This window comes from Molossus molossus, unplaced genomic scaffold, assembly GCF_014108415.1.
Source record: "Molossus molossus isolate mMolMol1 unplaced genomic scaffold, mMolMol1.p scaffold_m16_p_12, whole genome shotgun sequence".
Taxonomy (NCBI): Eukaryota; Metazoa; Chordata; class Mammalia; order Chiroptera; family Molossidae; genus Molossus; species Molossus molossus.
The window spans coordinates 8776236-8896968 of NW_023425347.1; the positions used below are offsets into that span (position 1 = coordinate 8776236).

The 120733-nt window shown below is 39.3% G+C and overlaps 3 protein-coding genes and 1 non-coding gene across 10 annotated transcripts; 2 read left to right on the forward strand and 2 right to left on the reverse strand.

The window, feature by feature from the left end:
- Positions 1-10269: 10269 nt before the first annotated feature.
- PRPF4B (pre-mRNA processing factor 4B) lies at positions 10270-64996 on the forward strand. 7 transcript variants are annotated; one of them, XR_004958861.1, is made up of 19 exons: positions 10308-10439; positions 21261-22460; positions 27503-27679; positions 34215-34370; positions 36445-36526; positions 38333-38543; positions 43024-43097; positions 44863-44953; positions 51452-51599; positions 53014-53151; positions 53795-53948; positions 56599-56713; positions 57293-57444; positions 58701-58787; positions 60374-60469; positions 60980-61114; positions 62182-62267; positions 63041-63086; positions 64810-64993. XR_004958861.1 is itself a non-coding variant. In XM_036255364.1 (17 exons), exons 1-16 carry the CDS (start codon positions 10399-10401, stop codon positions 61079-61081), a joined length of 3024 nt encoding a protein of 1007 aa, XP_036111257.1. In that variant the 5' UTR covers positions 10308-10398; the 3' UTR covers positions 61082-61114; positions 61625-61670. The 7 variants fall into 7 exon arrangements, 4 of the variants coding, with proteins under 4 accessions (XP_036111255.1, XP_036111257.1, XP_036111256.1 ...); XR_004958859.1 differs by having other exon boundaries at positions 10270-10439; positions 60374-61670; positions 64810-64996; XR_004958860.1 differs by lacking the exons at positions 62182-62267; positions 63041-63086; positions 64810-64993 and adding an exon at positions 61625-61670 and having other exon boundaries at positions 10274-10439; positions 60374-60651.
- On the reverse strand, positions 26390-26496 carry LOC118627304. The gene has a single exon (XR_004959068.1). It is a non-coding gene; the product is annotated as a U6 spliceosomal RNA (small nuclear RNA).
- A 4392-nt stretch (positions 64997-69388) lies between the features above and the next one.
- Positions 69389-77764, reverse strand: FAM217A (family with sequence similarity 217 member A). Its single transcript, XM_036255576.1, has 7 exons — positions 77713-77764; positions 76428-76515; positions 74661-74745; positions 74493-74506; positions 73766-73840; positions 73609-73676; positions 69389-70607 (listed from the first exon to the last, which is right to left on the reverse strand). Exons 2-7 carry the CDS (start codon positions 76488-76490, stop codon positions 69389-69391), a joined length of 1524 nt encoding a protein of 507 aa, XP_036111469.1. The 5' UTR covers positions 76491-76515; positions 77713-77764.
- A 12739-nt stretch (positions 77765-90503) lies between these two features.
- Positions 90504-116715, forward strand: CUNH6orf201 (chromosome unknown C6orf201 homolog). Its single transcript, XM_036255577.1, has 4 exons — positions 90504-90696; positions 98952-99147; positions 114241-114463; positions 116683-116715. The coding sequence occupies exons 1-4, from the start codon at positions 90504-90506 to the stop codon at positions 116713-116715; spliced, it is 645 nt and encodes a 214-aa protein (XP_036111470.1).
- The last annotated feature ends 4018 nt before the right edge of the window (positions 116716-120733 follow it).

Here is a 120733-nt window from a genome sequence, read left to right on the forward strand (position 1 = left end):
GGACACAGACAATAGTGTATGGAAGGTGGAGCGGGTCCATGGGGAAGAATGGGGGGACATCTGTAATACATTCAATAATAAAGATAAATTTAAAAAGAAAAAATAATGCACACATGAAACAAAGTAATTGTGCAAAACAATATATATAATGTACCATTGAGCCTATAAAAAATGTATACATATAGAATTATTTGCTAATAAAAATACAATGGAAGTGGGTAGGATCAAAGTTGTACTGGGCTGAAAACATTACTCCAGATGGTAACTTGAATCTATAATAACAAGAAATGAAGACAACCAGAAATGATAAATAAGCCCTGGCCGGTTTGGCTCAGTGGTGAGAGCGTTGGCCTGCGGTCCAGAGAGACCCGGGTTCGATTCCCGCTAGGGGCATGTACTCTGGTTGCAGTTTGTCCCCGGCCCTGGTTGGGTCATGCGGGTGGCAGCCACTTGATGTGTCCCTTTCACATTGCTGTTTCTCTCTCTCTTGCTCTCTCTCCCTCCCACTCTATCTGAATAAAGAAGTGGAAGGATGTCCTCGGGTGAGGATTAAAAAAAACAAAAAAAAGAAAACATTACTCCAGATGGTAACTTGAATCTATAATAACAAGAAATGAAGACAATCAGAAATGATAAATAAGCCCTGGCCAGTTTGGCTCAGCAGTTGGAGTTTCAGCCTGCAGACCAGAGAGTCCTGGGTTCGGTTCCTGCTAGGGGCACGTACCAAAAAAACAAAACAAAACACACACAAAAAAACAGAAATGATAAATAAGGTCAATATAACAAAAGCTATAAATATGTACTTGCTCTCCTTTCTTCCTCCAGTTCCTTAAAAGATATAATCATTGTAACAATATATTGTTGATTTTATAACATTTATAGATACAATATGTTTAACAATTATATCACAAACCACAGGGAAATAGAATAAAACTATATTGGGCAAGATTTTTAATCTCATTGGAATTAAGTGGTTATAAATTTGACGCCAATTCTAGTAAGTTAAGATGTATATGGCAAGACCTAGAGCAACCATTAAGGAATTAACTTTTAAAAAAAATATATTTTTTATTGATTTTTTAGAGAAAGCGGAAGGGAGAGGGAGAGAGAAATAGAAACATCGATGAGACCCCTTGTGGGTTTGGCTCAGCAGTTGGAGTGTCGGACTGCGGACCAGAGAGTCCCAGGTTCGGTTCCCGCCAGAGGCAAGTACAGTGATACCTCGGTTCTCGAACATAATTCGTTCCAGGAGAACGGTCGAGAACCGAATTGTTCGAGAACCGAAGCAATAGGAAAGCGGACTCCACAAAGCGTGACACTCTCTCTGCACTCACACTGATGACGCAAGCAAGGCGCGCTGGGCCAAATGAACGCCATTCGGCTCAACTCGGAAGTTCGAGTTCCAAATATTTGTTCGGATTCCGAGACAAAAGTTTCTCGAATCCTGATTTGGTCGAAAACCGAGGCGTTCGAGAACCGAGGTATCACTGTACCAAAAAAAAAAAAGAAAGAAACATCAATTTGCTGCCTCCTGTACACCCCTGACTGGTGATTAAGTCTGCAATCCTGGCATGTGCCCTGACCAGGAATCAAACTGGTCACCTATTGGCCACCAATCTATGTTTCTGGTGCATGGGTCCACACTCAACCACTGAGCCACAGCAGCAGGGAAGCAATGAACTTTTTATAAAGTGAAAAAAAATCATTAAAAAGATTAAACTGCTACAGGAGATAATATTCACTTAATGCAAAAGAAAGCCATAAAGAAGGGGTAGAGAAACCAAAAAAGATATGAGACATATAGAAAACAAAAAGTAAGCCCTGGTCCATTTGGCTCAGTGGTTAGAGCGTCGGCCGTGGACCAAAGAGTCTCTGTTAAATCTGGGTCGATGACATGTACCTCGCTTGCAGTTTGGTCTCCGGTCCTGGTTAGGGTAGTGTGGGAAGCAGCAAATCCATGTGTCTCTCACATAGATGTTTATCTCTCTCTCCCTCCCACTCTATCTGAAGATAAATGGAAACATCCTTGGGTGAGGGAAAAAAAAAAGTAAATGGGAGACATAAATCCAACTATATTAATAACACTGAACATAACTGAAGTAAATAGCCATGACCAGTGGGGCTCAGTTGGTTGAGCATCATCCCATGTACCGAAAGGTTGCTGGTTCAATTCCCCATCAGGGCACAAGCACAGGTTTTGGGGTCAATCCCTTCTGGGGGTGCATTGGCAGGCAACCGATGTATGTTTCTCTCTGACATCAATGTTTCTCTCTCTCTCCCTAAAAATCAATAAAAACATTTAAAAAATAAATACATAAATAAATGGAGTAAACAATCAAATTAAATGGCAGATCGCTAGATTAGACTTAAAAAACAAGGTGCAGCCCTGGCCAGTTTGGCTCAGCGGTTAGAGTGTCGGCCTGCAGTCCCGAGAGACCCAGATTCGGTTCCGCTAAGGGCACGTACCTCGGTTGCAGTTTGTCCCGGCCCTGCTTGGGTCGTGTGGGTGGCAGCCACTCGATGTGTCCCTTTCACATCGATGTTCCTCTCTCTCTCTCCCTTCCTCTCACTCCCTCCCACTCAATCTGAACAAAAAAATGGAAAAATGTCCTCAGGTGAGGATAAAAAACAAACAAACAAACAAAACAAAAAACAAGGTGCAACAGTCTGCTGTCTACAGGAGATACACTTTATTTATTTTTGTACATAGTTGTTCTGTTTGTAGACTCTGTAGGAACAGGTTGCCTACAGGCGGCCAGTGCCACCACGTGAACAGGGATGGGCTATTTACAGTCCCACCGTGAGGACTGCACCACAGTGACTCCCGCCAGTGCTCAACCAGTTCTCAGAAATAATTTAGAGCTGGCTGGGTGGGCGGGGTGGGCAGGGCGTAGCTGGCAGGGGCTGTACACACAATTTCTGGGCTGGGCCTCAATACTGTCAAGGGTGTGGGCTGTAAACATGGCCGGGGGGGCCCTGCCCACCCCTAGTGGTCTGTAACTGGCGCAGAGCAGCCAGGCAGGGCTAGGCTCAGGCGTCTGACAGGCAGCCCTGGATGTGGTCCACCCACTGCTGGGCTGACTGCATGTCCTGGGCACAGAAGCTGTAAACACCAGGAATCCTTTTCACGTCAAAGAAGGCCTCATCCACGGTCTTGCAGGAGCCCATGGTGGGCGTGCCAGGTGCCACTGCTTCTACCCTTGCACTCCGTATCCACGCGGTGGTCATAGTAGTGCCGCTGGTGCTTGGTCTTGTCCAGCACGAACTGGGTTCATGAAGGGTTTCATGAAGGTCCCCTTCTTATAGAGGGTACCCTCATAGAACCTGTTCTCACTCTCCGCTGTCTGGAACTGCCTGTACAGGGTGCTGGTGCTGTGGAAGGCGGCCTGATGGGAGCTGGATGTGTTCGACCCACGGCTCTGATCATTGTCCAGGCTGAGGCTCAGGGTGGAGCCTGCGGGCCCCCTCCTGCAGGTACACACCCAAGAGCGGCGGTGGTGGGGCACATTGGACACCAGTAGGGAACCGGGGGTGCCAAGTCCATCTGGCCAACCTTTGAGGTGCTGCGCAACCTTCACCCGATCCCACGTGTCCTTCCAGCGCTCAGGAGGTCAGCCCAGCTATCTCTAGCCGCTGCAATTCCTCCAGCAGACATGAGATGGCATCAGGCTGGGCCTGGGGACGGCTGTCATAGCAGGGCCACAACACCGGGCTCCTGCTCTAGGGAGCACCCCTGTCAGGCTGCTCTTCCTTTGGGGGCTCCGGAGGCCCCTGGGCCAGTTTCCAGTCATTGGGAATGGGGGGCGGGGCTAGGCCAGGGAAGAGACACACTTTAAATGTAATGGTACAAATCGCGCAAGCAGTACCCATAAAAAAGCTGTAATGTTAGGCAAAATTAGCTTTAAAAATGTTTAAATGTTACTAGAGAAGGACAGTTTGTAATAAGTGTCAATCCAACAGGAAGCTATACCATTCATAAACATGTGTCTACCTAATAACAGAGAACCAAAAAATGTAACAAAACCCCACAAAAATGAAGGTAGAAATAGACAACTCAACAATAACTTAAGTCTTTAAGACCCCCACATTCAATAGACAACTAATAGACTAGCTAAATTGTAAAGGAACACTTTATTACACTGGCGGGCTGGGGGTACTCTCCCCAAATCCTCAGCAACCTGCCTTCTTTGTTGCGGGCTTCTAAAGGCACAGACTACAGGAAAAAAACGAAAACAAAACTACATTCTCTTGGCGCATCTTTTGGTACCATTAAGTGGGGGTTAATACAGAGAAGGGGGAAAGAGGAGCTTGTTAGAGGTCAGGGCAACCATTAATCTCTTTTTTCTCATGGTTCCTCTAAGTTTCCCAAGGCCATCATTAACCCCTTATCTTTATAATTTTCTTTGGGTTTCTCAAGGCCCTTATGTTTACAAAAAAGAGTCTGCCAGGGTGTGTATGTGCAGTAACTAAAGGTCAGAATGGAGTTATTACACATAACTCTTCATTCCTACCCCCTACTTAAAATCTGCTCCTCCTTCAGTTTCTCTGTAAGTTGCAATTTAACATTCATTTTAAGTTTCTGATTAATACCCCAAACCCAATCAATCTGTAAATTCTACAGCTTGTCTTTTCTTCTTTCTTTCTCCTTCCTTCCTGCCTTCCTGCCTTCCTGCCTTTCTTTCTTTTTTGGTACATGCCCCTAGTGGGAACCAAACCGGGGATTCTCTGGTCTGCAGGCTGATGCTCCAACCGCTGAGCCTAACCGGCCAGGGCAGTCCTTTCAAAACAGATCCAGAACCCAACCACTTTTTCAGTACTTCTGTGAGTGATGGTAATGTTAAACCAAGTGGAAGTAGAAAAACCACTTGGTTTAACATTACCATCACTCACAGAATTACTGAATTACACTCCTAACACTTTTCTACTCCTGACCCCTGCACTATCTTCACACAGCAGGAAAGTGAACCTTCTAAACCAAATTAAATGTCAAATTTTAAATGAAACCTAAATCCTATAAAATCCCTTTCCATCTTTATTTTCTGCTTCTTTAATCACTGCACTATTTACACTGACTTCTTTCCTGTCCTCAGCAAGTTATTAACTTGAATTTATAACACAATCATATTTTTTATTTTATTTTATTTTTTTGTTAATCCTCACCCGAGGATATTTTTTTCATTGATTTTTAGAGAGAGTGGAAAGGAGAAAAGGAGAGAGAGAGAGAGAGAGAGAGAGAGACACTTTGGTGTGAGAGAGACACATCAATTGGTTGCCTGCCTCCCGCATGACCCCAACTGGGGACAAGATAGAACCTGCAACATGGGTACACGCTCTTGACCAGGAATTGAACCATCAACCCTTCATTCCATGAGCGGATGCTGAGCCAAACCAGTCAGGGCATGCAATCCTATTTTTAAAATATTATTAATATGTGCATAAATGTATAAAAAAATCAAGAAAGGATAAGCCCTATAATAAAATGTGAATAAAACTTAGCTATAGGTAGTAGGATTATAGGCAATTTTCATTCTCTTATTGCAAAAAAGATTTCTAATTTATGCATTATTTATGCTTTTATGTAGTACTGTGTAATAAATAAAATGTATAAAAAGCCATGTATACAACCCCTTACCTCCAGTGATGATAGTATTTAAACCTTGTGTGTCACAAAAAAATCAGAATAAAAGAAACAACACACACACACACACACACACACACCCCTTTTGTATAGGCAAAGCTAGTATTTGCCAATATATGCTCCAGGCACTTTCATTCATTATTTCGTTTAATTCTTGTAACAAATCTATGTGATGGGAATTATAATATTTATGTTTCTCTCATGTAAAATGAAGCCTAAATAGGTTAATAAATTGTTTACAGCTGCAGAGCAAGTGGTGAAGCCCAGGTCTCTCTGACTTGAATGGTCATGTTCTAAATACAATTCTAGATACTGCCTCATCATACTCAAATACAATAGTGCAAAACTAATAGGAGTTAGACAACTAGTAACAAAGAAAAGGTACATCGTGTTATCAAAGTTTTCACTGAAACTAGAATGATGTAAAAATTGTTGAGCATGTTACATGAAAAAGCAAATTATCGCATTTTATACATGAGTACAAGAAAATTTACTATTTCATATGGAAGTAGACCAAAATAAGCCAATATGTTAAAGTTAGTTCAGTTTGGGGAATGGAACTCTGGGTGGTTTTTATTTTGTTTCCTTTGGCTGTGTCGTATTTTCTATATTTTCATGAACTCATCAGAATTGCTTTAAAACAAACAACAGCCCTGGCCAGTTTATGTACTTAATTTTTTTTTTTAGTGTTTTTTTCAGAGTTTACTCTTTTTTTTAATCCTCACCCGAGGACATTTTCCCATTTTTTGTACAGATAGAGTGGGAGGGAGAGAGAGGAAGAGAGAGGGAAACATCGATGTGAAAGGGACACATCGAGTGGCCGCCACCCGCACGACCAACCGGGGGCCGGGGACAAACTGCAATCGAAGTACGCGCCCTTAGCGGGAACCGAACCGGGCCTCTCCGGACCGCAGGCGGACGCTCCAACCATTGAGCCAAACCGGCCAGGGCTGTACTTATTTTCTTTATTGAGAAACTTAAAACTTGGAAAAGTAATAATACTTTTTAAAAAGCAAAGATGGCAAGGAAAAGTCCAAATATTCAAAAATGCAAGTTTGCCTCCAAAACCTCGTCTCCGGACCAGCACTTTTCCGGTATTGTTTGAGGTGCAGGGCGGAGGGACGCCGGGGGCGCCAAGCGCTTGCCTTCATTATCTCCTCAGCAAAACAGAGTCAACCTCCACTTTACTGAATGCAGCCTCTGCGGGCTTCAATAAAGTGTGTCACGGAGGCTCTCTACCCGCTTGGTAGGCAGGCTGGCCGGCCGGTAGAGGCGGCTCGGGAACACCGCCCCGACTGTAATGGCGGCAGCAGCAGAGACTGACACGGTCTGAGGAAAGCTGGCTCCGCCCCACCGAGCAAACGCCTCGGAGGGGCGGTGCGAGCGCGAAGGCTCTGACCCGAAGCAGGAAGCTCAGCCTATCTCCGTAGCTTCAGGGCGCGAGCCGCCGGGGACTGTGGACCGCTGCACTCCTCAGACCCGCCCACCCCTTCCTCGCATGCGCACACGCGACTTCCTGGGTGGTGCGGGGGTGTGGGGGGGTGTCGTCCAGTGCTCACCCACCGGGAAGCGCGCGCTCGCCGAGGCCCCGCCCCCCAGGGGTTTACGGGGGAGAGTTCAGCCCTTAAGCTACTTCTCTGCCCGGTTTCCTGAGAAATGGCGCCAGCCAGGGCAGCTTTCCTGAACTGGCGGAGGAAGAGCAGCAAGGATGAAAGGTTGGGGTTACAATTTGAAAATGGAAAGTTGGGCTTAAGTTTGTCTTTAATAAATGCTTGATGAGTGAATAAAGTAGTAGATATTTGTTGTAATTTTAACTCTACAAAAAACCCCCCACAACAACCCAGTCCGGATGGTGTGGCTCAGTGGTTGAGCGTGGACCCATGCGCCGAGAGGTCGCCACTTCAATTCCAGGTCAAGGACACATACCCAGGTTGTGGGCCAGATCCCTAGTGTAGGACATGCAGGAAGCAGCCAATGGAGGTTCTCATAGATATTTCTTTCTCTCCCTCCCTCTCTTTAAAATCAATAAAGGAAAAAGACAAACAAACCCATTCTTCCAAAACTACAGCAGCAACATAGGGGGGTGTGTGTGTGTGTGTGTGTGTGTGTGTGTGTGTGCGCGCGCGCATGCGCCTGCATGCCTGTTATCTTCAGTCTACATGGCTCCCACCAGAGTGTTAGTGAAGTCCACAAAAACCCTGTCCTCCATGGCCCCACTCAGGTCCTATAGACTCATTCATGCCTAGGGCTTCAGTGTGAGGTCAATCCATCTCATATTTGGTCTTCCTTTTTTACTGCTGCCTTCTATTTTTCCAGCATTATTGTCTTTTCCAAAGGACCCTGCCTTTTCACGATGTGCCTGAAGTACAATAGCTTTAGTTTTTGTCTTTTTTTTTTTTTTGCCTCCAGTGATATTTCAGGCTTAATTTACCCTAGGACCCCCCCTGTTTTGTTTGTCTTTCTGACCATCCAGGGTGTCATCAGTTTTGGGTGAATCCTTGACAAATCCCCTTCCCAGTGTACACTCTGTAACTTGCAAGCTTATTTGGTGAGATTTTAAAGGAAGTATTTTGCCAGCATCATTTTCTGAAACTATTTTTACTATCCTCTTTTTAAAAAAACTTGAATGGTTTATCCAAATCTAAACTTTAGCCAGTCATAATCTGGCTTGAAACCTGAACATCCTTAGCCCCTACTTTCCCCATAGTCCATGTGCTTAGTGTAATCTTTACATTAAGCATGCTGCAAAGACTCATGGAGCTGAAGGGGACTAGGTAAGACCAGGTTAAGGAAATTGAGATAGGCCTATGAGCTCCCCACTAATCAGCAAAAAGAAAGAGAATACAGCCTCTGGATCTTGAGAAAGTATTTCTAGATGTCAATCCAGTGATCTTTACATTCCTTTCACTCAACATTTGAATGTGAAAGAGCTGTGTGGGTGGATGCTTAAGAAGACGATAAACAAATGATATTTCTGTGGGAAGCTTCATGCTAAGAAGGAAAGAGCAAAGACTTGAAAGTCAGATTTCAGTTCAAACTGAGTCATCATGAGCAAATTACCTTACCTCTTCACACCAGTTTGCTAGGCTTCTTTTGCCTTAAAGTATATTATTTTGCTTTACAGTATATGCAAGATGAGATCACTTACAGGTTTGCACTTATTTTCAAGAAGAGATCTGTAATATGTTTGTACTACATACACTATGATCATTTAATTTTAAAATTATTTCTAAATATTTTACTATTTTTTGTTATTTTAATAACATATTTGAGCTCTTACTGACAAAATGACACATGGCCTTGCCTTCATGAGTGTGGGGAGCAGAAAATACAATGAACTGTACATACAAGGCTGAATTTGTAATACTTTGAATAGATATCTAGGGATGAAAATCTAGAGGGAGGAACAGTTAGAACTCTGAACTCCCAATATACACACTATTAGTACATAAATAAATATGTGGTTAAAATATAAACCATTTTTAACATATCTCTGAAAACTTTTTCCTTTGAAAGAAGTCTTTCAAGTTATTATACCTGAACCTAATTGTTAAGGTGAAAGAGAGAAATCCTTCATGAAGAAAACAATATAATTAAGGACTATATAAAGAAATGCTACAATGGGGGTGGGGAATCCACAAAAATCAAGAATTACCCAAAGATCAACTTAATATTCTATATGCCTTAGAGTCCATGTGGAGAAAATGCTTAATATTTTAAGATGTTTGAGAATCAGCCAACCAGGTACTTATTTTGTAAGAATATTTGTAACTCTTCCCCTCTGAAAATCAAGATATAAAAGAACCACACTTATTCCGAGCTCATATTTCCAGGACAAACCCAAACTCAATTAAGAGAATGAAAGTTATGGTCACTCTGCTTTCAGGTGCTAAGAGTATGGAGAATGATCTTTTTTTCGAGAGAGAGCGATATAAAATCGAACATGGTGCTGAAAGCTGTCCAAGAGTCAATAAATGTTTTCTTATACAATATTTCACTAGTCCCATTATTGTGGTGCATTACTATAGAAAAACATAAATCAGATAATTTGAACCAAAAATATTACTTAAACATCCAGCTTACAAACCAGTGAACCTAATTACTCCTGATGTTACCCCTCGATTTAGCAAAAATTGAAACAAAGTTCAAGTTTCAAATAAATGTATCAGTAACGGTTACATATTAAAATACATGTACGTTCTATGTCTACCTTGAACTTTCCAGTATTCTCAATATTTTCCCTTAATGCAATTTCTGATTGAATTATCTAGCCAGTAAAAAGGCATTCATTATGTCTCCAACACAGCCCAGAAGCAAAATCATCGCCTTGTTTTGCCTTAGTTCGAGAATTTATAACTCAGCTTCTGGGCTCCAGAGAGAAACCAGAACCTCACACATGATGCCGATAACTCACTCCCTTTGCTTCCTTACCAAGAAAGTTGCGAGGGCTAAATGTTCGGTTCTCACTTTGTCTAGAGCGCAGGCCTAAATCGCTGGGCCTTAAATCCTTAGCAGGCGCCGCCTACAGCTCCTTACGCCCCCTCGTCCCGGGAAGTTGCGTCATAACGTTCGTTCGCCCTGTCCCCGGATGCACTTTTATATCTGGATTCTTAAGAGCGATCTCAGAGCTCCACGGTTCCCTACGCGCTTAGCACATGCGCGACAGCTCTGCCCCCTCTTCCTCCACTTCCACTAGCCGCCACCGTCCGGGCAGCCGCCGCCACCGCCGCCACCGCCGCCGAGGAGTCAGGAAGTTCAAGATGGCCGCCGCGGAGGCTCAGTCTCTGCGGGAACAGCCAGAGTAAGTAGTCTGTCCGAGTGGTGCGAAAGACTGGGGCCCTGGAACTGCCGAGTGGCAAACGGTGGAGACTTGCACGGGCGGGCGGGAAAGTTCAGGCCTAACGGCGAGAGCCAAACTTTGCCTTTCCCCGTTCGATACGTTGTGGGGCGGCAAGCGTGGGGCGCGGGCGGGCGGCCTGCGAGCTTCACTTTCCCGGAGGCCGCGTCTGTTGGGTCGAAGGTGGCCGCGGCCTGCCGCGCGTCGTTGCCCTGGGAGGCATAGGCGCGAGCGGCCTCTACAGGTTCCGTGTGCTAGGCGGCTGCCGCGACACTGCGGTCGCGCCTTCCTAGTCCTCCCACCGGGACCGAGCGGAGCTCCCTGGCCGCAACACTCAGCAACATCGGTGTTGGGTATCCGAGGGGCAGTGCGGCACCCGGGTAAGCCCTGAGACTTTCCGTCCTTCCGCATGCAGTACCGTGGTCGTCCTGCTACTGGTGTCAGCTTTAGAGCCACAAAGCCGAGAGGAAAAGGAGTGCTGGGGTCACCCTTTGACCATCCCAGAGCTATAGTTTGTGCAGTTCATCTTCCCACCCCTGAGCTCTTTACCCCAGCATACACCCGATATTTTACCCCCTGCCTATTGGCAGCTTGTTTGCCAACTTGTGAACGTGAGACAAAGTAAGACCAAGTGCTTGGGTTTGAGGCCTGGCTTTTTTGGCCTGAGTTTATAAAGCTTCTTTGGGAGCATCACTGGAAACAGTACTGGAAATTGTTAGCTCCTTCCAAACCGAAGCACTTTGTCTGTGATTAAGCTAATATAAGAATAGATGCGGCCAAGTGAAAGCTTACCTGTATGTGTTGCAGAGGCTAACCATTGCTTAACTGAAATCAGCATTTTGTTTTTCGTGTTTATGCTAGGAAAACTCAAACAAGAACATAACAGAGAATGGATTTTAAAACAATATTGCTATATCGACCTTTTTTTTTTTTTTGCATCAGCATTATCTGATTTGTTTCCAGCCATTTTAGGAAAGAGGTAGACATGTCCCAGCAATTTGGCGTTGAGAGATAGGAGAAATCTTTGCACCAGAAGGCCCAGCACTTCATTGCTGTGCAACCAGTGGGATTCCTCAGTCATTTGCTTTACTAAGCTAGACAGTGAAGTTTTTCATTAAGGACTTTTAAAAACTGCTTTATTACTTCACAATATGACTAGAAGACAGCAAATGGATTCTAAAGTTTTAACTAGACTTTGCCTCTTTGTTTTCTCATTGAGTTCACAGTGTGGCACAGTTACAGTGTTTATGCCAGTACGGTACAAATCTTATGCTGTACAGTTGATTATTCTAGTAATCTGCTTAAAGCCCTATAGTATTATGTTCACTCATTTGATTTCAGGGACAGTTCAGATTCATTTTGAGGAGTCATTCAGCCATATTTTATTTACATATTCAAATACTAGATTTAATACTAATAAATAACTTTATTTAGGCCTCTGCAATATGAGTGACACTGAGATAGTCTTTAATTCCACCTTCCCTCCCCCACAGAACATTGGGTATAAATGGAATATTTGGTCTGTATGTATTCCACTTTGAATTATTTGAAAATGTTTAACAAAGAAAATAGTTTGATATGAAAGCAAATACTATGTATGCTGCTCATAGTGAATGCTGGGTATACTTTAGTGTCTAAACAGTTCTTTAGAGGACACTGGCTAGTTTATATGGAATCTATTCAAAGTAGAACATTTAGAAAAAATACACATTAAAAAACAGTTTTAAACTTCCTGAAGGCTTTTTAGTGGTTTTTACACTTGCCAGTCTCATTATCTAGCTCAGCCTTTTGGGTGGTTTTAAACATTTACATTTTTGTATGCATTGACTTATTTGTACTTACCAAATACCAGGTACTTTTCAAAACAATGAACAAATATTAACTCATTTAATCCTTATAACAACCCTAAGATAGTAGGTATTGTTATTTCCCATGTTTTACAGATGTTAATACTGAAGCACAGAAAAATTAAGTTAACTTGCCCAAGGTCATACTAAGTGACAGACCCAAGAATTACATATAGGCAGTTTGGTTTTAGAACCCAGCTCCTACCTATTGTATGGTCTGGTCTGCCACTATACATTGTGATTCCTTTTAAAAATAGTCTTTAAGGTTTGAAATAATTTTTGTTTATTATGCAGTGTCCCATAAAGATCTAGTTTTTGATGTGGCAGTTCTAATTCTTTGAAACATAATCCTAAACTTGATTTGGAAAAGGTGTGGGTCAAGGAGTTCATTTTAAGACTAATTGGCCTTTTGAATTAATTCTTATTTTTACATTTCCATTAGTTCTGTATTAAAGTAGTTTAACTTGTTAGAGAAACAGGCTTAATTACAACTTGTAAAGAAGCAATGGCATTCACTTTTCTCACCATGCTGTCTCCAAAGCATAAATTGTATGCCCCCCAAATAAGATATCAAAAAGAATATTCTATGAAAAAAACAAAAACCAAAAAACGTGAAAGAGGAAGTTAGAATAACACTTGTGGTTGGTAACTGGTCACTTAATTTTATTTTATTTTATTTTATTTTATCCTCACCCAAGGACATTTTTCGATATTTTGTTCAGATAGAGTGGGAGGGGGAGAGAGAGAGAGAAACATCGACGTGAAAGGGACACATCGAGTGGTCACCACCCACACGACCCAACCAGGGCCGGGGACAAACTGCAACCGAGGTATGTGCCCTTAGCGGGAACCGAACCCGGGTCTCTCCAGACCGCAGGCCAACGCTCTAACTGCTGAGCCAAACCGGCCAGGGCTGGTCACTTACTTTTAAAATTGTTCGTGGCTATTGTGCCAGATGCCCCAACATCTGGATTGTTTGAAAGGTGAAACTGGTACATTTCATTTGACAAAACAAATGAATAAATACTGTTAAACACTCCCATGTTGTCTGCACTTTTAACTCAGCTTTGTTTACAAACAATGTGCTTTGAAGGATGTTAATCATTTCTCGATCAATATTGTTTTATGACAAACCTGTTGTAGACTAGGTTGGTATAGACAAACGTCTACTAAATGTCTAGTGTTAAATTTCAAAATGTAAATTTATATATATGGAATTTATATACAGTAGTTCTCCTTTTTCACAGGGGATACATTCCAAGACCCCCAGTGAATACCTGAAACCATGGATAGTACCAAATTCTATATACACAGGCATGTTTTGCTTTATTGCACTTTACAGATACTGTATTTTACAAGTTGAAGGTTTGTAGAACCCTGCCTCAGCAAGTCTGCTGGTGCCATTTTTTTGGACAGTATTTGCTCATTTCGTGTCTCTGTATCACATTTTGGTAATTTTCACACTGTTTTGAACTTTAGTGTTATTATAGTATGGTGATCTGTGATCTTTGATGTTACTATTTAACAGCTCAGGTGATGGTTAACATTTTAAAAAATTAAGTATTTTTTAAATTGAGGAATGTATTTTTTTTTTTTTTTTTTTTATCCTCACCCGAGGACATTTTTCCATTTTTTGTTCAGGTAGAGTGGGAGGGAGAGAGAGGAACAAGAGAGAGAGAAACATCGACGCGAAAGGAACACATCGAGCGGCTGCCACCTGCACAACCAACCAGGGCCGGGGACAAACTGCAACCGAGGTACATTCCCTTAGCGGGAACCGAACCCGGGTCTCTCAGGACCGCAGGCCGACGCTCTAACCGCTGAACCAAACTGGCCGGGGCGAGGAATGTACTTTTTTTAGACAGTGCTGTTGCGGTTAATAGACTAAAGTATAGTGTAAAAATAACTTTTTTTGTTGTTGTTGTTAATCCTCACCCGAGGATATTTGTTCCATTCACTTTTAGATAGAGTGGAAGGGAGGGCGGGAGAGAGAGAGAGAGAGAGAGAGAGAGAGAGAGAGAGAGAGAAACGTGGATGTGAGAGAGACACATTGATTGGTTGCCTTCTGTAGGACCCTGAGCAGGGCCAGGGATCAAACCTGCAACCCAGGAAGGTCACCTTGACCAGGAATTGAACCGAAGACCCTTTGGTCCTTGGGCTGACACTCTAACCACTGAGCCAAGGCAGCCAGGGCTAAAAACTTTTATATGCACTGGGAAACAAAAAGATTTTTTGACTTGCTTTATTGTGACATTCGCTTTATTTCAGTGGTGTGGAACCATACCTGCAGTATCTCAAAGGTATATTTGTTCTATGTTTGTTTGTTTTTTAATCCTCACCTGTGGACTTTTTTTTTTTTTTTTTTTTTATCCTCACCCGAGGATATTTTTCCATTTTTTGTACAGATAGAGTGGGAGGGAGAGAGAGAGAGAGAAACATCGATGTGAAGGGACACATCGGGTGGCTGCCACCCACATGACCAACCAGGGCCGGGGACAAACTGCAACCGAAGTACGTGCCCTTAGCGGGAACCGAACCCGGGTCTCTCCGGACCGCAGGCCTACGCTCTAACCGCTGAGCCAAACCGGCCAGAGCAGGACATTTTTTTTATTTGTTTGTTTTTTGTTCAGATAGAGTGGGGGGGGGGAGAGAGAGACAAACAGAAACATTGACTTGAAAGGGACTCAACCAGGGCTGGGGACAAACTCCAACCGAGGTATATGCCCTTAGCGGGAACCGAACCCGAGTCTCTCTGGACCATAGGCCGATGCTCTAACTGCTGAGCCAAAGTGGCCAAGGCTGTTCTCTCTTTTTTCCTATACATAGATATCTATGATAAAGTTGAGATAAAGAATAATAACTAATAAAATAGAACAGTTATAATGCACTAATAAAAGTTAACGTGAGTGTGGTCTCTAGGTCTCAGACTATTTGTACTCACCCTTCTTGTGAGACTATCATGTTTCTTAACAAGAAACCTTTCCCTAAAGCTTTAGAAGAAAGTTGTTAATAATGAACCTAATTAGCTGTCTTAGCACAAGCTCATTATATGTAATATGTTATGCTGTTGACTCGTGGAGTTCAAGTTTTCCCAATTTACCTAGTCAGACTTCAGTTGTTATTTTCTATGAAATTTGCCTTAGAGATCAACTGAGGAAGGTGAAGGTCTGCTCTATGCCTAACTCCAGTGTGGAAGAACTCTAGAATTATTAAGGTTAACCTACCTGGCTCTAAGATGCTCATAGCATTTTTTATCAGTAACCTAGTCATTTCTTGAGATAACACTCATTAACTTTCAATAGAAACTGAGGTCACTCATGGGAATGACTCAAGTAACACTGGGCATCATGATGTAGATCATGATTCTCAGAAACTTTAGGAGCTAGATAATCTTTTGGTAAACTCTAAGAATTTTCAGTGAAACTTCTTGAAAGACTTGTAAATTATAGAAAGCTTTAGAAAAGAGTTCAAAGAGCAGATTTTTCTTGGGGAAGGAGGTGATTAAATCATTTGAGGTATTCAAGAAATAGATGTATACACTGTGAAATCACTGCAGATAACACCTGAGCAAAAAGAAAATGTTTACTGTCAAGGGCTAAGAGTACAGTATAGCCAGTATAAGCCAACTGTAGTGTAATGAATACAGTTTCTATATGTTATTTTATATAAATCATTTAATTGATAGAACAAATACTTATTGAGTACCTTCTATAGGTTAGATAATCTAGGTCTTAGGGATAGTGCAATGAATTAAACATTAAAATTCTGCTCTCACAGGGTTTATGCTCAAGATAGGAAGAGACAAACAAGAATTATATTAGGTGGTGGCAATTACTTTGGAGAAAAATTAAGCAAAGAAAGGGAATATGTGTGTGGTAGGGTGGGGATTGCGATGAAAATGAGTTGATCAGGAAGACTTGCCTGAGAAAATATAATTTGCACAAAGAATTGAGGTTGGCAAAGGAACCGGCAATATATACAACTGGGGAAAGCATTCCGGGCAGAGGAAGCAGCAGTAAGTATAAGTACCAAGGCCTAGAGGTGTACTTCTTGTTCAAGGAGAGCAGTGTAGCTGAAGTGGGATGAGTGTGAGAGGAGAGTAGTAGGTTCAAAGTTTTGAGGTTGGGCCCTAGACGGTTTTGCTCAGTGGTTAGAGTGTCAGCCTGTGGACTGAAGGTTCATGGATTCAATTCCCAGTCAAGGGTACATACCTGAGTTGCAGGTTTGATCCCCAGCCATGATTGCTACGCGTGTGGGAGGCAACCAATGGATATGTCTCTCTCATATCAATCCCTGCTCCCCCTTCACTCTCTCTGAAGATCAATGGAAAAGATATTGTCAGGTGAGGATTTAAAAAAAAAAGTATTGAGGTTGGGCAGATTGTATGAGGCTTTGTAAAGGATTTTAGTTTGACTCTGAATGAGGTAAGAAGCAGTAAGCAAGTGTCATGAAGAGTAGTGATATGCTTTGTCATTTAAAACAAAATGTTTTTATTGATTTTAGAGAAAGAGGAAGGGAGAGGGAGAGAGAAGCATCGATGTGAAAGAGAAACATTAACGGGACGCCTCCTACATATCCCCTACTGGGGATCAAGCCTGCAACCCAAGCAAGTGCTCTGACTGGAAATCCAATTGGCAACTTCTTTTTTAAAAAAATATATATATATTCATTTTTAGAGAGAGGAAAGGAGAGAGAGAGAGACGGAAACATCGATGAGAAAGAACATAGAGCCCTGGCTGGTTTGGCTCAGCGGTTAGAGCATCGGCCTGCGGTCCAGAGAGACCTGGGTTTGGTTACTGCTAGGGCCGTGTACCTTGGTTGCAGTTTGTCCCCGGCCCTGGTTTGTCGTGCAGGTGGCAGCCACTCGATGAGTCCCTTTCACGTCGATGTTTCTCTCTCTCTCTCTCTCTGTTCCTCTCTCTCCTTCCCAGTCTACCTGAACAAAAAATGGAAAAATGTCCTCGGGTGAGGATAAAATAAATAATAATAATATAGATTGGCTGCGTGCCCCTCACTGGGGATTGGGCCCACAACCTGGACATGTGCCCTAACTGGGAATCGAACTGGCGACCTCTTGGTGCATGGGTCAACGCTCAACCACTGAGCCACACCAGCCGAGCCCAGCAACTTCTTGGTATATGTTTCTATGCTCAACCATTGAGTCACACTGGCTGGACACTGCTCTGTCATGTTAAAAGCATCTTCCTTCAAATGAAAGAGCTCTTTACTAATTTGGAATGTAATATCAGCCTTCTCTCTAGCTTGATGTATGTGTGTCCTTAGGCATGAACCGTATCGACTCATCTGTAATGGAGACATGGAGAGACAATATTTCTGGAGGACTTTGTTTGAACTCATTGCCAAGACAAACCTCTGATTTGTCAATACTTTTATTTCCCTACTTTTTGCAGTTGAGAACACTGAGGCATAGAGAAATTACTTGCTTAAGGTTATACTAGGTGTGCCATGTTGGAGGCAATACACACACACACATCCCTACCTCACTGAGGATATTTTTCATTGATTTTTAGATGGGGGGGTTGGTTAGGGAGTGGGGATGATAGAGGAATGTGAGAGAAACACATCAGTTGGTTGCCTCCTGCATGACCCTGACTGGGGCCGGGGATTAAACCTACAACCCAGGTACATGCCCTTGACTGGGAATGGAACCCCCTACCCTTTGATCCATGGGCCAGTGCTCTAGCTGCTGAGCCAAACAGGCCAGGTCTGGAGGCAACATTTTAATAAGGTAATTTGACTCTAGAATCCAGGAATTTTAAAAAATTATTATTTTTTTATCCTTACCCAAGGACATTTTTACATTTATCTTTGGATAGAGCATAAGGGAGAGAGGGAGGAAGAAAGAGAGAAAGAAACATTGATGTGAGAGAGACACATCGACTGGTTGCCACCCGCACGACCCCGACCTGGCCCGCAGACAGACTGCAACTGAGGTACTGCCCTTAGCGGGAACCGAACCTGGGACTCTCCAGTCTGAGGGCCGACGCTCTAATTGCTGAGCCAAACTAGCCAGGGCTAGAGTCCAGGATTTTTGAAGTAATTCCTTAAAATACCATTCTTAGTATCAGCCCTGCCAGCTCCAGTGTCATGATGAGTAAATCTAAATCTATTTATTTATCCAGTATCTGAACTATAATAACAGCTTACTTTTTTGGCACTTGGTTAATGCTAGACATTGTTTTAAGCCTTAATAGCATCTATTGCCTGTGTCCATGGGAAACATCTGTAATACTGTCAATACTAAAATACTTAAAAAATTCCAGTGACCAATAAACATCTATTTTCACCATGTTAAAACACACACACAAACTCAAACACATCTGTTGCTTTGTACAATTCTCACAACATACTTTGAGGTAGATGCTATTACTTTTTTCCACTTTATGAGGTGGCTACAGATCAGAGAGATCTTAAACTTGCCTAAGGCCAAACAACTAGTAAGTTGAACCTAGGATGGGAACCAGGTAGTCTGGCTGTGGACACTGCCTAACCACCTAACCTTTTTCTTGAGGATACTTAAAGGGTCTGCAGTTAGCTTGACCTGAATCTTATACTTTGAGCACTTAGATTTTTACCTGAAAATCATTCTCAACCTTTAAAAAGGTTCTTCATACCTGTCTCCATATTTTGAATTAACCTAATCCATTCTTTCTCATAGTTTTCCCCCTGTGAGTCAAGGTTTATATGCTTCACCTGGATTGTGGGATGGGCGATTTCTGGACAAGGGTTGCCTATGTGAGGGTGTAGCCTATACAAAGTTGTAACCTATTTTCTACTTCTGTGATTTTCCCTGTTTTTGTTTGTTTGTTTGTTTTTAATACAAAGATACTATACTTTCTTTTTCCAGGTCTTTTGAGAACAGTTGATGATAGAGAACACTGTTATATTTATCCTGATTTCTCATACCTCACTAGGAAGAAATAAGCTCAAACTAAAACCTAACTCTTACCAGAAGACACAGCTTGCTCTGCAGCTCTCTTTTAATACTTTTTTCTTTCCCATAGTCTGTAGTATCAGAAATGGATATTGGCAATCTGACACCTAAAAATTGCAAGTTCTTGCCATGATAGTTATGTTCTCCATATTCTGCATACTCCCTCATTGTCAACTAAAAACTTCAAGAAAACCTCCAGTATGTTCTTTATGGAACACAGACCTGGCTGGAGGGCCAGACTCTTCTCCAACACATGCCACAATGGCAATGTCCTTATCGATACCCCTTCCAACAATCATACCTTGCAGTTCCTGGGCCTCTGACTCCAGTGAGCCTATATAGCATCTATTGCCTGAATCAGCCACTTACTCCCAGAATCTCGTACTGTATCTTGTTAGCTGGATTTGGTCCATTGAGATCTTAACCTTCATTAGACTACTTTCTTCCACAAGTTGGATGCCCTGACAAAACTAATCTGTTTACAGTTTACTATATATAACTATGCCTTTTGTCACATTTTTCACCCTAAAGTACCTCTCCCCTTCTGGTTAATTTTTTTACTCATTCTCTAGGACAGTGTTACAGTGTTATTTTCACCTAATGTACCTTCCGGATAAACATTTCTTATTCAGCCCAAACTTCCTGCTTAACAAATAGCTTGGGTTTTTCTGTAATCTCACATAAGATACTTCCCTTGACCTTTTTTTTTTTTTAAATATGTTTTTATTGATTTTTTTTTTTTTTGAGAGAGAGAGAGAAGGGAGAAAGAGATAGAAGCATCAGTGTGAGAGAGAAACATTGATCAGCCACCTCCCACATGCCCCCTACTGGGGATCAAGTCTGAAATCCGGGCCTGTGCCCTGACTGGGAATCAAACTAGGACCTCTCAGTCCATGGGAGGTCACTCAGTCTACTGAGCCACACTGGCTGGGCTCCTTGATCATTTTCAAAATGATTTCATGTGATCTTCTGTGTTGCCATAATGTCCTTATTCATGTCATTATCATTATACTTTCTTTTCCACTGACTATAATTTTCTTGAGGGAGGCAGGTATTGGTCTGTACATCTTTGTTTTTTTGTTACCGGGCTTAATGTCTACATTTAAGTATAGATGATTTTAAAAAATGTTAAAAGAGATTGAATGAATAGATTTATTCTTAACTTGCAAGGAGCTATTTGTAATATATGGCATTAAAATAAACTTACTAAAAGTACAGGACTGTATATTTTGAAGGACTTTGACAAAATAATCCACATACTTTTTCAAAAATAGTATGATGTCCTGAATTCAGATAATTAAAATCTGGTTTTGGTCTCATTATAGGATGTAATGATTTAATATGGATTGACTTTAAAGGGTAAATTTAAATATTGCTGAGGTAGCCTGTGTTTAACCTGGGAATACTGAACTGCAAGGATTTAGCAAAATAATTTAGAATCATAAACTCTGTAACTCAGCATAGCCCAAAAAGTTAAGCACAAAAGCCACCTAGTAATATGAACATATTTTGGGAAACTAATCTCTTCGTTTGAAACTTAGCTGAGCAAATATTGGGTTGGACCATGTGAAATTGCTGATTTTGGACTATTATTGACTTGCAAAAGAGCTTTTGATGTGGTTCAACCACATGATTGCTCAGTGGCTGCTATAGGCCAAGAGTCTTAACTCCTGGTCAGTTTACTTTGAAGTTTTAACCCTTGGAGGTATATTTATACTATCACCATCAGCCACTAGTGCACACATGGAGTGCTTATTTGGAGTATGGTTCAGTATTGGCCCTAGAGATTTTTTTAAAGGTAGGCTTCTGAATTTCAAATGAAGAAAGAGATTAGTTTCCCAATATGTCTGCATTTTATGAAAAAAAGAAAATGGGAGATTCTTTTGTGTATTACATTGAAATGTATTTTATCGTCATTATTTGTTATAACCCTGAATGCTTGACAAATGATATGATTTTAAAATGTGTTTGATACATTTATAGGATGGAAGATGCAGATAATTCTGAAAAGAGTGTAAATGAAGAAAATGGAGAAGTATCAGAAGACCAATCTCAAAATAAGCACAGTCGTCACAAAAAAAAGAAGCATAAACACAGAAGTAAACATAAGAAACATAAACATTCCTCAGAAGAAGACAAGGATAAAAAACATAAACATAAGCATAAACATAAGAAACACAAAAGAAAAGAAGCTATTGATGCTTCTGACAAAGAAGGTTTGTCTCCGGCAAAAAGAACTAAACTTGATGATTTAGCTTTGCTGGAAGACTTGGAAAAACAGAGAGCCTTGATTAAAGCTGAACTTGATAATGAGTTAATGGAAGGAAAGGTCCAGTCGGGGATGGGGCTTATATTACAAGGTTATGAATCTGGCTCTGAAGAAGAGGGGGAAATTCATGAAAAGGCAAGAAATGGAAATAGGTCTAGTATTAGGTCTTCAACTACAAAGGGGAAACTTGAACTTATGGACAATAAAAATAGTACAAAAAAGCGAAGTAAAAGTAGATCCAAAGAACGGACTAGACATAGGTCTGATAAAAAGAAAAGTAAGGGAGGTGTTGAAATAGTTAAAGAGAAGCCAGCTAGGAGTAAATCAAAGGAGAGGAAAAAGTCAAAAAGTCCATCTAAAAGAAGTAAGTCTCAAGATCAAGCAAGAAAATCAAAATCTCCTACTCTTAGAAGGCGGTCTCAAGAGAAAATTGGGAAGGCCAGATCTCCTACTGATGACAAGGTTAAAATTGAAGATAAAAGTAAGTCAAAAGATAGAAAAAAATCCCCAATTATAAATGAAAGCAGAAGTCGTGATCGAGGCAAAAAATCCAGATCTCCAGTTGACTTAAGAGGTAAATCCAAAGACAGAAGGTCATGGTCCAAAGAGAGAAAATCAAAACGGTCTGAAATTGATAAAGAAAAGAAGCCAATTAAATCTCCCTCTAAAGATGCTTCTTCTGGGAAAGAAAACAGGTCACCCAGTAGAAGACCTGGTCGTAGTCCTAAAAGAAGAAGTTTGTCTCCAAAACAACGTGATAAATCAAGAAGAAGTAGATCTCCACTTTTAAATGATAGAAGGTCTAAGCAGAGCAAATCACCTTCTCGAACTCTGTCTCCTGGTAGAAGAGCCAAGAGCCGATCCTTGGAAAGGAAACGAAGAGAACCAGAAAGGAGACGACTTTCTTCCCCAAGGTACCTCATTTTCAGAATGTTAGTGCTTTTTAAAAATGCACCAGATTTTAAAGGAGAAACTAGAATTTGTGGATGATGAAAGATGAAATAGTAATGAGGTGTTTTTGGTTGTTGTTAATTTTCACTGGAGGATATTTCTCCATAGAGAGTAGAAGGGTGGGGGAGGGAGAAACATTGATGTGAGAGAGACACATTGATTGGTTGCCTCCCACATGCACACCGACCAGGGCCTGGAATTGCACCTGAAACCCAGGTACGTGCCCTTGACTGGAAGTAAACTTGTGACTCTCTGGTGTACAGGCCAACACATTAACTGCACTGAACCGTGTCAATCAGGGCTACAGTTTTAAGTATAATCTATTCAGTTTTCTATATTAATATTTGCCCTTTTGTCATTGTGTATCTTAAATATGGACAGTTTACTAGTATTGAACTTGGTGACAGAAACACTTTTGTTTTCAGGTTCTTAATTTAATATCTAATTTTCAGACTTATTTCTTTAAAGCCAAGTAAGTTGGCAGATAAAGCTCTGTATATCTATTAATGGGGAGGGAGTATAGTTCCTAGAGGCGATTGTTACTTCATTGAACAGTATAGGCTGAAATTTTTTACTTTAAAAAAGGAGATATCAGTTTTAAGGTTTGTGATCTGTCTATTTACTCTCTTGACTTGGCATGATTTTGAATTTTATTTTATTTTATTTTTTTTTTATCCTCACCCGAGGATATTTTTCCATTTTTTGTACAGATAGAGTGGGAGGGAGAGAGAGGAAGGGAGAGAGAGAGAGAAACATCGATGTGAAGGGACACATCGAGTGGCTGCCATCCGCACAACCAACCAGGGCCGGGGACAAACTGCAACCGAAGTACGTGCCCTTAGCGGGAACCGAACCCGGGTCTCTCCGGACCGCAGGCCGACACTCTAACTGCTGAGCCAAACTGGCCAGGGCATGATTTTGAATTTTAACAATATAAATTGGAACTGTAATTTCTTTTGACCCCAAAATTCAATTAAATTGAAAGTGGAAATTAAAAAAAAAATTTTTTTTTTTCTTAATTCATTTTAGAGGGAGAGAGAGATAGAAACATCGATGAGGCAGAACATCGGTTGACTGCTACCTGCATGCCCCTCACAGTGGGGATTTGGCCCACAACCTGGGCATGTGCCCTGACTAGAAATCGAACTGGTGACCTCTTAGTGCATGCATGGGTTGATGCTCAACCACTGAGCCACACCTGCTGGGTGAAAGTGGAAATTTTTTGTTACTAATTCATATACTTATAATCTAATTGTTGCAAAAAATAACTCTTTCGTTTAGGAAGAATGGTATAAGAAATGATTTTAGCCCTGGCCGGTTTGACTCAGCGGTTAGAGTTGGCCTGTGGTCCAGAGAGACCTGGGTTCGGTTCCCGCTAAGGGCGCGTACCTCGGTTGCAGTTTGTCCCCGGCTCTGGTTGGGTCGTGCGGGTGGCAACCACTCGATGTGTCCCTTTCACGTCGATGTTTCTCTTTCTCTTCCTCCTACTCTTTCTGAACAAAATATGGAAAAATGTCTTCAGGTGAGGATTAAAAAAAAAAAAAGATTTTATTTTTTACCATTAATAATGAAAATAATTCATATTTGTGTAATACATTTGGTTTATCAGTTCTTAAATTCTCATCATGAGATTTGTCATAGTTTTCAGGAAATTTCAAGTATGCTCTTTTCAAAGAGCACTATATTAAGAGATATCCTTGATTCTTTACTTCTAAATTACATTGTCATTCCTCAGCGGTTCTCAACCTGTGAATCGCGACCCCTTTGGGGGTGGAAAGACCCTTTCACAGGGGTCGCCTAAGACATAACAGTAGCAAAATTACAGTTATGAAGTAGCAATAAAAATAATTTTATGGTTGGGTGTCACCACAACATGAGGAACTGAATTAAAGGGTCACGGCATTAGGAAGATTGGGAACCACTGCTTTAGGTTTCCCGCATTGAGGCAGTTGTTAGTGTTACTGATTATGTTATCTGAAGTGTTTTCTTTTTAAAACTTCTTTCTATTTTTTTTTTTTTTTTTTTTGGTACGTGCTCCTAGTGGGATCTGAACCCCGGACTCTCAGGTTCGCAGGCCGACGCTCCAACCGCTGAGCCAAACCGGCCAGGGCTGAAGTGTTTTCTTAATGATCCAGGTCTCTCTATTTGCTTTCAGTTTGTGAAGGATATTTTGAGGACTTTATTAAGGATGAGAGTTGAATTTTTAAAACAAAAATATGTTTCTAAATTATACAACAAATACTAATTAAAGAGAAATTTAAATAATACAGAAGCAGCCCTGGCCGGTTTGGTTCAGCGGTTAGAGCATCAGCCTGCGGTCCTGAGAGACCCGGGTTCGGTTCCCACTAGGGGCACGTACCTCGGTTGCAGTTTGTCCCCGGCCCTGGTCGGTTGTACGGGTGGCAGCCACTTGATGTGTTCCTTTCACATCGATGTTTCTCTCTCTTTCTCTGTTCCTCTCTCTCCCTCCCACTCTACCTGAACAAAAAATGGAAAAATGTCCTCAGGTGAGGATAAAAAAAAAAAAAAAAAAAAAATACAGAAGCATTTAAATTCTCTTCTTCTTCCACTGCCACTCCTAAGAGGATTCTTTCTAGCCCTTTTTCTGAATGTTTTTTCTAACACAAATGGAGTCATGTTATTCATGTTAACAGTGATTTGCTTTTTTCATCAAACACTTCTCTGATAATACATAAAGATCTTTAAAATTCAAAAAAAATTTATTATTTAAAAATTTTTTTTTTAGAAAGAGAGGAAGGGAGAGATAGAAACATTGATGTGAGAGAGATCAGCTGCCTGCTCCCCCATGCACCCCCACTGGGAATTGAGCCCGAAACCTGGGCTTGTGCCCTGACTGGGAATCAAACCAGGACCTCTCAGTCCATGGGACAATACTCAGTCCAGTTTGGCTGAGTTTATTTTTTTGGGGGCGGGGGGGGGGGATTTGTTGTTCCACTTATTTATTGGCTGATTCTTGTGTGTGCCCTGACCGAGGATTGAACCCACAACCTTGTCAATGTTGTAACCAACTGAGCTACCTGGCCAGGGCTTTTTTAAAATTCTTTATATAACAGCACTATATTTCACAATGTAGGTGTACCATAATATCTTTCATCATTCTCTTGTTGAAACTGATGAAAATGTAGGTTGATTACTTTTTTTTTTTTTTTTGCTTAATCCTCACCCAAGGATATTTTCCATTGATTTATAGATAGAGTGAAAGGGAAGGAGGGAGGAAGGGGGGATGGGGAGAGAGAGTAAGAGAAGGAGAGAGGAGTGAGGAGTAGAGGAGAGAAGAGAGAGAAACATTGATGTGAGAGAGACATATTGATTGATTGCCTCCCTGACGACCCTGACCAGGTCTGGGGATCAAACCTGTAACCCAGGTATCTGCCTTTGACTAGGAATTGAACCCATTACACTTTGGTCTGCAGGCCAATGCTCTAACCTCTGAGCCAAACTGGTCAGGGCTGATTACAGTTTTTCAGGATAGTATGCAAAGATATCCATAGGTTATGTGTGAGGTTTCTTTGTATAGTAGATTCACAGATGTGAAATCGCAAAGTCTGTGGTTATATACATTTACATTATAGAAAGTTACTGCCAAATTTCCTTCTAGGAAATTTATACTGATGTGTATTTCAATGACTAGATGGACTGTCCTTTTTCCTAAACCCTTCCTTATATTTCCTTGTTCTAAGGTTAACATTGATTGTAAGATGCTATTATATGTAACTAATATATTAAAAATAAGACTCTTAATTGCAAAAATGTCAAAATTTAGCATTGTGATCATTTGAATTGAAGTTTTGCTACATACAAATCATGTTCAATTTATGTTTACTGCCTTTAGTTTAGCATGCCCTTTTTAACATTTTGAACACTTTATTTAAAAAGTATGGAACGCTTCATGAATTTGTGTGTCATCCTTTCGCAGGGGCCATGCTAATCTTCTCTGTATCATTCTAATTTTAGTATGTATGCTGCTGAAGTAAGCACTGTGAACATTTATTTTTATTTATTTAAAAACATTTTTCCCCCTTTATTTGAGAGAGAGAGAGGGAAAGAGAGGGAGAGAGAGATAGAAACATCTATGAGAGAGAACATCGATTGTCTACCTCCTGCATGCCCCCTTACTGGGGATTTGGCCCACAACCTGGGAATGTGCCCTGACCAGGAATGAACCAGTGACTTCTTGGTGCATGGGTTGACGCTCAACCACTGACTATGCTAGCCAGGCTGAACATTTATTTTTAAAGTGGTCTTCCTTCTGACAAACATTTTGGAAAGACAAATTTTTTCCCAGTAAGATTTTTGCATGATTGTAGAAGTGATAAACATTAATGATAGAAGTTAGAATAATAGCTAAAAGCACAAAAATGGGTTTTTAAAAATCACTCTAATAAAATGACTTTGCATATATATATATATATATATATATTTTTTTTTTTTTTTTAAATAATATTTCTTGCCCTGACCTGTTTGGTTCAGCGGTTAGAGTGTTGGCCTGTGGTTCAATTTCCACTAAGGGCATGTACCTCGGTTATGGTTCGTCCCCGGCCCCGGTTGGGGTTGTACGGGTGGCAGCCAATTGATGTGTCTCTCTCACTTCGACGTTTCTCTCTCTTTCTCTTCCTCCCACTCTATCTGAAGATAAATGCAAAACAAAAATATCCTCGGCTGAGGATAAAAAAACAATTTTTTATTATTGGTTTCAGAGAGAAAGAAAGGGAGAGGGGAGAGAGTCAGAGACATTGAAGAGAGAGAACATTGATTGGCCACCTCCTGCATGCCCCCCCACTGGGGATCTGGCCCATAGCCTGGGCATATGCCCTGACTGGGAATTGAACTGGTGACCTCTTGTTGCACAGGTCAGTGCTCAACCATTGAACCATCACCAGCTGGGCTAGCATGCCCTTTCTTAAGATGTTCATTACATGTAGAAGAAATTCATTTATTTTGATTTAATTTATTTTCTTCTTAACTTGTATTTGGTCCCCTTAAGAACACGACCTCGAGACGATATCCTCAGTAGACACGAGAGATCAAAAGATGCCAGCCCGATCAGTAGGTGGTCTCCTACCCGAAGAAGAGCAAGTAGATCTCCCATTAGAAGGAGGTCTCGTTCACCACTCAGGCGTAGCAGGTCTCCCAGAAGAAGAAGCAGGTCCCCTCGGAGAAGGTAAAGATATGTTACCCTTTGTTTCATTAAAATCTGAATGTTTAATATAATTTTCCTTCAAATTTAAATAAATCATTGTTCTTTTATTATTTGTTTATTTATTTATTTATTTACTTATTTATTTAAAATCAGTGTTCTTTTAAAAGTAGAACATTTTTTCTGATTTATTTGAGAGATAAATACCAAATGAGTGACACCTAGGATGTTTTTTTTTTAAACTAGCAGGATAGATCATAGGGTAATAAATAAGTAGCCCAGTTTCCTGTCTGTCTTACAGTTCCATGCTTATTTTTCTGTTAACTTGTATTTGGACCCCTTAAGAGCATGGCCTCAAGATGATGTCCTCGCTAGGTGTGAAAGACTCTTTGGACAAAGACCTATTTGATTCATGGTAGTAGAAACCATTTTATATGAAACACATGTAGTTAGTAGTTAGTTGGTTAATCTAAAAGGTTGACTTTTAAAGCAGGGAATCAATTTAAAATAACACATATACATTACGTATTTTAACCTAAAGCATAAATGGATGTTCATTTGCCAATGTTTTAACATTTTTATTTGAAATCATACAGGAATAAAATTTAAAGAAACAGTACACCAAAGGCTAGTATTGCAACTACTGGATAGATTTTTACATATCTCTTGAGTATTTTGTATCCTAGGTTCCTAAAGTAGAAATGCTTTGTCTAAGCATGTGTGTTTAAATTTTCTAAAGTTACTGTCATATTTTCTATTGATTTCCTACTTTGGACAATTAGTTTTTTTAAACCCTCATCCAAGGGAGGGAGAGAGAAACATCCACGTGAGAGGGACACATCGACTGGTTGCCTCCCACACAACCCCCCGGCCAGGGCTGGGGATGAACCGCAACCGAGGTACGTGCCCTTGGCTGGAACTGAACCCATGACTCATTGGTCTGCGGGCCGACACTTTACCGCTGAGCCAAACTGGCCAGGGCTGGACAATTAGTTTTTAATATTACCCTTCACATTTCTTTTTTGCCTGATTTCTTCACCTTTCTTTATGCTTCAAGATATAGTTGTTATTATGATCGTAAGCATATTGTTCCTTGCTGAGCAATTGTTGGAGGAAGAGAGGACCTTCATTCTAATGCTTCTAGCCTTCTGGCTCCAAACTGACGGATAGGCCTACTTATACAGTTATCATTATGGAATTTGGTTTCCTATCCTCTTGGTATTCCCTTGTTTTCCTTTCTGTTCTAATTCTGTTTCCTTTATCCATTGTCTCTCAGGTTTTACCTTCTTGCTTTGGTAATGAATCTCCACTAGCTTCCTGAGGAAAGTACATGGAAAGGACTTATATTTTGGGATCTATGTCTCTTAAAAAAAATGCCTTTTATTCTCCTTGCTGATGTGTCAAAGAATAGAATTCTTGGTTGACATCATTTTTTCTTAGAATTTTGAAATTGTCATATATTACTCTAAAAAAAATAATTTTGAAATTGTTGTTCTGTTGTTTTTTAGTTTCCAATATTGCTATTGAGAAGTCTAATTCTGATATCAACTTGCTTTTTTCTCCTCTCACCCTCTTTTTATTTTTTTAATTTATTTTAAATAAATATGTTTTTATTGATTTTTTTTTTTTTTTTTTTTTAGACAGAGGAAGGGAGAGAGAGAGAAACATTGTGAGAGAAAAACATCCATCAGCTGCCTCCTGCAAGCCCCCTACTGGGGATCGAGCCCAAAACCTGGGCATGTGTCCTGACCAGGAATGAAACTAGGACCTCTCAGTCCGTGGGACGATGCTCAATCCACTGAGCCACAGTGGTTTGGCCTCTCCCTCTCTTTTTATAATTAATGTTCTGGAATTTCACTATAATGTGCCTTGGTGTGTGGCTTTTTCTTTCCATTAATTTTGCTGGGCACTAGATAGGCCCTTTAAGGCAGGATGATTATGGTTGCCTATTCTGGGAAATTTTCTCTTTTTTTGTTTTTGTTTGCTTTCTTTCCCATTATATTCTGTTTTCCTTCCATTGGACCTTCTATATTATTCTACTGATTTTTTTAAAATTTTCACTCATCTTTAATGTTTGTTCTTTTGTTCTACTTTCAGTCTAGATTTTTCTCATTGTATCTTCTTACCCTTGTACTGATTTTTCCCCCCCCCCGAGGCTCTCTCACATGTGCGTACACACACACACACACACAGGAGTGGGCAAAAGTAGGTTTACAGTTGTGAGTATGTGAAACTGTTTATTCTTCTTTTTTTTTTGAAATCCTCATCCAAAGATACTTTTTCCCCATTTATCTTCAGATAGAGTGGGAGGGGGAGAGAGAGAGACAGACAGACAGACAGACACATCGACATGAGAGAGACACATAGATTGGCTGCCTCCCACACAACCCCAACCTGGGCTGGGGACCGCCATCAGGTACGTGCCCTTGACTGGAATTTAACCTGTGACTCTTTGGTCTGCGGTTGGATGCTCTAACCACTGAGCAAAACTGACCAGGACCACAGTTTATTCTTATATTATTGTTGGTATTTATTTGCATTACAACTGTAGATATACTTTTGCCAACCCCTATGTGTGTGTGTGTGTGTGTGTGTATTTATTTCCAAGACCTTGTTGACTCTTTACTTTATATTATAACATTTTACTTTTGTTTTATGGAAATAGCAACTCTTTTTTTGTTTGTTTTCTTTATTGATTTTAGAGAGAAAGGAAGGGAGAGAGAGAGAGAGAAACATCAATGAGAGAGAACATCGATTTGCCACCTCCTGCATGCCCCCCACTGGGGATTTGGCCCACAACCTGGACATGTGCCCGGAACCGAACCAGCGACCTCTTGGTGCATGGGTCCATACTCAACCACTGAGCCACACCAGCTGGGTGAAATAGCACCTCTTATGTCAAAGATAATAGTGAGTTTGTTTTGTGGAGTTTTTTTGTTTTTTATAGTTTTTTCTTACCTGTACAATTGACCCTTGAGCAACATGGGATAAGGGGCATTAAAAATTCACCTATGGATTTCCATTTTCCAAAAACTTAATTTCTAATATTCTACTGTTGACTGGATTGATTAAAACATGTTTTGTTTATGTTATATGTATTATATACTATATTCTTACAATAAAGTGAGCTAGAGAAAATAAAATTATAAGGAAGAGAAAATACTGTATTCATTGAAAAAAATCCACGTATAAGTGACCCATGCAGTTCAAGCCCATGTTGTTCAGGGGTCAGCTGTACTTGTTTCTTTCTAGATGTTTTTTGCTGCTTATTTACTTTTTCATCTGAAGACTTTCCTCAAAGAGCTGAATTTTTTCTTGCTGTCTGTTGTGACTTAAAAGTTAGGTACTGCTGCCCAGCCAGTGTGGCTTAGTGGTTGAGCGTCGACCATGCACCAAGAGGTCACTGGTTTGAATCCTGGTCAGGGCACATGCCCAGGTTGTGGGCCAGTCCCCAGTGGGGGGCATGCAGTAGGCAGCCAATGGATGTTTCTACCTCTGTCTCTCTCCCCCTCTCCCTTCCGTTCTCTCTCAAAATCAGTAAAGAAAAAAAAAAAAAGGTAGATACTGCTGAATATAAGCTTTCTTCCATTTTGACAGTGTGAAACTTTATGGGTATCACTTCAGGGTGATTAAGTAGAGACTTTAGCATTATCAGCAACTATGTCTTTTTTTGGGCTTGTGAGTTTTCCAGAATGCTCTCATCTCTTGCTGGAGAGTACAGACATGGCCGGCAATAGCGTTTTGGTCCTTCATGATGTAAATAAACTTCCCTTTAATCCTATTTTTGGTAGAGTGCCTCTCCTGTACCTTGGGCCAGTTTTTGCTGCAAGTACCTCTCTATAAAATAAGTCTTAGCACCTCTCCATAATAAAAAAAATCTTAATTATTCTGCCAGAATGTAAAGGGGGATGATTGGTATTTTCTGCTGAGCCAGGAATAGGAATATATAGAGTCATGCTGTTCCTAAAGGCTTTCAGGCAATTCTTTGTAGCTTTTGCCTCATGCTTTATCCTTCAGAGGACATAGTATCTCCAGTTCTTGAGTTTGTTGGGGGGTTTGTGGCATGCGCTGACTGGTTTCTTTACCTTATCTGTTTCTAGGACTAACGCTTAGATTTGATCTGTAACTACTCTTTGATTTGCATATTTCAAGATTTTGTTGGCATCTCAGCTGTCATGTCTCCTCACATATTCTTTGCCTAAAGATTTTCTTTAAAAATTATTTATTTTTAAAATTAATTTTTGTTACAGGTGTTTCTCCTTTCTCCCCCATTGACACCCTCTTCCCTGCTCCCATACCCACCCCCCCTTCACAGCATTGTTGTCTGTGTCCTTTGGTTATGCATATATGCATATAAATTCTTTGGTTTATTTTTTCTCACCCTCCCCCCCTTCCACTGAGGTTTGTCAGTCTGATCCCTACTTCTATGTCTTTGGGTCTATTTTGTTCATCAGCTTATTTTGTTCATTATATTTCACAAATAAGTGAGGTCATGTGATTTTTTTTTTCTCTGATTGGCTTATTTTGCTCAGCATAATATTCTCCGGGTCTCTCCATGTTGTCTCAAAGGGTAAGAGATTTTTCTTTCTTACAGCTCCATAGTACTCCATTGTGTAAATGTACCACAGCTTTTTTATCCACTTGTCTATTGATGGATACTTGGGCTGTTTCCAGATCTTAGCTGTTGTAAATAGTGCTGTTATGAACATAGGGGTGCATATATTCTTTCTGATTGGTGTTTCAGGCTTCTTAAGGTATAGTCCTATAAGTGGGATCACTGGGTCAAATGGCAGTTCAATTTTTAATTTTTTGAGGAAACACCATATTGTTTTCTATAGCGGCTGCACCAGTTAAGATTTTCTTTCTTTCTTTTTGCTTTAAAGAAGATGTGGACCCTTCATTTTATTTTATTTTTTAAATCCTCACCCGAGGATATTTTTTCGTTTATTTTCAGACAAAGTGGGAGGGGAAGGGATGGAAGGAGGGAGAGAGAGAGAGAGACATCTATGTGAGAGAGAGAGAGAGAGAGAGAGAGAGAGAGAGACAGACAGACAGACAGAGACATCGATTGATTGGCTCCTGCATGACCCCAACTAGGGCTGGGACCAAACCATAACCGAGGTATGTGCCCTTGATTTGAATTGTACCCAAGACTCGCTGGTCTGAGGGGCAATGCTCTAACCACTGAGAAAAACCAACCAGAGCATGTTTTTCTTTTTAATTGTTCTTTTTAGTGTCCTTTTGGTAAGTTTCAGAAGAGATTGGAAATATACATAGTGGTCAGATGTAATTAACAGGGAGTTGACCATTCCTTTGTAGATTCACAACCTTGTATGTTTGGAGTGCCAGTTCTTTCTAACATAAACTTCACCCTTGATGCTTGAACTATAATAATAGTTTCTGTTTGTTTAACATGAGGATTTAACCTTGAGGGATTCAAAAAAATGTCTGAGGGTCATATTTATTAAACTTAGGATTTTTGTCATATTTTTCCTTCCCATGCCTTAGTAGCAGCGATTTTTTAATATTACTTTTTCTACTTTTTTTTTTTTTTAATAAATCCAGACATTAGTTAAAGGAGTGAAAACCGATTTTATTCAGTAACTATTGACAGTAGGGGAAAGAGCTGAGATCCATTCTGCTTTGTGCAGAGGTTACTGGAATTTTTTTTTTTAATCCTCAGCTGAGGACATTTTTTTGTTCAAATAGAGTGGGAGGGGGAGAGAGGAAGAGAGAGAAGCATCGATGTGAAAGGGACACATCAAGTGGCAGCCACCCGCATGACCCAACCAGGGCCAGGGACAAACTGCAACCAAGGTACGTGCCCATAGCGGGAACCGAACCTGGGTCTCTCTGCACCACAGGCCGACGCTCCAACTGCTGAGCCAAACCGGCCAGGGTGCAGCAGCGGTTTTTTAAAAAATCAGGTTTATTGAAACATTATTTACATAAAGTAAAATTCACCATTTTTGGTGTAAAGTTATATGAGTTTTGACAGAACTGTAGTACCACCATAATCAAGATATAGAATATTTCCATCACCCTCTTAGTTCTCTGTGCTCCTGTGTAGTCATTAAGTGGAGTAGCTATGTTTCAGTAATTTTCAGTTAAGCCAAATTGGCCAGGGCTACTTTAAATTTTTTTTTCTTTATTTATTTTTAGAGAGAGAGGAAAGGAGAGGGAAAGAGAGAGAGAGAAACATTAATGTGAGAGAACATTAGTTGGCCGCCTCCTGCATATCCCCCACTGGGGGGTTTGGCCCACAACTTGGGCATGTGCCCTGACTAGGAATTGAGCCTGCGACCTCTTGTTGCGTGGGTCGATGCTCAACTACTGAGCCACACTGGCTGGGCTACTTTAAATTTTTAATTGACTTTTTAAATACTTTTTTTAGAGTAGTTTTAGCAAAATTGAACTTTTGAAAAGTAGAGTTCCTGTATACGCCTGCTGCAAACACAACACAGCCTCCCCAACTTTAACCTCAAAACAACAAATACAAATATAAATATAGATATATTTATATAAATATATATATAAATAACCTTTTCTCCTCCAATAGGGACAGAGGTCGGAGGAGCAGATCACGCATGAGAAGGCGGTCTCGATCACGGGGTGGTCGTAGACGTAGGAGCAGAAGCAAAGTAAAGGAAGATAAATTTAAAGGAAGTCTTTCTGAAGGAATGAAAGTTGAGCAAGAATCTTCATCTGAAGATAAGTAAGAGTGGAATTTTCCCATAATTTTCTTTTTGCAATTTAGAGAAACACTTTAATCTTTATTTTCCACCTGATTATTGTAAGTGAGCCCATTTGTTTACTTCTAAATTTTAAAGTTAATGTTTGTGCATATTTTATAGGTTATATGGCAGAAGTCATGGTTTTATGAATTTAGATGTTTCAGTTTTGGCTAGAGTGAATATTGGACCATTACTTTATTATGAGCTTTTTGTTAGGACCAACAACGTATAGTCTTGCCAATCTTTTTGTTTTGTTAATCCTCACCTGAGGCTATTTTCCCATTGATTTTTATTTATTGATTTAAAATACGTTTTTATTGATTTTTTGTTTTTTTAAGAGGGATAGAGATTGAAACATTGATGTGAGAAATATTGATTACCTGCCTCCTGCACGCCCCCTACTTGGGATTGAGCCTGCAACCCAGGCATGTGCCCTGACTGGGAATAGAACCAGGACATCTCAGTTCATGGCATGATGCTCAATTCACTGAGCCACACTTGATGGCCTTTCCATTGATTTTTAGATAACAGTGGGAGGGAAGAAGGGAGAGAAAGAGAGAGAAACATGGATGTGAGAGAGACACACCAATTGATTGCCTTCCACATGACCTCTACCAGGGATTGAGCCTGTAACCCAGGCATGTGTCCTTGACCAGGATTCGAACATGCAACCCTTCAGTCCATGGGCTGATGCTTTAACTGCTGAGCCAAACTGGCCAGGGCAGTCTTGCCAGTCTTAATTACCAGTTCTGTGGGTGAATTTTTGTTTTTAAATCCTCACCTGAGGACATTATTCCATTTTTTGTTCAGATAGAGTGGGAGGGAAAGAGAGGAAGAGAGAGAGAGAGAAACATCGACGTGAAAGGGACACATCGAGTGGCTGCCACCCGCACAACCCAACCAGGGCTGGGGACAAACTGCAACCGAACTACATGCCCTTAGCGGGAACCCAACCCGGGTCTCTGTGGACTGCCGCCGACGCTCTAACCGCTGAGCCAAACCGGCCAGGGCTTGTGGCGGAAAGTTTTGTAGTGAGTTTAGACTTTTTTGTTTGTATAATGATAACACACTTTGCAGCTAAGGCTATCTGGTGGCAGGTATACATGTTAAAATGTGGAAAATACAGAAACATTTTCTTGTCTAATCAGTATAGCAGGGAAATTTTTTTTTAATACAAACTTGGTTGTCTAAACATCTAAAAAAATAAGACTAATTTAGAGCAGTGGTTCTCTACCGAGGGTGATTTGCTTCCCCATTTGGCAATGTCTGGAGACATTTTAGGCCACCCAGTGGCTAGAGGCCAGGGATACTATTAAACATTCTGCAGTGCACAAGACAGCCCCCATAATGAACTGTCAAAATGTCAGTAGTGCTAAGGTCAAGAAACCCTGTTTAGAGCTAGGTAATGAAAAAATTGAATTGGGGGAAGGTGTTATACATAGATCCTACCACCTTTAGAGTCCAGTTTGCTTACTCTTCTGCAGTGGATATTCCACAGACCATTGAAAAAGCTGCACTGGGAAGGATCATAAAGATTGTGGAAGAGTTCCATAGTGGACAGTTGGGACCAGTTTGGGTCAGTGTTTAGAGGTCGAGCCACATTCACCTTCAGATTTTTTGCAAATATATATATGTGTGTTATTGATGGGTTCTGTGACCCCAAAGTACTAATTTATTTATCTGTCCTAGCCCTCTTGTTTTATAGGTGTGAAAACTGAGGATGGAGGGGTGAAATGACTTTATTAATAGTAGGGTCATGGCAGAGCCAGCGATGACATTTTTAAAATTTAAGGATCTTTCTTTTGTTTCCAGTTTTGGTGCCATGTGAAACAAATGAGAAAAATGAGACACAGAAGGTTAAATTACTTGCCAGGATTTCAAACTAGACACTGAGACAATTTAGAAACTAAGATAGCTTAAGACTTTTGCTCAAATTTACAGATGACCTACATTTTCCAGCTTTTACTTTTAAAACATATAAAATTACTGTTTTGGAATCTCTAAGAATGTTTAAAATTAATTATATTTATATGTGTCTTTTTTTTTTTTTTTAAGCCTTGAAGACTTTGATGTAGAAGAAGAAGATGAAGAGGCCCTAATAGAGCAGAGAAGAATACAAAGGCAAGCAATTGTTCAGGTATGTGATTTTAGTACAATTTTCATCAATCTTCCTTAAATGATCAATATTTTAGTTAAATAAAGATTTTTATACTTGAACAAAGAAGTGACAGTAGTAGCATTTCAATAAGTCTTGAAAAAAATGATAGTTTCTTAATGAAATTGAAGTATAAGGAGGATTCTGCTATAAACCTCTTTTATACGACAAAAAATTTGGTTTGCTTTTTTAAAAAGTTAATGAGTTTGAAACTCCTTATAAATAAGTATAGAAAAAACTGGCGGATTTTCATATAGCAAAAAATTATGCCTGTTAATATTTGAAAGAAAACAAACTTTATTTTCCACCCGAGAATATTTCTTTGATTTTTAGACAGCGTGGAAGGGGGTGGGTCGAAGAGAGCAAGAGAGAACCATCGAAGTGAGCGAGGCACATTGATTAGTTACCTCCCGCATGCGCCTCGACCAGGGCCAGGGTAGAACCTGCAACCCAGGTTACATGCCTTGACCAGGAATTGAGCCCACGACCCTTTGGTGTGTGGGCTGATGCTCTAACCACTGTACCATACTGGCCAGGGCTGAAAAGTAATTTTAAGACTAGTTTAGAGCTATGCATTTTTAAAAGAGTGGAAAGTATTATACATAGTCCTTGATATAGTTATTTAATGAAAGGGTGAGCTGCCTTGGAAGACTGTCAGTTCTTCCTTGGCCATCCTGTGATAAAGCCATGGCCACTAGATCCTTTGTGGATGGCAGTTCCTGTAAAGTTCTTTCTGTCATCATTGTTAGGAGGATTTTCTTCTAATGATGGGAAGGTAAGTGATGAAGTTGAAAGGAAGAATTCTGAAAGACATGAAAAATGTTTAGATACTATTAGGACAGCAGACAAAAGGAAAGAACAGTCATGGCAGCTCATTTAAACACACATAGCAAACCATAAATCAGGTAATAGTATGTCAGAGTGATGGAAAGAACTTATATCACCAGAGACTGTAGGGTAGAACTGGAATTCCAGAGTAAACGTACCTTTTGTGGAGCGCTAATGAAATTATTACTGAACTGATATTCCTAAAGACTAGGTTGAAATGTTTTTGTTCTTGCCCAGATCCACAATCCTTTATCTCCAATCCTTGGCTCTAGATGTGTATCAGAACTCAAAAAATATTTGAATTTTAGAAAGGTAATATGGTGCATCTATGTATATGAGCCCTATCAGTAGGGTCTAGAATAGCACCCCATTATCAAATACATTAATGGTTGTGCAATGAGTCATATCATGTTTATGCTGGGTGAGATAAATAAAACTATAAATATTGTCATATTTGTTTTGGTCAGCTTTGCCATTTAATGAATGTGCACCATACATAGAAAAACTGTTTTAGAGTTTTGTGGATTTTGGAGTTATGTAAGGGATTGTGGATCTGATTCAATTAGGGAATCAATACCTTTAAAAAGTTTTAATGTTATTTGACTTTTTAATTAATTAATTTATTTTTTTTATCCTCACCCGAGGATATTTTTCCATCTTTTGTACAGATAGAGTGAGAGGGAGAGAGAGGAAGGGAGAGAGAGACAGAAACATCGACATGAAGGGACACATCGAGTGGCTGCCACCCGCACGACCAACCAGGGCCGGGGACAAACTGCAACCGAAGTACATGCCCTTAGCGGGAACCGAACCCGGGTCTCTCCGGACCGCAGGCTGACGCTCTAACCGCTGAGCCAAACCGGCCAAGGCTATTTGACTTTTTTAATACAGCACCTCTTAGCAGGTATATTTAGTTAGCATCAGATTTTATGAAAATAATTTACTGTATTGTTTTTACAGAAATATAAATACCTTGCTGAAGATAGCAATATGTCTGTGCCATCTGAACCCAGCAGCCCCCAAAGCAGTACTCGTACACGGTCACCTTCTCCAGATGACATTCTGGAAAGGGTAGCTGCTGATGTTAAAGAGTATGAACGGGAAAATGTTGATACATTTGAGGCCTCAGTAAAAGCCAAGCATAATCTAATGACAGTTGAACAAAATAATGGTAAGTTATATTTTTGTCTTGATCATACTTTTCCCTGAATTTTTAGCTCTGTAACTTTATGAGAGAGAGAGGGACTGGGGATGGGGAAAGTGAAATGATTTAGTAATGTTACTCCTGCTAAACTTACAGTGATACAGTATTAATGTATCCCCGTGAATGTTCTCTATACATGTTTTTTATTAGTTCACATTACCGGAACAGTATATTGAATTCCCACATATTTTGTTTTGCTTGCTAGAGTATTTTAAAGCTAATTCTAGCCATGATTTCATTTGTAAATGTTTGTTTGTATCTTTGTTAGATAAAGACTTAATGGTTGGGCCTGGCCAGTGTGGCTCAGTTGGTTGAGTGTCATCCCATGCACTAGGAGGTCACTGATTCAATTCCCGGTCAGGGCACATGCCTGGGTTGCAGGCTCATTCTGTGGTGGTGGTCAGGGTACATGCCTGGTTTGCAGGCACAATCCGTGGAGGAGGAGGAGGTGGTGGTGGTGGTGGTGGTCAGGGTACATGCCTGGGTTGCAGGCTCAATCCGTGGAGGAGGAGGAGGAGGAGGTGGTTGGTGGTGGTGGTGGTGGGGGGGTTGTGTGTGTGCATGCAGGAGGCAGCTGATTGATGTTTCTCTGTCATCCATGTTTCTCTTTCTCTCCCCTTTCCCCTCCCTTCCTCTTTCTGAAATCAGTAAAAATATTTTTAAAAAAGCCTTAATGGTTGGTTTGGATCAAAATCTAAATAAGATGCATATATTAAATTTGGGATATATAAATTGGTTTCTAATGTCTTAAATCTTAGTCTTAATAGTTTTTATTCCCCCTTACCCTTCTTCCCCCCTTTACATATGAGGATAGTAAGGCCATATAAACTTTTCCATCCTGATTTTGTCTGTTCACATTCTTGTGTCCTTTATCTCATTTCCTCTGTCCTCAGTATTTCTTGAAAACTAGTGGTTAGTGTTAGAGATTTAAAATGGATTTAGGTTTAATTTTTTTCGCAAAAATACTTTATTAAATGATGGTGTGTAATTATATTATCACATCAGGTGGCAAGTGGTGTGTAGATGTCCTAAGTTTTCCATTTGTTGGTTGCCCCGAAATGCAGTTTGTACAGGAAAGGCAGGATAAATGCTTGGTTATTTTCATTTTTTGACCAATTTTTGGCATAGAATAGAATTAGTGCCCTGGTGCCTCAACAGATGACCAGTGAGATTTTTATTGGGATTCAGTTGGAATCATTTTGTACTTGTGTTACAATCCATTACTGTCATTTTTTTTTGACACTCAGATTGTTCTCTTTTCAGCTGAGGTAGGGAAGGAGCCCTTTTAAGTCAGTTTCTAATGTTGTTTGACCCAGATTTTTTTTATTGAAAAAAATATTTATTTTTCTTTATTGATTTTTGAGAGCGAGGGAGGAAAAGGGAGAGAGGGATAGAAACATCAGTGAGAGAGAACGTCAATTGGCCGCCTCCTGCGTGCCCCTACTGGTGTTGGACCCACAACCTGGGCATGTGCCCTGACTGGGAATTGAACCGGCGACCTTTTGGTACATGGCTTGATGCTCAACCACTGAGCCACATTGGCAAGGCCAAATCCGGCAGTATTTAATATAGCTTTTTTACTTTCTAGGTCAGGGTTAGCAAACTTTCTGTAAAAGGTCAAAAAGTAAATCTTTTGGGCTTTTGTAATTATTTTAGACTTTTTTCTCTCTGTTCTACTACTGAACTCTGCTGTTATAGTGTAGAAGCAGCCACGGCCAGCATGGATGAATGAACATGACTATGTTCCCCCAACAAAACTGTATGGACACCAAAGTTTCAATTTTATAAAGTTTTCATGTGTCACAAAATATTCTTCATGCTTTCCCCCAAACCTTTAAAAATATACAAATGGGTCATATAAAAATTAGCCAGGGGCCAAATTTGGCTTAGTCTTGTGTTTTCTGATTCCTATTCTACCACAGTAAGATATCCCAGGCTCACCTTGTGCGTATCTTGCCCCAGAACAGGATTGGCTGTTGCTCCAAGGAATCCTGGTTTCTTTAGTAGGGAAATAATCATTTTGAGATTATAGGGCATTTTGAGGTGCTCATTACTCCTGGAGCCTTTTTTGTAGACAGAGCTAGGAAATATATACATTTTTGGAAAGGAGGACTTCATACTGATATTGCCAATTAAAATTTGAGATTATAGGGATTTTATCAACAAATTTGATTTTTTTATTTCTGTCTCTTTTATTGTGAAAAACTTGGTTTCAATAACATAACCCAGGTTCTCATTTTGAAACTTTCATATGTACACAGAGTTGTCAGTATGATTTTCAATATTAAATGTACAGAATGCATTCCAAATTATATAGTCACAACTCTGTTTTATTTATTTTTCCTTCATTGATTTTTATAGAGAAAGGAAGGGAGAGGGAGAGAGAGACAAAAACATTGATGAGAGAGAACATCGATCGGCTGATTCCTACATGCCCCCCAATGGGGATTTGGCCCACAACCCAGGCATGTGCCCTGACCCGGAATTGAACCAGTGACCTCTTGGTGCACGGGCTGATGCTCAACCACTGAGCCACACCAGCTGGGATAGTCACAACTCTGTTTTAAAGTTATACTGCCATTTTGATAGGTTTAGGTTTGTTTTCATTTGCTTTTGATTTTAAATAATTTTCTGGGTTTTAAAAAATTAATAAAACATCTTCCATGTATATGTATTTAAGTTCTACCTATACAGGCACAAAAAAAGCATACTATACACACTTATCTGTATGAAAATATCTTTACTTCTTTTTATAGCTGCATTCTATTGCGATGTAATGAATGTGCCATAGTTCATTTAATCTGTCTTCTTTTTGTTTTTAATCCTTACGCGAGAGTATTTTTTCCATTGATTTTTTTTTAAGATAGAGGGGTGGTGGGGGAGAAGACATTGATGTGAGACAGACACATCAATTGGTTGCCTTCCACATGACCCTGACCAAGGCCAGGGATCGAACCCTGCAACCCAGGTACATACCTCTGACCAGGAATCAAACCTGCGACTCTTTGATCTGTGGACCAACCCTCTAACCACTGAGCAAAACTGGCCAGGGCTATTTAATCTGCCTTCTAATGGTGGATATTTGAGATGTGTCCGGCTGTTGCCTGTTCATTGGAGCATTAGTTAGAATAGTATTGTTTATTAAGTAATTTTTTTTTCTACTTTTTTTTTTTTTTTTTTTGGCTATGTGCCCCTAGCGGAAACTGAACCCGGCTCTGTGATCTGCAGGCCGACACTCCAACCACTGAGCCAAACCGGCCAGGGCTATTAAGTAATTTTTTATGTTTGCCACTGTATTTTTGAGATGGTTTTCTAGAAGTGGGATAGCTGGTCCAGAAGAGTGAATGAATATATGATTTTACTGTATATTTCCAAATTCTCCTCCATAATGGTTGCACAGTTATTGCCATCCACAAGCAATGTCTAAATGCTTGTTTATCTAGAGCCTTATTGACAAAGTGTTGTCATACTTAGGATTTCTAGCCAGTATCATAAGGGAGAAATGGTATTTCATTTTAATTTTAATTTGTATTCTTTTCTAGGAACTCTTCAGTTTTTTGCCATGTTTTTTATGCAGTAATTGGATTTGCAGGAGACATATATAGAGAGGCCTATATCTATCTATACTGAAGATACTAACCTTTTGGGATTTAAGTTGCAATTTAGAAATACAATTTTATTTTTATTATTACTGTTTAAGTTTTTTTAAATTGATTTTTTAGAGAGAGAGAAAGAAGAGAAACATTTATGTGAGAAATTAATCGGCTGCCTCCTGCATGCCCCCTACTGGTCGAGCCCACAACCTGGTCATGTGCCCTGGCTGGGAATTGAACCATCAACCTTTCCGTGCATGGGACAGCACCCAACCAACTGAGCCACACAGGCCAGGGTAGAAATACAATTTTTATTTATTTTTAAGTCTCTCTTACTTTATTTTTCTTCTTTCTTTATTGATTTTAGAGAGAGGAAGGGAGAAGGAGAGAGAGAGAAACATCGATGAGAGAGAACATTGATTGGCCACCTCCTGCATGCCCCACCCCCCACTGGGGATTTGGCCCACAGCCTGGGCATGTGTACTGACTGGGAATTGAACCAGTGACCTTTCGGTGCATGGGTCGATGCTCAACCACTGAGCCACACCGGCTAGGATAGAAATACAATATTTAAAGAGGAGCTTTCATTTTAATACAAAATGATTCTTTAGCTATTAGCATATTAATGTAACATTGGTGAAAGTAATTAGTATTAGATCTTTCAGCTCTGTGAAATGTACCCTTTTAGTAAAAAGTGGATGGCTTTATATATCTTAAGTGATTTTAAGTAAGTTATTAATGCAACACTTATGTGCAAGAGGAAACAGTTTGAATAACAATTAGCGGTTTCCCATTACTTGTACTTTAATATGTATCTCTTCATTTTTCAAATATTAATGCTAATTTCCATTAAGGGTCATCTCAGAAAAAGCTTTTGGCACCTGATATGTTTACAGAATCTGATGATATGTTTGCTGCATATTTTGATGTAAGTAATTTTAAGTCATAAAAACACCACTATTAAACCAAATATTTAGATAACAAATGTATTGGTGTGTGTGTGTTTGTGTATGTTTTTGTATGAGAGAAAGAGACAGAGAGATGGATAAAGCACATTAATAAATGTTAGCATTTGGATAACTAGGTGGAAGGTATCTGGAAACTTTGTACTAGTTTTGCAGCTTTTCCATAATTCTGAAATTAAGTCAGAATTTTAAAGCAAGTGCAGCAGAACAGTTTGAGAGTATGATAAAAGTTAAATACCAAATGACTTAAAGGTGAAGTTACTTTTTTGGAACAACTTTTGTCTCACATTTACAAACTGTGGGTGTGGATGCAGTAGTTATGTCAGACAAGATGGTGTCAATAATTTCCAGGCCATTATTAAAACATAGTTCACTTTAGGCTTTTATATTTTAGGTGATGGAGAACTTAGGGATTTGGAGCCTAATAAAATTCATTGAAGAGTTGAAAATGTTCTAAGGAGTGGATTAAGAAAATTTGGTCTTTTAGCTATTTTTATCTGTGCCTTTTCTTTAAAAAAAATTTTTTTTTTCCTTTATTGATTTTGAGAGAGAGAGGATGGGAGAGGGAGAGAGAGATAGAAACATCGATGAGAGAGAACACTGACTGGCCGCCACCAGCATGCCCCTCACTGGGAATCAGGCCCACAACATGGGCATGTGTCCTGATTGGGAATTGAACCGGCGACCTCTTGGTACATGGGTCGATGCTCAACCACTGAGTCACACCGTCTGGGCTCTGTGCCTTTTCTTGAAAAAGTTTTAAAACTAATATTCTAAAGTAAGAGAACATGAGAAATAGGAAGCTTAGGTAAGAGGAGGTGGGAAAGATAAATGTATAATGGAAAAAAAAATGGAATAGGATAAGCAGCCAGTGTCCAGATTGCAGCAGACTTTGGTAATTGGCTTAACTAGTGTGTCACATACATACAGTTGGCCCTCGTTTGTCGCGGTTAATCAGTTCCAGACTTTCCCGTGATAAATGAATTTCCATGATGTAGGATTCTTTATTTATATACAGTTCTCCCTTGTCACTTCATGCTTCGACTTTCGCGGCTTCACTCTATCGTGATTTTATTCAAATATTTTACAACTGGAGCAGCACTCCTCTCCCCCACCCTGCGCCAGAAAAAGATGGTTAACAGAGGATGAAATGATCATTGAGCTATCATTGTGTGAATGATGCTAAGGGATCTTCTGGATATCATGGAGAGTGATGTGTGACAAAGACACTTCAGAAGTATCAGATACTATTAATTTCCCTTGCAGGCACAATTAATACAGCCAGTGACATTCCATACATATGTGGGAAGAGAAGCAAGGGGTGTTATATGGATAAGGCAGTAAAAGGAATGTGAAAATTGGTAGAAGAGAGAGTTGTATACAGATTGTTAACTGAATGTCCATATGTAATTTTTGTTCTCTATCAAATGCTATGGAAAATCAGATCTGGTTTGAGTTTTTATTTTTATTTATAATGTTTTAGTCACATCCCCAAAAGTTTTAAAAGATAACTGTTAGTTTTTTTCCTAAATGTTATTATGATACAGGACACTCTGGTAATCACATTTTATCCTTGTCACATTTACGTATGTGTTTAGAGTTTATTTAATTTGGCATAAAATGTTTTATTAAATATAGTTGGTTTTACCCATTTTTGCTTTAAAGGAAGTGCTTTAAATGTCTGCCTGATTAGTGGGTAAATAATTCATATTACCTCCTTAATTTCAGAGTGCACGTCTTCGGGCTGCTGGAATTGGAAAAGATTTTAAAGAGAATCCTAACCTCAGGGATAACTGGACTGATGCAGAAGGCTATTATCGTAAGTTCACAATTCTTATTAATTTTATTTATTTATTTATTTATTCATTTATTGTTGACATTATTACAGATGTCTCCCATTTTCTCCCTTTTTGTCCATCTCCACCCAATCCCCACTCCACCCCAGGCTTTCTCCATACTATTGTCTATGGGTTATGCGTATATGCATATTTGTTCTTTGGTTAATCTCTTCTGTTCCTTCCCACTCCTGCCCTGCACTGAGATCTGTTTTTCTGTTCCATGCATCCATGCCTGTGGACCTATTTTGTTTGTCAGTTTATTTAGTTCATTAGATTCCACATATCATTGGGATCATATGACATTTGTCATTCTTTAAATTGCTTACTTCGCTTAGCATAATAGTCTCCAGGTTAATCCATACTATCTCAAAGGGTAAGAGCTCCTTTTTTACAGCCACATATATTTCATTGTGTACATGTACCACAGCTTTTTATCCACTCATCTGCAGACAGACACTTGGGCTGTTTCTAGATTTTAGCTATTGCAAATAACACTGCTATGAACATGGGTGCATATATTCTTTCTGATTGGTGTGTTGGGATTCTTAGGATATATTCCCAGAAGTGGGATTGCTGGGTCAAATGGCAGTTCCATTTTTAATTTTTTGAGGAACCTTCATGCTGTTTTCCAGTCACTGCACCAGTCTGCATTCCCACCAGCAGTGTACTAGGGTTCACTTTTCTCCACATCCTTGCCAGCACCTGTTTGTTGATTTATTGGTGGTAGCCGTTCTGGCAGGTGTGAGGTGATACCTTATTGTAGTTTTAATGTGCTTCTTTCTGAAGATTATTGACCTTGAGTATTTTTTCATATGTCTTTGGCCTCTTTTTTTTTTCCTTTAATCCTCACCCGCGGATATTTTTCCATCTATTTTCAGACAGAGTTGGGAGAGGGAGGTGGGGAGAGAGAGAGAGAAACAAACATCAATGCTAGAGAAACACATCAGTTGGTTGCCTCCTGCATGACCTCGACCAGGGCCAGGGACTGAACCACAACCAAGGTATATGTTCTTGACCAGAATCGAACCCACGACTCTCTGGTCCATGGGCTGATGCTCTAACCACTGAGCAAACCAGCAGGGCGTCTGTTGACATCTTTGGGAGTGTGTATTCAGGTCCTTTGCCCATTTTTTTTTTTTAAATCTTCACCCAAGGATATTTTTTCATTTATCTTCAGATAAAGTGTGAGGATGAGAGAGAGAAAAACATCAATGTGACAGACAATTGGTTGCCTCCCACATGACCCCGATCAGGGCCGGGGACTGAACCGCAACCAAGGTACATGCCCTTGACCAGAATCCATCCTGAGACTCTGGTCCATGAGCTGACACTTTAACCACTGAGCCAAACAGGCCAAGAATATTGTTTCTTTAGTCTCTAGTTTCTGCTCTGATCTTTGTGAATTTTTTTCCTTCTACTTAGACTGGGCTTTTCTTTTTTTTTTTTTCTCTCTCTCTCCTTTTTTAAGCTGTAGGGTACATCGTTTATTTAAGATTTTTCTTGTTTCTTGAGGTAGGTGTGTAATGCTATGAACTGCTTTCACTGTGTCCCAGAGATTTTGGGTTGTTGTGTGTTCAATTTCCTGTTTCCAGGAAGTTTTTTTTTAAACCTCACCAGAGGACATTTCTGCATTTATCTTCAGATAAGAGTGGGAGGGAAGGAAGGAGGAAGAGAGAGAGAGAAACATGGACATGAGAGAGACACATCGAGTGGTTGCTACCCACACGTCCCTAACCGGGGCCGGCGACAAACTGAAACTGAGGTACGTGCTCTTAGTGGGAACCGAACCTGGGACTCTTCGGTCCACGGGCTGATGCTCTAACTGCTGAGCCATACTGGCCAGGGCAGTGTTTTCTGGAAGTTTTTGATTTCTGCCTTGATCTCATTGGTAATCCATTTATCTTTCAATAACAAGCTATTTACTCTCATGTGGTTCAGGGTTTTTGAATTTTTTATTGTAGTTGATTTTTAGTTTCGTGCCATTGTGGTCCGAGAAGATGCTTGATGTCATTTCAGTCTTCTTTGAATTTGTTAAGAATTTTTTTGTATCCTAACATATGTGGTCTCTCTTTGAGAATGATCCATGTGCACTTGAGAAGAAAGTGTATTCTGCAGCTTTAGGATGAAGTGTTCTGTAAATATCAATGAAATCCATTTGATATGGTGTATCATATAAGGCTACTGTTTCCTTGTTGATTTTTTTGGCCAGAAGATCTATCCAGGGATATAAGTGGGTTGTTAAAGCCCCCTACTATGACTGTATAGCTATCAGTCTCTCTCTTAAAGTCTTCCAAGAGTTTTTCAATATATTTAGGTACTCCTATGTTGGGTACATGTATGTTTTACAAGGGTTATATTTTTTTGTTGGATCAATCCTTTTATTTATTTATATTTAGTGCTCACCTGAGGATATTTTTTCTGTTTATGTTCAGATAGAGTAGGAAGGAGAAAGGTAGGGAAACATTGATGTGAGAGGGACCCATTGACTGGTTGCCTCCTACATGACCCTGACCAGAGTCCAACCTGCGACTTCTTGGTCCATGGGCCGGTGCTCTAACTGCTGGGCCAAATTAGCCAGGGCTGAATCAATCCTTTTAGTGTTAAGTAGTATCCTTTGTATCTCGTAATGGTCTTTGTTGTTAAGTCTATTTTGTTAGATATGAATATTGCGACCTCAGGTTTTTTTTTTCATTTTCATTTGCATGGAATATTTTCTTTTTCATCCCTTCACTTTCAGTTTATGTGAATCTGCCCTGGCCGGTTTGGCTCAGCGGTTGGAGCGTCGGCCTGCGGTCCAGAGAGACCCGGGTTCGGTTCCTGCTAAGGGCATGTGCCTTGGTTGCAGTTTGTCCCCGGGCCTGGTTGGTCGTGCAGGTGGCAGCCACTCGATGTGTCCCTTTCACATTGCTGTTTCTCTCTCTCTCTCTCCCTCCCACTTTATCTGAACAAAAAATGGAAAAATGTCCTCGGGTGAGGATAAAAAAAAAAAAGACTATACTCAGTTTATGTGAATCTTTTGTTCTTAGGTGGGTCTCTTGTAGACAGCATATTTAAGGGTCATATATTCTTATTCACTCAGCTACACTATATTTTTTTGTTGGAGCATTTGCAACTGAGGTGCTGCCTGATGCCCTAACTGCTGAGCCAGACCAGGCAGGGCTGTCATTATTTATTTAAAGAGGTTCTCTATTCCTTGCTCACTTTCTTTTCCTTCTGGTACCCCTGTGATACCGATATTGTTACGTTTCATTCTGTCCCAAAGTTCCCTTAAACTGTCCTCCTACTTTTTTAATTAGTTTTTCATTTTGCTGTTCTAAATGGGTATTTTTTTTCTACCTTGTCTTCCAAATCACTGATTTGATTACCTGCTTCATTCAATCTACTTTTGATTCTTTCAGGTGTTTTCTTGATATCAGGCATATTATTCTTCATTTCTGTCTGGTTCTTGTTCATGGTTTCTATTTTTTGTTTCATGCTATTGTAGTTCACACTAAGTTCCTCGAGGAACCTCATAACCATTGCTTTGAACTCTATATCTGGTAAATTGCTTGCCTCCCTTTCATTTAGCTCTTCTCCTGGAGCCTCCTTTTTTTTTCTTTAATTTGGGGGTTGCTACTTTGTCTCCATATTTTTTCTGTTCATCTGTATTTGTTTCTATGTATTAGATGAAATTGCTATGCCTCCTAGTCTTCATGGGGTGGCCTTATGTAGGAAGTATTCTATAGGACCTGTGGTGCAGTGTCTTTGATCTCCTGAGCTCGATACTCTAGGAACATCCCTTGTGTATATTATTTGGGCTCTTCTGTCATTAGGGGTCTTGAGTGTTGTTGTCCCTTTAGTGGGTGGGGTCCCCTCTCATGGTGGCTGACTGTGGGCTCACCTCTGACCATGTCATGCTAGCTGTTGTGCAGATGCTAACAGAACAAAACACAACACAACAAAACAAGAAATGAAACAAAAACATACAGAATATTACTACAGAAGCAGCCACAAAAGAAAAGAGTATTAGGAAAGAGAAAAGAGAACAAGAATAAAATACGAGAAGAAAAAAAGGAAGAAGAAGGAATATGAAAGAATAGAAGGGAAAGAAAGAAAATAAGAATAGAGACTAGGGGAATGAAAATGGTATAAAAGAAAAGAGGAAGGAAAAAAGAAGAATAAACAGTATGTCAAAGGAAAGAGAAAAGTAAGACATGAAAGAAAAATAGAGACAAAAAGAATAAAGCAATAAAGAAGGTTAATGCAACAACAACAAAAGTTTATTTCCTTCTGGGTGCTCCCTTTTTAACCTGCTCTTGTGTTGACTTAGGCAGTGACTGTTTTGTCTGCCGTTTCTGGGTCTCACTGGAGGTACTGTAGGGCTAGCCACTGTCAGAAGCTGTCCATGTTTGGCTCTCACCAACCTCTTAGAAGCTTCTAGACATCCAGTTTGTGTCTGTCTCCACAGGCTGTGTGTGGGAGGGGCCAAGCTGCACTCTGTGGGTGGTCTATTAGCAACATAGGGCCCAGGAATGGGTCAGCAAACCCCCAGGTTTGCCAGGCTCTGCCTTTTCTTGCTTGCCAACTGTCAGTCTTTTTTTTTTAATCCTCACCCAAGGACATTTTTGCATTTATCTTCAGATAGAGCGGGAGGGAGAGAGGGAGGAAGAGAGAGAGACACATCAGTGGTTGCTACCCATATGACCCCACTCAGGGCTGGGCACAAACTGCAATCGAGGTACGTGCCCTTAAGGGAACCAAACCCGGGACTCTGGTCTGCAGGCTGATGCTCTAACAGCTAAGCCAAACCAGCCAGGGCTAGCTGCCAGTCTTGATCACTGAAAAGGCTGTTTCTGAAAGGGCTTTTGGTGGAATTGGAAGTATGACACTTCTGGGTCTCCTGTGAGGGGGAGGTGGTGGGTGTGTTTCCCTGTCTCAGAGCTACTCCTCTGAAAGACACTCTTCAGAAGTGTCCCAGGGTATTTTCATCTTGGCTGGGTGGAGATCCTCATATGCAAGTGCAGTGGAATCAGCTGGAAGCCTAGAGAGTCTGTTAGCCCTCTTGTGAGGGGGAAGCACCAGTCAAGTTCTCAGCACAGAGGGACAGGTGCCTCAAGCCAGTCACTGAGGCTCCCTGAGAGTGTTCCAACCTGTGTGATTGGCCTGTGCTGCTGTCTCCTCTGTAGGGGTTGAGATGTGGAGTATGATAAGAGGGATTCCTGAGGGTGGGGCAAGCTGTATCCCCTAGGGTGGGGTATTTGCCTTTTTATTTGCTGTGGCTGCTGGGAGGGGCCTGCATCTCTCAGGAAAAATGACCGTTTTGGTACTGGTAGAGGGCAGGATGACTGATTTCAGGTCTCCCAGCCTCCCGTCTTCCACCAGTGCTTCCCACCTCAGCCACTCCTTAGGCATTTCCAGCCTGCACCACCCCACCCTCCTCCAAAGCCTTGGGTGAGGAGTAGCTGCCAATGAAAATCCTGTACCCTGTTTTTTATTGGTTCAACTTCATGTGAAGATGTCTTTCCATTAATTTTGTGCTTTGGGTTTTTAAAAAGATTAAGGGAAAAAAATTGTGGCTTTATCTCTGATCAGATCTGGTAGCCAGAAGCCCTTTTCATGGCTGGATATTACATGGGCCAGTGTTCTGGACTCTGGTGCTCCAGACTGGTGAGCCCAGCCTGAGAGGTCTGGCCTTGATCAGGGACAGCAACCCTCCCCTTTCCCCCCAGCCAAGAGATCTCTCCTCACTCTCAGCCTGTTGCCTCTGGAAGCTGGGTTAGCTCCTCTCATGAACTTGCCTTTCCTATGAGTCTCCAGGTGATTTCTGCCCTTCATAGTTCTTACTAATTTTGGAGTTCATTGTAACATTTTGTAAACGTTTGTGGCTTGGCATAGTCACACACTGAAGAACTCTAAAAGTTGCATCATAGTGCCATCACCTAAAAAGTGTGGCTCACTTAGCAGTTGCTGAATCCATGTTGTATTTCAGTAGGCAGCCAAAAGCACCGCAAATTGAAGTGAGGTAAAGATTTAATGTGCAACATAATTTTATTCAGTTATTTTCAGCCATGAGATAATCCTCCAGAAGGAAGGGTTAGTATATTACTTGTTCATCCTGATCTGAAACCAAGAAAAACAACATACAAAGAACTTTGGGTACCAGTCATGCAGTATTTGTCATGCAGGACTACAGTTGGAAACACTTCAGCCAGCACATTTATTTCCTATTCAATGTTAAAATCATTGGCATTTGACAGGACAGCAGAAACTCTCCTTGTAGTGATTGGAAATGGATATGCAGTCTTAACCACATTATGAAAGAGTGATCAAGGAGGCATGGCCTTGATTCTCTATGGTGTCTAGGAAACCATGCACACAGTAGAATTTGACACACATTTTAAGTAACTGTGCTGTTTCCTACTTTTTAATTCTGTACATCTCATAATTTTGCTTAGTAATCAATTTGGTCAGAATTCTAATTTTTAAATTTACTGTTTTAGGTGTGAACATAGGTGAAGTACTAGATAAGCGCTACAATGTGTATGGCTACACTGGTCAGGGAGTATTCAGTAATGTTGTGCGAGCCAGAGATAATGCAAGAGCCAACCAAGAAGTGGCTGTAAAGATCATCAGAAACAATGAACTCATGTAAGTTCAGAAAAATATGTGATGAAACCTTTAACAACACAGGTATTTACAAATGAAAATATTTTCAAATGCAACTTTTAAAAAAGTAACAATCTGTGTAAAACAAGTATTGCAATTATAAAATGACAAAGGGAACTTTGACTGGATTTTTAATTCATAGCCATGTGTTATATGTGAAGTACTAGAACTATAGGCTGATTTGTATTTAGTTTATTTCTGTGCATTTTAGTACCTACTGTGTGCACTAATATTAACTTAGACTCCTTTCTTCTACTGCTTGTCTTGTGGTCATCTTTTGTTGTGAATATCTTAAACTTAAATCTAGAGGTGAGAAATAAAAGGATTATATTGATTTGCTGTCACTGATTAACAGCGTATGCGGGCCTGCAAGAAGGGAAAGCTGGTTTATCAGATAGTTCTGGTAATAGTATCTTCTATTTGTTGCCTTTTTTTCTTTAATAGAATGGAGTTACATAATTGCTACACACACACACACACACACACACACACACACACACACACGTTTTAATGCATACTCTATACCACACACTGAGTTGGTGTCAAAGTCAACTTACTACTGATTTTGAAACTTTAAATATTGTAGATTTATACTCAAGTCTTAAGCTGCCCTAGGCTTAGAAAGTTTTTTGTTTTGTTTTGATGGTTGTCCCCAACCTCTGTATTATAGACACTAACTTTTATAAGTGTAGCTTATTAACAAATTACAACCAGAATTTTAGAGGATAATCAGATATTAATATTTGATGAGACATTTCATAATTAGACTCTTACTATTTTTCATTCTCACCCAAGGACATTTTTCGATATTTTGTTCAGATAGAGTGGGAGGGACAGAGAGAGAAACATCGACATGAAAGGGACACATCGAGTGGTTGCCACCCACACGACCCAACCAGGGCCCGGGGACAAACTACAACCAAGGTACGTGCCCTTAGCTGGAGCAGAACCCGGGTCTCTCCAGACTCCAGGCCAACGCTCTAACCACTGAGCAAAATCGGCCAGAGCCATAATTAGACTCTTAAGGAACCAAGACTGTATACAGTGTGGTTCCACTTTTGTTAAACATCATATTTACCTCAATACTTGAGAATAGAATGTGCAAGATTGATTTCCCTTTAGGCAAGATGGATTTATTCCTCAATGTTTCTGTTTTGTTGATTGGTTATTTTGGAAATTAACTTCATGAAAACAGTATTTGATTAAGTATAAAGTATTGTGTAAATGATACAGAAACTTGTGGTTCCTCAACAGATTTACTATTACTACTTAAAAAAAAAAACCTAATTAATATCACCTGTGGTACGTCACACTGGAGCTAGCAAATATATATTATTTTACTTTTCCTAAATTCTGGGTGTATTTGGTTTTGACTTAATTTTATTTTTTATTTCAGGCAAAAAACTGGTTTAAAAGAACTAGAATTCTTAAAAAAACTTAATGATGCTGATCCTGATGACAAATTTCATTGTTTGCGGCTCTTCAGACACTTTTATCACAAACAGCATCTCTGTCTCGTTTTTGAGCCTCTCAGGTACAGTGTCAAAACCCGCACACTAAACTGAAAATTTAGCCTCTTCATCTCTGCCAACTTCACTTTAAATAAATGCCATGACAAATATTCTGGGTATTTGATTTTTTAAAAAATTTGGCTTTTTTTTTTAACTTTAGATTAAGAGCTGGCTTCCTGGCAATCATTAATGTATAAACATTAATTGACTGCATAATACTAATTACTTTTAGTATTCAGCTCCACAAGAGAAATTCTGTAAAAATTAAATAGTAGATGGAAGGATTAAGCCAGAATGAAAATAATTGGGAATAGTGGAATTAGACATACAATTTTGATCTTCAAAAGTATGACTTTGTGCCCTGGTTGGTTTGGTTTAGCAGATAGAGTGTCAGCCTGAGGACCAAAGGGTTGTGGGTTTGATTTATATCCAAGGTCATATACCTGGGTTGCAGATTCAATCCCTGGCTATATACACACCATTTTATATGTTCTCATTTCAGTGTAGAATAATTTATCAAATATTTTGGGGCAGGGTTCTTGAACAGAATATTTTTGTTGTAATTTGTATTTTGGGCTTTATTTTACTTTATGTGTAAATGTTTTTCCTTTTCTTAAATGTCCATTTTGCATTTTAACTCCTAACTTTATTTTTCTCTCCTAAAAGTATGAATTTACGAGAGGTGTTAAAAAAATATGGTAAAGATGTTGGTCTTCATATTAAAGCTGTAAGATCCTATAGTCAGCAGTTGTTCTTGGCATTGAAACTCCTTAAAAGATGCAATATTCTACATGCAGATATCAAGCCAGACAATATCCTGGTAAGTAAAACAGTCAAAGATGCCTTATATGTCCATGTATCGTCTCATCAGTAATGTGAGATCACCACTGTATTATTTTAAAAATAACATCTTAAAAGGATAATTTACTATATTTATTACCGATTACAAATACTTTACCAGTTTTTACCATTTTGGAAATTGATCCATGAAATGTTAAAGTATAAAGAAAGAGGAGATAGGCCACTATCCCAATTTTTTCCTTTTGGTTGTGGATTTATAGTAAACACAAATCCCAAGAGTGCTCTAATATAGTAATGATGGGCTTCCTCTGGTAGCGAAAAAAAAAAAGCTGCACATGTTGCTGTTTTGAAATAAAGTGTGTTTGTACTTCTTTGTTTTTTAATTTTATATACTTATGGAGTTTGGGACATTTAAGAGAATTGCCTTCTCTTAAGCAGATAATGGAGTTGAGTTTAAAGGTGCCCAGGAGTAATTCTGCTTTCTTTTAGTCTTAATTGCTTAAGAAGCAGTGCCTTCTGGGAGCCCAAATATTGTAAAGCTCACTTGCCTAAAAGATGCCTATTGAAAGCCATCTTTCACTGTCTTGAACTCTTTTAACTAACAACTTCTGATGTGTTAGCATGTAGATTCACAGTGTTTATGTTTTTGAAATTTAGAAATATCATCATAGTGGAGTGATTAATGCACACACACATACTTTCCCTTCATGGACCCATTTCTTCACCAGGTTCTAAGGTTTTCATAGTTGGGGCATGTGCACAATGTATGTAATTCCAAGTTCATCTTCCAATTACGTGTCCCACACTTTAGAAAGATTATGATCTGATTAGAGTATTTTCTTTCACACTACCACATTAATAATGAGGCATTCCATTTTGATATGTTTGATCAGAGTTCATAATGTATTGCATATCTAATATAACTTGGTTAGAGGAGCTGAGTAATTATAGTGAAATGGTAAGTATATTATGAATGACTTGTAGACCTGCCCGGTCAACTTCATAGTAGATTTTTACCTCAATTTGTTTCTTTCTCTTTTTTAAATTGTGAAATATACCATCCATATCAAAGAATATATAACATATGTAACAGTTTAAAAATAATTATACTGTGAACACATCTGTGTAACCACCATGGAGATTAAAGAATAATATTTTCCAGTATGTTAGAAGCTCTTGCTTTTAAAATTTCTTTTTCTTTTTTTTAGTTAGTGCTAAACCTAGTATAGGTTTTCACATGGATTCTGACACTGAATATTTTCCCTTCTTCCTGAAGAAGGAAAAAAATAGACATCAGAGACCACATGGGGCTGTTGAATGAAAATCCAAAGCTAAGCTGACGACTTCAGTCATTAATGTCGTAGAAGTACCACATTCCTCATGAGGGGGTAGAAGCTGTGTAGCTAAACTAACGTGCACATAAGTGTGGATACCCTGCTATTATTTAAGGCATTTTAGCCAGCTCAAGAATTCCACTGGTAGATTCTAATTTTAAAATGATCTTGGGTTTTTTTTCTGGTTATTGCAACTGCATTCTTAAGTAGCTGAATGCCGTTTATACTTTAAAAAGCCTTGAAAGTACCTTTCCTGTAGAAGATAACTGTTTTCCTGATCCCCCAGATGAAAGAATGCTTATTGATATGGCAGTTAAAAGTAATCATTTCTATCATTAGCTTAATTTCATGGGTATCATCTGTAATGGACCAGTCTGTAACACTGACCAAGCTTTACAACATCCCAGTAGAGAGTACTTAGTTTATTTATTTGAAGTGTTATGTTTCTTTTGGGTGGGAATAGTAGGCCAAGTTCAAGTCCCAACTCGGAATTTGTGTGTGTCTCTTTTGAAGGGGGGAAGGGACTCTGGAATATGAATTATCTGCACTTGTTAATCCTGAACATGCTTCTGACTCATGAGTGGCAGCAGTCTTGGGAGCAACTCCAGCCTTTCTCAGCAGATGTCACTGTTACTGTGTATGTTGAAGTATTTACAAAGGAAAAAAGAAACAAATGACTAATGTAGAATTCTTGTTTATCAGTTTTGCCAAGTATATTTAACGTTTTCTGGACTAATACTTTCTTTATATTTAAGGGATTTAATAATTTTTAGACTTGAAGTGATTGCTAAATTTGGGATGGTCTAGCAGCTTCCGATGAACGTTTTTATTCCATTTTTGTCCAAATTTAATCTGAATCATTTTGCTTTTGTTGCTGTCATAATTTTCTGGCAACTGATAGTTAAGTTAGGTGAAAGTTAATCTAAGTCTAATCCCTTATTAATGAATGTCTTCATGTTCCTTTAAATAGTAACTTGACTTTATGCAGGTGTTCTGGGGATTTTTAGAAGATGCTTTGCGTCAATGAGATTTTTCTTTTCTCTTACCCTATCCTTTTCTAAATATTGCTGGTTAAATTTTAATTTACTTGGTATTTTTCTCATATTTCTTCATTGAGAAAAGTTATTTTACTAATTATAATCAAATATTTGGTAGCTCTAAATTTTTTATAATTAGGAAATTGAGTTGTAAAATAATTTAAAAATGAATTTTAAAATGAGTGACTTTGTTCTCAGTATTGGAAATATAACTTCTCAAAGCCAATTATTTTTATCTGATTATTTGTCTTAATTATTCCTGGCATGAATTAAACTTCCATGATAAAATGTTTTTCAGGTTAATGAATCAAAAACTATTTTAAAGCTCTGTGATTTTGGGTCGGCTTCACATGTTGCGGATAATGACATAACTCCTTATCTTGTCAGTAGATTTTATCGTGCTCCAGAAATCAGTAAGTTTTTTCAAATGTTTTTGACCTGGGCCATCATATGTGGTGCAAACAGCATATTTAATATCTAAGTACTGTTTTCATCACACTTCAGCAGCTGCACGAGGTCATTCATGAGGAAGGGAACCATAGCAAGTTCATCCTCCTCAGGTGGAATGATGGTAGTTGGGACAGGAGTCTTGGTCATGTCTGGCAAGAGTAGCAAAAACAGTTGTGGAAAATCCTCGACTTTAGAAGACTGCTCTTGATTACTCAAGGTCTGATTATCAAATTTATGAATTATGTGGGACCTGTTTTTTCACCTTGGTTGAGGCTGATTAGCCCCTCCACCAAAGGCGAAATAAAAATAGAAGAAATATGCATTTTCCTCTGCCCCTTCAATTCCTTCCCCACTCCTTCATTTTTTAAGGTTTTAAGTTTGTGTTTCTGTTAAGACTTAATGGGAAAGAACATGAAACTAATGCCAAAGTGAAGTATTAAGATTGTGGTTGTACAGTTCAAGCTAATTAATACCCCATTAATGGAAATAAATAGTAGTTGATTGTGTATCATCATATATTTAAACTTCCATTTTGTTTCCAGTTATAGGTAAAAGCTATGACTATGGTATAGATATGTGGTCTGTAGGCTGTACCTTATATGAACTCTATACTGGAAAAATTTTGTTTCCTGGCAAAACCAATAACCATATGTTGAAGCTCGCCATGGATCTCAAAGGAAAGATGCCAAATAAGGTAGGACATTAATGTGAGCTTATATTTGTTCAAGGTCTCAGTAGTAGTTTCCCATAGACTGATGGATTGCTGACCCTTAACTCATCACTAATGGCTATAAAACAATTTCAGAGAGGCAGGTATGTGGCTTCTATGATTTCTTTAGCTCCTTCTCATTTCTGGTGTTTAAATTAGTGGTTCTAATCAGCCAAGAGCAATCAAAAGAGAATAGAACTCTGTTTTCCTTTTCCACTCTAAAGTCTGTCTTTGAGCTTTTCTTTACCCTCTAGAATCAAGCAACAGTAGGGACCTATGGTTTAGGGTAGAACTGGAATTGAGGAAGAGAGAATTGATGAATATAAATGCGTTAACATATATATATATGTATGTATGTGTATACATACACATACATATATATGATTGACTGTTTTCATGTGCCTGTTCTTCCAGAAGCAGCAATGTTCTTGGGAGCACACCCTTATTGGTAACAGCATAAACATGCTTGAAAGCTGAAATGAAAAGAGATGCAGGTCAGGTTAATTAGATGTAAGGAAGGGCCCAGTCATCAGAGAAGGAATGGGTAAACATTGAAAGAGGAACTTGATGGCAATCCCTTTATTAAAGATTGGAAGTTAGTTGGGAAAGAAGGTAACAAGAAAATTCACTTGAAATGACATTTTTCTAACATAAAATCCATCCTTAGTGCTTCAGCTATAATATCAATTTCTGTTTGATTAACACAAAGCAAGAACTTTAGAGATTTATAAAATGTCTGAGAGCCATATCTTAGACTTCTATTATTTCAGCTTATGTTACATTGGTTTTGTTTAGAATAAACTACACAGAAATTAGCTGTTTGTATGTATTTTAATGAGTTCTAACTTATATAATTTTAGGGCTATTTGAGCATTATTTGTAAAGTGTCATTAGGTTTCTTAACTGCCAAGAGAAAAGGCCCCAATTGTGTAATAGTTGTCCTATCTAAGAACAAAAGATTTTAAGTCTTTGTTTAATCCTCAATTTGAAATAGTGAAAGCACAACTTGATATCATAATTGGTTGGTTTAAGTCACTGCCTGGGGAAATATAATAATTTCATGTTACTAAGTTGTTTTAGGTATGGCATTGTATTCGCTTCTTAAAATATATTAAACTCTTGAGAGCAAGAATTCTGAAATCATTTTCATGTGAGAAAACAAACCCAGAGACAGTAAATATTTGTGACTTGTTGTGTATTAAATTGTTAGTAAGCCAGACTATTTCATATTTTATTTCCAGATGATTCGGAAAGGTGTATTCAAAGACCAACATTTTGATCAAAACCTCAACTTCATGTACATAGAAGTCGATAAAGTAACAGAGAGGGTAAGTCTCTTTTAATTGTGCAAGATTAAATGATTACTTATTTTAACAAATAAGGTGGGTCAAACAAGGAGCTATGGATATTTTAAAACATTAAAAATATTTTTTTTGGGATGTCGGCAGATTTCTGAATAAAATACATTAGTGTATTAAAAAGATGAAGAGATTTAAAAATGTTGGTCATTTATGCATTTATTTTTATTATAGGTCATATTTAGGCCCTTCTCATCTCTTCCTTTGGACCACTTTCTTGGCCTGGCCTCCCATCTACCTTCTATACTGAGGTCATAGTGATCTTTTTGAAAACAAATTTGATCATGTTATTCTCTGCATAAATATCCTTCATTGGCTTTCTGTTACCTAGAAGATAATATATTTAAATTTCTCAGAATGACAAACTAAGCCTTCTTTGATATGAAGTATATGAACTCTGCCATTTTCAACAGTTTGCCCTCTCTTCACTGTACTCTGTAAACCCTACCATTCCACTCTTGGTAGTTAGCTAATGGGCATAGTGTTCCAGACCTCTATATGCCTTTATTCACAGACCATCCTGACCTTTTTCTGTACTTCCTCGTCCCTTAAAAAAATATGCATTCAACTTCAAGCCTCAGGTGAAATAGACATTCTGTATGAACCTTTCCAAAACCTCAAGGTTGACATAAGGACTTCTTTATTTTGCCCCCATTATATTGTGTGTCCCTAACTTTGGCAGAGCACTTACCACTTCATGATCATCAACTCGTTTATATGTATGTCCTCACTTCATGGTAGGAAAAGCACAGTTCTAACAGCAAGTATTTACTGTGTTATTTTTAAGAACTTAATATTGTTGAATCCTCAAATTTTAATTACTTAACTAAGTTTTAGAGTTTCTGTTACATTATTTTTACAAAATTATATTACAGAATGATTTTTAATAAAAAACACTCATAGCTACCTTATGGTTAACCCATTTTTCTTTTCTTTTAAAAGAATAGTTTATTGACTTTTCCAGAGAGAGGAAAGGAGAGGGAGAGAGAAACATTGGTGTGAGAGCACAACATTGATTGGTGACTCCTGCACGCTCCACTCTGGGAATAGAGCCCACAGCCCAGACATGTGCCCTTGACTGGGAATCGAACCAGCAACCTCCTGGTGTATGGGATGATGCCTAACCCATTGAGCCACACTGGCCAGGGCTCTGGTTTAACTTTTTTAAAAATATGTTTTCTGTATTGATTTGAGAGAGAGAGAGAGAGAGAACACATCGATTGGCTACCTCCTACATGCCCCCCAACTGGGGATTGGGCCCACAACCTGGGCATGTGCCCTGACCGGGAATTGAACCAGTGACCTCTTGGTGCATGGGTCGACGCTCAACCAGTGAGCCACACCGGCCAGGCTAGTCACAATTCTGTTTAACCTTTTTCACTTAAATTTTCTTATTGCTTCTTGAAAAGACATGAAGGATAGAGGAAGCCATGTAGAAGTTCCAAATGAGTAGATGATTATTCTTATAAATTAATATTTTTTGGTAGACTGAACATTCTGATATATGTTTTTAGTAACTTTACTTAGAGATATGCATTTTTAAAATTATTTTCTAGGAGAAGGTTACTGTCATGAGCACCATTAATCCAACCAAGGACCTGTTGGCCGACTTGATTGGGTGCCAGCGACTTCCTGAAGACCAACGTAAAAAAGTACACCAACTAAAGGACTTGTTGGACCAGATCCTAATGTTGGACCCAGCTAAACGAATTAGCATCAATCAGGCCCTACAGCATGCCTTTATCCAGGAAAAAATTTAAATGCGATGAAGAAGCTCCAATGGTTTGAGTAATTAAATACAAAGACTGAAGAAATTTCACAGCAGTTTATTAATGTATATAAACTTATAAATATTTCTCCAGCAAATTTGAGGAAGCATGATATATTTGAATTAACACCAAGGGTGATATTTCTTTTAGAAATGTTAGTTAATCTGTTTTGTGTCTTATGTGAAATTTCACTGTAGAACTGTTTTAATTGCCAAGACTGCACAAAATTACAGTGCTAATGTATATGGTTGCAGTTCACATAAAAGACAAAAGCATCTGTTAAAAATAAGTAGTAATACTGGGTGGTTGATTTATTTTTAGCAGACTTGGCTTCATTTTGGTCTTCAGGTAAAATGGCCAGCATAAATGCTGTTTATATTCACATTTTCCTAGGTGTGTGTGTGCAGGCCACAGCAGCATGCCCTTGGTGTAGTCATTGCCGAAAGGGGTCTGTTCCTTCTTGAGCCTGCCTGCAGGGATGGTCTCCTCTTTTAAAGCAGGTTGTGTACAACATTCAGTACACTGAAGGTAAGCTAAACCATCAACATCACTGGTGTTTTAAGATGTTATTTTATTGGAACAATTGACAAATGAGGGATATTAGCTTTGTGGCAGAATTCCCTGCATGTGTGATAACTGATCTTGTTTTATTTTTTGGCATCGCAACTGTGGCATAGTTCAATTTCTGTTCTGTTCATCACATTTAAAATTTGAAGAGTATGCGCTTGATGGATAGAGCGCCTTCAGTGTACTGTTTATTAACTTTTAAGTTTTTTTAATCAACTTGCTATAGACTTTATATACATCTTGTTAAATACAGTTCCTAGTGACATAGAAACAATGCATAGTTTTCACTTACTAAATTACAAATGTTGAGGCATAATTCTGAAAGTCCTCATATTTAAAAGTTAGATAGACAACATTATAAAATTTTTAACTATTTGTATGTCATTTTAAAAGTGTACTGCTTTATGGTAAAAGTGTTTTTCATTTGTTCATTGTTTTCATTATTTGTGATCATGTTGTCTTTCAATACAGGCATAAACCTTCCACTCTTGAACAAAGCAGCTGCTTTTTAAAAGCGGTAATTGCTTCTTTACCTTTTATTTCTTTTGTAAATGAAGCTTTTCTTTAAGAATGTGACTTTAAAGTGTTGTCTATTGCATAAAACAGTTGACACTCACTTATTGTAAAGTGAAGATTGTTCTACTGCATGTGAAGTGAACCATGCAGATTTCTGTATGTTCTCAGTATGCATCACTAGATAATAAAGTCTTTTGTGAACAAGGCATTTGTAGCCATTTTTAAAAATTTTTGTCTTCAGTGCTGGTAAGTCAGGTAAACCGTAAATAGTTAAAAGCAACCTTTTGTTTCTTCCTTAAAGTCTTTAACAGAATTATTTACTAAAGATGTAAACCTAGCCAAAAGTTTATTGTTTTATTACTAATTAGGATCCTAATTAGTTCATCAAAAAATTCTACAAATATTGTCAGCTTTCAGTGTAGTGAGATAATTCCTGTAGGTTAGGGGTGTAAATCAGGATTTAACTAATGTTTCTGCTATTTTCTCACTTTTCCTTTTGATGGTGCGGAAAGAAAAAAGGAAAACGGGGCACAGGCCATTCAACGCCTTCTCCAAGGGGTCTGATTTGCTGAGACACCAGCTTCACCTTCTTAACAAGGTTATTTCTGACAGCATGTGTAGATAAACATTTAGCAACAGTTTAAAACAAAAATCATGTAAATCAGCTTGGTTTTGCAACACAAAGGAATTTGTATTTTTAACATGGTGGAAGAGAATTTTCAGAAATTTATGTAATCTTTTTTGTTTGGGTGGTAAGATTAATTCTTGTCTCCCTGAGGAATATGGAATGTAATCATACTTTAGGGGCTTAAATACTATTTTTAAATTGTAAATGGGATTTTTTTTATCGCCCAGGCACTAATTACAACAAGCATGCACATATTGGTGCATTCAAGAATGGAAAATCAGAATAGCAGCATTCTTCTGTTGGGTTTTGCTCCATTTAAGGACAAGAACTACAGCCAGGAAAGTGATAGATGATATAATAAGCCAGCTTTGAATCTATACCCCATCTCTTCATGGTTTAGACTTACTAAAATAAATACAAGGTGGTGTTCATCTTCAGGTAGAGTGAAGCCTTGTAAATGAGGCATCACAGGTGCAGCTTTCTACCTTAATGGAATGGATAGAGATTTTCCCACCATTATTTATTTTATTTTGGTGATAATATGCTGCATATTAAAGTCTTTTGTAATTATTTTCACTAAAAATAGTTAGCAGTTTGACTCTTCTGGTGATTTTCATGGCTTCATTTTATATAATTATTTAAGTAAGTTAACTTCCACTAGAAACAGTTCATCTAATGCCTTCAAAACTGTTACATATTATTTAAAAAACAAAGTTGCTTGTTACTTGTTCTTTGTGTTTTAGGTGCAGCTCAGTGGACGATGATGACAACCAGAAGACATGAGCTAAGGTTTCTGTTCTATAAAAGATTAAAAAAAAAAGAACCCTCCATTTAATTTTTGTCTAATTTTTTAGTTTTCAGCATTATGATTTGGGTTTCATTAATGTTTGGTACTTAGAATAGTAGTGCTATTGTGTTCATTTGTAAAGTGCTCGTTTGATCATGTTCCTGCCTCTCCCCCATCTTCTCTTCCCTAAAATAAAAATAGTGGTCAAATTTAGTGATATGTAAGACTTTTGAATGGTGAGATTCCTTATACAACACATGGTTTTCAAATTTGGTTCCCAAGGATTATTAAGAAAATAGCAAACATCAAAAATAGCTTACATCAAAACATAATCTTTAGCTTTGATCTTATCTCCTTGGCAGATGCAAAAGAATAGAAACTGCAATTTTAGAAACACTATTCAACACCTTTAATACTCTATTCTCTAACTTGCCCTTTAGTGATTTTTTTTAAACAGGTGCTCAAGCAGGCATAATATTTAGAGCCATTGTCAATTTTTCTTCTTAAGGGAAAAGAGAGGTGATATAATGTAGATCTTTTATATTCCCAAATGAAGCATTTCTAGATTAATCTATTTGAAAGGAGCCCTGTAAAGAGTCTATAGAATCTGTAATTTTGCTGAGGCAGAAGTTTGGAACTTTGCCAGACCTCTGTTAGATTGAGGTTATTTAGTGAATAATCCTTGAAAAATCTGCATTCATGTTTCAGAGTAGCTGTATAGTTTTCAAAAACAATTATCTCATGAATTTTTTGCTTTATTACATTTTATGGCAACAGTGACATCAAGTGTATCAAGTGATTGTCAGACTTCAGGGCTCATAAGTCTTAGGACATAGTTCTCAAAGATGTCATAGTTCTTTCTGTAGTTGAGGGAATGGTTGAGATTTTTGAAAGCATATACATTTTGGACACTGTTTTCTGGGTAGACTTTATTCTTGAAGGTTTTCAGAGAGAAGGTTGGAATTTTGAGGCTTTGAAGGGATGGGAGCACCTTGTCATAAATCTTAAGACTGTCCGGTATTTGTATTCACCCCTAAATCTTTACTAATAGCATCCTGTTCCTTTATTCCTTAGTGCCTATCTCATTCCAGTCTTTTTCTCAAAATAATTTTGTTTTAAAATAAGTTTTACTTTTTACCATTATATCACCACTTTTGTCCCTAACTAAAACAAATACTTAGGACATTTTTACAGTACAAAAAAATATATGTTTTATGGTATGTGGTAGAGGCAGTGAAATGTCATGTTCTCAGATTTGTTCTATGTCTGAGAACAAATACTATACTTGGACTTGGGCTATTATCATTTTGTAGCAGAACTCTACCTGGCTAGGTAGAAAATAAAATCTCTGAAATGAAACAGAGGAATCATATCTGAAAATTTACGTCTAATAGTTAAGGAATGCTCATAAATGTTGGTAATAAGAAAGAAGCCAGATGTTCAAATATGTAACTTCCTTCCCGTAGTTATTATGACATCATTAGAAAGTGGGCTTCATAAAGTGTTTCTTTCTTCATAGTATCCTACTTCAAGCATATATTTAAGATGAGTTTTATCATTCTTCTCCTAGATGGAAAGTTCTCCTTATAGAAATGTTCAATACAAATTCATCTGTGTTTTTCACATGTCAGTAATGTACACTAAATTCAGTTTTAAAATGTTTTCCAGTTATTTTGATAGATACCATCATGGCATCTTTAATTGTTCTTTTCCTTCTATATGTAGGGTAAGGGACTATTCTTCTGAAGAATCTTTCCATTTAGTGATCAAGATATGGAAGCTGAAATCTGAAAATACTCAATATGTATCCTAATTGTTTGTGGTATCATTTGAATTGTAACTTGCATTTTAGCAGCAATGTTTCCAAGCAACATATTGGGAAAATATAATAAAATATGCCACTTGTTACTATATTGTCTCCTGCTTTCTTCTTTGTTTGGTTTTCTTGAGTTTTAAATTAAAGACACCATTTCTTACCTGATTTTTCTTAGGTGCAGTGTCACTGATGTTCACACATGTGCTTTGAAAAGTATTCTGCGCTAAATATGTTTGGAAATTGCCAGGTTAAATTAAAATTACATAATTTATGTTTAAAGTTCTCAGAAGACGTCTGATGTATTCTGAATCTCGGTGAAGAGGAAAGGTGTGGAGGGAAGCTTACCAAACTACTTGGCAGAATCTGCCCTTTCACAGAATCTGCAGCTTGTAAATACCCATTTTAGTATGATTAGCCTTCAAACAAACATTAAAGTATTTTTTAAGCAACTGAGTGCAGAACATACACCAAAGGGTATTGTATTCATTTTCTGTTTACATGTGTTTTTATTTGATTTTCCTAGTAATAGGAGCATAATAAGCAATGAGATAACTCCCTTTCTGTAATGATTTAAATAAATTGCTTTATTGCAGGTGGGGAAGCCTGACACTTATCCTCAGTCTACCCACTCTTCATTTTCTTCTAAGAAAGTGTCTTAAGCTTTTAAAAATATTTATTTATTTATTTATTTTAGAGAGAGAGAAACATCGATTGGCTGCCTCCCTCACGTCCCCCACTGAGGATTAAGCCCACAATCTGGGCATGCACCCTGGCCAGGAATCAAACTGGGACCTCTCAGTCCATGGGACGACATCCAGTCCACTGACCCACACCAGCCTGGCTGTCTTCAGCTTTTTAAAACAGTGAATAAAACATTTAGGAGGTTCTGTGAGTATTTAGCACATGCAGAGTAATATTAGAGGATGAAGGGCCAGGGTGTCTGGCTTTGTAGAATATGCTCTACCCATCTGGAGCTACCCATTACTCAGAGGCCAGTAGACTCTAGTTTGGTCAAGTCCTGAATTTTATAAGAAATGGGCAGAATGGCACTGGCTCTGGATAGCCTTGTAAAGGACCCAAATATAGTTTTCTACTTGGGCTGGCAGAGGATTAAGAGCTATATAATTATCTAAAGTGGTTGACAAGGGCCCTGAGATACTGTTTTTATTGGGAAAAATAATTTGCAGAGTGTGTTGGTTGGGGAGGATGTTGCTGCAAACTTAAAGGAGAAAAATTTTTTACACGTGCTTTCTGTTACTGACGAGAAAGTCAGATTTTACCTCAGTTGAGATCCAAAGAATTAAGAAAAGTCAATAGTGGAGATCTAAACATGGGAATTTATGAACAAGCCAAGCTTAAGTAAAATTTCCTGATCAGAATTTCTGTTACAAAGTTTGCCATATGTTTCTTCAAAAATAATGGTGGAAGTTTGTTTTCAACAGGTCTGACAGACAAATCTTTTGAATTTGTTTATACTTATATTCCCCACCACCCCTATTGCCCGTGGTGAGTTATTCTTCACCAAAGTCATACATGTTGCCTATTTGAACCAAGTCTGTTGCCTCCTCATTCTACAAAATGGACTTGAGATGGCTACATGCCCTATCTACACACCACTTGGCCTCATTTTAGGGCTCAGTTTAAACAGAAAAAAGATTCCCTGCAACTATATTTTTACAAGGTGATCATGACATTAAAATTAATCCCTTTGCTTCATAATTGAAATCAGCAATGCTGATAATGTATTTCTTATATTTAGAGCACTTTTGGACTCGAAATGATCAGGTAGGTGGTGTAGTAGTTTCTTTTTGTTTAGGTTCTAATGGCATCCTAGATAAAGTAGCCTGGTTGTTTCCAAAAATAAATTTTGCCTTTACCTATACCCTCCCTACCCACCCACCCATGCACTTCAAAGAACCAAAGCAGTCCTTTAGTTGCAGGATCATCTCCATGGAACTCCTGAGAGAGGTCCCCTATTACCGCGCTACCTCTAAAATGCTCCTCCCTACCTCCTGTTTCCCATCTCCCCAAATTACTCCCACTCTTGGTCTTACTGAAACCCAGGGTTTATGCCTTCATTACTGCATACCATGCCTGGTGCCTAGCATGTGCCTTGCAAGAAGTAAGACATTAATCTATTATGAGTTACTCCAGTGACAGTTGAGTGCTGAGGCAGCTCATGCCATTCAGTCTGTCCTGTCTCCTATTTTCCCTGGTCTATTTTCTTAAATGTGCCAGACACTTTACTCAATCCTCACATGACTATATGAGATAAAAGATATTCTACCCACCTTACAAATGAGGAAAGGGAAGAACGAGAGAGGTTAAGGACCCTGCTTGAGGTGTTAGAGCTGTTAAGTGGTAGAGCCTGGGTTTGAATTCAGCAGTCTGGCTTCTGAGCTGGTGCTTATAACTGCTATGCCATGCATTGTAATCTTAAGTGATGGATCAAGCCCATTCCTTAATCATTTACTTGGAAGGATATCTACTACATGCCAGGCAATGATTGATTGGGATACAGTGGTGAACAAAAACAGTCATATCTCTTCCTGAAGGTTTTACAAATAAAAAGTACATCATTATAGTCCTAAAGTGAGGGAATAAAATCCAAACAGGTGAAGAAGGTAGAAATGAGAATGGGTTCAAAGGACTAGTAAATAAGGTTCAGGACTCAAGAACTGTGAGAACGAGTGTAAAGATAGGGGAAAGAAGAAAGATCAGTACCAAATGGAACTGAGTGGAAAGATAAACTCGTATTTGTATTATAATCCTGTGAAAGTGATGTTATACCACTCTGGATGATGACACTAATTATATAGGATTTAGGTAAAATTCTATTATATAACAAGGGATCCTGAACAGTTAAGTTTACTTTCTATTGCTGTGTTGATATGGTTCTGGAAAATTCTTTGAAGTTAACCTAAAAACTAAGCACACTTTCTTTGACCCCTGCCTCTAATCTTTTACTAAAGATAGGATAGAGGACACTTAAACTACAGTTGCTCTCTTCAATTATTTGAATTATCCTTTAATCTCATTCATCCCTAACACAAATATTCCATCTTATTTGGGGGATGATAAAAAAAATCTTTGACGGCCTTTGTGCGGGGGGCTGGGGGTAGGGAGAGGTCTTTTACTTCTCATTTTTGCCTTTGGGTAATGTTTGAAGTTTTAATCATGTGTGGCTTTATTTTAATGTTTTAAAAAACTAAGTTCACCAACCATTAACTAAAACCAAAGCAGCCCCCTAAATATTCAAACTGATCTAAGCATGTTACATCCAGTTTGTCCTTTACAGCATGTTTCAAAGTGTGATCTGAGAACCACCTGCATTAAAATTACCTGGGATGTTTGATTATATTGTAAGCCTGCAAAAGAACCCAGGACTCAACATTTTTGTTTCTCTGATTCTTAGGTGCAGTGTCAATCAGTAGTTTCCCTTTTCACCAGTTAATAAGTTAAGCTTTAGCATGGCTGGTGTGGCTCAGTGGTTGAGTGTCGACCCATGAACCAAGAGGTCACCGGTTTGATTCCTGGTCAGGGCACAAGCCCAGGTTATGGGTCCAATCCCCAGTGAGGGGCATGCAGGAGGCAGCCAGTCGATGTTCTCTCTCGTCGATGTTTCTCTCCCTCTCCCTTCCTCGCTCTAAAAATAAATAAAGAAAAAAACTTTAAAAAAATAGGTTAAACTTTAGCTTAGTTTGAGTTTGAACTAACCAAGGTTAAGACTTTTTGCAATAAAGAGCCTTAGGAAAAAAAATTCTGTTAACATGAGAGTTTGGCTTCTTTGTAGATTGTGACTGTTTCCTTGGACATTTAAAAACTATTAGATCTAAGTGAAAGAGGGTTGTTTCATGTCTAAACCTACAGTTAGGCCCCAAAGAGAATCAATCTTATTTTCAAATGACAAAGGACCTGGAAAATGAAAAGTTTCTAAGAATTCATAGGAGAACCTCGAGGATCTTGTGTATTACCAAAACAGCAACTACTTAGTTTTTAATGGCCAAATACCCAAAGGATAGGTCGAAATAATAGACAAAAGACATTGTGGAGATAGGAAGGGAAAGAAAAGTAACAGTGGGAAGAATTAAAGAAAAAAATCACTGATAGAGATAACTGTAACTCTTATGTGTGAAATGGAACACAAGAAAAAACTATAGCAGCAATAAGTCAATTATACCATTTAATGATGATGGAATTATACTGGGAAACAATCACAACAAAAGAACAATCTTTTGAGTAGAATAGTTTACTAAGTGAGACATTTTGAATCAACATGCAAAAGATTGTCAAATATGTCACCTTGAATGGATATATAGACTGATCTCAGCAGTGATGTCCACAAGTTTCACTCCATACCACATTAAGAAATTTGTATGTGTGAGTGTATGTGTGTGTGTTTAATATCTGTATCTTGAAATGATGAGCTGTATTTTAGCTGGCTTCTTGGAATAGATTTGCTCACATTGAGATATATAGGGGAAAATGTTAGTGTTGCTCAATGGGTGAGCATATACCCTTAGCTCTAAATGAAGGTGATAGACAGTTTAGCTTCTGAAGATAGAATGGTCTGTTCAATGCTATGTGTTTTCGGTAAAGTTTCTTTTTGGGTTTTGGTGCCTTAATGTCTTCCCTCTGGTTTTCAGAAAAAGACAGAGGTATCGGTGAAACTGGTATTAGAGACCTTGGTGGCAGACCAGGTCTTGTTGAAATTACTTTAACCAGTGATTGAGCTGACTGGGCAGTAGTAGGAGTGGATGAGAGTTCTTGGCATGGATTTAAAATGGAGCTTTTGGGACTCTTAAAGTCATCATAAGTTGCCATCAATTGTTTTGTTGTGGATGAACTTTTTAGAGATGGTGGTCTAGAATTCCACTGATACTTGCCAGCACTGCTCCAATTCCATTTTGAAGCATTTTGTTCAAGCTTGCAAGAACCAAAATTATTTTTTCTTTTTTCTCTAGTTTTATCTACACAAGTGGTCTGAAGACTTACAGAGTCAGAAAGTTTTGGCTGTCTCATTTTGGGTATTGTTTTGGAGGAAGAGGGTCGTTCGGTAACTGCTGGAGTACAGGTGGTAGTTTGTAATCTTGGCCTCTCTTTTTGTATAGTTGTATGTTGTAATCGTTCCATTTCCAATAAACGAGTTATCAAATGTTCAACACAGCTTTCCAGAGATTCCACTGTTGCTTTCCAATTCTCAGATTTTGAGAGGGCTAATTTGTGCAAGTCCACAGTATTGAAAGGAGGAGGGAGAAAATCAGGATATGAAAATACTTCACTTGGTTCCTCTGTGAAAGATTCTTCAACACTTTCTATTGTTTCTGGCTTTAAGTTCAGGTCCATCTTTTTAAAATAGCCGAGTAAAGTATCATTTGCCTTTTCATTTTCTGATAAATCACTTTCATCTGTTAAATTTTCTTCTAAACTGCTATTTCCATATTTCAAATTCCAATTTGGAGCAGATAAAGTTTCACCATTGTTGTTTTTTATAGTTGAACATAAATTAATAAGAGCCTCATTTCTTTCCTTAAAAAAGTCTCCATCAGCATAGGGCCAGCAGAGACCTAATGGCATCGGCAGTTCAGAGTAAGAACCAACTTGCTTATCAGCTGGAGCACTTGTTAATGAGTGGTTCAGAGTGAAGAGCCTTATGGGATTGTTGGTTGTATTAAAGCCAATTTCCATGGAAGGTTTTTTGAAATCCCTTAAAAATGATTTAATTAATGAATGGCTTGTTGACTAGAATTAAAATGCTATTAAATGATAATATGTAACCTTTATGAAAGACTAGTTAATGTTTAGTTCCTAGTGCCATAATATGTATCTATCTTAATAGAAACATGCTAATTTCCAAATATGCTCTAATTATATACAACTATATACATTTTAAGAAAAAAATTTCAGATAGAGTGGGAAGGAGGGGGAGAGAGATAGAAGAAGAAACATTGATATGAGAGAAACACATCAATTGGTTGCCTCTCACACAACCCCGACCAGGCCCTGGGACCAAGCTGCAGTATAGGCCTTTGACTGTAATCAATCCCGAGACTCTTTGGTTTGTGGGCTGACGCTCTAACTGCTGAGCCAAACCGGTCAGGGAACAACTATATACATTTTTAAAGTATCAATTAAAATATCAACTAGGCATCCCCTTGTGCATGCACAGGTAATGAGATCATTATAACTACAAATGGTTAACTGTGGCTATGAATGGCCACTAGGATAAAAGTGGCTAATTATATGTATGTGCCTATGAATATATTGTATATGCAGTTATGCTGTCTGAAAAGGAGGCTATCCAAGTCAAACTGAAATTATAGTGAAATGTTTATTGACCCAGAATTAGATAAAAAGAACCTCTTAAAGAAATAAGTTAGGTTATTTAATAGAGGATGCTATATTAGCCATTGTGTGTGTGTGTTTTTTAACAGCCCAGCAGGTGTGGCTCAGTGGCTGAGCATTGACCCATGCACCAGGAGGTCACCAGTTTGATCTGGGTCAGGGCACATGCCCAGATTATGGGCCAAATCCCCAGTGGGGGGCATGCAGGAGGCGGCCAATCAATGTTCTCTCTCATCGGTGCGTCTATCTCTCTCAAATCAATAAAGAAAAAAACATTATTCTAACAAAAAAAGGAAGCAAAACAATGTCTCTCAAACAAAAATCACCCCAGATATAGTCCACAGTAATTTTCATCTACTGGTGCTCTTGCTTTAGGAGTAAATACTTCTTGGGTATTATGTTAAAATGAAAACTGCATAAAAGTCAGGCCACAGAATGCTGAGTTTAGTTTGTAGTTGGTTTTTTTTTAAAGTTTACTAGAAATACTGACATTGAAAGATTTGATCCATTAATTCACACACACACACACACACACACACACACTCTTCTTGCTTTTTTAAAAGGCAGTTTACATTAAATATAGCAAGGTTTTCTTGAAAGATTTTGAAAAATATTTTCAATTCCACAGAAAATGGTAAAAATTAATTCATTTAGTTAAATATTAAATATAATGACTTGCCTTTGAAAAATCACAGACTTTAAATCTGCAATTCGTAATAGACACAATCCTGTAGTACAGTAAAAAGAACATGAAATCTGGAGACAGAAGACCTAGGTTTGAACTCCTTTGCCACCAGTGAGTATAATGAAAATGAGAATGCCTACTTGGAGGTAGTTTAAGAAACAAGATGATTATATGAACATATTTTGCAAAAGTGTTAAATACTAAATGAAAGTTACCATCACTTTTATTATCTTTACTTGTTCATGGTATGTTGAGGAGAAAATTCTCTGTAATAAAATATTTAATTGATAACGGGTTTCCAACTCTACGATATTATTAGGCCTTCCCGGTATTAATACCAAATGCCTATCAAACACATCATTATGTTTAGTCCTGACAACAACCCCATGAAATAGGCACTTTTATTTTCTACCTTTTATGGGTAAGGAAACTGAAGCAAGACTGGTTAAGGTCACACATCTAGAATTTAAACTCAGATGGTAGCGTCCCATGTCTGTGCTCCTAGCCTGTACTCTGCTGTTTGCTATTCTGTTAGTATGATACAATTCTTTAACCTCTTACCTTGAAATCCTTGTTCCCAGCGAGTTCTTTCTAGTAAAATAGCCTTTCCTATCCCCATGAGCACCAACATTCCCTTAGGACAGTAATCCGTACAATCACTTTAGTACTTCTTGTTTCACCTTTCAGCAGTAGGTAAGTTTATACTGAGCCTCACAGAAGTAAAACCCTCTGAGTAGGAGATAGCAATGACCCTATTGTCAAAACTGGATACAAAAGAGAGAACTAGAACTCAAGTGCTCCATTAAATAATACACTGCACATAAAAGTGACACATCATGGTGGTCAGTAAATGTTAGTTTCCAAATAACAGTAAACTGCATTTTTAAGAAAAGTTATAGCTGATTCTAATGCACACTAAAGTTTAAGAACCAAAAAATAAGAATTCAAATCCAGCCCAGCCTGTGTGGCTCAGTGGTTGAGCGTTGGTTTGATTCCCGGTCAGGGCACGAGCCCAGGTTGTGGGCCCAATCCCCAGTGGGGGGGCATGCAGGAGGCAGTCAGTCAATGTTCTCTCTCATTGATGTTTCTATCTCTCCCTCTCCCTTCCTCCCTCTCTCAAATCAATCAAGAAAAAAAAAAAAAATCAAATCCAAGTAAAGTCTAAGAAGCAATATACTATATTAGTTATGAGCATGAATGAAGCTACTTTTACATTCTGCTTCTACCATTCATTAATTGTATGACTTTGGGTAAGTAACTTAACTTGTCATCTCGTCTCAATGTCCTCATCTGTAAAATAGGGATGTACCTATCTTATAGGATTGTTGTGAGGATTAAATGAGTTAATACGTAAAATAAATTAAAATTGTTCTTAGCACGTGGAATATTACTTTCCTATTACAATTCCTTTTCCCCCTCAATAAGAAGCCCAGACTCTATCCATCTAAACCCTCATTGTAATGGCACAGTAAACTCTCAATTATCTGTATACTAATTATCTCTGTGGTATCTACCAGTCACTTTTTACTTTAGGGTGATTTTCTATAATTTCCCATTATTTGCATGCAATACTTTTTTCTTCTGTTTTTTTTTGTCCTAGTATTTCAGTTAAATAGTTAACTCGTCTGTGTCTAAATTTATTGCAATAATTTAGGGGTTTATAAAAATATCCTCTTACCTGTTGTCCATGGTACTTCCTTCTTTAAGAGGGTAACTCCATAACTGAAATATTCCTTGTTTACTATTCTGATAACAGAAAAGCCATGGACAACATTTTAGTAACATGCATTAAAAAATAATACTTTAGGAAAGGAGTATAAAGAATAAAATCCCACCTGTGTTCTTTTGTGAGCATGCTCTGACAAATTAAGTTCTAGCATCAATTGTTCTACTGGAATTTCCAAATGGTTCTATAAAGTAGCAGAAGACTTTTAAACACAATATATTTCTGTCCCCTACTCTTGTTCTAAGACTGATAGTTGTTGTAACCAAGTAATATATAGTTCCAACCAAGAGATATATGGTAAAATCCTATTATATTCCCTTAAATACATACAGATATCATTTGTTTTTACTGATTTCAGCAGGAATTAGTATAATTTTATAATACCAACTAAACAGTGTTAACTAATGAGACTTGAATACTATTAAGATGATCTGTTATTAACTAACAGTTAAGTGTTTTATATTTTGATAAATATGGTAAATGAAAGATTAATTTTCTCACTACTTCAAAACAAAATATTAACCATTTCAACTGCTTTAAGATATTTTAAGGGATGAGACCATTTTCCTTTTGGCAATAACTAGAAAACACTATATTCACTGCAAAGTTAATTTCCATTTATAGTATTGTATACTGAAAAAATATAACATACTAAAATATTAATTTAATGACCAATTTGCAGCCCTGTGAAAAACCAATGGCTTTGACTTGATTAAAGAACTCTACAAAAATGAATTATAAAGTTTAACTTTGAGTAAAGAATTTTTTAAAAGAACATACATATAATTTTAGAATAATGTTTTGTGAATTATTTAAAGCCAAACATTTATCCTTACCTTGTTAATTTTGCCTGAAAGAATGTGTATAAAAAAATAACAATTAATAGTTACATAAAACTGGTTGTACTAAAAACAAACCCCCTTTAATATGAGTGGTTATTCATATTATACATATGAATAACTTTATAAATACAAGTATACATATACATATCTAGGATTTCTTACCACCTGCTGCACTATCCCTTCCAGGTAGGAGGTTTTTGTTTTCAGGAACAGGTACTTCTGAATCCAAATTCCAGTGAGATAAATTCTAAAACAATATTTGTTTTAGGATAAACTTAATGTTAAGAAAAATTTAAAAACTCAAGTACATAATTTGACATGTCCTTTGGGTAGAGTGTGACAAAAGGCACAATGCTTCATGACCCCTTTGCCTCCTATAAGGGTACTATCAGTGTATTTGAGGAGTATGCAATGTTCTTTTATCAAGTTATTCTCAGTTTGATAGTTAGGAAATGGAAAGGCTTTTACAATAACATGGTTTTACTCTCACTTTGTGTCTTTTTTTTTGGTACGTGCCCCTAGCTGCTAGGGCCTAGCGGGAACTGAACCCGGGACTCTCTAGACTGCAGGATGATGCTCCAACTGCTGAGCCAAACCTGCCAGGGCCTTCACTTTCACTTTGTTAAAAATTATGGCTCATAGATTTTCAAAATTGAATTGTGTCTCTGGTACACAATGGCAAATTCACCACATCTTCTGTATCTGAGTACCACATCTGAAAGCCTATTAAATCTTTCCATCAATCAAAGAAAATTCTCTAATCCTCAACGCTGGCCAGCCTACTACTCATTCTGGACTCCAAATGTTGAAAACACTCAGGAAATACTTAAAAGAAAGCCAAACAGTGAATAAGAAAATGTACTGATATCAACTGAGTATTCATGTTCCAGACGTTGTGTTGAGTGCTATGGGAAAAATTGTGGGATGTATAGGAGAGGATTGTAATCATTTATCCTGAAAAAGGGGACATGAAGAGGTGATTAGTTTACTTTTTTAAAGTAATTTTTTAAGAAATGAACTCAGTTATTATTATTATTATTTTTCTATCTCAAATGAGGAAATCATATGTAAGTTAAACTCTAAGCAATAAACAAGATGTTTGGTAGTAATTGGTTTCATCCCCACACTGAGGAGCTTAAATACAGTATGAGGATTTAACTGATCCACAAGGATCATCTTCTGATAGGAAGGAGAGCTGAATCTTGGGAGGCAGGCTGTAGATTCTCTTTGGTGGTGTTTGAAAAATAAAATTAGTAAGTTATTCTCTGTTCTCTGAAATAATATCTTTTATGTCTCATCTCTATGTGAGAATTACCTGGGGAGTTTTTTAAAATAACAGTTGAAACAAATACTACAAATTCTGATTTATTAGGATGACAATATGGTTATTTGTATTTTTAAAATGTCTCAAGCGTCTCTCAGCTACGTCTGTGACTGCTACACACATGTACAAAATAACATGGAAGAGATATATCCTTGAATTAACTTGGTAAAGGGAAGCTGATGAACTGCACTGTTGAGATCATACAATAAAATAAACCAAGTTTGTCAACTGGTAAAGAAGGCTGTCAACCACACATGAAGACAAATAGGTTGTGAACTACTTACAGATTTGAAATTGGTTATTCTTTGTGATATCTCACCTGCTTTACAAATATTTTCCCCAAAATATGTGTGAGAAAATAAAACAAAATCCAATTGTAATTGGAAATGTCTCAAGATTTGGAGAGAAGCTGGATTACTTTTCCTTTGTTACAAGAAATAAAAAATTTCCATTTGATATTCCAAATATTCCCAGAGGAAAGCTCAGGACAAACTGCTCACTAAGAGACAGCTGCAAGTGATCTCAGCAGCAAGATTCAATGGGATTTAGGTCTTAGCAATGGGAGCTGCTGCCCAAAGGCTCAAGGTTAATAGCATCTGACGTACCTCATGAGAGATGTTTGACACACGCAGGCTGGTGCCACAATTCTCACCATTTTTTCTCTCCATTTTGCTCCTCTGTTTCCTTAAAATCCTATACAGGTTGTGGAACAGGCACATTTATGGGTAAGGTACAACACTGATTTAAAGAAAGCATGAACTTTGGCTCCCCGTCTAAAGGAGGTTAATAAAATATTTAGAAAGCAGAAGAAAGGGACTAAGAGAGTATATAAATATATAACCAACCAAAAACAAGGGGCAAGCCAGACCAAAAAAGGGCCAGGGAGGGAAAGGTGCATAGACAAAAGCAAATTGGAAAATCTGACAGATTAGGAAATTAAGGTCTGAGGTGCGAAGGAGATGATCAGATAGGAAAATAATATACAAATGACAAAAAAATATAGTGAATTATCTGGAACTTAAAAAGCAGGGCATGAACTCTCTTTTAATCACCCAAAACAGGTGCTCCATGTAAAACCAGAATTAACCTCACAAACAGGTAGAGGAAGCCGTCCCATACATGTTTCAGAAACACTAAAAGGTCCACAGGACCAAACACTATTTTGCACACTAAACTATCATGGCTCACTACTGTTTAAGGGGAAAGTATTAGAGAACTATAAAATAGCAAGTACAGCAGTCATCGGATTAAGGCATGGCTATCTGGGCATGGGGGCAGGGGAAGGGATAACAAATTAAAGCCACTGCAGTAATCAGTATATTTGGTAATCATTTATATTTAATGTTTCCTAGAGGAGAAGGTGTATACTGAAGAAATGGAATACACAGTTCAGGTAAGTTTATTTTGTTGTTGTTGTTAATCCTCATCCAAGGGAGGGAGCGGGAGATACAGAGAGAGAAAAATCGCACCCGACCCAGATACGTGCCCTTGACCGGGAATCGAACCCGAGACTCTCAGGTGCCGCGGGTCGACACTTTAACCACCGAGACACGGCCGCCAGGGCATTTCAGGCACCTTCTGAGTCAATGGGTATTGATCCACCTGTTCTATGCCAGACACGGAGATGGAGAAATGACAGAGGAAGGAGGTTGCTGTCTGGGGCCAACCAGGTGTGCGCCCTGGAGGAGGGGCCCGGAGACCAGGAGGTCTTTGTGACCGGGGGGCCGGGGAAGGAGCTTTAGGGCCGCAGAGCGGGGAAGTGGGTGTCTGGAGAAGTGCAGGTGGGGGTTGCAAAACCCGGCTGTGAAGCCCTTCCCTCCCGGCAGTGGACGGCTCGGTGGGTAGCTCAGGGCCAGGCCAGGCCAGCAGGTGGGGGCCCCGGCCTCTTACCCCACGGCGGCGTCGCAGGCCCACGTGTCGTCCCCGGCGTCGTCTTCCAACGCGCTGCCGCCCCGCGGCCCCGGCCCCTCTGCGCGGGGCGGGAACGGCTGCACGGGCGTCCCCGCTGGCTCGGTCTTCCTGTAGCGGGGGCACAGGGCGGGCAGTGGGCAGCGGGTGGCGGCCGGCGGTGGACTGCCTGCCGGGCGAGACCAGCGGGAACCGGGGCTGCGGCTCCACCGGCTCCCCCCGCGGCCCGGTAGCCCAGCCACTGCCATCCAGCGTGGGCACCCACACGGCCCGGCTTCCGTCCGGCTCGCTGGTATCCCTGAATCATGGGGTTGTCGGCGGTCGCCCATCTTGGGGATCTCCCGGCCGCCAGGCCCGCGGGATGGGCGATGTGGGCCAGGCCCGCGGGATGGGCGATGTGGGCCGGGCAGAGGGAGGGCGCCAGGTCTCAGCTCCCGCCCACGTGCCCCTCTAGGCCTGGGGTGGGGGTGGGGGGAGGTGTCCCGGCCTCCTGAGCCATCGTGGGTGGTTGGCCTGGCCTTTTCGCTCTGACTCGGACCTCCCCCACCTCCCTCCAGCTTCCACCTCATGGCCAGTTCACGTGAAGGCGGGAGCTCTGTCCTGTATTAAGCTAAACAAGGATTTTTTTTTTTAAATATGTTTTTATTGATTTTTTTAGCGAAAGAGAGGAAGGGAGAGAGAGAGAAACATTGATGTGAGACAGAAACATTGATGGGCTGCCACAACCAAGGCATGTGCCCTGACCAGAATCGAACCTAGAGCTCTCAGTTCATGGGAAGATCTCAATCCACTGAGCCATACCAGCCAAGCTAGACAAGGCTTTTAAAATTGTCTGTCACCTCCCAGTAGAATATAACACTCTAGGAAGGCTGGGGTCTTGCCTGCCTAGTTAATTGCTGAATCCCCTCACTTTAAACTGTGCTGAGCACATAGTAGGAGCACAATAAATATAGGAGACTAATGATAAGATTAACCTATGCCTCTTTGGCTCCCTCCCTCCTAAGCACTCTCCTCCTTCAGACTGTTTTCTATACTGCTGATCTAAAACAAATGTCCTCTTAATGCTCAAGATAAAGTACAAATTCTGTAGCCAGGCGCCTGCTCATCACCTTTCTAGTCAAACACATCATACAGGCCCTGGGTAGCTTAGTTGGTTTGAGTATCTCCAGCCAAGATTGCAGGTTTGATTCCCCATCAGGGCACATACAAGAAGCAACAAATGAATGCATAAATAAGTGGAACAACAAATCGATGTTTCTCTCCACCCCCCCCGCCCCCGTCATCAATAATAAAAAAAGAACATAGACATTTTGCAGTTTTTCTAAACACTCTCCTCCAGGACATACATTATGTTTACTTTTTCTATAATTGCTCCTCTTTTTTTACGTCCTTTCTTCGTTTATCTGCTTAAGTCCAATTTATATAGCTCTAGCTCACAAATCATCTTCCCTGATACTTCAGGAAGAATAAATTGCTACTTCTTTCAAGAACCCTATTTTGGATTATATTATAATGATTTGTTTACAATTCCTTACTCACTATTACATTATAATTATTCATTTACAATATCTCACTCATTTCAGTGCCTTGAAGTCAAGACCTTACCTTATTCTATCTAGCAGTGTGCTGGCATATACTGCTCAACAAATATTTGAATTAATTTACTCCAAAAAATAACATTTGCTAGAGTGTATAGTGTGGTTACTATGCGCCAGGTATGATGCTGAACATTTTATACACATTAACTGATTTAATACTCTTTTTTTTTTTTTTATCCTCACCCGTGGACATTTTTCCATTTTTTGTTCAGATAGAGTGGGAGGGAGAAAGAGAGAGAAACATTGACGTGAAGGGACACATCGAGTGGCTGACACCCACACGACCAACCAGGGCCGGGGACAAACTGCAACCGAGGTACGTGCCCTTAGCGGGAACCGAACCTGGGTCTCTCTGTACCGCAGGCCAACGCTCCAACCGCTGAGCCAAACCGGCCAGGGCTGATTTAATACTCTTAACAACACAATGAAGTTGGTACTACTAGTTGTTTCTATTTTATAAATGAGTAAACTGAGACTTAAAAATGTAAGTAACTTTTTCCAACTTACAATTACTTGAAAATCAGTGAATTGGGTAAATATTAGAGTCCATGAATTTCCAGCTAATACTTTTTACAAATATATCTAGCTGGGATTTTTTTTTTGTTCTCTGGATAGGAGACAAGAATTGTGTGTGTCTGCATGCATTTCACACATCTAGCTCACACATCTCCCATCTTTCTTGCTTCGTGTTTCTGCTTCCACATTTTTCTTTTGTTTCAGATCTTGAGCTGATTCTTTTTTTTCTTTCTTCACCCGAGGACACTTTTCCATTTTTTTGTACAGATAGAGTGGGAGGGAGAGAGAGGAAAGGAGAGAGAGAGAGAAACATCGACGTGAAGGGACACATCGAGTGGCTGCCACCCGCACGACCAACCAGGGCCGGGGACAAACTGCAACCGAAGTACGTGCCCTTAGCGGGAACCGAACCCGGGTCTCTCAGGACCGCAGGCCGACGCTTTAACCGCTGAGCCAAACTGGCCAGGGCTTGAGCTGATTCTTGATCCCTTAAGGTCCCTCTGAGATTTGTCATCCATGATACATCCTCTAAGATTCTCCCTCCTCTCCTGACGTATTCCTAAAACTTTCCTTTTCTGTTATCTCCACTTGACTTGTTTTCCTTTCTCTGGAGACCTTTTGAACACTTTGACATCAGCATCAAAATCATGCACCCCCACTTGTTGAACTGATAAAGTTTTTAGTATTACATGTTTAAAACTATAGTGACAGGATAGTCCCTGCACTGTATTTACAGGGGAACACCCATTCTAAGTAACACCCATTCTAAGTAGTGAGGAGACAAGACTAAGAGAGAAGAACTAAATGTGAAATGCGGTACTGTGAAATATAAGGGCAACAACTAAGAGAACAATGCCCTCTCCAAACCCTCAAGTGTGGTTTGGCTCAAGTCCAGCCTTGAGAGCGACGGGATTATTTGGACAGCAGGCTATTTTCCATAGTGGGTATAGTGGGTCTGGTCCAGCTTTAACATCAGTCTTTGGCCCCAAAGCACACACCGAGGCAATCTGAATTCAGTTTTTAGTGGTATCAGGCTTGAGGCTTGGCTTACTTAATTGGTAACCAGTAAAGCTTGTTTTTTTTTTTATCCTTACCCGAGGACATTTTTGTACTTATCTTCAAATAGTGTGGGAGGGGGAAAGGAGGGAGGGAGAGAGAAACATCAATGTGAGAGAGATACATTGACTGGTTGCCACCCACAACGGGCTGGGGACAAACTGCAACCGAGGTAGGTGCCAAACCTGGGTCTCTCTGGTCTGAGGTCGACACTCTAACTGCTGAGCCAAACCGGCTAGGGCGGTAACCAGTAACTCTTTAGCTAATCCAGTGAAGTAGGGTAAGGTTGATGTTCTCTGTCTCCTGTCATTTAACAAGCTCTTGCATCAAATACAATGAAGGTGGTCTGAATTGGTGGAAAAGAAGGAAAGCCTTGGGGCAATCACTTAATAGGTAAGCATGACTTGTTGTCCACCTCAGTTTCTATTACTATTAGTATATTGACCACTAGATAGCTATTTTGGAAAGCACTTTGATATACATTTTTTTTCATAGTCCAGGGTTATGCAAAGAAATGTCAGTAATAACACTGTTTAGTTTCTATTTACTCTAGAGCAGTGGTTCTCAACCTTCCTAATGCTGTGACCCTTTAATACAGTTCCTCATGTTGTGGTGACCCCCAACCATAAAATTATATTTGTTGCTACTTCATAACTATAATTTTGCTACTGTTTTGTCTTAGGTGACTCCTGTGAAAGGGTCATTTGGGGGTCGAACGACCCACAGGTTGAGAACCGCTGCTCTAGAAGGAAAAGGCTTCTGTTTCAGTCTACCTCTTTCAGTACCTCTCATGTTTTTACATTGCCCATGCATTTGCTGCCACCTCCCTTTATTTTTTCCTACATTATTGCCAAGGTCATGGTTGGTCATATACTACAATAGAAACTTTGTCAGTGTAATTATTTTCAGAAAGTCAGGACAATATTTTTCACTTAATAATATGCGTTTTTGTTCTCAAATAGATGCTAAGTGAGTGGGGAACATTTCAGTTCAATTATGAACAGTTTGTATGTAGTGCTGGTTTAGCTAACTTGACTTTTACTCCCTTTTCTGCTTTGTCTTTCAGTCATGGCCAATTATATTTATCCCTGATTTAGGACTCCATTTCTATGAGCATTTACCTTAACTAGCCTAACTTACTTGTGTTTGCATAATTCCCTTTTAAGAAGTATATGTGAAACATTTTGTTAAAAGTTGTGTTTTTATTTGAAAAATTAACCTTTAATACTTTGTTCTTTAACTGAGAGGCCACCATCAGTTGCAAAAATATGAGAAATCTTATTTAAAATATATTTATTCCTAGAATGAATGTGATAGTGATGTATATGAGTATATTTACAAAAGTAAGATAAACACATACATCAGTAAATTCTACGTCTGCATATGTTGCAGCTAGCACTTTTGAATAAATTCTCGACCATATTTTCACCTTTATTTAGATTTTTCTGCAAGATTTGATCTCTACAGTTTGAATTCCTTAAAAGGTCTTCCTGTCCTTCAGATGCCTATACTCTGTAACTGTTTTCTTAGCCTTGTGTTATGAATTTACTTTGAATTTTGATTTAAGTTTCAGGATCAGGACTTACTTTCTGGTGCCAGGAAAGCTGTAGCTTTGCTCCTCTCTCTGGTAGTCAGGACTCTCCCACCTCGTTTGCTTTGAACGGAACACTCTCTTTAGGACACTTTCTTTAAGAAACTTGGAGATGATCTTTTCTCTTTGAACATTACTGAATACTTTGCCTTCTGGTAGCCAGCTGATCTGGTCACATCCACCATGGCAGAGAGGAAGCGGAAGGTGTTCGGGGAACAGAATAGCCCTCTTGGGGACAAAAAACAAAACAAACAAACAAACAAAAGGAATTGCTGTTTACCTAAAAGTCTTGAATAAGAAATCAGCTTAACTAGAGAAACAACCCAGAGTCCTGCAGCTATACAGGGAGGGATCAATCTAAGAGTTGCTACTGGCCCTTGATAGCAACTCACGTCAAAGAAAGACAAGGAGGGCTAGTTTAGGAAGATTCTTTCTAACCTTTTCTTGTGAGAAAATAGAAACACATTGTAAATGTGTAAAAAGATAAATATATTGGACATTGAAGAACAGAATTAGAAGTAAGTGTAATACAAAGCAAAATGCAAATAGATTTGTTTTATCAAAGAGCATTAGATTAGTACCATAGCCTGAGACCTGGTTGGCTCTATAGCCATCAAGATCACACAACTAGTCAGCAGCAGGGCATTGCCAGCCTCCATTCTTGACTATTAACTCCCATGCTGATTCAGTATCCTTTCCACACCATTAGAGAAAATGAGTAAGATTGATTTCATGAAGAAGTCTTACCCATTCCAAAAAACATTTATCCATCAGGCAGTTCATTTAAAAATAAAATGTAGCCCAGCTGGTGTGAATCAGCAGTTGAGCATCGACCCATGCACCAAGAGGTCACCAGTTTAATTCCCAGTCAGAGCACAAGCCCAGGTTGTGGCCTGGTCCCTAGTGGGAGGCATGCAGGAGGCAGCCAATCATTGTTCTCTCTCATTGATGTTTCTCTCCCTCTCCCTTCCTCTCTAGAATAAATAAAGACAAAAAAAATAAATAAAAAATAAAAATAAAATGTAATCATTGTGGCCTACATCTGAATTCAGCAAAGGCCAATAAACTTCAGATAACTAGAAACATTCCATTGGTTACTATTCAGAGCAATGATTAAGAATATATGGGTTGCTCAGCGGGTGTAGCTCAGTGGATTGAGCGTTGCCCCATGGACTAAGTAGTCCTGGTTTGATTCCTGGTCAGGGCATATGCCTGGGTTGCGGGCTCGATCCCCAGTAGGGGGCATGCAGGAGGCAGCAAGTCAATGTTTCTCACATCGATGTTTCTATCTCTCTCTCCCTTCCTTTCTCTCTAAAAAAAAAAATCAATAAAAACATATTTAAAAAACAAACAAACAAATACACACAAAAAACAAAACCAGACAAACCAAAAAATAATATATGGTTCAATTTCAATGGGGTAAAAAGAATCAGTTTTAATACAGCACTTCTTTGGCTCACTGAATGGCTTAAAACATGGTTTGTTCTTTCCTATTTATGTAAATGAGGAGTTAGAGAAAGACACTCAAATTTGTTTGGAAGAAAGAAGCCTCTATCAAAAGATTTAAGCCCTGGCCAGTTTGGCTCATCAGTTAGAGCGAAGGCCTGCAGACCAAGCAGTCCCGGGTTCAATTCTGGCCAAGGCCACGTACCTTGGTTGCAGTTAGTCCCCAGCCCCAGTTGGGGTCGTGCGGGTGGCAACCAATCGATGTGTCTCTCTCACTTCAGTGTTTCTCTCTCTCTCTTCCTCCCACTCTGTCAGACAATAAATGTAAAAAAAAAAAAAAAAAAGATTCTAATCCACTTACACCAATTCCCTTCTCTCTCAAAAAACAACCATGAACTTATGAGAATCACATTATATTCAAGTGATTCTGGTTAGCTCTATAACATAATTTTAAAATATTTGTGTTTAAAGTATATCTTATTTTATCTTACTTTTTGTTAATCCTCACCAGAGGATATTTTTTCATTGATTTTTAGAGTGGAAAGGATGGAGGGAGAGGAGGAGAAAGAGAGAGAGAGACATGTATGTCAGAGAGACATTGATTGGTTGCCTCCTGAACCATCCCAACTGGGGTCAGGGATTGAACCTGCAACCCAGGTACGTGCCCTTGACCAATCAAACCCGAGACCCCTCAGTCCACTGGCCAATGCTCTAACTGCTGAGCCAAACTGGCCAGGACTCTCTAGTTTATCTTTATTTTATTTATTTATTTATTTATTTATTTATTTTTTATCCTCACCTGAAGATATTTTTCTATTTATCTTCAGATACAGTGGGAAGGAGCGATAGAGAAACATCCATATGAGAGAGACATATTGACTGGTTGCCTCCTGCATGACCTGGATCAGGGCTAGGGATGAACCACAACTGAGGTACGTGCCCTTGACCAGAATCAAACCCGTGACTCATTGGTCCACGGGCCAACACTCTAACTGCTGAGCCAAACCAGCCAGGGCTCTATTGTTTATTTTTTAAAGTTTTAATTTTTAAGTTTGCAAGTTGAAAATTAAGAAGTGAAATTGTGGATTCACTTCTGGTCAAGATGGCCGAGTACGTACTTGCCTCCTCCCACAAGCACATCAAAATTACAACTAAATTACAGAATAACCATCATTCAGAACCACCTGAAATCCAGCTGAATGAAAATATTACAACTACAAAATTAAAGAAGCCACAAGGAGACTGGTAGGTGGGACGGAGGTGTGGACAGGCTTGTCCCACACCCACGTGTGGCAGATAAATATCAGAATGAATTCCTCGGCTGGGAAGGTGCTCCCTGAGGAGTGAGGGGTCCTCATTCCACACCAGGCCTCCAGCTCAGGGTTCCAGTGCCAGGAAGATAAGTCCCCATAACTTCTGGCTATAAAAACCAGCAAGAATTGAGGCTGAGGGAGGCTGAGGCCTCTAGAGTCTCAGGCAGTTCCTCTTAAAGGGCCTGTACCCAGAATTACTCAGACCTGCTCTCTCTGGACTCCATTGTGGGGGAAGCAGCTTGAAAGACACCAGAGACATATGGGGAAAACTGAGTTGTTTGGCATTGGGGCGAGAGCTGGAGAGACAGTTTTCTCCCCGACAGACATGCTGGAGGAGGCCGTTGTTCCTTTGGTGAGTGCTTCCCCAAGGGGCCAGCAGATGGCCGCCATATCTGGGACTCCAGCAACCTGGCTCACACTGTTTGCCCCTCCCTGGTGATTCCCTGAGGCCCTGCCCCACCCAACTTTCAGACCCACCCAAGCTATTTCTAGTGACTTTACCATAGGATTGGCTTGTCTTGGCTCCTGCTTCAGATTTTCCTAATTTCTCTCAAACAAGGAGCATCTGGCCTCAGCGAGCCCCAAACCTCTTGCTAAGTGGCCCCAGGCCCGGCACTAGAAGCAGCCAGCCTTGCTTCACAGATTGGGTTTGCCTGGGCACCTCCAAGCCCAACACAAGAAGCAGCCATTGGCAGATTGCTTTGTAGCTTATGCCTGGTGGCCCCAAGTAGAACACAGGCAGTGGCTGACCTTGCCCGAGAGCCAGCATACCCAGTGGACAGCTTCAGACCATGTTGAAACATCACCACCCAACTACCTCCATAAGTGACACAGTCAAGGAGTGGACTCAGTGGGTACCAGAGCCCTGCTGAAGTAAGTCTTGCTCTGTGTGGTGGGCCCTGCACAGCTGATCCTACAAGGCAGTCAGAGGTCAGTGGTCAGTGGGCATGGCCAGTTCTTGCAGGTGATCAGCTTGAGTAAAACCCTTCCATGGATGTGCCAACAGCAAATAAGACTCAATGACAACAGAAGTGTGGACAGTCCACATGAGGGGTGCACCTCAAGGGCCCACTGGGGTGATCAGGGAGGCTGTGTCATTGGACCCTACAGGATACCTACTATAATAGGCCACCCTATGAAGCCTAGGAGACATAGCAACTGTACCTAATACATAGAAGCAAACATGGAGAGGCAGCCAAAATGAGGAGACAAAGAAACATGTCCCAAATGAAAGAACAAAACTCCAGGAAAAGAATTAAATGAAATGGAGATAAGCAATCTAACAGATGAAGAGTTAAAAACACTGGTTATAAGGATGCTCAAGGAACTTAGTGAGGACCTCAAAAGCATAAAAAAGGACCGGTCATAAATAAAGGATGCACTAACTTAAATAAAGAATAATTTACAAGGAATCAATAGTAGAATAGGTGAAGCGGAGAAGCAAACCATCAATTTGGAATATAAGGAAGCAAAAAGAAAAAAATAATTCATAAAAATGAGGATAGTGTAAGGAGCCTCTGAGACAACCTCAAGCATACCAGCATTCGCATCATAGGGGTGCCAGTAGGAGAAGAGAGAGAGAGAGCAAGAAATTGAAAACCTATTTGAAAAAATAATGACAGAAAACTTTCCTAACTTGGTGAAGGAAACAGACATACAAAGTCCAGAAAGCACAGAGAATCCCAAACAAGATGAACCCAAAGAGGCCCACACCAAGACACATCATAATCAAAATGCGAAAGGTGAAAGAGAAAGAGAGAATCTTAAAAGCAACAAGAGAAAAGCAGTTTGTTACCTACAAAGGAGCTCCCATAGATTGTCAACCAATTTATCAAAAGATACTTTGCAGCCCAGCCAGTGTGGCTCAGTGGATTGAATGTTGTCCCATAAACTGAGAGGTCCCAGTGTGATTCCCAGAAAGGGCACATGCCTGGGTTGTGGGCTTGATCCCCGTTGGAGGGCATGTGAAAGGCAGCCAATTGATGTTTCTTTCTTTTTTTATTGATTAATTTTTGTTACAGATGTTTCTACTTTTCCCCCCCACTGATTCCCCCTCTCCCTCTCTCCCTACCCTTTCCCCAGTTTGTTGTCCATGTCCACTGTTCATGCATACATGCATATAAGTTCTGTGGTTTATCTCTCCCCCATCACCCCCCTCTTCTGGGGATTGTCAGTCTGTACCCCACTTCCACATCTCTGGGACTACCCCATTCTTCAGACTCTTATGTTCATTATATTCCACAAATAAGTGAGATCATATGAAACTTGTCTTTCTCTGTTTGGCTTGTTTCACTTAGGATGATACTTTCCAGGTCCTTCCATGTAGTCTCAAAGGATAAGAGATCTTTCTTTCTTACAGCTGCGTAGTACTCCATTGTATATATGCACCACAGCTTTTTAATCCATTCGTCTATTGATGGACACTTGGGCTGTTTCCAGATCTTAGCTATTGTAAATAGTGTTGCTACAAACATAGGAGTACATATATTCTTTCTGATTGGTGTTTCAGGCTTCTTAGGGTATATTCCTAGAAGTGGAATCACTGGGTCAAATGGAAGTTCAATTTTTAATTTTTTGAGGTAACACCATATTGTTTTCCATAGTGGCTGCACCAGTCTGCATTCCCACCAGCAGTGCACTAGAGTCCCCTTTTCTCCACACCCTGCCAACACTTGTTGTTTGATGATTTGTTGATGGTGGCCATTCTGACAGGTGTGAGGTGATACCTCACTGTTGTTTTAATTTGCATCTCTCTGATGATTAGTGATGATGAGCATTTCTTCATATGTTTCTTAGCCATTTGTATGTCCTGTTTGGAGAAGTGTCTATTTAATTCCTCTGCCCATTTTTTAATTGGGTTCTTTGTCTTTTTTTTGTTGAGTTGTATGAGCACTCTATATGTATTGGAAATTAACCCCTTATCTGATATATCATTGGCAATTATGCTCTCCCATACAGTGGGTAGCCTTTCCGTTTTAATGATTGTATCTTTTGCTGTGCAGAAGCTTTTGAGTTTGATGTAGTCCCATGTGTTAATTTTCTCCTTTGTTTCTATTGCCTTAGGTGATGTGTCAGTAAAAATTTTGCTGCGTATGATGTCTGAAATTTTGTTGCCTACAGTCTCTCCTAGGATTTTTATGAATTCATGAGTCACATTTAAGTTTTTTATCCATTATGAGTTTATTCTTGTGTAGGGTGTAAGTTGATGGTTTAGTTTCATTTTTCTGCAAGTAGCTGTCCAATTTTCCCAGCACCATTTATTAAAGAGGCTGTCCTTACTCCACTATATGCTCTTGCCACCTTTGTCAAATATTAATTGAGCATATTGCTTTGGGTCCATTTCTGGGTTCTCTGTTCTGTTCCACTGGTCTATATGCCTGTTCTTGTGCCATACCAGGCTGTTTTGATTACAGTGGCTTTGTAGTATAACCTGAAATCTGGTATTGTGATCCCTTCAATGTTGTTCTTCCTTTTCAAGATTGCTGTGGCTATTCGAGGCCTTTTTTGGTTCCATATGAACTTTTGAAATAATTGTTCTAATTTTGTGAAGTATGCCGTTGGTATTGATATTTCTTTCTCACTTTGATGTTTTTATCTCTCTCTCCTTTCTTCTCTCTCTAAAAAAAAAAAAATCTATAAAAACATACTAAAAAAGAAAAGAAAAAAAGAAACTTTGCAGGCCAGAAGGAAGTGACAAGAAATATTCAAAGTGATGAAAAGCAAGGACTTACAATCAAGATTACTCTATCTTGCAAGACTATTATTTAGAATCGATGGACATATAAAGAGTTTCCCAGACAAGAAAAAGCCAAAGGAGTTCATCACCACCAAACCAGTATTATATGAAATGTTGAAGGGTCTTCTTGGAGAAGATAAAAAATATGAACAATAAAATAGCAATAAATACATACTATCAACAATTGACTCTACAGACCAAATAAACAAGCAGAACAGAAACAGATTCATAGATACAGAGAACTTTTTGTTAGCCGCCAGATTGGAGGGGGGTTGGGGGACAGGCAAAAAAGTGAAAGGACTAAGAAGTACAAATTAGTTGTTAGACTGATCAGCCTTGGAGGGAAGGGGGTTGTGCGGGAAGAGATAAACCAAATAACTTATATGCATATATGCATAACCAATGAACACAGACAATAGTGTGGGGAAGGCAGGAGGGGGTGGGAGTGGGGAGGAGGTGGTCAGTGGGGGAAAAAGGGGCGGCTTCTGTAATAGTTTCAACAATAAAAATACATTTAAACAAATTTTTAAAAAAAGAAGTAAAGCTGTGTATCTTCTGCTCTGGGCATTAATGATATGAAATTATCATGATGTTTTTATAGTCTTGACCAAAGGTTTTTCAGTTTGGTGAAAAGCCGGCCAACATTACCAGCTTTTGCCATAGCATGCTTGGCTCCGTGACTTTCCCTGCTTCTCATCATTCTGCAGTTTGATTACCCAGCCAGCTCACAGAGTGAACCTGGCTCTATTAATGGAGTGTGCTGAGATTAAGGGGTAGCTATAGCAAAATTTATTTGCATTTTTCCCCCCAAATCTGTGAGTTCTCGGCAGCCACTATATTGCTTGGGGCTGCTATCAAGTGTGGTGATTTAAAATTATTTAGTACTTTTACTGTTCTCTCTTTTGGTCCACAATCAAGAATGGCTTCCACCAGTAAAAGTAGAGTTGAGCATTTTTGTTTGTTTACTTTGTTTCCAGTGTTAATTTGGTTAAGAGAATAAGAAGTAGTTTGGTAGTTTACCTGTGTTAATCTGGACATTTCCTCAGTTTTGGATGATGAAGCTGTTTTCTCAGTTCTGCTTGAGAACTGTGCTGACATAACCACTCTCCCTCAGGGCTATGGAGACTTATTTATGCATATACAGGATGCACAGCCTCTACTAAGTGCCAGATGGGAAGATAACACTGGATGTGTAGGCATCCGTCTCCCTCTTCCGTTTAGAAAAGTACTCTGTTTAGACAGAAAACTGGAGTTTCTGTCTAAAATCTCTGTAAGACTTGTCAAGGTATTTTTGACAGGCTGATTTCCTTGGGTTTGAAGATGCAGGATGAACACTCAGAGTTCCAGGCTATGATCTGGGCCATTGTGACTCTCAGAATGCTAAGCAGTTGGAGACAAGAAAATAAACTCCATGATATCTTCTTGGAGATGGAGAAAAGCTTGGAAACAGAACAATTGCATGGGGCTTCACTCTTCAAATTCTTTATTTGTTCTTCTCTGTAACTCAGTGGGTCATCATGGGAACAGCCAAAAACAATCAAAATGTACTGAAACTTTCACTTCTTGACAAAAGTAAGACACCTAAAAACTATGACCATCCTGAAGTTCTGCATCACACCTTTGAGACTCTGTTTAACCTTCACATGCTGCTTCCAAATTGTCTGTTGGAGATGCTTTATTCCTATAAGAGTGAACAGGACAAAGAAAAATGTATGAGGGTAGAAGGTAAGTGTAAACTCTTTTTAGTAAGTTTTTAGTGTCTTGGTACCAGCTTCTTTTAGCCATGAGTAAGACCTTATTCTTTACTTTGTAGGTGTGCTCAGTCCTTGAGACCCATAACCCCTTCCATACTGATTATGCTATAGGGACCCGTGTTCTCAGACCTTACTGTAGAAATTACCCATGTACTGATGCACCATCACTGCTTCACATTCTTTTTAGTAATCAGGATGGGGCCCTGGCCTGTGTAGCTCCGTTGGTTGAGCGTCATTGTGCACTGAGAGGTTGCTGGTCGATTACCAGTCGGGTGCCTTCCTGGGTTTTGGGCTCAGTCCCTGGTGGGAGTGGGGGTATTCCACTCTCTCATCAATATTTATCTTTCTCTCTCCCTAAAAATCAATGGCAGTGTTTTAAAAAAGCACCAAGATAGGTCTGTCCCTGTTCTTTGAGAAAAGCATACCTGTGGAAAGATGGAAAGGGGGTTAAGTGGAACACACCACTAAATTTACAATTTTAGCTTTAGATTTGACTTGATGATTAATGACTTCAAGCATTGAAGTTTATTCCTTTGCTCTATTTCCTACTAGTCCTTCCTCCTATTACCAGGATTGTTATACTGCAGAAAGAAGCAACTTTCCCTTGTTGCAGTTTGGAAAGGCAAACCACTCCTGAAATTCCTTCAGGACAGATGACTGGACTGATTTTCGGATTTGGGTGGAGCATGATTAATTGAAGGACAAATGTAGATGGTAGCCACATGTGCCCATGAACCTAGAAAACTAAATAGCACTTGTCACAGTGATTAAGACACAAATCCTAGGTAAGAAAGTAGGTATCGGGGTAATGATTTTAAAGCATTATGGCAAATTTGGCCATTTGTATAATGATTCCTAAACCCCAAATCCACAGTATTGTGAATCAATCCCATTATCCAGATTACCCTAAAGATTACAGTGGTTGAGCATCGACTCATGTACTAAGAGGTCTCTGGTTCTATTCCCGGTCAGGGCACATGCTCAGGTTGTGGGCCCAATCCCCAATGGGGGGCATGCAGGAGGCAGCCAGTGTTCTCTCTCATCAATGTTTCTATCTCTCTCTAAAATCAATAAAGAAAAAAAATTTTTTAAAAAAATTGATAGTGATAAACATGTGGGGAAATAAATACCCTCACAATTGATAGCATGTTAATTGATTCAGTCTTTTTCAAAAATAATTTGCAAGTCTCGAAATTAAAATGTATGGTATTGGATTATTGAATGAGCTGAACTTGGTAAAGAGGAGGCAGAAAATAATTTTCTTCTTTATCAAAACTTCCCTCTTTGCCCCACTGTGTTGATCTTCACTCATCACCTTTGGATGAAATTTCTAGCAGTCCTCATAGCTTTCCTGGTCATATTCAAATAATAAAAAGTTCACTCCTATCCAAACTCTTTACCCTTATCCAGTTTAAAAACTCTCCGCTCCCCACTACTCCAGCCTGACTTAGATTCAGAAACTGGGAGTAGTCCTGGCTGTGTAGGCATCTGTCTCCTCCCTCACTGGCTTCTGGTAGGTTGTCAAGGGTGAGGATGGGAGAAACTGAAAAGCTTTTTGTTGACTGGTGAAATATCAAATTGTCTTTTGTGCTCTCTGGGCTTTCAAAATCTGAGCTTTTCTTTCCTGGTATCTGTGTGGGTTCTTTGGTGATTTCCAATTGACAGCCTTCTGCTCACATATCCCCTCTTTCATCTCCACCCCTCCCATCATTGGTATGGTACATTTCCATTCTATTTCTTTTCTTTTCTTTTCTTTAATCTTTATTGTTGAGTGTATTACAGATGTTCCTCATTTTCCCCCCATCGGCCCCCTCCTCTCCACTCCCAGCCCCCTCCCGCCTTTTCCCACACTATTGTCTGTGTCCATTGGTTATGCATATACATTCTTTGGTTTATTTCTTCCCACCTCCATTCTATTTCAACCGAGATTGCCTCACACTTTGGACAAAAGTCCTCTTGAGATGCTAATTACTTTCCAGGCATGGGGGTGGGGTGGGGGGTGGTTCACATATAGTTCATAGAAAATTTGCATTTCTGTCCTCCATGTCTTTACCCAGTTGGTGAAAATACACTGGCTTCCAACACTGAGCTCTTTTCTCCATGGCCACAGGCAGCTGTGGTCCTGGCCATTTGCCAAGAGACTTTTCCAGGTGTTAGAAGTTGAGTTGTGTTTCCAAAGATATGTTGAAGTCCTAAAGCCCTGCTCTATAGAATGAGAACTAATTTGGAGATATGGTCTTATAGAGGTGCAGATGTAATTAATTTAAGATGAGGCCATACTGGAATTAGGGTGGGTTCTTTATCCAATATGAATGGTCCTTATAAGAAGACAGAGACACACAGGGGGAAGATGGCCATGTGGCAGCAGAAGTTGAGGAACATTAAGAAAACTAGTGGGACAGCAAACACTAGAAACTAGGGGGAGGCAAGGGCAAATTCTTTTCTAGAGGTTTCAGAGGGAACATAGGACTGACGGCACCAGCTTGGCTTTGGACTTCTAGCGTCTAGAACTGGGAGACAATAAATTTGTTGTTTTAAGCCACCTCGTTGGTGGTACTATGTTATGGCAGCGCTAGAAACTAATAAATTAGGTGTTAGGGGACACAGCCCAGTAGCTTCATTTGCCAGGGGGAGGGGAGATGGTACAGTATATGGCACTACAGCAACTGCCTATAGAAATCTTCACATGCCTTAAAGAAGGTTAGCCGCCTAGCCGGTGTGGCTCAGTGCTTGGGTGCCGACCCATGCACCAAGAGGTTGCCAGTTCAATTCCCAGTCAGGGCACATGCTCAGGTTGTGGGCCAAATCCCTAGTGGGGGACATGCAGAAGGTGGCCAATCGATGTTCTCTCTCATCAATGTTTCTCTCTCTCTCTCTCTCTCTCTCCCTTTCCCTTCCTCTCTCTCTAAAATCAATAAAGAAAAAAATGTTATTTAAAAAAGAAGGTTTAGCCTTTTCTTATATAGATAGGTATATTGTACATAGGTGGGTATTGGACTTTTCTTTCTTCTTCTTTTTTTTTAATCCTTACCCGAGGACATTTTTGCATTTATATTTAGATAGAGCTTGAGGGAGAGAGGGAGGAAGAGAGAGAAACATCTACGTGAGAGAGACACATCGACTGGCTGCCCACCCACACGACTCCAACTGGGGCCCAGGACAAACTGCAACCAATGTACGTGCCCTTAGCGGAAACCGAACCTGGGACTCTCTGGTCCTCGGGCCGACGCTCTAACTGCTGAGCCAAACCAGCCAGGGCGGTATTGGATTTTTCTTAGACAATATGGTTTTAGGACAAAATAGAGATGACAGAAAAATTCATATTAAAAAAATATTTTTATTGATTTTTTTAGAGTGAGAGGAAGGGTGAGAGGGAGAGAGAATCATCAACATGAGAGCAAAACATTGATTGGTCACCTCCTGCATGCCCCCCACTGGGGATTGAACCCACAACCTGGTCGTGTGCCCTGACCGAGAATTAAAACTGACCTGCTAGTGTTTGGGACAGTGCTTAACCACTGAGCCACACTGGCCGAGCTAGAAAAATTCATATTTTAACATCCCTTTACATAAGCATGTCCTTCAACTTAGCAATTCCACTTCTAGTTAGTATCCTAGAGAAATACTCACACCTGTGCACAAAGACACCTGACCAGGGTGTGTGTTAAAGCATTGTTTATAATGATGAAAACTGTAAACAGCTCAATGTCACACAATACAGGGTGAATAAATACACAGATACATCCATACAGTGGAATCTACGAAAAAGAAAGTTAACATCAAAATATCGGCTGGTCAGGGGATATGCCTAGGTTTTGGGTTGAATCCCCGGTTGTGGTGGGTGCAGGAGGCAACCAATCAATGTTTCCCTTTCACACTGATGTTTCTCAAATCCATAAAAGAAATATAGCCTCGCCCTGGCCGGTTTGGCTCAGCGGTTAGAGCGTCGGCCTGCGGTCTGGAGAGACCCGGGTTCGGTTCCCGCTAAGGGCACGTACCTCGGTTGCAGTTTGTCCCCGGCCCTGGTCGGTCGTGTGGGTGGCAGCCACTCGATGTGTTCCTTTCACGTCGATGTTTCTCTCTCTCTCTCTGTTCCTCTCTCTCCCTCCCACTCTACCTGAACAAAAAATGGAAAAATGTCCTCGGGTGAGGATAAAAAAAAAAAAAAATAAATAATAGTTAAATAAAAACATTAAAAAAATCTACAAAACACACTGTAGAGTTTTAATAAGCTGCATGGTAAGAAACAAGGATTCCATTCATGCCAATAGAAGACCATATCTTTGTACATACAAATATGTATGTAAAGAAAAGAGTTCTGAAAACGGACACACCAAATTCAGGCTGGTGGCTTCCTCTGGAGAAAGCATAGAGATTGGAGGAAGAAGGACTTTCCCTTTGACTATGTATATGTCTTTAAACTGTTTGATTTTATTTACTTCATTGGAAATCTCTACATGTCTTTTTGCAATAAAATGTAATTTTAAAATTGAAAATGCAGTGAGGTTGAAGAAATGACTTAGCTTTTGTTACCTTAGCCTCCCAGTGTATACACTGATGTTGATACATCTTTAGCAATTGGCGGTGTTCCTACCATGTAAAACAGCTGCTGTTGCTGTCCCTCTGCCCTTTGTTTCTGAGGTTTTTGTCTGCAGTCATTTTCTGGAAGCCAGTCTACAGAAGTGCACTATGCAGCAGAGGGGGGTGGCATTCATGTGGAAGAAATGTTTCTTGAGTCTCAAGTCTGTGCCTGAAGGAACTGTGCTTAAGGCGGAATTCAGTCACTGAGCAAATATTAGCTTTTGAGGCCCTGAATTCTTTTTTTTTTTTTTTTTATCCTCACCCGAGGACACTTTTCCATTTTTTGTACAGACAGAGTGGGAGGGAGAGAGAGAGAGGGAAACATCGATGTGAAAGGGACACATCGAGTGGCTGCCACCTGCACGACCAACCAGGGCCAGGGACAAACTGCAACCAAGGTACATGCCCTTAGCGGGAACCGAACCCGGGTCTCTCTGGACCGCAGGCGGGCGCTCTAACCGCTGAGCCAAACTGGCCAGGGCAAGGCCCTGAATTCTTCACTAAAAACTACTTCATTTCCAAAATGCCACTTGCAAACGCATAGTGATTGCCTTAAAGGTGCATCCTGAAAAGATGACCCGATTTCTCACTTTCATCCATCAGGTTATGAATTCAATAATGGATACCAATGCCTCACTATCACCGTGTCCAAAGCCTTTCTTCTAGTAGAAATTTCATCTGACCTTGAAATGCAGTTTATCCCTCCCAGGCCACCTGCGTCTTCATCTGCAGGGAAGTTTTGCCTGTATTAGCCTGTACCATTGTTACCCGGGGCCATTACAAGAAGAAAGAAAAGAAATAACTAAAGATTTATTGCTAAAAACTCATATTTTCCCTCTATATTTTAAATAATAGTGCAGTTAAGTCATAAGAACAACATAATATGGAAAAATGTAGGTCCATCACACTATATGAATTTAGATACACTGCTGTCCAGAAAATTGTCTCCAAAACATCATAAGACTCTACAAGAGGTCCTCTTCCTCACCACCACAATGTGAGAGGTTATGTTGAGATCTTGTTATTACTGGCTTTATGATGTTTGGTACATTTCCATACCAGTTTCTTAAATGACTGACTGGTACCAAACCAAAAGGTAGGAAATGGGAGGAATTTTAAAGCTTTTGTGTGCTGTTTTTTATGTTTAAGAAGGGAATTCTCTTGGTTAATTCCCTGCCTCTCAAAATACTTTGGGAGGTTGCTTAACTGGACAGTGGGGACCTGCAGGGAGAGGCAGGGCAGTCAGGAAGAGTGGTCCCATAGAGTGAATGGGCTTGGAGAGGAAACCAATGGGGCAACTTTAGAAGCAGTGTGTGCTGGCAGTTCACCAAATCAATGACTTCTGCTTGCACATGGAAGACAAGTAGGAGGTACTAAAGTAACAGATCAGCTTAAAGCCTGAAGTTTTTTTTTGTTTTTTTTTTTTACTGTCTTTGGTAAATACACATGCACACACACAGGCATCCATGCACACACGCTTGCAAGGGCTTGTGTACTGGTTTATATACCTTAACTCTGCTGATTTGTATCATGATTACTATTCTGTCTATCCATCCAACCATCCATCCATCCATCTATCCATCCATCCACCATGTATTGTATTCCATGCATTAAAATAAAAACTTAGCCCTGGCCAGTTTGGCTCAGCAGTTAGAGTGTCGGCCTGCGGCCCAGAGAGACCTGGGTTTGGTTCCCGCTAAGGGCACGTACCTTAGTTGTGGTTTGTCCCTGGCCCTGGTTGGGTCATGTGGGAGGCAGCCACTCGATGTGTCCCTTTCACACTGATGTTTTTTTTTCTCTCTCTCTTCCTCTCTTTCCTTCCCACTCTTATCTGAACAAAAAATGAAAAAATGTCCTCGGGTGAGGATAAAAATAAATAAATAAATAAATAATAAATAAATAAATAAATAAATAAAATAAAAATGAAAAATAAAAACATCTTAATACCTTTTAGTTTAATATCTCCAAAATTTTACATATAAATTGACAGTCAATATTATTTTACATAAAATTTTTTTGAGGTGTTCCTATGCTTATTATACTTTCTTTCAAAACCAGAAAACCTGTTTATAATTTCAAATAAAGTAAGTTGTAAGATCCAATTAAATATTCAGAGTTCTGAGTTTTTATCTAATTTTGGTTTGTGTGCAGTACTAAATATAATTATTCATACTGGAGAATATGAGAATTTGTAAATGTTATTCTCTCTCTCTAATTTATCCCTAGATGCTTAGAAACATAATTTGAGGTAATATACAATATTAAAATATGTCTATACAAGAAGACAACCAAAAAAATTAATTTGAGGCAAAAATTTTATTTTAACTGTACGTCACCAAATACTTGAATTTGGTTAATTAATTTAGCTGAATATTAAATTTAGCTATAAAATTATGACAATCAAAGCAAACCATAAGTCGTTTCTATTGTTTGAATGTGCTTGTGAGAGCTTCTGGGTGCTCCAGTGTGTGATCACTGAGCTAATAAACTGCTAAGAGCAGTATATGGGAGCTCTCTGGGCCAGGCCTTGACCATTGGGCAGGAGTCTCAGATTCCATCCTGTTCTTGACTCACTTGGAGTGAGTTTTGGGCCTCTAAGGATCAAGCTATCCATCAAGTCAATGTATCATTTAGTCAGATTGCCAAGTTGTGTCCTTTGAACCAGTTCTTGGTTCTTTGGGGTCTCTGCCAATTGCCCTGTCTGGGAGGGATTATTATCAGTGGTTCAGCCTGAAAAATAATGAGGGCTTGACAAGTTCTGATCTAATTCCTGTGCAAGGTTACCGTGAATCTCTCCAAGGCTCAGCTTCTGTTCCTGCATTAGGTTTATGACAGCTCTTTTATTTTCTAATACACCTAATTGAATTGCTGAGATACTCATAGTATAGCCTGCAAACTGGCTTTGGTTCTCAAATCCTTAGCAGTTAACAAAGAGATAAGAAGCTTACACTCCAGTATAAGTCAACTATGTCACTAAACACACAAAGAAGGCAAAGACATGTTATAAAAGAATTAGAACCAAGAGATAAGAAGCTTATACTCCAATATAAGTCAACTATGTCACTAAACACACTATGCAATTCAACTGACTCTTTTCTGTCCTCCCTTCTTCACTCCCTCCCACTTTTCTTCCCTCCTTTCCTTCCTTTTCTTTTTTTGTTGCAAGACTGTTTCGCTGAAGGAAGCAGTATACTGAATTACATTCTGTCAAAGCTCTTTGTCTTATTGAAAATGGGCAATTTGGTTAGGGACCCAAATGAGGTCAATGTGAAGCAGAGGATGTTGTACAAATGCAGAATGTCATTAATGTCTCTGAAAATAAAAACAATTGTGTAGTGGCCTGACATTAGTTTGACAATTATGCACAAGTTGTACAAACAACCTTCAATATTTGTGGTGGTACAAGAAAATCTGTTCATTCATTCATTCACTGTGTATTTATTAGATGTCTAGGACCAGGCTAAGGTGTAGAATGTTACTCAGTAGTATTTTTGCAATGATGCAGTGGAAGAGCTAAATAGCAATTATTAAGTGGCATAAATATTCTTTCTGAAATTAATGTCATGTTACTCTTATTATGAAAAAAATTGAGAGAAACACTGAATTGCAGTAATACTTATCTATTGCTAGGTGAGAATTCTGAACTCTCTGGCTTAGAAAGGATCTTAGCAAGACATCAGTTTCCCAAAGAGATTAATCTGACCCCAAAGCCAAGCAATATGCTCCTGTGGAAAAGAAAAGCCATCAACAATGCAAATCACTGGTGGAAAAAATGTCACTTGAACAAAAACACAAAGGATCCTCCAATGTCAACTATAGTTGTCAGGTAGGTGTCTAATTTTTGTCATATGCAGACATATTTAGAGATATACAGGGTAATAATAAGCTCTTTTTTTTTTTTTAATCCTCACCCGAGGACATTTTTCCATTTTTTGCTCAGGTAGAGTGGGAGGGAGAGAGAGGAACAGAGAGAGAGAGAGAAGCATCGATGTGAAAGGGACACATCGAGTGGCTGCCACCCGCACAACCGACCAGGGCCGGGGACAAACTGCAACCGAGGTACGCGCCCTTAGCGGGAACCGAACCCGGGTCTCTCCGGACCGCAGGCCGACGCTCTAACCGCTGAGCCAAACCGGCCAGGGCGCTCTTTTTACACCTTACCTAAAAAATGGCCTAATGTGGTCTTTGAGATATATGGTGAGGATAAAAACAAACATTGCTCTGTATAAAACTGCATGAACCCCATTTTCAAACACCCCAAGCATCTGGAAGAGCCCTTATTGAACGAAAACTCATGGAGATAGGGACAGGTGTGTGGCCCCCCTATGGATCATTGTGTTCTTGGTTATTGAGGAGATATAGCAGAGCTCGGGAGTGGGATTCTTGGAAAAGGATCCAACCGCTGAACTTTGGGGCTTTTATGCTATATGAGTCAGGAAGCACGACTGGGGCCTAGGATACAATAGTATGAATGTAGACCTTGGCTTTATCTCTAGTCTGCCACATTTTACACTGACAGAAATGGGAGGCTATTGTCAGGTCTTAAAAAGAAAGTGACACAATCTGACTTGAATCCTCCCTGGTCTCTAGGGGAACAAGGGTAGAAGCAGGAGAAGGATGGTGGGCCTTGAACCGGGTGGTAACATTTGGGATGTGGAATGGTTGGATTCTAGCAATCAAAATTAAAGTTTGGTTCCTTGGCAAATTATCTTTGTTGGTACACTTCCTTCCATGATTATGCCAGACAGATGGTGTTTTCTATATTTTTTTTCTTTAGCATTGCTGAATGTATTGCTGCACAGTACATAATGAATGGTTCCTATATTTTGACATAGTAAGTTTTCAAAAAATGTTGCCTTACAGGAGAAATATATAATTTGCTATAAAGACAGAGTCCTCTCTGCTTTGAAGGTAACACAGAGAGAATTCTAGCTCATGAATTTGTTTGTATTGGAAGCTCCCATGGGGATCATTGCCCTTATAAAATAATCTCCTTATCTACTTCCTTTTTCAGTATCCTCAGTGACATAACTTGACGATTTGATTTAAAAATTCATATTCAAAGAAGGCAAAGACATGTTATAAAAAAATTAGAAACATGTTGTTTTCTTCTTGGACAATGCAAGGCATTGCATTTTTGTCCACATTTACAAGTAGAAGTTGAGTGATGATCCTGATTATTTAATTTAAGATTATTTTGAGGCAGGATAGAGAGATGATAAGAAAATACCTGGGCAAGTGGAATGAGGAAATTGAGACAAGAAAAATTAAACAAGGCCAAACAATTTGAACTTTTTTTATAGCCAGCTGGTGAATCGCAACACTTTATCACCCCAACCAAGGACAATTGAGAACAAACGGTTTACACCCCTCCTTCCTAACTAGGGAACACATAATTTAAATCACCCTGGACTGGGGAAAACAGAGAACAATGACCCTACTAATGCCATTTGTGCCAGCTAAACCCAAGGACTGATGAAGTTGGGGAACAAATAACAAAAACCCCATTAAAGCCAGACAAACTTAAGATAAAAGTAAGACAGTAAAACAGACCAAAGAATAATCCAAAACTCCCCTATGTGTTCATTTTGATTCATCAGCGTATTAAAAATGCATCTGGAAAGCTGATGCATATTCTACTGAAACCCTCCCTTAAGATTCTCACCTGCAGAGATAAAAAAACTTCTCAGGACAAAGATTCAATGCGAGCTAGCTCTAGAGCATGCCCATGCCCCTTCCTGGGCATGAACTTTTATTTCTAAGGGTCCCCATGAGACTTGCGACCAGGAGAGCAATGGGCAGCAGAGCTCAACCTGGGCTCACCCCCTGATTCTGTTTCCAAGGTCCCCTTTCTCTCTGACTTCTGGGTCAGCTAAAGCAGCCCCACCTTGGCTCACTCCTATCACTGTGACCCTCACTTCTCAGTGAGCTAACAGCATCCCCACCTTGGCTCACTTGTTTTCTATATCATCTCTAGAAAGGCAAAGTAGAACACTGCCTAGGCTCTCCCCTGTCATTTCTTCAACATGAATTTCGTCCTTTATCTCACTGTCCTCAGCATGAACTGAAAATGCAGTGAGGTTGAAGAAATGACTTAGCTTTTGTTACCTTAGCCTCCCAGTGTATACACTGATGTTGATACATCTTTAGCAATTGGCGGTGTTCCTACCATATAAAACAGCTGCTGTTGCTGTCCCTCTGCCCTTTGTTTCTGAGGTTTTTGTCTGCAGTCATTTTCTGGAAGCCAGTCTACAGAAGTGCACTATGCAGCAGGGGGGTGGGGGTGGGGGTGGCATTCATGTGGAAGAAATGTTTCTTGAGTCTCAAGTCTGTGCCTGAAGGAACTGTGCTTAAGGCGGAATTCAGTCACTGAGCAAATATTAGCTTTTGAGGCCCTGAATTCTTCACTAAAAACTACTTCATTTCCAAAATGCCACTTGCAAACGCATAGTGATTGCCTTAAAGGTGCATCCTGAAAAGATGACCCGATTTCTCACTTTCATCCATCAGGTTATGAATTCAATAATGGATACCAATGCCTCACTATCACCGTGTCCAAAGCCTTTCTTCTAGTAGAAATTTCATCTGACCTTGAAATGCAGTTTATCCCTCCCAGGCCACCTGCGTCTTCATCTGCAGGGAAGTTTTGCCTGTATTAGCCTGTACCATTGTTACCCGGGGCCATTACCAGAAGAAAGAAAAGAAATAACTAAAAATTTATTGCTAAAAACTCATATTTTCCCTCTATATTTTAAATAATAGTGCAGTTCAGTCATAAGAACAACATAATATGGAAAAATGTAGGTCCATCACACTATATGAATATAGATACACTGCTGTCCAGAAAATTGTTTCCAAAACATCGTAAGACTCTACAAGAGGTCCTCTTCCTCACCACCACAATTTGAGGGGTTATGTTGAGATCTTGTTATTACTAGTTTTATGATGTTTAGTGCAGGAGAAAGCTGCCTCTCCAGCCCTCGCTCCAATGCCAAACAACTCAGGTCTTCCCCATCTGTTTCTGGTGCCCCTCAAGCTGCCTCCCCCAGCTGTAGCCTGGAGGGTGCCAGTCCAAGTAAGTCCACACGCGGGCATATAAGAGGAGCTGCCTGGGGCTCCAGCCGCCTCAGCCTCAATTCCCGCTGGTTTTATAGCCAGAAGTTATGGGGACTCTCTTCCTGGCACTGGAACCCTGAGCTGGGTGCCTGGTGTGGGACAGGGACCCCTCAGTCCTCAGGGAGGACCTTCCCAGCCGAGGTGTCCTCCTGATTTCTATCCGCCACACGTGGGTGTGGGACCAGCCCATGGTGCCTCTACCCCTCCTACTAGTCTCAGTGTGGCTGCTGCTTTAATTCCATAGTTGTAGGACTGCCATTCAGCTCAATGTCAGGCGGTTCTGAATGATGGTTGTTCTGTAGTTTAGTTGTAACTTTGATATGGTTATAGGAGGACACGATACCGCATCTACCTACACTGCCATCTTGACCGGAAATTTTTCTTTATTGAATTTTTTTAGAGAAAGAAGAAGAAGGAGAGAGAGAGAGAGAGAGAGAGAGAGAGAACATCAACTGGATGCCTTCTGCATGATCCTCACTGGGGATTGGGCTCATAACCTGGGCATGTGTCCTGACCAGAAATCGAACCAGCGACCTCTTGGTGCATGGGTCGATGCTCAACCACTGAGCCACACCAGCTGGATTCTGTAATTTTTTATTTCATGTTTCTATGGGGGAAATTAGGACCTAAAGCATCCTTGTTTTCCATCTTGCTAATGTCAGTCTGTTTATTTATGTTTTCCCAATATTTTCTTCTCTCTGTTCTTCATATTGTTTAATTTCTATTGATTTATCTTCTAGGTTCATTGACTCCTTCCTCTGTTGTCAAATCTGCTAGTGTGTCCATCCAGATAATTTTTAAATTTCAGATTTCCAGTACTGATTGTTTTTCTTTTTTTTTTTATTTTTGTAGTTTGCATTTCTCTGCTGAGAATTCATATAGTATTAATCATTTCAAGAGTCTTTTCTTTTAAAATTAACTTTGTTGAGATAACATTAATAATGTAAATTTCAGGTGAACATTATAATTTAATAACTGTGCTCACTACAAAAAGTCGAATTTCCTTCTGTTACCCCCTTTACCCAGTTCACACTCCCACCCCCCCTATTTCCCTCTGGTAATCACCATTCTGTTGTCAGTATCTATGTGTTTGATTTTTTTTTTTTTTATGTATTCATATATGAGTGAAATACCACTTTCGTTTTTCAGTTTGACTTATTTCAATTGGTGTAATACCCTCAAGGCTTAGCCATGTTGTCACAAATGGCAATATTTTATCTTTTTTATGGCTTAGTATTATTCCATTATAAAGAGGTGGGCAAAAATAAGCTTACAGTTGTTTGTATGAAAATAATAAAATAATTAATAAATAATAATGCAAGAATAAACTCTGTGTTTCCTGTACTTACCACCGTAGACCTTCTTTTGCCAACCCCTGTATATTACCACATCTTTATTCATTTATCGTTTTATGAACACTTAGGTTATTTCCATTTTTTCACTATTATAATTAATGCTGCAATGAACACAGGGGTACATATATCTTTATGAATTAGTGTTTCCATAATTTCAGGTAAATACCTGGAGGAATTCTGGATAATATGGTAGTTCCATTTTATTCTTTTAAATCTTACCCGAGGATATATTTTTATTGATTTGAGAAAGAGAGAGAGAGAGACATTAATGTGAGAGAGAAACATCAATCAGTTGCCTTCCTGTATGCACTCTGACTGGGGATCAAACCTACCACATTTTTGGTGTACAGGATGATGCTCCATCCAACTGAGCCACCTGGCCAGGGTTGTAGTTCCATTCTTGATTTTAAAGGGAACCTCTATACTCTTTTCCATAGTGGCTGCACTGTTTACATTCTCACTAACAATGTACAAGAATTTTCTTTTCTTCACATCTTCTCCAACACTTTTTATTTCTTGTCTTTTTGATAATAGCCATTTTAACAGGTATGCAGTGTTATCTTATTGTAGTTTTAATTTGTATTTTCTTAATAACTAGTTATGTTGGACATCTTGTCATGTGCCTGTTGGCCATTTCCTTGGAAAAATGTCTATTTAGATTCTCTGCCCACTTTTTTTTTTTTTTATCCTCACCCGAAGACATTTTTCCATTTTTTGTTCAAATAGAGTAGGAGGGAGAGAGAGGAAGAGAGAGAGAGAGAGAGAAAAAGAGCAACATTGACGTGGAAGGGACACATTGAGTGGCTGCCATCCACACAACCCAACCAGGGCCGGGGACAAACTGCAACCAAGGTACGTGCCCTTAGCGGGAACTGAACCCGGGTCTCTCTGGACCACAGGTCGATGCTCTAACTGCTGAGCCAAACCGGCCAGGGCTCTGCCCACTTTTTATGATATAAATATTTTATTATAAAACAATTTTTGAGTGATCCAAAATTGGTGAATCTGGAGGGCACTGTTAGAAGCAGATGTTAAACTGCTGGATGAGGTCACTTCCACCATCCAGGACACTAGTGAGAAACTACCATGGAAGACTGCTATTGAAATAAGCTGATAGTAAAAAGATATGAAGCATATCAGGAAATCTGTCTCCATAAGAGAGTCAGCAAACACAGTAAGTGAGAGAACGTCCAGATGACAGACTAAGGAAAAAGAGCAGTTTCTAAAGGTCTTCAAAATAAGTATGTTAAAAAATGTTCAAAAAGATAAAAATAAATTGACTGAACATATAATGTTAGAAGACATTATAAAACTAGAATAAACAAGAAGAGAGAGGGCAAGAAATTGAAAATCTATTTGAAAAAATAATGACAAAAAACTTCCCTAGCTTAGTGAAGGAAACAGACATACAAGTCCAGGAAGCTCAGAGAGTCTTCAAGAGAGTCAAACAAGATGAACCCAAAGAGGTCCACACCAAGACACATCATCATCAAAATGCCAAAGGTTAAAGATAAAGAGAGAATTGTAAAAGCAGCAAGAGAAAAGCAGTTAGTTACCTGCAACATAGCTCCCATAAGGCTGTCAGCCAATTTCTCAAAAGAAACTTTGTAGGCCAGTAGGGAGTGGCAAGAGATATTTTAAATGATGAAAAGCAAGGACCTACACCCAAGATTACTCTATCTGCAAAGCTATCATTTAGAATCGATAGCCATATAAAGAGCTTCCCAGACAAGAAAAAGCTAAAGGAGTTCATCATGACCAAACTAATATTATATGAAATGTTAACAAGTCTTCTTGAAGAAGGAGATAAAAAAATATGAACAATAAAATGGCAATAAATACATACCTATCAATTGAGTCTACAAACAAAATGAGCAAGCAGAACAGAAACAGACTCATAGATACAGAGAACTTTTTGTTGCTTGCCAGATGGGAGGGAAGTTGGGTGAAAAAGATGAAGGAATTAAGTAGTACAAATTGGTTGTTAGACTGATGAACCTTAAAGGGAAGGAGGAAGGTGGGGCGGGAAGAGAGAAACCGAAGAACTTATGCACATATATGCATAACCAGTTGACACAGACAGTAGTGTGGGGAAAGAAGGAGAGGGGTGGGATTGGGGAGGAGGATGTCAAGGGAGGGAAAAAGAGGGACACCTGTAATACATTTAATAATAAAGATAAGTTTAAGAAAAAGAATAAACAGGCTTGAAAATAAATATATATTCTAGAAATGTAAAATACTACTATCATAATTGTAAAAATTAACAGAACATGTCAAAATATGCAAAGCAAGAACTAATAAACTGGAAGATGAGTTTAAGAATGCAGTTTGGTTTCTTTTTTTCTTTTTGAGCTGTATAAGTTCTTTATATAGTTTGGATATTAACTTCTTATCAAAATATCATTTGCAAATATCTTCTCCCATTTAGTCGGTTGCCTTTTTGTTTTGTTGGTGGTTATTTTAGCCGTTCCGAAGATTTTTAGTTTGATGTCTCATTTGTTTATTTTTGCTTTTGTTTCCCTTGCCTTTGGAATCAAATTCACAAAAACACTTTTGAGATCAGTGTCCAGAAGCTTTGTGTCTATGTTTTTTCCCCCTGTGTATTTTGTTGTTTCAGAACTTACATTCATGTATTTAATCCATTTTGAGTTAATTTTTGTGTATGGTGTAAGATAGTGGTGTAGTTTCATTCTTTTGCATATGGCTGCCCAGTTTTCCCAACACTATTTACTGAATAGACTTTCCTTCCTCTATTGTATATTCTTGCCTTCTTTGTCATATATTAGTTGCCCATATATGTGTGGGTTTGTTTCTGGGCTCTCAATTCTATTCCATTGATTTGTGTATCTGTTTTTCTGCTGAAACCATACTAGTTTGATTACTATAGCTAGTATATTTTGAAATCAGGGAGTTTGGTGTTTTTTCCCCTTTAGGATTGCTTTGGCAAGTTGGGCTCTTTTGTGGTTCTATACAAAATTGAGGATTAATTGTGAAATATGCCATTGGGGTTTTGATTGGAATTGCATTCAATCTGTTTATTGTTTGTTTGTTTTTTTATCCTCACCCGAGGACATTTTTTTCCATTTTTTGTTCAGATAGAGTGGGAGGAAGAGAGAGGAAGAAAGAGAGAGAAAGAGAAATACCAACGTAAAAGGGACACATCGAGTGGCTGCCACCTGCATGACCAACCAGGGCTGGGGACAAACTGCAGCCGAGGTACATGCCCTTAGCGGGAACTAAACCCAGGTCTCTCTGGACTGCAGGCTGACGCTCTAACCGCTGAGCCAAACTGGCCAGGGCCTGTTTATTGTTTTAGGTAATATGTACATTTTAACAATGTTATTCTTTTAAACCAGGAACATGAAATATCTTTCAATTTCTTTGTGTCTTCAATTTCATTCAACAGAGTCTTTTAGTTTTCAGCATACAGGTCCTTCACCTCTTCTGTTAAGCTTATTCCTAGGTACTTTATACTTTTTATTGTGATTGTAAATTGGATTATTTTCTTCATTTCTCTCTCTGATGTTGTATTATTAGTATATAGAAATGAAACAGATTTTTGTATATTGATTTTGTATTCTGCAACTTTACTGTATTTTTATTTCTAATAGTTTTTGGTGTAGTCTTTAGTTTTCTATATATAAAATCAGGTGATTCATAAATAGTGACAGTTTTACTTCTTTCTTTTCAATTTGAATGCCTTTTATTTCTTTTTCTTGTCTAATTGCTCTGGCTAAAACTTTAATTACTATGTTGAGTATCTGTGGCAAAAATGAGCATCCTTGTTATGTTCTTTATCTTAGGAAAAATATTTCAGTTTCTCATCATCAAGTATGATGTAGCTCGGGGTTTGTCATATATAACCTTATTGAGGTACTTTCCTTTTATATCCATTTTACTAAGAGTTTTTTTTTTAATCATCAATGCATATTTCATTTTTTTTCAAATGCTGTATCTATTGACATGGTCATATCATTTTTATTTTTTATTTTGTTAATGTTGTTGATTGATTTGCAGTTGAATTTCACTTGATCATGATGTATAATCCTTTTAATGTATTGGTGTATTGATTTGCTAGTATTTTGTGAAGAGTTTCACACTATATTCATCAGAGATATTAGCCTATAATTAATGTTTTATGATGTCTTTGTCTGGCTTTGGTCAGGATAATGTTGGTCTCATAAAGTGAATTAGAAAGCATTCTTTTCTCTTCAATTTTTTGGATGAATTTGAGAAGGACAGGTGTTAAATTGTTGACTGTTTGAAAGAATTCACCAGTGTAATCATTTGGTCCTGGACTTTTGCTTTTTGGGAGGTTTATGATTACTGCTTCATTTTCCTTATTAATAGTCTATTCATGTTTTCTAATTCTTCTTGATTCAGTATAGAAAGGTTTGTATGCTTCTAAGAATTGGTCCATTTATTCTAGGTTTTTCTATTTGGTTGCATATAGCCTTTCATAGTTTTCCTGTGAACTCCTTTGTACTTCTGTGATATCCACTGTAACTCCCCCTCTTTCATTTCTGACTTTATTTATTTGAATCTCCTCTCTTTTTTTTTCTTGGTGAATCTAGCTAGAGATTTGTTCATTTTGTTTATCTTTTGAAAGAACCAGCTCTTTATTTTATTATTTTCTCTACTGTCTTTTAATTTTCTATTCATTTATTTCCTCTCTGATTTTTATTATTTCCTTTCTTTTACTGACTTTGGACTTCATTTGCTCTTCCTTTTCTAGTTCCTTAAGGTGTAATTTTTAGATTGCTATTTGTGATTTTTCTTTTCTTTTTTTGAGGCAGGCCTATATTACTATAAACTTTCTTCTTAGTATCACTTATGCTGCATTCCCAAAATTTGGGTATGTCATATTTTCATGTTCATTTGTCTCTATGTATTTTTTAAAATTTTCACATGAGGATATGCTTTTATTGATTTTAGAGAAAGAGGAAGGGAGAGAGAGAGAGAAACACCAATGTGAGAGAAACAGTGATCTGTTGCCTCCCATACACTTTCCGACCAAGGATCGGACCTGCAACCTAGGTATGTGCCCTGACCGATAATCAAACCTGCAACCTTCTTGTGTAAGGGACAGCACTCCAACCAACTGAGCCACCTGGCCAGGGTTCTCTATGTATCTTTTGATTTCTTCCTTGACCCAATAGTTGTTCAGTAAGATGTTGTTTACTTTCCACTTAACTGTTTTTTCCAGCTTTCTTCTTGTAGATGATTTCTAGTTTCATGCTATTGTGGTAAAAGAAAATTCTTGATAATGATTTCAACTTTCCAGAATTTAGTGAGACTTGTTTTGCATCCCAACATATGTTCTCTCTTTGAGAATGTTCCATGTGTACTTGAGAAAAATGTGTGTTCTGACATTTTGGGGTGGAAAGATCTATGAATGTCTATTAAATCTATGTGTTCTAATGTGTCATTTAAGGATGATGTTTCCTTGCTGACATCTGTCTAGAATCTAGACTCTAGATGATCTATTTGTTGGTGTTAGTGGGGCAATAAAATTTCTACTATATTGTATTACTGTTAATTTTCCCCTTTATGTCTTTTGATTATTGCTGTATATATTTTGAGTGGGTGCATACGTTATTAATAACTCTTGTGTTTTCTTGATGTATTTTCTTTTTTATCATTAAAAACTGCTCATCTTTGGCTCTTGTTCCTTTTTTTGGTCTTGAAATTGATTTAGTCTGATATAAGTATGGTTATACCCACTTTTCTGCAGATATCATTTGCTTGAAGTATCATCTCCCACCCCTTCATTTTGACTCTATGTTTGCCCTTGGAGCTGAGATGTCTCCTGAAGACAGTATATGGTTGGGTTTTGTTTTGTTTGTTTTTTAATCCTCACCCAAGTATATTTTTCTATTTATTTTCAGATAGAGTGGGAGGGAGGAAAGAAGGGGGAGAGAGAGAGAGAGGATCATTGATGGGAGAGAGACACATTGATTGGTTGCCTCCCACATGACCTCAACCAGGACTGGGGATCGAACCACAGCTGAGGTACATGCTCTCCACAGGAATCAAACCTGTGACTCCTTGGTCTGTGGGCTGATGCTCTAACTACTGAGCAAACCCGGCTGGGGCTTGTTTTTTTAATCCATCCAACTACACTGTGCCTTTATTGGTGAGTTTAGTCCATTTACACTTAGGGTGATTATTAATATATGAGGATTTACTATAGCCATTTTATCTTTTGTTTTCTGGTTGCTCTGTATGTCCATTGTTTCTTTCCACCATGTTTCTGTCTGATATTTTAGTTTGTTGGTTTTTTGTGCTGTTTTTCTCCATTTCTTCTTTTTTATGTTTTGTGTCTCAGCTCTGGATTTTTGTTTCATGGTTGGCATGTAATTTATATAAAATGTCTCATAGATAAAACAGTTTTTTTTTCTTTTGATAACATCTTATCTTTATTTGTCTATACACATTTAGTTCTTTTCCTTCTCTTTTATGTTTTGTTGTCACAAATTATCTCTATGTTGTACATTTGTTACCAAATTGTGGTAGCTGTAGTTACTGTTGATGTTTTTTCTCTTTAACCTTTATGTCATAATTAAGTGTTTATTACCCTATTCTGAAATAGAGTTGCATTTTTCCTGCTTCTGACTGACTGTCTGTCAACTTACTCAAAAATTTGTATACTTTTTTTCTTTCTGGTTCAGGTAGAAGAACTCCTTTCAACATTTCTTGTAATACAGGTATTGTGGTGATAAGTTCCCTCATCTTTTCTTTCTCTGGAAAAGCCTTTATTTCTCCATATCCAAAGGGTAATTTGCTGCATATATTATTATTGGTGGTGGTTTCTTTCACTCTTTCAATATTTTGAATATATCATTCTACCCTCTCCTGTCCTGTAGGAATTCTACTGAGAAATCTGATGGTGTTTCCTTTGTAGGATACTGTCTGGAGAGAGAGAAAAACATTGATGAGAGAGAACATCATTTGGCCACCTCCTGCATGTCCCACACTGGGGATTTGGCCCACAACTTGAACATGTGCCCTCACCAGGAATCGAACCACCAACCTCTTGGTGCATGGGTCAATGCTCAAACACTGAGCCATACCAGCCGGGCTGTAGGATACTGTCTTTCCTGCCGTGGTTTCCTTGAGAATTCCTTCCTTATCATTAACTTTTAATTGTTTTAATATAATGTGTTTTTACATTGAGAAGGTATTTTTGCATTGAGATAATTAGGTGGTCTGTTAGCTTGTTGCACTTGAATGATCACCTCTTTCCCAGGTTTGGGAAGTTCTCATCAATTATTTCTTCCAATATGCTCTCTGTTCCTTTTCCTCTCTCTTCTTCTCTGGGACACCCATTATCCTGATGTTGTTCTTTTTAACACAGTCAGATAGTTCTTGTAATTTGTTCATTAAAAAAAAATCTTAGTTCTTTCTCTTCTACTTGAGTCAGTCTTAGATTTCTGTTTTCAGGCTCATTAATTCTCTCTTCCATCTGAGCTTCTTGGTTTACATTGCTTTTAATGTACTCTTCATCTCAGCTCCAGAACTTATTTGGTTCTTTTTATAGTTGCAATCTCTTTGGTAAAGTATTCCTTTGGTCATTAATTTTCTTCCTGATTTCATTGAATCACCTTTCTGAGTTTATTTTGTATCTCATTGAGTTTCCTCAAACTGCCATCTTGAATTCTCTGTCATTTAAATCACCGTCTTTCATGATTTTGAATTTGGTTTCTGGAGACTTGTCATTTTCTTTCTGTGTTACCATGTTACTTGATGTATTGTTCTTCTGTTGGCACATTTGAAGTACTGGGCTTTCATTTGGTTACTGTTTTGATTTTAACTACTCAGCAAGTTGATAATTATAGGTTTTTCTTTTGTTTTCCAGTAGGTGATGATATAGTGCATGTTTTTGTTTTCTCTTACCTTTGTTACTTGCGCTGCCAAGGTTGTGAGGAAATTGACTAATGGGTGATGGAGTTGTGGGTTTCCCCACTGGGTCCAGGTCACCTTGGTCTCAGGGCACTACCTCCATGGTGGAAGGATGTGGAGGGCAGGGAGAGCCAGACTCATGAGCCTGCAGCACTGCCTACTTGTTACTAAAGGTTTCCAGCACCTTTGTGTTGTTCAGTGCTTCTTCAGTGGTGGAGGGAGTGTGGCTTCTTGGGCATTGATGTTGTTTCTGTCCTCTGCTGAGCCATAGTGTGAGCTGCAGTGTGAGGGCCGCACCCCGACTCCTCCATTGCTACTGCACCAGCTGGCCAACTGCCTCTACAGACGCTATCCCCATTTTGCCTCCCATCCTGCTTCCTCCACCTGCAGATGTACTAATGTGTGGATTTCTCAGATGTGTTTGTGTGTCGGGCAAATGAGCCTTTGTTGGATTATAGATGTTTACTTGTAAATTTAAGGGAAGATACAAAGGAGTCTTCTCACTCTACCATGATCTTACATCACTTTCCTCAAGTGTGTGGTTCTTTATTATGGAGCACAGTTATAAGAATTGTTTTAAAGGCTTCATGTGACAATTCCAACATTTAGGTCATCTCAGGATTGACAAGTATTGTCTTTTGTCATCTGAAAGTGTTCACATTATAATGGTCTTTTTATGTCAAATAAGTTTGGATTGTGTCATGGACATTGTAAATATTATGTTGCATGGCTCTTGGCTCCTGTTTAAATTATTTGGAGAATATTGATGTTGTTAAAAACTGGGTTAGGTACCCTGGCAGGTTTGGCTCAGTGGTTGGAGTGTCAGCCCACGGACCAGAGAGTCCCGGATTTGGTTCCTGCTAAGGGCACGTACCTTGGTTGCAGTTTGTCCCCTGTCCCGGTTGGGGTCATGTGGGTGGCAACCACTCGATATGTCTCTCTCGAATTGATGTTTCTCTCCCTTTCTTCTCCTGCTCTGTCTGAGAATGGATGCAAAAATGTCCTCGGGTGAGGATAAAAAAAACCAAACATACTTGTTTAGGGTCAGACTACACACTCTCTCTTGATCTTGTGTGGGCGGTGCTTAAATGCCAGTTTAATTTTCAAAGACTATAATATGTTTGCTTGAGTCTGTCCCACTCATAAACCTGACATTTGTGTGGGTTCCTGCACAGAACTAGGGAAAGGTCTTTTTCTGTCTGCTCTGAGATTCTCTTCTCACTCACTTTAGCCCCTAAGGGATACTTAGTTAGAAAGATGTTGTTCTTTACCTCAAATGTCATTTAACCGGCCACATCATGGCCACTACTGCACTGCTCCACAATGGGGGTCTGCCTTTGAAGCATAAGTCACATGCTCAGCAGAGAGATCTCAGCAATTGTTACCTAATTTTCCACAGTCTGATGCTTCCCTGTGCAGATGTTTCTCCATACTGTTGCCCCAACACAATCCATGTGCTTTCACTGTCAGTATCCTCAAGTAATTTTTTCATATTTTTGTTAAGAGGTTTTAGTTGAAATTAGTGGGATAGGTGGGCATTGGCTCATGGCGACACATGGAAATCTGCAACACTTAATGGGAGTTTGATCCTTGAAAAGCTACTTAAATCTCTATGCCTCTGGATCCCTACTTGTAAAATGGTAGTAGCAACAGTACCTACCTCATTTTTTTCTTTATTGATTTTGGAGAGAGAGAAATATCGATGAGAGAAAACATTGATTGGCCACCTCCGACATGCCCCTCACTGGGGATCTGGCCCACAACCTGGTCATGTGCCCTGAGTGGGAATCAAACCGGCGACCTCTTGGTGCATGGGTTGGCGTTCAACCACTGAGCTACACCGGCCGGGCTCTACCTCATTTTTAATTTTTGGCATTGTTTTTAGGGAATAAAATGTGATTATGGGCATTAAGTACTAGTACCAGACAGTAGGTGCTCAATAAACATTAAGTTATTAGTATTCATATATGTTTTATAAGAGTGATAATTTTGGATTAGTATTACTGAAATAAAAATATTAAGAACTAGAAAGTTACAGGTTTATTGGGTTGGCTACCTAGATGCTGGTGCTTGAAGGTTAAAGGCAGGTGGATATTTAGAAAAGCAAAGTATTTTATGCTAGTTTTGCAGCCACCGAAATTATACCTTCATCCTTTCCAGTTGATACAAATGGCAGTAATCAAAAGAGAGTTTCAAGGACAGTTAAAGCAGCTTGTAAGTATGGCTTTTATAAAATAACAAGTTAATAAGAAAGAAGACTATTCAGGGTGGGGCAAAAGTAGGTTTACAGTTGTGAGTATGTGAAAGTTTATTCTTGTATTATTAATTAGTTATTGCATTATTTTCCATATGAACAACTATAAACTTACTTTTTCTCCACCCTGTATAATAAATAAGGAAATAATTACTGATACAGAACACTGCTTTCCAATGAAGTAACCCAATTTTTCCTTCATGCCTTTTTATTAAATTATGGGAAAAAAGGAAAACTAAGGTTTTTATTTATTTTCTGGTAATACTACTGCTTCCATTTGCTCCCTTGCTAGATGGCTGAAAAAGAACACGCAACCCACTGAAGATCTTCAGTCAGTAATCCAGAGGCTGTCAGTGTTTGGGCCAATTAAGTCAGTCAATCTCTGTGGACGGCAAAGTGCTATAGTGGTGTTTGAGAACATGACTTCAGCTTGTAATGCTGTGAGTGCTTTTCAAAGTAGGACCCCTGGCACATTGTTGCAATGTTCCTGGCAACAACGATTCATGTCTAAGGATGTAAGACTACCTGTTACCAAAAACCTATGTAAGTTCTTATTTCTTTACTGTAAAATGTTTATTGTGAAATGGAGTTTTAAAACAAAGGAAAGCAAAGTTCACATCCAAATCAAATGTATGTCACTAACTTGGATTTCTGAATACACTGTGAACTTGATACTGTAATGCCAAATTTCAACTATAAAGTCAAGAACTGAGTAGTCTTACTACACAAGAGCAAAATTTAATCTTCCATATAAACACTATACAAGATTTTGGTATAGGATTTGCTCCGAATAACATTGTAATAAAATAATTGAGAAAAAAATTTTGTTAAAAACCAATAATGTGATAATACCATCTATTTAAAGCTAACACTCAAAGAATATAATTTCTATTTAGTACAAAATTTTTCAAATAGTGCAAAAGTAGTATGTGCAGTGTATTGTATTTTAATGTATTCTGCACATGATGTAAAATAATATACATGCTTGAAACTTTACTTTGAAGTAAATAATCACATGCCAGAAAGCTCCTTACAGGCAAGAGTGAAAACTACACATTGGAATCTGAGGAAATATAGCTAGTCCTCCAGATTTCCAGGTAGACACTCATTTTTTATCACAGAAATGCTGCATCTAGAGCTATTAGGTTATGCTACAGTTAAAAGAACAGAACAGGTTTTTCTTTCTGGCAATCCTCACAATCTAAGCAGAAAAGCAGTCTCACTCAAAAGCAGCAAAAGGTATATGATTATAGAAAAATTATGCTCTATTATATATGTGATATGGTGAGATTGTTAATTTCAAAAGGCTGCAACAAGTCTAGTGTATTAATTTTTTTTTGAAGTATCAGTGTTTAATTCAGAGTAACTTTTAAAATGATCTTTCACAAAATGCTTACTACTGCAATAAAAACTCTGAAAATATAGTCATTTGTATCATGGTGTTACAGAAATCATAAAAGTCATTTTGGAACTCTCCCAATGTCCGCTCCCCATTTCTTTTTATTTTTTAAAATTTTTATTGACTTTCTAGAGAGAAAGGAAGGGAGAAGAGGAACATTGATCAGCTGCCTCCTGCATTCCCCCCTACTGGGGATCAAGCATGAAACTCAGGCATCGAACCAGGACCTCTCAGTCCATGGGCGATGCTCAGTCCACTGAGTCACACTGGTGGGATGGGTGGGAAAAGGGCACCTTTTATTTTATTTTATTTTATTTTATTTATTTATTTATTTATTTATTTATTTATTTATTTATTTATTTATCTTTATTGTTGACTGTATTATAAATGTCCTTCCTTTTTTCCCCAATTGAACCCCTCTTTCCCAATTCTGCCCCCTTCCTGCCTTCCCTACACTATTGCCAGTGTCCATTGGTTATGCATATATGCATAAAAGTTCTTTGGTTTTTCTCATCCTGCCTTCCCTCCTCCCTTCCCTTTGAGGTGCATCAATCTAACAACCAATTTGTACTACTTAATTCCTTCATCTTTTTCACCCATACCCCCCCAGCTCCTGCCCATCTGGCAAGCAACAAAAAGTATTTGAGTCTGTTTCTGTTCTGCTTGCTCTTTTTTTTTTTTTTTTATCCTCACCCGAGGATATTTTTCCATTTTTTGTGCAGATAGAGTGGGAGGGAGAGAGAGGAAGGGAGAGACAGACAGAAACATCGACGTGAAGGGACACATCGAGTGGCTGCCACCCGCATGACCACCCAGGGTCGGGGACAAACTGCAACCGAAGTACGTGCCCTTAGCGGGAACCAAACCCGGGTCTCTCCAGACCGCAGGCCGACGCTCTAACCGCTGAGCCATACTGGCCAGGGCCTGCTTGCTCATTTTGTTTGTAGATTCAATTGATAGGTATGTATTAATTGCCATTTTATTGTTCATATTTTTGTTCTTCTTCTCCTTCAAGAAGATCCTTCAACATTTCTTTTTTATCCTCACCCGAGGACATTTTTCCATTTTTTGTTCAGATAGAGCAGGAGGGAGAGAGAGGAAGAGAGAGAGAGAAACATCAATGTGAAAAGGACACATCGAGTGGCTGCCACCCGCACAACCCAACCAGGGCCGGGGACAAACTGCAACCGAGTTACATGCCCCTAGCGGGAACCGAACCCGGATCTCTCTGGACCGCAGGCCAACGCTCCAACCGCTGAGCCAAACCGGCCAGGGCAACATTTCTTATAATACTAGTTTGGTGGTGATGAACTTCTTTAGCTTTTTCTTGTCTAGGAAACTCTTGATATGTCCATGGATTGTAAATGATACCTTTGCACAATAGAGTAATCTTGGTTGTAGGTCATTGCCTTTCATCACCTTGAATATCTCTTGCCACTCCTTTCTGGCCTGCAAAGTTTCTTTTGAGAAATCAGCTGACTGTCTTATGGGAGCGCCTATGTAGGTAACTAACTGCTTTTCTCTTGCTGCTTTTAAGATTCTCTCTTTGTATTTAACCTTTGACATTTTGATGATGATTTGTCTTAGTGTAGACCTATTTGGGTTCATCTTGTTTGGGACTCTGTGCTTCTTGGACTTGTATGTCTGTTTCCTTCACCAAGTTAGGGAAGTTTTCTGTCATTATTTTTTCAAATAGGTTTTCAAGTTCTTGCTCTCTCTCTTTTTCTTCTGGCACCCCCATGATGCAAATGTTGGCATGCTTGAAGTTGTCCCAGAGGCTCCTTACACTATCCTCATTTTTTTGGATTCTTTTTCTTTTCTGATTGGGTGTTTTTTTGCTTCCTTATATTCCAAATTAATGGTTTGCTTCTTGCCTTTACCTACTCTACTGTTGCTTCCCTGTAAATTATTCTGTATTCAGTTAATGCATCCTTCATTTCTGACTGGTTCTTTTATTTTTTTAAATACTCACCAGGGGATATTTTTTATTTTTTATTTTTCAGATATAGTGGGATGGAAGGAGAGAGAGAGATGGGGGGGCATTTATGTGAGAGGGACATATCGACTGGTTGCCTCCTGCATGACCCCAACCAGGGCCAGGGATGAACCCAACCCTGTGCCCTTCACCAGAATCGATCCCACGACTCCTTGTTCCACAGACAGATCCTCTAACTGCTGAGCCAAACTGATCAGGGCACTGGTCCCTTTTTATGTCGTTGATGTTCTCACTAAGTTTATTGATGTTTGCATTAAGTTCCTTGAGCATCCTTATAAACAGTGTTTTTAACTCTGCATCTGATGGATTGCTTATCTCCATTTTGTTTAGTAATTTTCCTGGAGTTTTGTTCTCTTCTTTCATTTGGGACATGTTTCTTTGTCTCATCATTTTGGCTGTTTCCCTGTGATGGTTTCTATGTATTGGGTAGAGTTGCTATGTCTCCTAGGCTTCATAGGGTGGCTTATTGTTGTTGGTGTCCTGTAGGATCCAGTGGCACAGCCTCCCTGATCACTCCAGCTGGGCCCTCAAGGTGCACCCCTAGTGTGAACTGTAAACCCTTCTGTTGTAATTGAGTCTTGATTGCTGTTGGCACGTCAATGGGAGGGATTTAGTCAGGCTGATCAGCTGCAAGGACTGGTTGTGCCCACTGACCACTGGCCTCTGACTACCTTGGAGGATCAGCTATGTAGGGGCCCACCACACAGAGCAAGATTTACTTCAGTAGGGTTCTTGTACCCACCGAGTCTACTCCTTGAGTGTGTCAATTGTGGAGGTGGTTGGGTGGTGGTGTCTCCATGTGGTCTGAAGCTGCCCACTGGATATGCTGGCTCTGGGGCAAGGTCAGCCACTGCCTGTATTTTAACTGGGGCCACCAGGCATAAACTACAAAGTGATCTGCCAATGTCTGCTTCTTGTGCTGGGCTTGGAGGTGCCCAGGCAAAGCCAAATTGTGAACCAAGGCTGGCTGCTTCTAGTGTCAGGCCTGGGGCCACTTAATGAGAGGTGTGGGGGAAAATCTGAAGCAGGACCCAAAACAGGCCAATTAAAAAAACCAAACAGGCCAATCCTATGGTAAAGCCTTTGCAAACAGCTTGGGTGGGCCTGAAAGCTGGGTGGGGCGAAACCTCAGGGAATCACCAGCGTGGGGCAAACATTGTGAGCCAGGTTGCTGGAGTCCCAGATATGGCACCAATCTGCAGGGCTCACCGAAGGAACAAAGGCCTCCGCCAGGATGTCTGTCGGGGATAAAGGTGTCTCTTCAGACCTTGTCCTGAGGCCAAACAGCTCAGTTTTTCCCTGTATATCTCTGGTGCCTTTCATGCTACCTCCCCTCTGAGCTTAGAGGGAGCAAATCCAAGTGAGTTTGTGCTTGGGCCCTTTAAAGGAGCTGCTTGGGGCTCCAGAAGCCTCAGTCTCTCTCAGCCTCAGTTCCTGCTGGTTTTTACAGCCAAAAGTTATGGGGACTTCTTTAGTTCTTTTTTGAATGTTCGGTAAAACTACCCTGTGAAGCCATCTGGGCCTGAGCTTTTGTTTGCTGGGAGAGTCTTGATTACCTCTTCAATTTCCTTAGTTGTTATTGGTCTGTTCAAGTTTTCTATCTCTTCCCGATTCAGTTTTAGGAGACTGTGTATTTCTAGAAATTTGTCCATTTTGCTTAGATTGTCGAATTTGTTGCCATATAATTGTTCATAGTAGTTGTTAACAATCTTTTGTATTTCTGTGGTGTCAGTTGTTACTTGTCCTCTTTCATTTCTGATTTTGTGTATTTGAGTTCTCTCTCTGTTTCTTGGTGAGTCTACCTAAGGGTCCATCAGTCTTGTTTATCTTTTTGAAAAACCAGCTTGGTTTCATTGATTCTTTGAATTGTTTTTTTGGCCTCTGTCATTTATTTCTGCTCTGATCTGTACTGTTTCCTTCTACTTGCTCTGGGGTTTTGTTTTTGTTTGCTTTCTAATTCTTTAAGTTGTGAGGTTAGATAGTCTATTAGAAATTTTTCTTGTTTCTTGAGGTAGGCCGATTTCAGGCAGTTCTGTATGAAGGTTGTGCTGTAGTTTAGTTGTAATTTTGATGTGGTTGTGGGAAAAGCTGAGACTGCGTTTACCTACATTGCCATCTTTTCTGGAAGTCAAAAAGCACCTTATAAATTAACCTGGCTACTTTGCAGAATTGTAGCTACTGCAATGTTGTTGATTTTTAAAATTTTATCGTGGCATCAGTATATCAGGAAAGTAAATTTAACTGCTTCACAGTTTCCACCAGCATTCTCCCCCCCAATTTTTGTTAATTTATTTTGTTACAGATGTTTCTCCTTCCCCTCCTCCCAGGCTCCCCCCCCCCCCCCAGCATTGTTGTCTATGTCCATTGGTTATGCATACATGCATATAAGTTCTTTGGTTCATGTCATCCATCCCCCCCACCCCCTACTCTGAGATTTGTCAGTCTGAACCATACTCCTTTCTCTCTCTGGGTCTATTTCGTTCATCAGCCCACCTTGTTCATTATATTCCACAAATAAGTGAGATCATGTGGTATATGTCCTTCTCTGATTGGCTTATTTTGCTTAGCATAATACTCTCGAGGTCTCTCCGTGTGGTCTCAAAGAATGACATCTTTCTTTCTTACAGCTGCATAGTATCTCATTGTATATATGTACCACAGCTTTTTTGTCCACTCATCTATTGATGGACACTTGGTCTGTTTCTAGATCTTAGTGATTGTAAATAGTGCTGCTATGAACATGGGAGTACATATATTCTTTCTGATTGGTGTTTTGGGCTTCTTAGGATATATTCTTAGAAGTGGGATGACTGGGTCAAATGGCAATTCAATTTTTAATTTTTTGAGGAAACACCCTAGTGTTTTCCATAGTGTCTGCACCAGTCTGCATTCTCACCAGCAGTGTACTAGAGTCCCCTTTTCTCCACACCCTCGCCAGCACTTGTTTGATGAATTGTTGATGGCAGCCATTCTGGCACGTGTGAGGTGATACCTCATTGTTATTTTAATTTTACACCTCTCTGATGATTAGTAATGTTGAGCATTTCTTCATGTCTCTTGGCCATTTGTATGTCCTATTTGTAGAGGTGTCTATTTAGCTCCTCTGTCCATTTTTTGATTTTTTTTGTCTTCCTTTTATTGAGTTGTATGATCACTCTACATATTTTGGAAATTAACCCCTTATCTGATGTATCACTGGCAGTTATGCTCTCCCATACAGTAGGTTCCCTTTCCATTTTGAGGGTTGTTTCTTTTGCCGTGCAGAAGCTTTTTAGTTTGATGTAGTCCCATGTGTTCATTTTCTCCTTTGTTTCTGTTGCCTTAGGTGATGTATCAGTGACCATTCTGCTGTGTATGTCTGAAATTTTGTTGCCTACATTTTCTTCTAGG

What these genes read in the sequence shown, in the direction of transcription:
- PRPF4B (XM_036255362.1), top strand. Translation starts at nt 10,294, where the DNA reads ATGCGCGACAGCTCTGCCCCCTCTTCCTCCACTTCCACTAGCCGCCAC. An exon ending in TCTCTGCGGGAACAGCCAGA is followed by an intron (nt 10,440 to 21,260) that starts GTAAGTAGTCTG and finishes ATACATTTATAG; the next exon opens with GATGGAAGATGCAGATAATT. An exon ending in CTCGTTTTTGAGCCTCTCAG is followed by an intron (nt 53,152 to 53,794) that starts GTACAGTGTCAA and finishes CTCTCCTAAAAG; the next exon opens with TATGAATTTACGAGAGGTGT.
- FAM217A (XM_036255576.1), bottom strand. Translation starts at nt 76,490, where the DNA reads ATGGAGAGAAAAAATGGTGAGAATTGTGGCACCAGCCTGCGTGTGTCA. An exon ending in TGTCAAACATCTCTCATGAG is followed by an intron (nt 74,746 to 76,427) that starts GTACGTCAGATG and finishes ATATTGTTTTAG; the next exon opens with AATTTATCTCACTGGAATTT. An exon ending in GGAAGTACCATGGACAACAG is followed by an intron (nt 70,608 to 73,608) that starts GTAAGAGGATAT and finishes ATCATTTTTAAG; the next exon opens with GGATTTCAAAAAACCTTCCA.
- CUNH6orf201 (XM_036255577.1), top strand. Translation starts at nt 90,504, where the DNA reads ATGGGAACAGCCAAAAACAATCAAAATGTACTGAAACTTTCACTTCTT. An exon ending in ATGTCAACTATAGTTGTCAG is followed by an intron (nt 99,148 to 114,240) that starts GTAGGTGTCTAA and finishes CTCCCTTGCTAG; the next exon opens with ATGGCTGAAAAAGAACACGC. An exon ending in AACGATTCATGTCTAAGGAT is followed by an intron (nt 114,464 to 116,682) that starts GTAAGACTACCT and finishes TTTCTTGTCTAG; the next exon opens with GAAACTCTTGATATGTCCAT.